The 144,179-nt window shown below is 40.2% G+C and overlaps 2 protein-coding genes across 9 annotated transcripts in view; both read right to left on the bottom strand.

Moving 5' to 3' along the window:
* The window catches only part of BCAS3 (BCAS3 microtubule associated cell migration factor), a 576,338-nt gene extending 524,936 nt beyond the window's left edge, over positions 1-51,402 (bottom strand). For 5 of the 8 annotated variants that reach the window (XM_082603192.1, XM_082603193.1, XM_082603194.1 and 2 more), the window contains exons 1-6: positions 51,261-51,402; positions 49,475-49,562; positions 44,487-44,541; positions 38,671-38,746; positions 30,280-30,386; positions 3,713-3,794 (exon numbers count right to left, since the gene is read on the bottom strand). In XM_082603192.1, the coding sequence (XP_082459318.1) occupies positions 3,713-3,794; positions 30,280-30,386; positions 38,671-38,746; positions 44,487-44,541; positions 49,475-49,545 (391 nt within the window). In that variant the 5' untranslated portion in view covers positions 49,546-49,562; positions 51,261-51,402. Of the gene's footprint in view, positions 1-3,712; positions 3,795-30,279; positions 30,387-38,670; positions 38,747-44,486; positions 44,542-49,474; positions 49,563-51,244 lie in introns of all 8 variants that reach the window. The other 3 variants (XM_082603190.1, XM_082603191.1, XM_082603197.1) reach the window with 3 other exon arrangements.
* Positions 51,403-62,061: 10,659 nt separating this feature from the next.
* PPM1D (protein phosphatase, Mg2+/Mn2+ dependent 1D) lies at positions 62,062-110,409 on the bottom strand. The gene is made up of 6 exons (XM_082603199.1): positions 109,721-110,409; positions 98,058-98,286; positions 87,118-87,242; positions 74,617-74,807; positions 67,961-68,203; positions 62,062-63,503 (listed from the first exon to the last, which is right to left on the bottom strand). The coding sequence occupies exons 1-6, from the start codon at positions 110,190-110,192 to the stop codon at positions 62,946-62,948; spliced, it is 1,818 nt and encodes a 605-aa protein (XP_082459325.1). The 5' UTR covers positions 110,193-110,409; the 3' UTR covers positions 62,062-62,945.
* Positions 110,410-144,179: the final 33,770 nt, after the last annotated feature.

The following is a 144,179-nucleotide window of genomic DNA, read 5'->3' as shown; positions in this document are numbered from 1 at the left end:
GAAAGCATAGAGTTTTAACCACTGGACCACCAGGGATATCCCAGAAAAGAATTATTCAAGAAGAGTTAGTAGGGCTTCCCTGGTGGCGCAGTGGTTGAGAGTCCGCCTGCCGATGCAGGGGACACGGGTTCATGCCCCGGTCCGGGAAGATCCCACATGCCACGGAGGGGCTGGGCCCGTGAGCCATAGCCGCTGAGCCTGCGCGTCCGGAGCCTGTGCTCCGCAACGGGAGAGGCCACAACAGTGAGAGGCCTGCGCACCGCAAAAAAAAAAAAGAAGAGTTAGTAATCCATATTGAGACAATCTCCCAAAAAGAATAGGGATGAAATTATTTTTTAATTAATCATTCTAGGGGATATAACAGCCAAATAATACAAGTACCAGAAAGAGAGAACATGGAAAATTTAAGAGAAGAAACCATCAAAAAAGTAGTTTAAAGAATTTTCTCGCTTGATGCTTTGTGACGACCTAGAGGGGTGGGATAGGGAAGGAGGGAGGGAGGCTCAAGAGGGAGGGCATATGGGGATCTATGTATACATATAGCTGATTCACTTTGTTGTACAGCAGAAACTAACATAACATTGTAAAGCAATTATACTCCAATAAAGATATTAAAAACAAAGAAAAAGAATTTTCTCATAACTATACTACTTGCATTTCTACATCGAAGAGGCCCAGAATAACATATAAACGAAGAAACAACACTGCAAAGTTTTGGAACACTGGGAACAAAGCCAACATTCTATTAGCTCCTGAGAAAAAAACAAGCCATATACAAAGAAAAAGGTGTCAAAATGGTTTAAGATTCTTCAACCATAACACTAGATCAATACCTTCAAATTTCTGAAGTAACATTAGTTACAAACAAGCATTTCTTACCCAGACAAATTAACAATCAAGAATTAAAGAAAAATAAAGACATCTTCAGATGAACAAGATCTACCACGTAACCTTTTTCAGGAAGCTACCAAAGGACTTATTCCACCAAAGTGAGTGCAAAAGCAAAACGGGCAGAAGAGAGGAAAGGGGTATTCTATTTTCCATTACAAATTTTATCTGATCAGTTGCTTGTCTGATGAAAACAAATCTAAAAAATTAAATACAATAAAAGCAACACGTAATTTCTGCAAGTCATACGACATTAAGTTTTGTGACATTACATCTTAAATCTAAAAATAGTGTATTTGGGCTTCCCTGGTGGTGCAGTGGTTGAGAGTCCGCCTGCCAATGCAGGGGACACGGGTTCGTGCCCCAGTCCGGGAGGATCACACATGCCGCGGAGCAGCTGGGCCTGTGAGCCATGGCCGCTGAGCCTGCGCGTCTGGAGCCTGTGCTCCGCAACGGGAGAGGCCACAGCAGTGAGAGGCCCGCATACCGAAGGAAAAAAAAAAGTGTATTTAAAGTATCTTATAGTGCATGTAAAAGTATATTATAGTTGGATTTCCCTGGTGGCACAGTGGTTAAGAATATGCCTGCTAACGCAGGGGACATGGGTTCGATCCCTGGTCGGGGAAGATCCCACATGCCACAGAGCAACTAAGCCCGTGAGCCACAAATACTGAGCCCGCGCTCTAGAGCCCACAAGCCACAAATACAGAGCCCGTGTGCCACAAGTACTTGAGCCCGCATGCTGCAACTACTGAAGCCCACACGCCTAGAGCCCATGCTCCGCAACAAGAGAAGCCACCACAATGAAGAGTAGCACTTGCTTGCCGCAACTAGAGACAGCCTGCGTGCAGCAATGAAGACCCAATAAGGCCAAAAATTTTTTTAATTAAATAAATAAATGTATATTATAGTGGATGGAGAAATCTTTCTTTTAACTAGACAAAGTAAATTAAACAAACTCAAATTCTACTAGCAATATTAGCTTTTAAAGCTTTATACTCTCTCATATAGTTCTGCCCAAAGTCAAAAATGTAAGAAAAGTTGAACATTAATAATTGGCATAAAGAGGGGAATTCCTTGGTGGTCCAGTGGGTAGGACTCCGTGCTTCCACCGCAGGGGGCCAAGGTCTGATCTCTGGTTGGGGAACTAAGATCCCACAAGCCATGCAGTGCGGCCAAAAAAAATTAAAATATAAAAAATAAGTAGGGTTTCCCTGGTGGCACAGTGGTTAAGAATCCACCTGCCAATGCAGGGGACACGGGTTTGAGCCCTGATCCAGGAAGATCCCACATATCGCGGAGCAACTAAGTCCATGCGCCACAGCTACTGAGCCTGAGCTCTAGAGCCCATGATCCACAACTACTGAAGCCCGTGCGCCTAGAGCCCGTGCTCCGCAACAACAGAAGCCACCGCAATGAGAAGCCCGTGCACCTCAACGAAGAGTAGCCCCCGCCCGCTACTGGAGAAAGCCCTCTCGCAGCAACGAAGACCCAACACAGCCAAAAATAAATAAATAAAAATTTTAAAAAATAAATGACATAAAGAAAAGAACTTCATAAATGAAATGAAAGGAGAAAAATCTGCCTCTGTGAATTACATACAAAAGAAACAAAGACATGGCAGAGTCCTTTAGTAATAAAGTTCTTCTTGATTCCAACCATCGAGTGAGGCTGGTTATTCCAAAACAATCTTCTTTGTCAAAAATTTCACCAAAACACAAATGCAACAGAAAACAGAAAGAGAGTGTAAAGCAGAGACAAAGTTGATAACTGTAGATGCCATACAGTTCAATAACAAGGAAAAATCTCCACGTGACTGCAAGATATTACCTCCACCCTTACCATTTCAATTAAGTACATTTAATAATTAAATTAATCCCTGACATTAGTTATGCAAATAGCAGTACATTTTAATAAACATCATTCTCACCAATTTAGAGAAATCAGAACAGAAAGAAGTATTATCAGGAAGATTTCCCAACTTCTGTACAAACTTTAAAAATATAACAGCATTAAAACATCTTAATATCCTCTTTTTTAAGTATGCAAATGATATTAATATGATTGTTTTTAGTGCACATACAAAAGCATTACTGAGTGAACATAGGCAAATTAAAGAGAAAATACAACCCTTAAAAAGCTCAGATCATTACAGAGTTGGGAATTATTTACGCTTCCAAATAACAGATGTAATTTAACCATATATCTGATGTTTTAATTTTAAAAATACGTAATATTTAAATACAACATTAAGAAGTTTTCATTATTAAAGCAGAGATCCAAGGTCAAAAGCCCGAAACTGTACTTCTGCCATAGCTGTAAATACAGACAACAGACTCATCTACAATCGAGATAATGGTGAAAACCAAGCTCTTCAAGGCAGTAAGTATAACTGAGAGGAGCAAAGACACTGAGAACAACAGAGACTTGGGGAATACCCACAGAAGTAAGCTAAACCAGAAACATAACAAAAGCGGCACAGTCAGCAAGGAAGGGATCTGGGAAGAGCACTGCCATGAAAACCAAGAGAGAAGAGAGCTTCACGAAAGAGCCAGCAAAGTCAGAAACTAAATGGAGATCAAAGAGGAGGAAGATAAATCAGAACCGCAGCAGAAAGTGAATGGCCATACTGAATTGGTTAAGATTACCTATTTCCATCTCAACTGACAGAACTAAGAGTTTATCTTGGAGGGAGGAGGGGAAGGAGTATGGACACGTGGAGGAAAACAGACTTTAGTTATCATTCTTGCTGTCTGTTGTCCAAGACCAATAAAAGAGAAACCTCTTTCTGAATGATTTGTTTCTTCTTAAGGGCTACACTCACCAAACTGTGGAGCAGGCAAGATTCTAGCTGCTCGAATTGGGCCATGTCGAACAGAAAAAAGCTCCTGTGCTTCCCCACTGATCTGCAGAAGACAGAAAAGAAAATTCAGTAAATGAAAATGCAGGCCACAACATTATTACACAAAAACAAGATCTCCTAAATGTTTATCACAATTTTTGGTCTGAAATGTAGTATATGAACATTCACACACCCAGTTATGGCTGACCATACACATTAAGTATATTAATACCTTAAATTATCATAAATATTTTTAGAAAATTATAAGAGCATGCACTTAATATGAATAGGAAAATAAAAGGTCTGTTCTGAAAACCTGTAACTTTTATCTTTAATAAACTACCAGTTTGTTAAAGTCTGCTCGGTTCCTATATGCCTGCCTTCCATTTCAGAGCAAAGCAACTCTGATTTTTTTTATTAGTATTCAGTTTTCTATGTAAGAAAAGCATAAATATTCTTAGCATTCTGAAAAGCAGAATTTAAATGTTGTAGTAACTTTCACAAATTGTTATAAATGAAAAAGAGCAAAACGTTGCAAAGAACACTTAGGTGGAGGGTAAATGACCTGGGTGCCAGTTATGGTTCTGCACCCCTAGCTGTTAACTACGTTGAGTAAATCATTTAACCTCTATAAACCTTTATTACTTATTTTCTTTTCTAAATATCTTTTAGTAAATATTGTATACATTTAGGTATACAACATGAAGATTTGATATACATATATATGGTGAAATGATTACCACAGTCACCTCCTCAGACTTACCTTCTGTGTGTGATAAGAGTATCTGAAATCTATTTTTCCAGTCTTCAATACAGTATTATTAACTGCAGCCATCATGCCTGAACATTACGTCCCCTGACTTGTACATCTTACGAAACTGCAACTTTGCACCATTTGACCAACATCTCCACATTTCCCCTACCTCCTCTAAGCCTATATTCCTTTGTATTTATAAGCTGAGACAATAAAAGTGCTAAAGGACCTCAAGATGCTTTAAATTTCAGTATTCTATGCATAAAAAAATATGTACGCATCTTTAAATGTCATTATTCTTCTTACACACATAGATCAAACACGTATGAATGTCTGTTCATTTTCAGTAATATCAGATCTGTTCCTCAGATGTACAGCAGTCTATTAATCCCAAAGTAAAAGAGGTAGACTAATATTTGTGTCAAGTGTGAAAACAACTGCTTTTCAGAATTAGAGGTTCCAAAGAACAATTTGCTACTTGAAAAACTGAACATATTAAATCATAATGTTAAGAAAGGCTTTCCAGACTACTATAAGTGGTAATGTAGTTCCCAATACGTTTTCTTAATTCTCAAGTGTGTGATGGAATATGTAATATCAGATAGGGAAAATGGCAAATATTATAAAACTCGTTCTAAATGCCCAAAAACTTACAACAGATATAGAAATAACTCGTTCTAAATAGCTAAGAACTTACAGCAGATCTAAAAATGATAAACATTCCATAAACACACTGATGGTATTTTTTTAAACATAGGCCTGCCAAACGAGGAGTTTAAAATATCAACATTGTATACAATATAAAAGGCTTATCAATCTTCCAATATTAAACTATAAATCTGCAGAGCTGTCTTTTAGATTAACTACTTTTTTAGATCTTCAGCTTCTCTTCTACCTGAATTTAAGAGCTGCAAGATGTAAATATTTTTGTCTCTTAAAGAGCCATCATATTCATTTAGCTTATAAAAATTATTAAAATGTATTTATTGGCCACAATGGCAAACCCCTCTATAGCACTTGGGAAGCAGAAGATACGAGGAATGCTAGGCGCTTCCCACTAACTATGCAACAAGAGCACCACCTATCACCAATTAAACACACAAAAGCTACACACGCACGATAGCAAACTTAAATTTAAACACACAAAAGCTACACACGCACGATAGCAAACTTAAATTTAAACACACAAAAGCTACACACGCACGATAGCAAACTTAAATTTAAACACACAAAAGCTACACACGCACGATAGCAAACTTAAATTTAAACACACAAAAGCTACACACGCACGATAGCAAACTTAAATTTAAACACACAAAAGCTACACACGCACGATAGCAAACTTAAATTTAAACACACAAAAGCTACACACGCACGATAGCAAACTTAAACTTAAACACACAAAAGCTACAAACTCACGATAGCAAACTTAAATTTAAACACACAAAAGCTACACACGCACGATAGCAAACTTAAATTTAAACACACAAAAGCTACACACTCACGATAGCAAACTTAAACTTAAACACACAAAAGCTACAAACTCACGATAGCAAACTTAAATTTAAACACACAAAAGCTACACACTCACGATAGCAAACTTAAATTTAAACACACAAAAGCTACACACGCACGATAGCAAACTTAAACTTAAACACACAAAAGCTACAAACTCACGATAGCAAACTTAAATTTAAACACACAAAAGCTACACACGCACGATAGCAAACTTAAATTTAAACACACAAAAGCTACACACTCACGATAGCAAACTTAAATTTAAACACACAAAAGCTACAAACTCACGATAGCAAACTTAAATTTACTTCTTAAATTCACCTCTCTACAAACTCCTCTGTAAACATTAATTTTCTAAATAAAACACCATTGCCATTATATACTGCAGCTCTTAAGCCCCCATTTTATTCTTATAGAACAGAATCTTCAGCTTAGAAAAATCCTTAAAGGGTCACTTTGTTCAATCTCCCACCCAATGCAGTAATCACACATTCTCTGAAATCTAAAAATTACCATCACCTCTTTGATTTTAAGAACACTTTCACCGAAAGGTAAATCACTAATACAGTCCAATTACATTATAGATGCATTACTGGCTATCTCCAAAGCTGCCGAGTCATTTACTTTTTGAAAAGAGATTGTTTGTTGGGCAATGGATAAATAGTATTCTTCAATATACATACTATTTCTACTAAGAATTCAATGAAAAATAAATTATAAAACAATACTGTAGGGCTTCCCTAGTGGTGCAGTGGTTGAGAATCTGCCTGCCAATGCAGGGGACACGGGTTCGAGCCCTGGTCTGGGAAGATCTCACATGCCGTGGAGCAACTGGGCCCGTGAGCCACAACTACTGAGCCTGCGCGTCTGGAGCCTGTGCTCCGCAACAAGAGAGGCTGCGATAGTGAGAGGCCTGCACACTGCGATGAAAAGTGGCCCCCGCTTGCCGCAACTAGAGAAAGCCCTCACACAGAAACCAAGACCCAACACAGCCAAAAATAAAAAAAATAAATATTAAAATAAAGAAAATTTAAATTAAAAAAAGAAAACAATACTGTAGAAATTGCACTGAAATTAGAGTAATGAAAACCACCTCTCACAAATAAGGTTTATACCTATAACAAATCATAGTATTCTAACACAAAATTCACTGCTCTGTACTATTACTTCCATATGCCACAAGTCTAGCATTTAGCTTTTGGTCCTATCAAATAAAGCCTTAAAGTTAAAAAGTCTAATCACATTTAACTGAGCTGCTATACTAAATTATACTAAACAATAAAGAATAAAACAAACCTGTCTTGGCATATTCACAATATGATAAACGTTTGTTATCACTGGATTTAATACCCAAGAGCTTACTTTGATATACAAAAACATTCTGAAATCTGAACACAGCATGCTTTTGAGCATAACGGCTTTTAAAACAAACCTAAATGCCCTATTCTATTCTAAGCTTCTACTCTAAATCCCTCTTTAAATGTACAGCAACAGGTAAGAAAAAAACATTAGGAGTGATTACAAAATGCATCTCCACATTCATTACCAATCCTTCATTACCTCTAAGTTAAGGTCCTAGAATCTTTAATTATCACATCAGGGAAGGGAGGTGGGGGGAAGCACTATTACTATGTATAGAAATTTGTGAATATGTTAAAATCAAAATTGTTAGAAGCATAATTCTAAAGTATCCTAAGTGAGTCACAAATGTCAAACTTCCCAGAGGAGAGAACTCTCCCAATAACATAGGCAAACTCTATACCGGAATACAATTTCAGAACAGAGACAGGGCTAATAACATGTATATAGATAAGACGTGCACATTTTAGGTAGGACACAGAGAGAATGGATATGTCCTTATAGGCTCCGCTTTAGCTGCCGTTTCCAATTGCCTCTAATCATTTTATACAGTATGTTCACTGACAATTTTGCTCTCAAACACATGTCAAAACTGATGAAGTTTTTTTAAGGCTTTCAAAGTGATTTTTAGATTTCTTAGAAACAGCTCATTAAAAAGAGCAAAGAATCTCTGAGATGAGGATTTTACTGATCCTGAGAAGAATTACCAGGAGCTCTAAGTTCACTTTTAAACCAACAATAATAAATACAAGGGTAGAACTACAAGGAAGGCGTGTATCAAGCAATGTTCCAACTTCCTGGCAACTGCAGTAACTCGGGGAGAGGAGCAAACAGGGAGGAAACCTCCCCAATAGTTCCTCATGGGTCTCTGCCTTTGTTCTTACTGGCATTTTAATTTCTGATGACAGGCTTTTGTTGTTTGGAGCATAAACCGGACGTACCAGTTTGGAGGCACAATAAGGAGAACAAAGAATGATTTGTTCACACTGTTGGAAAAAAATCTTTTCCAACCATAGAAAATAGCTTTCACATGGTGAAAATATGCAAATTACATACCAAACCAAAAAGGGGTGGGGGGGAGTACAAGTTTAGAATCTCACAGCTCAACCTAAGGCAAAAGGAAATTATAACAGCCGAGACAATCATACACACAGAGAAAAGGCTATAAAAGCTGGAGGGGGGGAGGGGGGGCTTTATAAGTGCTTTCTGAAAGCACATGAAGGTCATCTAGCCCTCAGAACCAAACTTGTTTCTGAAATCCTGATGACTTTTCAAAGGCATCTGACTACAAAATAGAAAATTCAATCAAACACAAAGGACAATAATAATAATTCTCTACAACGACACAGAATTAGGACAATAGTGCATATTTACACCCCCAACTTCCCTTTTAGACACTGGTCAAATGGAGCATTGTGGTCTCCAATTGATTCTTTATAGCAAACTTTACTGAAAGATAACAGACTTAGAAGTAATACATAAATCTTAGGTATATGTACAGCTTAATGAATTTCCAATGTTAATACACCTCTGTTACCAGCAGAGACATCAAGAAACAGAACATTACAGATACTCAGAAGGTCCCTCCACACCCCTTCGCAGTCACAAACCCAAGGCAAGAATAACCATAACCACTATCTTGACTTCTAACACTTCTCACACATAAGTTTTACTTCTTCAAATTTATTTAAATGGAATCACGTAGTATGTACTCTCTTGTGAATGGCTTCTTTCACACATTACATGCCTGTGAAATTCATTTGTATTGTTGCATATGATTGTAGTTTTTTATTTCTGTTGCTATATAGATTCCCGTTGCATGAAAATACCACAATTTATCCATTCTACTGTTGGTTGCTGGACTTCTAGGTTGTTTCTAGTTTTGGGCTCTTAAGATGTCAGGAAAAATTGCAACAAACTTTCGAATGGGAAAAAGATTACTGTGTGTTCTTCCAGTGGATTACCAAGAGTTGTACAGTGGATCCTTTGGGATTATTTGATTCTATAAGAATCTGCACCTGTGTCTTGACTGGGCTATTTTACAATACTGTAAGTTGTAGAAAACTGATAGTAAGGCAATTGACTCTTGCCCACAGAAATGCAAATGAATCTTGTTTAGTAGAGATACAATTGAATTCCACTCATAAAAAAGATTCCAAGCAGTATACACTTTCCCAACAGGCTATTAGCTAGGTTTGCATCTCTTAACAGGGTCATTTCAGCATTCCTAATTCCCTATATCTGTTCTTCAGATTCTCCTTTGAACCGGTGTTAACTTGTCCAACACCTCATTAATAAGTTAAATAAAATCTATGACACATGTCCATTTTACAGTTGTATGAGTGTCATGATTTTACCATTTTTTAACTTCATAGGGAATATTTAACTTCATAGGTAACTTCATAGGGAATATTACTATGAATATTCTTGCACATGGCATTTAGTGACCATATTTAAGTATTTCTTTTGGGTATATACTACTGAAGTTGCTTCTATGTTAGGAATATGTGCATAATTTGTAGATTTTAACAAAACAGTAACTGAACAATTTACCAGGGTAAGAGTTCTCTACCTGCTCCACATCCATCAGCTGGTGTCATGCTGGTGGATGTTCAGTGGGATTCTCACTGTCATTTTAATTTGCATTTTCTTCAAAGGAGGTTTCACCCTTTCATATTATTATTGGAATGTAGTTATACTCTCTCATGAGCAGTCTGATAATGTCTCTTGCCCAATATATTTGCCTGATTCTAAGAAATTATGGTTTTAGATCTATTATGCACAGTGAGTAAAATGCATAAATCAGTCTCCTTTGGAAAAGCAATGCTGCCTCAAACTAAATAAACAAACAGGCTTTATTATAGTGGCCCTCCATCAGGGCTCATGATGTAAGAGTTTCGTCCTGAAGGACCCTTGATTTCCAGCATTATGAATGAGATTCAAGAACTCATTTCAGCAGCTCTGGAAAAACTAGAGCTTTTTATACCTAACTGAATTCATATCTTAATTCCAAATCCAGTAATAAGCAATCTCTCCCCCCATATAAGGTACAATGATTGGGTTGTAAAAAAATGATAGCCCTTGAAGTGGAAAAATGTTGATTTGTAAAAATTCACACAAACATTCAAAGCAAATTCAGTCCCTATTAAAGATAGGAAACATACAAAAATTACTATATCTTTCCCCTATAACTCAAGCAGTTCGAATACAAAAGGTAATGATTAGCAGGGTTTTTTCCTTGATAAATACTTCAGCAAGCTTTAATCTCTAAGATAAAAAACTTAAAAAGAGGTATTAATTTACCTATTTTTCAAAATGGCTATGTCATATACAGTAGGGCATTTTTAGATTGGAAATATAAATTAAAAGACCAAGCCATCAGACATAAAAGACATCAGAAAAAGACTTCTTTGTGTTTATCTCAAGCACATCCTGACTTTCAGTCAAAAATATCTTTCACACCTGAGTTTTCCAAAAAGTAATGCCTCTGATTCCACCTGGAAAATCAAAGAGAGTAAAAGCAGCCCACAGGTAAGACCCTGGAAGTTTTATTCTTTTCCCAAAATCATGGCCTATGGCAACAATGCCAAGTGCGTACAGTATGACAGATCATCAGTTACAAATATCACATCAGCAACATCAACGATTCCAACAGTTTATTACAGTAGAAAATAAACTGGACTTCTGTTTATAAACTATACAAATTTGCTAAATCTGAGTTTGGCTTTAAAATAAGGGTAATGACATATCTATCTAACAAAGCAAAGGTGTTAAACTATGTATTTAAAACATGAAACAAGAGAGTTAAATCAAGAAGATGCTTGTTAAGTGAATGAACTGATAAATAAACGACTAAGTCTATGTTGGCATCATTATTCAATCTTAATGGTACTTAAGTTGCCTTTGCCTCCCTGTTTTCAAAACATGTTGTTAACATTTAATACCTGGAAATTTGTTATAACACCACATCATAAAACACATTCTGGTACAACTCATTCTTGAACCCACTGGTATATTACTTCCTAAGCTTTTCAGCTCTCAAGAAAAGGACTACTATCAGAGTGGCAAGCAGCACCTCATCTGGGCAGCAGGTTTTATCACACTGGTCTTCACACTCCCACTCAAGATCAAGGCAGTCGCCACTCTCGCCGGCAAATATCCCACGCTCGATCCAACCTTTCTGGGTTAATGTAATGTTTTTACCTGCAACAGGTTTTCTTACCAAGAATGATGTAAACACTGTCCATTTAAATAAACAAATGTAGAATTATCAATCTATTCTAATTGTCTCACATGTACCAGCCACATAGACACAACTGAAATGAAGTCCTTAATAAGAACAGTGCTTCGTTAGTTTTAAAGGTAAAAAGTAGTAACAAAGAAAACTTTTTCATCAAGGAGAAAAATGTAAACTATGGACTTTAGTTAATAATGTGTCAATACTGGTTCACCAATTTTAACAAATGTACCTCGGGAATTCCCTGCTGGTCCAGTGGTTAGGACTCAGCACTTTCACTGCCGTGGGCTCAGGTTCGATCCCTAGTCCAGGAACTAAGATCTTGTAAGCCATGTGGCGCATCACTAATGCAAGACGTTAATAGGGGAAAATGCGGGGGATGAGGGATACATGGGAATTCTCTGTACTTTCTGCTCAACTTTTATGTAAACCTAAAACTGCTTTAAAAATAGTATATTAGTGTTTATTTTCATATATATGAAAAATGTGAAAATTCCACAAATAATTTTAACCTTCCTTGATACCCACCCCACCCAAAATAGGGATAAAAGGTAAAAATATAGAGAGATGGGAGGAATGAAGAGCCGATAACATTTTACACTAAATAATTCAGTTCCTAAAGTAACAAAAGGACCTTATTTGGTCTATTTAAATAAACAAGTATATAAGTTATCACTTTGCTAATTGTTTCACATGTAGTAATCATACATACAACACAACTGAACTGATGAAGTTCTTTAAAACGAAGATTGGTTCATGACAGTTTTTGGTGTTCTTTTTTTTTAAATAAATTTACTTATTTTATTTATCTTATTTTTGGCTACGTTGGGTATTCATTGCTGTGTGTGGACTTTCTCTAGTTGAGGCGAGCGGGGGCTACTCTTCATTGCGGTGCGCAGGCTTCTCATTGCAGTGGCTTCTCTTGTTGCAGAGCATGGGCTCTAGGCGCGTGGGCTTCAGTAGTTGTGGCACACAGGCTCAGTAGTTGTGGCTTGCGGGTTCTACAGTGCAGGCTCAGTAGTTGTGGCGCACAGGCTTAGTTGCTCCGTGGCATGTGGGATCTTCCTGGACCAGGGCTTGAACCCGTGTCCCCTGCATTGGCAGGCGGATTCTTAACCACTGCACCACCAGGAAAACCCTGGTGTTCTTTTCTATTTCTTTTTTTTTCTGGGCACACTGTGCCAACCAGGGATAGAACCCGGGCCCCCTGCAGTGGAAGCCTGTGGAGTGCTAATCATTGGATTGCCAGGGAATTCCTGCCAGTTTTTTTAACTTACAAAGTAGCAACAATAATTTTTTTAAATAAGGAGAAAAGGTAAATACATACATACATATATATATATATATATATATATATATATATATATGGTTTTTTTTTTAGTTAGAGAGAAAGGGTAAAAATTAAAAAATATAAAACAAGAGACAGGGGAAGGAGAGGGAAGTATCATCTTATACTAAGGTATTTGGTTCCTAAGCAACAGAAGGACAGCACGTAGCTACATGAGTAATGATCACACTACAAACCAAGCTCTCTCTCTAGCTCTCTCTCACCCTGTGAGCCAATCTGATGATATATTTTCATTTTAGACATAAGGAAACAGAGAACAATATTCCCCCCAAATGACCAGATCAAAGAGGCATCAGAATCTCCCATTAATACTGTATTCAAAAACAGTTTTTAAACTCAGGGTTTTTTTCTTGAACAAGTCACTGCCAGGTGGTCATTTTATGTGCTACAGTTCTGCTCCAACAATATCAAAAACTTAAGATAGCACACACTGAGGGAAGTATTCCTAATGGTAAAAAAGTAATTCTTTTGAAAGTTCCTAAAAGTAGGAGGAAGGAGGGGACAAGCTTTTTGTTTTATTTTTGCCTAGCGAACCACAAATGATCCAGTTAATGTCAGAGTGTCAGTATCTCCATAACCTACTCTGTATGCCATCAAAAAAAAATGCAAACCACAAAAACCACCTAAAATGCATATTTGTGAAGACTAACAACTTATAGAACAGATATTTGCTAACCACATAAAGCAGACAGCAACCGAGTCTGTATTCTGATCTTGACACTAAATTCAAAATACAAAACTTGAGGCAAGAAGGAAGTAAGTTTCAAAAACAATATGAAAACCGCAGAACATAAATAATGAATGGAATTTGTAATCATATTTTCATACTTCCAAATTTTTACACACACAGAGAGGAATATTTTAAGGACACTTTAACCTTTCTCCTTCAGCCTGATTTTTGAAAGGAAGATCAAAGAAAAGCAGTTTAAACTCACACGTTCCTCCGGTTATGCAACGCAGATTTAGACATTACACTTCAAAACCCGAGCCATTACTTCAGCATCACCAATCCAAATACCATTCCAGAGCTTTGAAGCAGCCCTAATGGTATCTTCCATTTGCAAGTAACACTTCTGTAGTCAAAAGATCTTACTCAGGGTGGATGTTAATGTAAAACCACTCAGACTACACAGACACACACGCCTGGAGGCAGACTGGAAGGTGTTCAGAAGCCAATGTAACACCATTACAGAGAGTGTCAGCCTAGCAGCTGTCATAAACACTTCATAATCACTCAGAAACACAAACTGGATTCCCTTTAACTCATTATTTTATTTCAGGCTGAATACATGTCCAACTGAAAAGGGAAAGAGAGAAAACAGTGCTGCAGATAAGCCAATTTTGGCTTATAGACTTTTTCCACTTTTAAAAAGTCTGTCATATTATACTCATATTGTAAACCTACCCTGATATAATCTGTTGATTGAAGATAGCTTTGCAGTAGATATCTAACCAAAGAGAAATGGATTATATCAAAAAGAAGCCTAAGGTTTTTTTCTTCTCTAAAACAGATATCACATAAACTCGTAATATTGACAAGATGATAAATAAGATGACTGACAGGGGCTTCCCTGGTGGCGCAGTGGTTAAGAATCCGCCTGCCAATGCAGGGGACACGGGTTCGAGCCCTGGTCTGGGTAGATCCCACATTCTGTGGAGCAACTAAGCCCATGCAGCACAACTACCGAGCTTGCGCTCTAGAGCCCGCGAGCCACAACTACTGAGGCTGCGAGCCACAACTACTGAAGCCCGTGCACCTAGAGCCCGTGCTCTGCAACAAGAGAAGCCACTGCAATGAGAAGCCTCGCACTGCAACAAAGAGTAGTCCCTGCTCGCCACAACTAGACAAAGCCTGAGCACAGCAACGAAGACCCAATGCAGCCAAAAATAAATAAATAAAATAAATAAATTTATTTTTTAAAAACTGACTGACAGCACCAATGGCCGCAGGAATTGGAGCAACTAGAACTCTCAGATATTGTGGGTGTAAGTGTGCCATGGTACAACCCCTTTGGAAAACTCCAGGTAATTTCTAAGAAAGTTAAATACATGCCTACCCTATGACCCCAGCAATTCTACTCCTGAAGTACATAAATCTACAATTATGTTCATAGGAGCTTTATTTACTATAGCCAAAAGCCAGAGACACAAATGCTCATCAAAAGAAGAGCTAAACAAACTGTGGTACATTCGATCCATGGAATAAAACCCAGTAATGAAAAAAAATTAAAAATACAAACTACTGGTGGTAGTTTCCCTGGTGGCCCAGTGGTAAAGAATCTGCCTTCCAATGCAGGGGACACAGGTTCGATCCCTGGTCGAGGAACTAAGATCCCACGTGCCACGGGGAAACTAAGCCCGTGTGCCACAACTATTGGGTGCACCTGTGTGCCACAAACTACAGCGCCTACACGCCCTAGGGCCCACGTGCCACAACTAGAGAGAGAAAACACGCATGCCACAACAAGAGAGAAGCGCACGCGTCGCAACAAAAGATCTCGCATGCCTCAACGAAGATCCCGTGTGCCGCAACTAAGACCAGACGCAGCCAAAAAAAAAGGAAAATAAATAAAAATTTAAAAACAACTACTGCGGGGCTTCCCTGGTGGCGCAGTGGTTGAGAGTCCACCTGCCGAAGCAGGGGACGCGGGTTCATGCCCTGGTCCAGGAAGATCCCACATGCTGCAGGGCGGCTGGGCCCGTGAGCCACGGCCGCTGAGCCTGCGCATCCGGAGCCTGTGCTCCGCAACGGGAGAGGCCACAACAGTGAGAGGCCCGCGTAATGCAAAAAAAAAAAAAAAAAAAAAAAAAAAAGACCAGTGGTTGCCAGAGAAGGGTGCCCACAAGACTTTTAGAGCAGTGCATACATAGGCAGAACACAGAGGATATTTAGGGCAGTGAGACTATTCTGTATGACACTACAATGGTGGGTACATGTCATTATACATCTGTCAAAACCCATAGCATGTACAACACTGGAAGTAAAACCTAATGTAAACCATGGACTCTTAGTGATAATGATGTGTCAGTGTAGGTTCATCGATTCTAACAATGCACCACTCCTGATGTGGAATGCTGATAGCAGGGAGGCTGTGTGTTTGGGGGGGCAGGAGGTATACGGGAACTCTTCGTACTTTTAGCTCAATTTTACTATGAACCTAAAACTGCTCTAAAAAATAGTCTTTTTTGAGACTTCCCTGGTGGTGCAGTGGTTAAGAATCCACCTGCCAATGCAGGGAACACGGGTTCGAGCCCTGGTCCAGGAATATCCCACATGCCACAGAGCAACTAAGCCCGTGCACCAAAACTACTGAGACTGCACTCCAGAGCCTGCGAGCCACAACTACTGAAGCCCGTGCACCTAGAGCCCGTGCTCCACAACAAGAGAAGCCACCACAATGAGAAGCCCGCGCAACACAACGAAGAGTAGCCCCAGCTCGCCACAACTAGAGAAAGCCCGTGCGCAGCAACGAAAACCCAACACAGCCAAAAATAAATAAATTAATTTATTTTTTAAAATAAATAAAAAATAGTCTCTTTTTTAAGGCATCTATTAAAGAAGCTGAGCTGGTTAAATATGAGCTTCAATTTTTTTCATCTGTAAAACAGGAATAACACTAACTAAATTGAGAGGATAAAGAGACAATAATGGGCAATGTGCCTAAAATAATGTGTGTGGTACACTCTGATTATTTTTTTTAATAGTTGCCATTATTTATATTAATATTATGAAACTTTACTATGCAACACAAGTGTCAAAATTCCCCAAAGCATCCCAACACTGCTCAGTGCTCTATAGCACTCTATTCAACCCTCCAACGTAACACAAACCTCATAGACCAGGGCTTCTCAGCACTACTGACATTTTGGACTGAACAATTTTTGTTGTGGGAGGTTGTCCTGTACATTGTAGGATGTTTAACAGCATCTCTGGCTTTTATCCACTAGATGCCAGTAGCAGTTCCTAATAGTGACAATAAAAAATGTCTGCAAACATAGACAAATGTTTTCTTGAGGGCAAAATCACTCCCATTTGGGAAGCACTGACACAGACTGCAATTATGTAGTGACATCACGCACAAGTAAAATATGATCTCCTCAAGGCAGGGCGCAGCCCTTAGTTACATTTACACCTCCTAATATGTGGCATAGACCCTAAAGTTTCAGTATGGCTGAACGGAAAAATGAGACATCTGTTAATTAATTTAAAAAAGAAGATTTTAGGAAGAAGGGATGGATTGGGAATGGAATGGAATGAGAGCAAACAGCAAGATTATGAAATTTAGTTTGGATCTTTCTGATATTGAGTCTCTAGCACACTTTGATGAAAATATCCAGCAAAAGGCTGAAATCTTGAAACACATTTATTAAACATGTATACATTTATATACATGTGCATATATACATATACACGTACATATGTAAATAGACACACACACACAAATACACACACCCTACTAACTGCCAGACAATGTACTTGGCACCAGAGATACAAAGACCATTAGACATGATCACAGTTCTAGAGAGCCTTATGAAGAATTCTCCCAACTGCTAATGTAAAATCAAGATTCCCAGAAAATACTGAAACTCACAGGTAAATTGAATCTAAAATTAGGAAATCAGAAATTTTCCATTTCATTCCTTCGGTCCTATGTCCAAAATTCAAACATTAAATTGAATATGAACAAAATTTAGAAAATAGAAATCCTAGTTCCATTTCTTTTTAAGGTCCCCAGAAAACTAATACTTTCTATTATCTCACTCTTCCCATCTGAAAAAAATGAGACAACTGATTATTGACAATCAACTTGAATGAATATTAAGGGAAAGAACAGGTTTATAATGGATAGCACTTTAATAATTTTAATATTTAAAAATACAGATATTTCAGTTCCATTTTTAAACAATTCTTACTAAAGTGGGTGTGTGGTGTGTGTGTGTACATATATATGCACAGTAACTCTTTGGTATTCTTAACTGCACACAACAACTTTCCCCATAAAATTATATATACCTAAGCCAGTAGTTTCAACCAAAATTTTCTCTGGAGTTGTGGTTCTCAACCAGAGGATGTCTGGCAATGTCTGGAGACGTTCTTAATTGTCACAATTCAGGGAGTTGCTCTGGGCATCTAGTAGATGGAGGCCACAGATGTGGCAACTACAATGTACAGAACAGCCCCCCATAACAAAGAGTCATCTGGTCCAAAACGCCAATAATGGCAAGAATGAGCCACAAACATATATAATTTGTATTTGCATACCTTCATGCATTATAATTTTAGTTAATTTCTTATTTAAAATAGTATTAGCCTTTTAAAACAATTATTTATTAATTTTGTTATCACTTCTGATACTTCACATCAAGCTGACCAATACTCTTTAAACCAGAAACGTACACATAAAGAAAGAAGATAAAAAGCAAAGGCATAAATGAGAACCGTGTGATCAATGCACACTCCATCTAGCTGCAAATAACCCCTAGGCCAGAGCTGAAGAATATTCATATGTGGTCAATCGAAAAAAAAAATGGGACTTAGGTCTCAAGATTAATCATTGTGTCTGCAGATGAAAATCTGAGCTCATATCCTATGAATCCATCTAGATAAAGTTCAAAATGGGCAAAACGACCATAATTTATGGTGTTAAAAATCAATGTGGGGGCGTGGGATGAATTGGGAGATTGGGATTGACATGTACACACTAATATGTATAAAATAGATAACTAATGAGAATCTGCTGTATAAAAAATAAATAAATAAAATTTAAAAAAGAATCAACGTAGGGAGTTCCCTGATGGTCCAGTGGTTAAGACTCTGTGCTGGGCCTCCCTGGTGGCGCAGTGGTTGAGAGTCCGCCTGCCGATGCAGGGGATACGGGTTCGTGCCCCGGTCTGGGAGGATCCCATATACCGCGGAGCGGCTGGGCCCGTGAGCCATGGCCGCTGGGCCTGCGCATCCGGAGCCTGTGCTCCGCAACGGGAGAGGCCACAACAGTGAGAGGCCCGCATACCGCAAAAAAAAAAAAAAAAAAAAAAAAAAAAAGACTCTGTGCTTCTGATGCAGGGGACACCAGTTCAATCCCTGGTCGGGAACTAAGATCCCACATGCTGCTCAGCACAGCGAAAAAAAAAAGAAAAACAATATAGTAGGTCAATTATATCTAAATAAAACTGGAAAAGACAAACTACAAAATTTTTTGAAAAATCAATGTAAATGTCTATTTCCTGGTTTTGATATTGTACTACAAGTCACATAAGATGTCACCTCTGGGGGACACTGGGGGAAGTGTACCCTGAACTCTAATATTCTGCAACTTCCCATGAGTCTATAATTATTTCAAAATTAAAAGGTTTTAAAAATCAATTTGAAAAGAGACCAAAAAACAAAAAAGAAAGAGCAAAAACACAGAGCTGGCAAGAATTACATGCTCATATTTGGTGAGGAAAGAATGGTCCTTTCAGGAAATGGTGCTGAATTAATTAGTTTTTTTTTCTTTTTTTAATTCAAAAAAGCCTTTACCCGTATGTCATACCATACACCAAAAATTTCAAAAGGATTATAAACCTAAAGATAATAACAACAACCTTCTAACAGAAAACACAGGAGAATATCTTCATGGCCTTAGAGTAAACAAGGATACAAAAAGCATGAAGAATAGAGTAAACCAGGCTTCCATGGTGGTGCAGTGGTTAAGAATCTGCCTGCCAATGCAGGGGACACGAGTGTGAGCCCTGGTTGGGGAAGATCCCACATGCTGCAGAGCACATAAGCCCGTGCGCCACAACTACTGAGCCTGCGCTCTAGAGCCCGTGAGTCACAACTACTGAGCCCGCGCACCACAGCTACTGAAACCTGCGCATCTAGAGAACTCCACAAGAGAAGCCGCTGCAATGAGAAGCCCACGCACCACAACGAAGAGTATCCCCTGCTCGCCGCAACCAGAGAAAGCCCGCGCACAGCAACGAAGACCCAACGCGGCCACAAAAAAAAAAAAAAAAAGAATAGAGTAAACCACTTAAAATCTGATCTGGATTTCTTTCACCAAAAGACAATATTTAATAAAGTGAAAATGTAAGAAAACCTATAAAGAAGACTCTTAGGACAAATGATGAAACCAGAAAAGGGACTGTGGATTACAAAATAGTATTGTATCAAATTTAAATGTCCTGGTTTTGATAATAGTGCTATGGTTGTAAAAGATAATGTGCTTATTCCCAGGAAATATATACTGAATTATTTATGGAAAAGGGGGGGGGTTATAAATTCTCCTACTTATAAATGGTTCCGAAAATAATCTTCACAGAAAAAAAAAAAATGAGAGAGTGATAAAGCAAAAGGGGCAAAATGTCCTTCATTGGTAAATCTGGGTAATGAGTAACAGGAGTTCCTTGTACTAGTTATAAAATTTTCTGAAAGTTTAAAATTATTGCAAAATAAAAGCATCTTTAAAACCCCACAATGAGATACCAACACATACACAAAAAAATGATTAAAATTAGTAAGACTGACAATACTAAGAGCTAATGAAAATGTGGAACAAATGAAACTTTCATACATTGCTGGTAGGAGTACATACTGGTAAAACCACTTTGGAAAACTGGTTGGCAATATCTACTAAAGTTAAACATACACCTACACTATGACACAGCAAATCCATTCCTAGGTCTATATCCAAGAGAAATGGGTACAGCATATATCCACCAAGGAGCACTTACAAGAACATCAGAGCAGCTTTATCCATAATGCTCAAAAAGTAGAACCAACAAAAATGTCTATCAGGTGTATAACGAACTTTTAAAAATGCATTGTGGGTCTTCCCTGGTGGTCCAGTGGTTGGAGTCCACCCTCCAACACAGGGGACGTGGCTTCAATCCCTGGTCAAGGAACTAGGATCCTACATGCCGGGGACAGCTGGGTCTGCGCACCTCAACTACTGAGCCTGCGTGCTCTGGAGCCCGAGCGCCACAACTCGAGAGAAGCCTGAGTGCCACAACGAAGAGCCTGCGTGCCACAACCAAGACCCGACACAGCCAAATAAATAAATAAATAAATTTTTAAAAAATAAATAAAATAAAATGCATTGTATTCATGATGAGATAGTATACAGCAAAAATGAGAACAAATTACTTCTACGTACGATAACATGAAAGAATCTCATAGTCACACTGTTGAGAGAAAGAAGCCAGACACAAAAGAATAGATTGGGTTATCTATGTCCCCCCATCCCCCCCTTTTTTTAAGTTCAAGAATAGAAAAAGCTAATCTCTGGTGATAGAAGTCAGAATAGTGGTTACGTGGAGGTATGAGGACAGTATTGACAGGAAAGTGGCATGAGAGACTCCTGAGTTGCTGGAAATGTTCTGTCTTAATCTGAGTGGTGCCCAGAAGGTTACATACACATATAAAAATTCAGTCTGCACACTTACGATCTGTGCACTTTATGATATTTAACATATGCAGTAACATTTATAAGAAAAGAAAAAGCTGTCTTCCACACACTCATAAGTCAGCTTGTGTCCAAAGAATATCTTCCATTTTAGAGTGGAAAAACATCAAAAATACTTCAAACAAGAAAAATACCAATTTATAATAATAAATTTCAAACTCACTTTTCAAATCAACAAAAGTCATATAAAGCCACTATTTAAACATTGGAAAGACCAAACTTCAGATACAAGACTTCTCTAAAGTGACACCTTAAGAAACATACACTACAAAAAAATTTTGCCTCTACTAATATGAATGGATTCCACAAGTTACTTCAATATTATTCTTCATTTCTGCTTCTATTCACTCCATGACACCCAAAGATCTTTCATTGCCAGGTGACTAAAGAGCCATCCATTACTTCTCTTTCCAATAATAAGACACTGGACCAAAAAAAATAAGACTACTCTCAACAAAGGCAATTTTTTGATTTGGGTCCATATTCAAACTTTCTCTGCTTGCCAGTTACCCAAATCACTGACTTTATATTGTTCCCAAATGAAACCCATAAAAATTGTTTCCTGGCTAGCAATCTTGACATGGCAAGGTCTGTTGGCACCCAACTTCTAACAAATAATAAACTAATTGGAATTCACCTCAAATATGTCCTTGCATGTTTTCTCTAAAGTTTTTTTGTGTAAAGGCAACACAAAAAGTGTAAAAGCTACACTAAAAGCTTTAGGGCAAATCTTTCAAGGGAACAGCTATACTTTTCTTAGCTCAATGTGTTAGCGACACCTAGTGTTATTTCTTTGCAGTATATTCAAAAGCTCCAAGAAAACACTTCAAATCTTAACTTACTGAACCTAAAAATACACTGTTTCATACAATGCAACTCTCATCTCCTAGGTGCTGTAAGGAATACATTTTCAAGATTTGTTTAAGATATTAAGCATTTCAAAAGAGGATGAGAAAGCTAAGTAGCCATTTAACAGCAAAAAAATATGGAAAAATTTCAGGACTTTTTACAAAGGTACTATCTTGAAAATTTTTAATGGCAACACTTTATTATTTAAACTATACAGTGCAATTTTGCCTTATAAAATTTTCAACATAATGTAAGTCTAATTCTAATAATCAAATTCTATTTCTTCTAAAACTATGCCATCTTACATACCAGGCAGCACCAGCCCCAAATCAAGATCTTGGAAACATCTTTGATTCTTCTCTTCTAAATGTTTTATCAGTTACCAATACAACTAACTCAGTTCAGGCTCTCAACATCTCCCAAGTAGACAATGTGAAACTGACAGGCCTCAGCCGACAAGAGGAGCTCAGACAGCTGGGACTTGTGAGGCTCGGGCTCCGTGCCCGCATCCAACAACAGGAACAGCGACAACCATCAACGGCCTTAGTTACTCCACGGCATGTGGGATCTTCCTGGACCAGGGCTCAAACCCGTATCCCCTGAATTGGCAGGCGAATTCTTAACCACTGTGCCACCAGGGAAGTGAAAATGACTCCTAACTAGCCTCATATCCTTTTATTTTCTCCTTTACTCTCTATTCATTCCAAAGCCACTGCAAAACCAACCTTTATTAAATATGGATTTTGGAATGTACCTCTGTTACTCAAAGATTCTTAATGAATTCATACTGGCTGAAAAATTAATAAATCCAAATCCTCATCCTGCAATTCAAATCTCCTCCCTGAAACTTCTATATCTCATTGCATGTCCACGGAGAGCTTACAACCACTAAAATGAATATTAATGATCATAGAGATGTTACTTGTGCTAAATGAAATAATATATGACGGCACAATGTCTAAAACACACTCATTGTCACGAACAACTTCTCCAACTGGTTGCCTGCTGATACTGCTTGTCAAACCATGTTATGAAGGCTCAATTACTTTTTTTTTTTTAATTTCCATTCTGGCACAAACAGATACATCTGTAAATTACAAACACAGGTTTGGATGATGCGCAACTGGCAAACAGCTATAGGTTTCCAAAAGCTTACTCTCAACTTCTGTACTTATCTTGTTGCAAACAGTAACAAACATTTCACTAACTATCAACAGTTCATAGACCAGCAACAGTCCATAGTCCACAAACTCACTGTCTTTCCACCCAAATCTGCTCCTTATCACTCCCTATTTTTTTAAATAAATTTATTTATTTTATTTATTTATTTTTGACTGCTTTGGGTCTTCGTTGCTTCCTCTAGTTGCAGCGAGTGGGGCCTACTCTTTGTTGTGGTGCGCAGTCTCCTCACTGTGGTGGTTTTTCTTGTTGCAGAGCACGGGCTTTAGGCGTGCGGGCTTCAGTAGTTGTGGCGCGTGGGCTCAGTAGCTGTCACACCCTATTTTTATAAGAGGCATCACTGTCTACCTCTGTTCAAAGTTCTCCACTGGCTTCTACAACTCAATTTTTTTTAAAGGCAAAAAACTGTACAGATAATCCCTAAAAGATATTCAAATGGCCAACAAATATATGAAAAAGCATTCAACATTATTAGTCATCAGGGAAATGCTAACTAAAACCACAAGGTATCACCCACCAGAATGGCTAAAATTAAAAAGATGGGACTTCCCTGGTGGTCCAGTGGCTAAGACTCCACGCTCCCAATGCAGGGGGCTCGGGTTCAATCCTTGGTCAGGGAACTAGATCCCACATGCCACAACTAAGAGTTCGCATGCCGCAACTAAAAAAAAAAAAAATTAAAATGATGGACACAACACCAAATGTTGGCAAGGATATAGTACAACTCATACAATGTTGGGGGAAATGTAAAACGATACAACTACTTTGGAAAAAAGGTTTGGAAGTCTGTTATAAAACTAACTATATTCCTACCCTATGAAGCAACAATTCCACTTGTAGATATTTACCTAAGAGAAATAAATGCATATGTTTACAAAAAGACTTACAGAAGAATCTTCACAGCAGCTTCATTCATAACAGGCAAAAGCTATTAATAGGCCAGCTATCCCTCATGAAGAGAAGGGATAAACTATGTTATATTCATATATTGGAATACTATTCAGCAATTAAAAGGGACAATCAGCAAGAGTGAATCTCAGAAACATTATGCTGAGAGAAAGGAGACTTACACAAAAAGAGTCCATACTGTATAATAGTACAGAAAGTTCTAAAACAGGCAAAACTAATCTACGATGGAAAAAAAAATAACAGCGGGTGTTTCATGGATGGGATGGAGGAAAAATTGAGAATAGGCATGAAGGAGATGTCTTGAGTGATAATCAAGATCTACTGTATATCTTGACAGAGATTTGGGTTGCCATGCACTTGTCAAAGTTCAGGAAATTTACATATTAAGATTTGTATATTTAATTGTGTGTAAATTTTACAATAAAAAACTAATCAAATACTGAACTTCAGTTAATGCAAAAGTAGTTAGGGTAAAGTATGCTGACGTTTGCAATTCACTTTGAAATGCATCCAATAAGATCTACAGATGGAGACAAAGTAAGTATAGTAAAAATTTTCATGGTATAACCTAGGTGGTGGGCATAGGTGTTTTCCCTGCGAAACTTCTGAAGTTCTTCCAATGGTACAAAGCTCATTTTGTAAGCTTTACCTTACAAAACTGTAGCCCACCACCGCCTCTGAGACACCATCTAGCATTCTTCACCTGCCCACTGAGCTCCACCAAACTGCCTCCTTGCTATTCTTAAATATAGGAAACATAATCCGGACTTCCCTGGTGGCTCAGTGGTTAAGAATCCGCCTGCCAATGCAGGGGACACGGGTTCAAGCCCTGGTCCGGGAAGATCCCACAGACCGTGCAGCAACTAAGCCCATGTGCCACAACTAATGAGCCTGAGCTCTAGAGCCCGTGAGCCACAACTACTGAAGTCCGTGTACAACAACTACTGAGCCCACACACCCTAGAGCCCGTGCTCCGCAACAAAAGAAGCCACCGCAATGAGAAGCCCACACACCGCAACGAAGAGTAGCCCCCACTCGCCACAACTAGAGAAAGCCTGCGCACAGCAACAAAGACCCAAAACTAAACAAAATTTTAAAAATAACAACAACATAATCCTATGAGAGAGTACTGCCTTTGAATGCCCCTCCCTCAAATACCTATAAGTATCACTCCTCCACACTTCTGCTCACGGGGTCTTTGAGAGAGGCTTTCCAAGACCACCTCATATAATATAGCAACCCACAACAATATCAACCACCACACCTTAACACTTGGTAACTTGTTTATTATCAAAGCATGGTACATGTTTATTATCATCTTCCCCACCCTCCAACCCACCTACCTAGAATGGAAATTCCATAAGAATAATGGTTTTGTTTTGCTCATTGTTGTTTTCCCAGCACCTTGAACAGGGTCTGACATATAAAAGGCAATCAATAAATCTTCGCTGAGTGAATGAATTAATAAATGAATGAGGCGAGAATAAATGGCATGGCTTTACAAGAATGCAATTTGGTAAATCTATCAAGAGTTTTAGTATATTTTCTTTTATTGATCTCTCCAAATTACATGATCATAAAGATATTTATCTCAATATTCTTTAAGAAGAAAAAACCTTAAGAAATCTAAATCAATGTCCCACTATAGAGAAAAGAACATTTCTACCTCAGAGCCTCTGACTTCACTACTTGCTGTTCCAATCTTACTGTGGCTAAATCTTAATTAACTTTTATGCCACTTCCTTATTATAATCTCCTATTATTTTCTTCATATTACAATTTGTCTATTAATTTATTTTTATTTAAATCAATTTCTCCTACTAGCTCCATTCAAGCAAAGGCCATGTCTATTTTGCTCAATATATGTACTTTATCCAAGAATTGTAATGAATAAATGAACAATTTTTACGTTCTCACAGTTCATGGCACCAAGTCAATCTATGTGTAAAACTGGCCGAAAAAAAAAATTAAGAGTGTAAGCAAGAGAGGGTTGGAGGAAGGCGCAAGAGGGAGGAGATATGGGGATATACGTTTATGTATAGCTGATTCACTTTGCTATACAGCAGAAACTAACACACCATTGTAAAGGAATTATACTCCAATAAAGATGTTAAAAAAAAAGAGAGAGAATGTAAGCAAGATATTTTAAAATAACTGAAGTCCCCACCAGGGACTTCCCTGCTCGTCCAGTGGTTAAAATTCCTCGCTCCCAGTGCAGGGGGCCCAGGTTCGATCCCTGGTCTGGGAACTAGATCCCACATGCCGCAACTAAGAGCCCACATGCCGCAACTAAAGATCCTGCATGTGGCAGCGAAGATCCCGTGTGCTGCAACTAAGACCTGGCACAGCCAAATAAATAAATAAATAAATATTTTTTAAATAAATAAAATAAATGCAAAGATAACGAGAGCTAAAAGAACTATGGGAGTTAAGAAAGGAAGAATATACAACTTCTGTTTTTTTCATATGACTCCCATAAAATTATTCCGTCTTTAGTCCATGCACATGTATAACTTTGATTTTTTTTTTAATTAAGAATTTTAAGCAAGAGAGCCTATATTTACATTACCAAAAAGAGGCAATGTCACTGTTAGGCACAGGTGGGAAAAGGGGCTATTTATCCAGAATATCAACATCACAAATAATCATTCTTTCTTATGTTGCATCAGATGTGTTGAAAGAAGGCGCCTGACAGCTTGGGAAAGCTATGAAAGCTGGTGTTTTCCTGCAGCCATCTCATATACAAAGTGGTAGTGATTGGGCAGCAGAGAAATTACTTCTGCACGGTTCTGCTTCTTAGCTAACTCCACTTAACTATATTCCTAGATATCATCTAAGCTTTGTTCATATTTGTGCACTTACATAAATAGACAACTTTTTTACATGTTTAGCCAGGATGTTTATTTTCTTAATCTGAGACTCACAGGTGGGACAGTTACATAAAATCAACAGAAAGGAACCCTGTGCACAAACTTGAAGAAAAAACTGAGCTGTAGTAGTTTGGACAGGGCTTGATTTCTGCCCACCCGCACTTACTGAAAAGCAAATACAATTTATGATCTGCGAAGATCCCTAAGAGCCAGGATTATTTCTAGGTTGACCAACATAAGCTCCCCAGTGTCTAGCACATGGTAACACTTAAATGATTACTGAATAACTGACTAGTGATAAACAAGTTTCAGAAGGGTTTAGTTAGAGTAATGGGTAACAGTCACACTAGTCTATAAAAATGAATATATGAAGGTACTTCATAACCTATTACAATGAAAACTAAAACTAAGGTGCCATACTACTTGCATGGCATATCTTCTGCTATCACATAGGGGAAATAGAGCCCTTAGATCCTGGGCTTTGAATCTGAAGTCAGAACTGGGTTTGAATTCCAATTCCACCTCTTATAAGTAGTGTGACCTTACCACCTGTAAAATAGGATAACTTCTCCCTCACAGTATACAACACATGAGATAACATGTATATAAAGTTCTCTCAACATAGTAAGAGCTCAATCAGTGCAACAAAAGGAGCTTATTTGTCCAAACTGCCTTTTAATTCTTGAACCAGTCCTCACAGGGCTATACTACTACAATAGTAAACAACTGTCAGGGACTTCCCTGGGGGTCCAGTGGTTAAGAATCCACCTTCCAATGCAGGGAACTCAGGTTCGATCCTTAGTCAGGGAACTAAGATCCCACATGCCATGGGGCAACTAAGCCTGCATGCTATGGAGCCCACACACCACAACTAGAGAGAAGACGGCGAGTCGCAACGAAAGATCCCACATGCCACAATGAAGATCCCACATGCCACAACTAAGACCCAATGCAGCCAAATAAATAAACAAATAAATAAAAACAACGGTTAGTCAATGAAAATTCCATGAAGAAAAGATTATTTAAATCTCTCAAAATACAATCTGGGCATAAGAATTACTGTAAAGAAGTAATTTCCTCATAAGACCTTTACGTTACTCAGAACCAGACACAAATTAACTATTAAAAGTGATACCTCTAATTATAACCAAAGCAAGTGGGTAGCCTGAGTACCACCAAAGAAATGTGCTCAATCCAGTCAACATCCCTAATCCCACAAGGCCCAACCTTGTTAAAGCTCTAGCTCCCTCTTTGCCTTCAAGTCTGCCAACAGTGTAAAGAAGCAAAATGTAGTCTCTATTAATAAGAAAAGGTTACATTTACAAAATCCTCTCCTCTTGAACACAACCTAGAAATATTTCTCTTGGTAGGAAAAAGCAAGCAAACAAAGATTGCCACGTTTTAAGTCCTTTGTCTATGCCTTTGGCGTGATACTTAAATTACAAACAACATTGCAGGGCCTTGAAAAAATGTCAACTACACATCCGCAAAGGTAAAAAACGAGGACACTCATTCCATGACATACCAACAGGATTCTTCTATCTCTGCAAAATAAAGCCAATCCTTAAAAGTAAGAAATATAAAACCTAAAATCCTAAATACCTAATAATATGATATATAATTATTATAAGATTAGATGGAAGACCAAAGTTCATTTTAAGTGATTTATCAAAGAATAAACAATATTTTTACTTAGAATATTAAAGAATTATGCAGTTCAATGTATTCATTACTTAATAATCTTTTAGCCAAATTCTGCACTCAGGAACATCCTGAATTTCATTAAATTTGAGGTAATATATGTTTGCTTATAAATCCTTTAAGAAGTAACCCTAATATGCAAAAGAACCAAAAAGAAAGAGAAAAAAATTCTAGCTGAACCACCCACTAACAAGAGGCTTCAAACAATGTGGTAAATGCAACTATTAAAGGCACAAATTAAAATTCTGTTGGCTCCAGCTGCAAAAAAAAAAACACACAATAAAGGGTCCACCCGCCAACTCCCCCCCGACCCCAAAATCTGCAGGAGAGACATGATATCTAGGCCATGCCAAAGAGCAGAATATAACTAAGTACACGCCGAAGTATGCAGTCCCTACTACACTTCACTGAGCTGTGATCCTACCAAGCCTCTTCCTCTTTTAGTACATTTTATTTTTGGTCATCCCAGAGAGGAACATGTAGGATTGAAGAGGGAAACTGGGAATATAATTTGGCAATTTAAAACATTTATTAAAATTATGACTTATCCTATATAGATACACAGACACAAAATAACCTTTGTTCAAATTCATGTATTACATCACTGTTTCTAATACCAGAAAGGGGCGGGGTGGGAATTTAAGTTTTTCCAATAAAAGGAAACAAGTTACGTAAATTAACGAAAATCCAAAAAACAGAATTATAAGCAGTTATAAATTCCATAGAGAAGCTCTCTGAGTACTGATTTGTAAGTAAAAAACAGCAAGGTACAGACTGAGCTGTATAATATGTTCCCTTCTGTTAAGGAAGGGCAGGATGGGAGAATTATATGTATATATGCTTTTATTAGCATAAAATATAGCTATAAGGAAAAGAAACATAACTAGAAATCCTAGAAAACTAGAAACTGCTCAAGATAAGGGAAATTGGGGACAGTAGTGGTAGAGAGTTTTGTTACCCACTTATACCTCCTGAATTTTGTACCATGTGAATGTTTTAACTGATTCAAAACATTTTTTTTGAATGATCACTATTTTTTTTTAAAGCCTTCTGTAAGCCTCTTTACTCTTCTGTAAAAATGCAGGAAAAGATAATAATAACACCAACTACGCAGAGTTACTATGATAAGAAATTAGATCTTCCATGTAAAGTGATTCCCACAATTGCTGGCCCACTTTACAAATCATTTACAACATCTTTAATTTCCCATTTTCCCCTTAGCCCTTGGGCCTAGTATGGGGTTCCACACACAGCAGTCTCTTAGCAATTGCTTGCAAAATAAATGGATGAAACCTTAGAGAAAATATCGCCAGGTTTCACACCAGCTAGCATGCTGAAAAGTATTATATTTCAGGGATTTAACCATCTTCATACTTACAGGGATGCTCCAGACCTGCATTCCATCACTGTAGCCAATCATAATCAGCAAAGGTGGCTCATTCCCTGTGCTATGTATTTCATGAAATTCCAGGTTTCTTGATGTATCTACATTAGAATTAAGTAACAAAGGAGCAAATTAAAAAGACAACCCTCAGAATGGGAGAAAATATTTGCAAATGAAACAACAGACAAAGGATTAATATCCAAAATATACAAACAGCTCATGGAGCTCAATATCAAAAAAACAAAAAAATCCAATTAAAAAATGAGCAGAAGACCTAAATAGATATTTCACCAAGGAAGACATACAGATGGCCAAGAGGCACATGAGAAGATGCTCAACATCACTAATTATTAGAGAAATGCAAATCAAAACTACAATGAGGTATGACCTCACACCGGTCAGAATGGCTATTATCAAAAAATCTAGAAACAATAAATGCTGGAGAGGGTGTGGAGAAAAGGGAACCCTCCTGCACTGCTGGTGGGAATGTAAACTGATACAACCACTATGGAAAACAGTATGGAGGTTCCTTAAAAAACTAAAAATAGAACTACCATATGACCCAGAAATCCCACTACTGGGCATACACCCTGAGAAAACCATAATTCAAAAAGAGTCATGTACCACAGTGTTCACTGCAGCACTATTTACAATAGCCAGGACATGGAACCAACCTAAATGTCCATAGACAGATGAATGGATATAGAAGATGTGGCACATATATACAGTGGAATATTACTCAGCCATAAAAAGAAACAAAACTGAGTTATTGGTAGTGAGCTGGATGGACCTAGAGTCTGTCATACAGAGTGAAATAAGTCAGAGAGAGAAAAACAAATACCATATGCTAACACATATATATGGAATCTTAAAAAAAATGGTACTGATGAACCTAGTTGAAGGGCAGAATAAAGATGCAGACATAGAGAATGGACTTGAGGACATGGGGTGGGAGAGTGAAGCTGAGGCAAAGTAGGAGTAGCACTGACATATATCCACTACCAAATGTAAAATAGATAGCTAGTGGGAAACAGCAGCATAGCACAGGGAGATCAGCTCGGTGCTTTGCGATGACCTAGAGGGGTGGGATAGGGAGGGTGGGAGGGAGGCTCAAGAGGGAGGGGATATGGGGACATATGTATGCATATGGCTGATTCACTTTGGTGTACAACAGAAACTAACACAGCATCATGAAGCAATTATACTCCAATAAAGATCTATTAAAAAAAAAAAGACAATGCCAATCAGCAAAAACAAGTACACTTCTTTAATGTTATTGGCGTTAACAATTGTTTAAGTTGTTTTTCAGTAAGAAGTTCTGAAGTGTTTGGAAGACATTTACAGGAAAGCAAACAGGAAGCTGAAATCACAAAACTAGTATTTTTTTTAACAGTACCTATAATGATCAGCACAAGTAATTACCAGCACAACTCTTTCCGTAGAGTACAAGTACCAAGTACCACCCCACTACACACACAGAGTAGACTACAGAACTATCAGTTACAGCAGCACCCAGTAGGAAAGCAGGGCCAGGTAAAACACAGAAGGGGAAGTGCCCAGCGGAAGCACACAACATAAACTGTGTGGGTGCACAGGTTGCATCTGGACACTCTGAGAAATAATCGGCAGAGGACAGGGAAGAGCACGATGCGGAGAGGGTTTTGCAAACAGCTAGAGGTCTTGTATAAGTAGGTAGACACAAGAGTCTGTGAAATTTAGTACTGTTAATGTTCCTCAGTTTCCTCACCTGTAAAATGAAGGTAATCATACTCATACCTCAAAGGACTGTTGTAAGAGTTAAATGGGATAATATAAAAAGCATTTAGAATAGTATCAGGCCTAAGAAGCCCTATGTTGATGTTATTACTGTTGTTATAAAATCATGCTGCAGTAAAAAAAAATAAAAATAAATAAAAATCAAACTCTCACTCGATACCTAGGAAATACTAATATCAGGAACAAAACCACCTGTAAATGATAAATGAAAATAAAATATTTTACCAAAGTTAACTAAATATAAATATGACATACAGTCATCTGGAATTTCTAATACATGCAAATTTAGCAATGGAAGAAAAATTATATTCCTTTACATACAGGAATTAAATCCTGCTATATCTGAACACACTGGGCATATAGTTCACTATAGAAGAATTGTGCGGTTTTTGTTTTTTTTATTTATTTTTGGCTGCGTTGGGTCTTCCTTGCTGCACGTGGGCTTTCTCTAGTTGCGGTGAGTGGGCCTATTCTTCACTGAGGTGCGCAGGCTTCTCACTGCAGTGGCTTCTCTAGGCACACGGGCTCAGTAATTGTGGCTTGCAGGCTCTAGAGCGCAGGCTCAGTAGTTGTGGCGCACGGGATTAGTTGCCCCGCGGCATGTGGGATCTTCCCAGACCAGGGATCGAACCCGTGTCCCCTGCATTGGCAGGAGGCTTCTCAACCACTGAGCCACCAGGGAAGTCCAGATTATGTTTCCTATATTTAAGAATAGCAAGGAGGCAATTTGGTGGCACTCTGTTAGGTTCTGTAGTCTACTCTTTGTGTGTAGTGGGGGTGGTACTTGGTACTTGTACTCTACTGAGAGAGTTTGATCTTTAAAACCTTACTTGTGGGCTTCCCTGGTGGCGCAGTGGTTGGGAGTCCACCTGCCGATGCAGGGGACACGGGTTCGTGCCCCGGTCTGGGAGGATCCCACATGCCGCGGAGCGGCTGGGCCCGTGAGCCATGGCCGCTGAGCCTGCGCGTCCAGAGCCTGTGCTCCGCAACGGGAGAGGCCACCGCAGTGAGAGGCCCACGTACCACAAAACAAACAAACAAAAAAAAACCTTACTTGTGCTGGTAATTATAAGTACTATTAAAAAAATACTAGTTTTGTGATTTCAGCTTCCTGTTTGCTTTCCTTTAAATGTCTTTCAAATACTTCAGAACTTCTTATTGAAAAACAATTTTAAAAATTTCAAATAAATCAATACCAGGGAATTTTAGATGTAAATGACAAAGGTAAAGTTAGTAAAATACTAGAGGAACACCGTAGAAACGTATTTTCATGATCACGGTACAGGGAACAACTTTACAACTGAACACAAAAAAACTCTTAGCATAAAAGATCGGCAAATTCTACTACATTAAATTTATTACATTAAAATGAAGAACTTCTGTTACTCATGAGCCACCCTTACCAGAAGAGTGAAAAGCCAAGCCACAGCATGGGAGAAGAGACAACTATAACCCCACAAGGATTCATCTAATACATATAACAATTAAACATCAATATGAAAAAGATAAGTCATTAGAAAAATAGGAAGGAGACATGGAAAAACACTTCAAAAATAGGATAGTCAAATCATAAGTGAACATGAAAAGTGGCTCAATCTCATCTGTAATCAAGGAAGTGCTCATTAAAACCACAATGACAAAACCAAGTAGTGGCAGGATATGGAGTGAAGAGGCTGCTTATTTATTGCTAGTAACTGTAAATCAGTACAATCACTCTGGAAAACAGTTTGACAATATATACTCAAGTTGAAGATACCATGCCCTTGACCAAGTAGTTCCACTCTAGGCATATACTCATTAGAAGCCTCAGCACATATACACCAAGAGATAAGAATACTCACAGCAGCATTACTATAAAGACCCAAAAGCTAGAATCTATCCAAATGTCCATCAAGAGGAGAAGGGACAAGCACAGTGGTACACGGATACAATGGAAGACTATTTAGCACAGAAAAAAATGACCCACTACCATATACTATAACATTGATGAACCTCACAGACATAATATGCAAAAAGCATAATATGCCAGACACAAAAGCCTATATACCAAACAATTCTATTTATATGAAATTCAAAATCACTAGGCAATTAGGTAGCAACATTCTATTTCTTACCCTAGGTGATGGCTACACAGGTGTTGGATTTGTAAAAATTCATTCATTGATCCATATTTTTGTGTTATTTACCATGATATATTTGCACAATAAATAAGGTTTTTAAAAAATCATAAAGCAGTAATATCCCTCCCCCTTTATTTGACTTCATTTCCTCTCCTTCTAGAAGCTAAATTCCTCGTCTATTTATAACTGTCATCTGTTTTTCATCTCTCATTCACCCCAAATCCATTTCGGAATGTGTTTCTGCCCCTAACGCTCCCCCCAAGTGACTTTTGCTATGGTTACCAATAACCTCCAAGTTGTTGAATACAATATATGTTTTTCAAGCACATCTTGTTAAGATTATTCAGCAGCTATAACCGATGCTCACCATTTTCTCTGCTGGCTCATCCTTTTCTAACTACTCTTTAAATACTGGAGTTACTCAAAGCAAATTCCTAAACTCTGTTTTCTTCTCACAGTATACGCTCCCCAAGTGATCTCATTCCAACCACTGCTTCAGTCAGTATCTGCTAGTGACTTCCTCAATGTGGGTTTTTGCATGTCTCAGTAGAAGATCAAATTCTACTCAAAGATCAGGATTTCTTCCCCAAACCTGATCTTCCAGAGCTCCCTATTTTGGTGAATAGCATGTTTATCTATGTAGATAGCAAGATCAGGAACCGCCTTCTTCCTTCCCTCTAGCAATAAATCTATGACCAAGCTCCTAAACAGCTCTCTTCTTACATCACCACCACCCCTGTCTACAACATCTACTGCAAAAGCCTGAGTGGCTTCCTGCCTCCACGACTGCCTACCAAACTCCATATTTCAGTCAGAGTGCTCTTTTTAAAATACAAATAATGGGGAATTCCCTGGTGGTCCAGTGGTTAGGACTCGGCGCTCTCACTGCCAAGGGCCGGGGGTCCGATCCCTGGTCGGGGAACTAAAATCCCAAAACAAACAAACAGAAAAACAAAAAAAGGGACTTCCCTGGTGGCGCAGTGGTTAAGAATCCGCCTGCCAATGCAGGGGACATGGGTTCAAGCCCTGATCTGGGAAGATCCCACATGCCGTGGAGCAACTAAGCCCTTGCATCACAACTACTGAGCCTGAGCTCTACAGCCCGTGGGCCACAACTACTGAGCCCACATGCCACAACTGCTGAAGCCTGTGTGCCTAGAGCCCGCGCTCCACAACAAGAGAAGCCAGCCCAATGAGAAGCCAGTGCACCGCAACAAAGAGTAGCCCCCGCTCATGGGAACTAGAGAAAGCCTGTGCACAGCAACGAAGACCCAACGCAGCCAAAAATTAATTAATTAATTATAAATAAATAAATAAATACATACATAAATAACCTGTTTTGGCTACTTCTTATACCTTTTTCAGTACAGTGCCTTAAGAAAAACAATCTTAGGTATAAATCAGGCTGCCTGAAAGCAAAAACAGAACAATGACCAGAACAGTGACCATTAAGGGCCTTAATCTCACTTTCTAATAAACTCCAAAAGTAGTAGTCTCTTCCTAACACCAAACCAAAGTTAATACGTTGATTAGGAATGCAGATCCCTAGAAGGATCCAGGACTGCAGAATCTCAATAAGCCAGGTTCCTTAGAAGTACCTCCTGTAAAAGTTGTTACCTACTCCACCCCCAAGCACAACAAGCCCATAATCAAATGGGCTGCAGCCTGGAGGTAAGGGGCCAACTGGCACCACTTTATAATTTCAAGCAGAAAAGCAGAGCTCTCAGGCCTGCTGGAATAAACAGAAAGCAATCACCAGAGCAGAGTTCAATTCGAACACTGCAAGTTTTAAATTAATAGCAATAGAGTTTCATTAATACGATAAAATAACTTAAATCTATAGACAGGTAGAAGACTTCTAAATTGTTTTGCCAGAAAAACTCCCAGTCTAGCAAAGAGAAACCTAAATACCTAATACAATCTCTGGGTACCCATAACTGCTCTACAAAGAAGCAGCCTGCTAAGCTAATATGGCTGCAATCAGAAGAATCCCCTCCACTGTCTCCCTTAAGATATCATGAAAGACAAAGGCAATGAACAAGGAATTATATCCCAGCTGCAGCAGGCACAACCCGGGAAGGGCAGACTGGCTGATCAAGAATCTCTAATGCAGTGGAAAAGTTAGTCCTTGTTAGCTTTCTTCAAGGAGATGCTGGACTCGCAGCCAATGAACCCTACTTTTTCTTTCCCACAGCCAAATTTTCTTTCAATTATAAATATCTCAGAAGGTCTGCCACACAAACACCTAAATAAAACATTCCTGAAGAAAGAACACAAATAAGAGACAAATTCAAGAAATATTCTAAGAGGGACTTCCCTGGAGGTCCAATGGTTAAGACTCGATGCTCCCAACACAGGGGGCACAGGTTCAATCCCTGGTCGGGGAACTAAGATCCCACATGCTGCACCGCATGACCAAAAAAAAAAAGAAATGTTATGAGAGATTGGGGAAGTTAAGGAGGATCAAATATCTTGGTAATATATACTACTGCCTTAAAACAAACACAACTATACACATACACGTGCACACATGGATACACACCCCCTAGGGCTAGAGATAATAAAAAGTATATCCTTGAAAAACCAGGGCAAAATTTCATACACTATCAATATAATATAGAAAGGAGAGACCAAAGGACACATGAGTGTGCTAAAGTACTTAACAAGAAGATGTATAAACTTAAAAGTTTAATAAGTCAACGGGGATATGGGATACTAAATTAAGGACAACCATTATAAGTTCAACAGAACACAAAGTACCAAATAAGCAGTTTCCATCTACATTTCCAGATGCAGATGCATTTTACTTCAATAAAGCAAATGCTTTATAGAGCATTATTACACCAGCAATTCTTATTTGTTGTTTAAAAATGAAACAAAACAAAAAAACCTTGCCTAAAGATTATTTTGATGACATTTTTTTAAAGATAACTTTGTGGGTTTTTTTTTTTTTTTGGCCACGCTGCATGGCTTATGGGATTTTAGTTCCCTAACCGGGGACTGAACCCAGGCCCTCAGCAGTGAGAGCACGGAGTCCTAACCACTGGACTGTCAGGAAATTCCCCAATTTTGTGATTTTTAAATTATTTTTAACATTTTGCATACACTGTACAAGTTTTTGCTATTATCTGGCTAATATTTTCAAGACCATGACCACATTTTCTTTGTTATTAAATCAAGAAAATCCTCTAATACATTCTGACATCCACAAAGCAAATATATTTCCAGGAGGGAAAAGAGTATGAATTCATGAGGAAATGGTGATAGAAAGCAAAAGATGACCGACACTTAAATAGTTATTAATAAAGAAGGAAAAGGAAGAAAGAAAAGAAGAATATACTAGTAAACAAGGAAATTCGACAGTCATAAAAAGAAAGGAAATTTTAAATAGAATAAGCTTTCAAAGAGAAATAGTGTAGGAAAAGTTTATATATCATAAATAATCACCTATACAAATGAATGTGTTATTCTCCACAGAGGGCACAAGTTGTCATTTGAACAAACCAGCTGACAGAGAATCCAAAATTCAAAAGAAACCTATTTGCAGAAGTGACACTTAGCCTCCCGCATCATAGCTTTTAAAGGAAAATATGGTATTTTAAAAGTCTCAGAGGAGGCTAAGACTCAAGAGTACGGTATCCATCAAGGTTCAAGTGAAAACAACTCAGTGTATTCATAATTGGGAATTTAATACAGACAACTCGTTACACAGATGACAGAATTGCTAAGAAGCCAAAAAAGGAACTGTGAGGCAACCTACTGGATTAGCAATGGCAGGCAGCCATTACCACCCCTACACTAGGGAGACAGGGAGGAGGGCAGGGCGCTAGAGTCACCTGGCAGAAACTGGAACCCCAGTGGAGTTGCCGAGGTGAAGTGAAAACCACGGAGGAAATGCAGCTGCTGACAGGGAGGGAGAGGGAATAATACTCTTCCCTTTCTCCCCCTCCCTTTCAATTACCCACCAGTGCCTCCCAAACTCAGCCAGAGGAAAACAGACATGGCAGCCTGGGAAATAGACAAGAAGCAGCCCCCTTGCAAGAGGGAGCAGGAAGGAGCAATGAAATGGAAGGTATCTGAGAACAAACAGGCCTTGAACTGGCATACATTCTGCTCAGAAAAATAATTTTAAAGTCTAAAAAGTTCAACACTAATGATTATTTTGCAGTTATAAATCCTATAAAAGTAACCAAACTGGAATTACAAAAACTTCTTTTCTAAGAAATTGTTATCTCACTTGGACTTGAAGTTTAAGGCTAGGCACTATGTGTTACAGTGACTCTAAGATTTGTACAATACAATATTAGTTCTAATCAAGTTTCTGTAGTTGAATATGTTACTTTTTAAATTAAAAATAAATTTATTTTGAAAACTTAAAAAGTCACTTAAAGAAAAAGTAATCTGACGAAAAGTAAGGGTTCTTTTTTGGAATCAGGTCAACCTCAAACAAACATTTAACTCATGTGCCCCCCAAAAGTTAAAACCATACCATTTAAATCTGCATTTTCAAATCTGACCCAGACTATTTTCTCCTTTTCTTCTGTTAGAGGTGTTCCACTGTAAGCCTGCATAGTAAACAGAAACACTTGAATGAAAATGTTTTACAGCTCAAATATTACTGATGTTCAAAACAAAAAGTAACTTAAATAAGGCCAACACTATCCCCCTCCAACCTCACCAATCCTGCATCTTGAGAACTAGAACATTTTGTAATATTTTTATTTTTAAAGAAAGTTACCCAGAAGTCTGATAAGCTTGGTCAGGAAAGGGTTTTTAGCCTAAGAATTACAGAAACCTAAAATACAATGATCATAGTCTACTAGGAAGCATCACTCTAATTCAAAGGTACTCAAAAAACTAATTTCCTATACTGGTCAACAAACAAAGCTGAAGAAATACACCAAACTACCACACATATCGATTTAGTTCCCAGGTGTTTATGATCAAGCAATTACACTCTACCTAGAATTGTCAAGAGCATTACTTTCTGCTAACCACCAGTTCCAGGTGGAGGGCATGGCCAGGGTTGGGGGTAGGAAAAAACGTATTACTTTTTCAGTCTCTTATCTGGCCTCTGGACCCAAACTATTAGCTTTCTTGCAAGCCTGCAAGGGTCACAAAGATAAGCATGAACTGCTGTGAAGTCACAGGAAAAGTATCAAAGGTACCCATCAATATTCAAAGGGAGTCATCTCTCCTCAAATCAAATGTTTTTATTTAAAATTGTCTAGATTTTCTAGATTGTATACACTTGCAAGCACTTAGAATGTCAACAAAAAGCTGCAACGTTTTCAGTTATAAACTGGTCTTCAGTTCACAGAACAATTATTTAATATAAGCTGGATCAAAAGCATTCAAAAACCACTATCCCATATATAATCTGTGTTATACACAACTTGCTTTAAATTTCCATGCAGTTTTACAGCCCTTTTCCTCTACCGCACAAGGTTAATGGCCACTGAAAATATTACTAAAAGACAGGGTTACTCTAATAGTAGGTTTACTATGCAAAAAGAAAAAAAAAGTTATCTTACACATCCTTATGATTTCAATTGTTTAAAAAAACAAGTTGTGTATAGGGCAGTTAATTCCTTTGGAGAAAAGGAAAATGTGCACTAGAACCAACTAATTCATCTACTTTATCTTCAACCATCTCATCCTCAACTTCTTCCTCTTCTCCCTTGGTCTTGCTCTCTTCATTCTTGAAAATTCTCCTTTTTTTTTTTCTTTTTGTGATACGCGGGTCTCTCACTGTTGTGGCCTCTCCCGTTGCGGAGCACAGGCTCCGGATGCACAGGCTCAGCAGCCATGGCTCACGGGCCCAGCCTCTCCGCAGCATGTGGGATCTTCCCGGACCGGGGCACAAACCCGTGTCCCCTGCATCGGCAGGCGGACTCTCAACCACTGCGCCACCAGGGAAGCCCGAAAATTCTCCTTTTTAATATAAACTTCTTATTTGGGAATAATTTTAGATTACTAAACAGTACAGAATTCTCATATACTCCTCAGCCAGTTTCCCCTACTGTACAATCTACCCTAACCAAATCTTACCCTACCATGGTGCATTTGCCAAAGCTATGAGACTAACGCCAGTGCATTACCACTAATTAAACCCCCAGACTTTATTTGGATTTCAGCAGTTTTTCCACTAATGTCCTTTCTCTGCTACAGGACCCAATCCAGGATACTACATTGCATTTAGGACCACCTCTTTTTTCCTATGTCAGGCTCTCCCTTAATCTGGTAAAGGTAAAACATATACAATATCTTCTTCCATTTAGCAGATTTATTATAAGGCTGCTAATCACCTGCATTACTCGACATTCTCCCAATTCCTCTGCAACATTTGCACAGTGCTCTCCTTTGATTTCTGGCCGATATGCAGCACGAAACAAGGTTAAAAGAGGCCTTTCAGTGAATTGAGATTCTTAAACTTTTTTCTTTCCCCTTCAGGGGGAAACAAGACCTTCATAATGAGGCCTGCATACTTTTGCTATGTCTTCAAGTTTTCCTCTCTCCTTAGCAGACACAGTGTTTACTAAGCATTTTTGAAAAAATTCTGTGAAGTTGACTGAAGAGGGTTGCTTCTTTTGTGCCTTCCTGCAGATTGGGATCAAGAAGGCGTATGACATCATGTCATTTTGCCTCTCAGCTTTCTATGATATCCTTTGCTCATATTTAGGTATTTTACTGTCAGTGAAGCACAGACTCACCCAGTGCCCATCCAGGTTTATTTGCTATCTTACTGGAGGTCAGTGCGCTGCCACACAAAAGTTTGTTATTACTCCCCCCAGCACTGATTTTTAGCCCTCCTTCTCCAACCAAGATCCAGCTGCTCTAGCTCTCTTATTTACAGTTGAAACTTTCACCCCATTACTGAGTACAGGATTCATTTCTCCTTTTATTTCTTATCTGGTTTCTAACGCATATACACGTTCATAAGCAGAAAGTTATTGTTCAGTTTTAAAAAACACAGCAACAATCACTATAGATATGTTGTGTTTTATTTTTTCACTGGAGAGAAAGTAACTTCCATTGTGTGCTATTTGTCAAAAGTATAATTTTTTTTTTTTTTTTTTGCAGTACGCGGGCCTCTCACTGTTGTGGCCTCTGCCGTTGCGGAGCACAGGCTCCGGACGCGCAGGCTCAGCGGCCATGGCTCACGGGCCCAGCCGCTCCGCAGCATGTGGGATCCTCCGGGACCGGGGCACGAACCCGTGTCCCCTGCATCGGCAGGCGGACTCTCAACCACTGCGCCACCAGGGAAGCCCAAAAGTATAATTTTTAATCACAGCAAATTATTCTATAGAGACCACATATCACAATTTGCTTGACTGCTACTGACATTTGGGCAGGCTACAATTTTTCACACTGAAAAATGTCAAAATTTCTCACTGAAATGAAAAGTTCTGAGCTTTAACTTTTTTCTTTGCTGACTTTTTTAAAAATAAATGTTCAGAAGTACAACTATTATATCAAACGGCACAGTCAGGGCTTCTACCAGCTGTCAATGATATCTGCGTCAATGACACAGTAGGAACTCACTCTATTTATGACAGCTGAAGAAGCTGATACCAGTCTAACAACACATTTTCTCCCTTTTAGGCATATCTGGAGACCCAGAGAATAATTTCTAAGCTCCATGAATTTGATAATTCCCAGAATAGGGCAGGAGTTGGAACATAACATCAGCAAAAATATATCATTTTCCAAATGTCTGACCACAAATTGCCAATGGGGGACTATGGATTAAATGTGGAAAAAAGGAGACCATGGGTCACCAAATCTGGCCATGACCTGTGTTCATAAGTAAAGTTTTATTTTGACATGGCCACACCCTTTCTTTTACATAAAAAGCAGTGCTGTGTAGTTACAACCAACAGTGTATGAGGGACTTCGCTAGTGGCGCCGTGGTTAAGAATCCACCTGCCAATGCAGGGGACACAGGTTCAAGCCCTGGTCCAGGAAGATCCCACATGTCGCGGAACAACTAAGCCCGTGAGCCACAACTACTGAGCCTGCGCTCCGGAGCCGAGCCACAACTACTGAGCCCGCGTGCCACAACTACTGAAGCCTGCGTGCCTAGAGCCCATGCACCATGACAAGAGAAGCCACTACAATAAGAAGCCTGCACACTGCAACGAAGAGTAGCCCCTGCTTGCTGCAAATAGAGAAAGCCCGCACACAGCAACAAAGACCCCACACAGCCAAAAATAAAAATTAAAAAGAAAAAAATAACATTGTATGAATTGCAAAGTTTCTCTGGCCCTTTACAGAAAGAGTCTGCCTGACTGCTACACTAGACCATGAAGCCTTAAGGACAGGCACTGAGTATCCCCCAACTTAACACAGAACCTGACCAGTAGTGCCTGAATTTTTGCTTTCTTTCCACAGTCGCTAGAATAATTCATTTAAGAAAAATGAATATTCTAATTCTTAGATCCGGGACTACAACTTTACTTCTGAAGTGACTTAACGCTGATCCCACTCTTCACAGTCAATTGCATAGATTATCCCCTTTCTAATGTATAATCCTCATAAAAACTAAGTTAACCTTCCACCTTCCGGCATTTTTACCCTATCAGTTTTAGCAGCCCCCTATTTTCAATCTATTGCTCAACCTAGTATTCTTGTTTCTCTGGCAAACTCTCCAACTACTCCCTCAAAGCCTCTGACCGCAGCCTCTCTCCTCCAGCCAACAAAAACTGCTTGCTACGCAGGGTTTCCACTAGCACAAAAGTAACAGGACTAATATATGTGCTCAGACTACTGTAGTGCAAAGTAGGACGCCTTTGTAAAACTCTGATAAAGGGGCACTCTACAGCAGGCAAATTACCAGTATTTCTAAATGCCCCTTCCTTGGAACTAGCCTCACGTCAGGGCTCAGGGCTTAAGAGAAAGGTGCAGTGTGTAGAAGACCAAGTTGGATTTCGGCCCCTGATTGTTCTCTAAGCCTGTACTGTACAGAGTACAAGATTCTCCACAGCCACAGCAATGCTGCTGCCTACCATATCCAGCTGGGCAGTTTCCTTTACCATCAGGTTCCCAACCTTGCCATTCATTTCAACTAACGCTACTTCCAATGTCCTTTGGAACTTGACTGTTTCACGCTTTCTTTGCTATGCATTCCCTTAGCAATTACATATTCAGTCTGTACTATCATGTGCAACACTTAGTGATATGCTCCTATTACCTCGGACTGCTTCAAGCCATTTGACTTCCCTTCTTAACCAAGTTCCTCAAGAAAAGAAAGCATTTATTTTTCCTTACATGCCCCACAGACCTTGTCATTGTGGCCTATTTTCATTAAAGTTGACCGAACATAATAAAGGAATACCAAACATGCCTTGATACTTTCCCTTATTTGATGAATACAATTTATTAATACAACTGAAATCTGGATTTTAGACTTTTCTAGGTAGGACCTTCTCATAAAGCTGGGACACTGGATCTATGAATGTTCTTTTTGAACAGTGCAATTACAGATACCACAGCAGTCAGAACACTGACATCATCAAAGGAGAAAACACAGAAACCTTTCCCTTCAGTAGTTCCACTAAACAGTGTTTCCCAAAGATACTCTTTCACAAGAATCACCTGAGATTCTTCCTAGAGACACAAGTTACTGGATGCCACCTTAATTCCCCTGAGTCAAACTCACTGGGAGATGGGCCTGGAAATTATTATTTTTAACAAGTGTGCCAAGCGACACCTATGTTAATTTAAGTCTGGGAGACGGTGTACTAGAGGTGATCCCAGGAGGGTTCCTCTCATTCTTTATTCTCACATTTACATAGAGGGAACAGTAAAGGGCTTACTCTCTTATAAGTTAGAGTAACAAGGCAAGCTATAATTGGCATAAAACTACTGCTCAATAGGAAAGTGATATAGATTTGACCTCAGTGTAGTATTTAGTTAATATAGTATCTAGTTAACCAAATGCAAAGCATATATTGCTTATTTCACTTCCAACAGGCAACATTTAACTAGGACAAGAGAAAGATTTTGGAAAGAGAACCCAAATAGACAGTTCCAAGCCCCATCTCTCAGCTAATATCACACCTTGATTCCTCTTAGTAAAGCAAGGGCTGAGGAATAATAATTATGCCACCGTCAGCACAAAACTAAGGCACATCTAATAATAACAGCAAGTATGGTTCTACCCTACCAATGCTCGGGATGCTAAAACATCAAAAGTCTGTCTAAAGTTGACGATAATGGTGTCAAGTTTAGGGAACAAAATATTTCAGAGCTTCCCTGGCCAAGAGTAAAGCCTACTATTTCTGAAACCAGACAGACACTTACCTGGGGCACAACATCCTGCAGAAAAGTCACGACACTTTCCATGTAGGACTGCTCCCTGAAAAAGGGAGAAATGGATAAAATTTATCATGACAGCTTAATATGAAACATGGAAAAGCTCTTTCTACAAGCCCTAATAAAGTTATTCATAATACTAAAAAAAAAGAAAAAACAACTCTCATCGTCTGATAATTCTAACCTGCTTTCTTAATTTCTTTGTATATGTTATTAAATGCAAATGAGATTTAAAATTTTTTAAACATTATCTTTTCTTTTCTGTTTTTGTTTTTTTTTTTTGGCTGCGCCATGGGGCTTGTGGGATCTTAGTTCCCCAAACAGGGACTGAACCCCCGCCCCCTGCAGTGGAAGCGTGGAGTCCTAACCACTGGACCGCCAAGGAATTCCCAAACATTATCTCTTCTTAAAAGTCATGCTCCATTTTTTTTTTTTAAGGACTTCCCTGGTGGCGCAGTGGTTAAGAATCCGCCTGCCAATGCAGGGTACACGGGTTTGAGCCCTGGTCTGGGAAGATCCCACATGCCGTGGAGCAACTAAGCCCTTGCGCCACAACTACCGAGCCTGCGCTCTACAGCCCACAAGCCACAACTACTGAAGCCCGCGTGCCTAGAGCCCATGCTCCGCAACCAGAGAAGCCACTGCAATGAGAAGCACATGCATTGCAACGAAGAGTATTCCCCACTTGCTGCAACTAGAGAAAAGCCCGCGCATAGCAATGAAGACCCAACGCAGCCAAAAATAAATTTAAATTTTTTTTAATTTATTTATTTACTTTTTTTTTGCGGTACGCGGGCCTCTCACTGTTGTGGCCTCTCCCGCTGAGGAGCACAGGCTCCGGAAGCGCAGGCTCAGCGGCCATGGCTCACAGGCCTAGCCGCTCCACGGCATGTGGGATCTTCCCGGACCAGGGCACAAACCCCTGTCCCCTGCATCGGCAGGCGGACTCTCAACCACTGCGCCACCAGGGAAGCCCTAAATTTAAATTTTTAAAAGTAAAATAGGGCTTCCCTGGTGGCGCAGTGGTTGAGAGTCCGCCTGCCGATGCAGGGGACACAGGTTCGGGCTCCAGTCCGGGAAGATCCCACATGCCACGGAATGGCTGGGCCTGTGGGCCATGGCCGCTGAGCCTGCGCGTCCGGAGCCTGTGCTCCGCAACGGGAGATGCCACAACAGTGAGAGGCCCACGTACCGCAAAAAAAAAAAAAGAAAAAAAAAAGTAAAAGAAAAATAAATAAAAATAAAAAAAGTCATGCTCCATTTTATTTAAATTGAAGTACAGTTGATTTCCATTATTGTGTTAGTTTCAGGTGTACAGCAAAGTAATTCAGTTATACATTTTTTTCGATTCTTTCCCATTATAGGTTATAACCAGATATTAAATATAGTTCCCTGTGCTATACAGTAAATCCATGTTGTTTATGTATTTTATATATAGTAGTGTGTATCTGTTAATACCATACTCCTAATTTATTCCTCCCTCTCTCTCTCCCCTTTGGTAACCATAAGTTTGTTTTCCATGCCTGTGACTCTGTTTCTGTTTTGAAATATAAAAGTTCATTTGTATTATTCTTTAGATTCCACATATTAGTGATATCATATAACACTTGTCTTTCTCTGCCTGGCTTACTTCACTCAGTATGATAATCTCTAGGTCCATCCATGTTGCTGCAAATAGCAATATTTGATTCTTTTTTATGGCCGCACGCTCTCTTACTTTGATACAGATAGAACTTTTAACTCATATTTGAAGGAGTGCTGACAGAAGACTTGGCTAAAGCAGGACCGTCCTCTTGAGTCAGGGCAGAAGAATGCCCTAGTTAGAGCAAGAAAAACTGTTGCTGATGACTCAGTATTTAGTGACCTTCTCTTTAAACTGGTTAAGAACCTAGTCCCTTACCTCTATCTAGCAAAATGAATCTATATTTTGCTGCAGATGCAGGCATTAGAAGGAGTTATTAAACAGTCCTCACAGAACTTTTGGTGTGGATAAGGTAGGGGAAAATATCAAAATGCATAAAAGTGAAGAACTATTAAGGACACAAAGATATTTTAAATGGGAAATATATGGAGATCAGCAAATGGAGGAAAAAAGTTTTTCTTCAAAATATATACCAAATCAAATTCATTTCAGAGAAATGTGAAAAACTACATTTGAAGAAAATAATGTGAGTTACCCTAAATCCTATTTTTTAAAGAGGCAGTATGCCTTAGATACCTACAAAAACTGAGTAGGCCTTAAAAACAAATTTGATTAGGCCTACCTCTCCAACCTCACTTTTCTCCCACTCTCGTAACTTACTCTGCTTCCGTCACATGCAACTTCAATTCTTAGACTACACCAAGCTCTTCTTTGAATCAAGACCTTTACACCAGCTTTTTTTCTGCATGGATCCCTTCGCAAATTCTTCCCTGCCTTTTAGATCTCCAGCCTAAGTGTTACCTCCTCAGAGAGGCCTTCCCTGACAGCCGTAAATCATACTCCCCAATGCTGTTCTCTATCATAGCACACCGGGCACTGATCAGAGCCTGTAATTACTTATTTACTGTGTCCTCCACTAGAATGCAAACTCTGTTACAGAAAGGAATCCATCTCTCATATCTACCTTATATCTCCAGAATCTATAAGCCAGTACTTAGGCAAAGAGTAGATGCTCAACATTACTTGTTAAAAGAATACTGAATAAATTAAAGAACTTCAAAAAACACTAAAATGATGTATTGCGTAACAAAAAGAAATATATGTAGAATACCATATGGTGAGGCAGCATAGACTAGTGCATAAGCACACAGACTCTGGAGACAAACTGCCTGGGTTTGATCCAGGTTTCCCTTCTTGGATGTTACCAAGGAAAATTTTTCTCTCTCTGCTTTGGTTTCCTCATCTGTAAAATGAAGATTACAACAGTACCTAACTCATAGCTAATAATATGCTTAGCCTGTTACCATGGTCCACAGTTAGCAAAGAAATATATAGCCCTGGGAAATGCAGGAGGGAAAAAAAGCAAGTATAACGGTGAAATATCATACTATACATATGTTTTTTGTTAGTCTGAGAAGGCAATTTTATGTAACATGCTAAACTGCTCAAGGGAAATAATCCAAAATGCTACAATTCCCTTATTAACACTTTGAAAGACAGAAAACAAACTTTATCTCCTTAGCCAGGTATTCAAGGGTCTTAATGGTCCACCCCAACCTCCTTTAAATAGGTCAACTTCCCTAGATTTCACTTATGAAAATAGCTTGCCTTTCCCACCTCTGCTTACTCCATTGCCTTTGCCGAAAATGTGCCCTTGATTCTAATTGCCCACATTGTATTCAGCCGTTAAAGCACTATAAATGTTAGCTTTTTCAAAATTTAATTTATTTATTTATTTATTTATTTTTGGCTTCATCGGGTTTTGTTGCTGTGTGCAGGCTTCTCTAGTTGTGGTGAGTGGGGGCTATTCTTCGTTGTGGTGCGTGGGCTTCTCGTTGCGGTGGCTTCTCTTGTTGCGGAGCACGGGCTCTAGGCGCGCAGGCTTCAATATATGTGGCTCACAGGCTCTGGAGCGCAGGCTCAGTAGCTGTGGCGAACGGGCTTAGTTGCTCCGCGGCATACGGGACCTTCCCGGACCAGGGCTCAAACCCATGTCCCCTGCATTGGCAGGCTGATTCTTAACCACTGCGACACCAGGGAAGTCAAAATGTTAGCTTCTTAATGAAACCTTTTCAGATCTAAAATACTCCCACTAAAATATTCCCTCCAATCAAAATTTTAAAAAAATAATAGGGACTTCCCTGGTGGCGCAGTGGTTAAGAATCCGCCTGCCAATGCAGGGGACATGGGTTCGAGTCCTGGTCCAGAAAGATCCCACATGCTGTGGAGCAACTACGCCCGTGAACAACAATTACTGAGCCCGCGTGCCGTAACTACTGAAGCCCGCGCACCTAGAGCCCATGCTCCGCAACAGAGAAGCCACCGCATGAGAAGCACGCGTACCACATGAAGAGTAGCCCCTGCTCACCACAACTAGAGAAAGCCTGCGCACAGCAAAGAAGACCCAACGCAGCCATAAATAAATAAATAAATAAATAATTTTTTAAAATAAATAAATAATTTTAAAAAACAAAATATTCCCTCTAAATTCCCATGCTGTTTTGCTGGCATCATTTTTATTCATTAGAGTGCTTGCAAGTATACACATCTTAAAACTACATTAGGGACTTCTCTGGTGGTTCAGTGGTTAAGAATCTGCCTTCCCATGCAGGAGACGCCAGTTCGATCCCTGGTCAGGGAACCAAGATCCCACATGCCGTGGGGCAACTAAGCCCGTGTGCACTCTACAGCCCGCACGCCACAACTAGAGAGAAGCCCCCACACCACAACAAAAGATCCCATGTGCCACAACTAAGACCCAGTGCAGCCAAAGAAATAAAGAATAAAAAAACTACATTAGATTATAAGCTACTGCAAAGTATAGCCATGCTTTGTCAAAAAAATGCTTAAAATATAGAAATGTACTCTTTATGACATTCACTTTGAAACTTTCTGACTGAGACCTAGAGTGATACATCACAATCTAGTAAACATATACATACATATGAATGCATATTATCTATGTGCATGTCAGAACACAATACTAACTCCCAACTATATTTTCTACTATATTCTATTTCATTTTTTGAATAATGGTCCTGATCCACTAAACTGATTTAATGACCCACTAATTGTTAAACCTAGGGTTTGAAAAGGCAGTACTCAAGGATAAAATACAGTGCTTTTCAAGTACTCTATAAATGTGCTAAATATCAAACTGACCCTCCAATTACTGTTTTTATTTGGCCTTGGCAACGATGCTTATCATCCTGTAAAGCCAAAATTAAACAGATTTTACAAAAGTTAAGTACTGCTTAGAATGGAAACCTAAATGTTAGTTACTATTCTGAGTAATCTTTCCTTTACCTATCAGGCTTATCTGAAATTTGCTTACGTGACAGCCTGAGGGCGAACCACGACTCCACCAGTACAACGACTGGGTCTTCTGGGGGAATCTGTAGCCATTGCTTCATTCACAAAACCTGTTTCCAGAACGAAAGACAGAAAATAATGGATCATTATTGTTGGGGGTTGGGAGAAAGATACATGGTTGCTCACTAGAGATCCCTTGTCACAAATACATAAATGTTAGGTCCTAAAATGTAGGAAAATTTCCCAGCAATTCCTATTACACCTAAAAGAGGGGAGTGCAGAAGAGGAAGAAGTAGATAAAAGATTTTTCAAACTACTGTGAGGTTTTCTCATTTGGACCAAGCCTCAGAACCACAAAACTAGTTAAGACCCTTGCAGGACCCTTTTATCTACTGCTTTTTTATTGTTTTTGTTTGTTTGATTTTTGGCTGTGTTGGGTCTTCGTTGCTGCACTTGGGCTTTCTCTAGTTGCAGCGAGAGGGGGCTACTCTTCACTACAGTGCGCAGGCCTCTCATTGCGGTGGCTTCTCCGTGTCGCAGAGCACGGGCTCTAGGTGCACGGGCTTCAGTAGTTGTGGCACGCGGACTCAGCAGTTGTGGCTTGCGGGATCTAGAACACAGGCTCAGTAGTTGTGCAGCACGGGCTTAGTTGCTCCGCGGCATGTGGGATCTTCCCGGACCAGGGCTCGAACCTCTGTCCCCTGCATTGGCAGGTGGATTCTTAACCACTGCACTACCAGGGAAGTCCCTGATCTACTATTAACATAAACTAGGAAGGGATGGAAAGTCTAGCACAGGATCACTTTATAAAAACAAATATGCCAACTTTGTGAGCCAAAATTAAAGAATTTACTGAAATCTTATATTGAGATAATAAAAATATACATGGTATAATATTTTAAGACCAAATGGAACAGTGAGGTACTACCTTCCAACTAAGACTGTTGGGAAAATAGGAGTAAAATGGCCTACGTACCCTGATGGATGTTAACTAGTCTTACTGTGGTGATATTTTGCAGTATATACAAATATCGAATCATTATGTTGTATACCTGAAACTCATGTAATTTATATGTCAAATATATATATTTTTTAAAGACTGCAGTCACAATTTAACAAGACTATCAAAATCATATTTGTAACCTAATTTATAATCATATTTGTAACCTCTGCTATTGTAACCTAATCACCAGAGTCTAAATAAGTAATAAAAACGTATATGACATTAGAAGCCCTTCCAGTCTCATCACTGAATTCTGATCCTTGAATGTCTAATAAGCTTCTGAATCACTGGGGAGGTTTTAAAAGCATGGATTGTATGTGGTTAAGGTTAAAAGAGACAGCAATATTAAAGATCTCTGACACGGCTCAGGAAAGCCCACTGCCTGGAACTAATCTTGAAAGCCCCTAAAACCATCTCTTCTAAGCAGGGAGCATTCTATCACCTTATTTGAAAACTCGCAAACTGATGCGTCCCATCTGCTACAACCAAAACACCCTGTGCCCCAACTAGCCCAGGTACCCCTTCCTCAGTGGGTATCTTCACCTCCAGCCCCTGAGCCCTCTCATTTCCATTCCACCCTTTATTTCTCGAAACAGAGGCTCCCAAGAACTGTCTTTAAGGGCCCTGTCTCCTGAGGACGACCCTCGCCAGCCCCTCAGGCCCCACTCTCCTGAAAGACATCAGCACGGCGTTACCCATTTCACCTCCAACGCTGAGGCACCGCTGTCCCCGGCCGCCCTCTGGCCACTTGCCCTCCTTCCCCTCCTCCTCCAATCTCCACAGCTCTACCTCGTCGAATTCCTACCAGCCAAGCCCTCTCCCCTCACGCTGCTCGTCCCACGTCCTCGCCAAGCCTCCTCAAAGCCGCAGCACCGCCAGCCCTCTCACCGGCCGCCCCGCCGGTAAACGCTGCTCTCCGGCTCCAGACTCACTGTTTGGAGTCTCCCCTCGTGATTGACGGTTACCACTTCCTACCACGCCTCAGCGGAACTACCTTTGTAGCCAATCCCAGAAGCAAGCTGGCCGCTGCTGGGCACCGCCCTTAGAGGTCAGCTTCGCCAACCAGCAAGTAGCAAAGAGGCGGACCCGCCTCCTGAAGTGATCCAATCCGCTGGGGCTCGAGGGAAAACACAACAGTACGTGAGTTCGGGTGAAGCCGAGGTGTCAGGTTCGGTTGCGAAAGCAGGCAGGTAGGGAGGAATTACAAACATGTCTGTTTTCCTTTGCACACAGCACCTTCGTGGCCTTGTCAAAAACCATCATGCCGCAGAAGCCTGTGCACGTCACTTGGGTGTCTCAGGCTGGGAGTCGTACCACACGGGGACCGGTCTGTTTACATCGAATTCTCGCGACAGCTGGTTCGAAGCTCAAAGCACGTGGACATGGCAGCTGCCAATCACTTTTAGCTGGCCAGTCAGCCATCCCGAACGCGCCTTCTGCCCCGCCCTTTTCAATGTGTTTACCTTCCGGGAGCCTAGGCTGGCTAGCGCTGGTGGGCTGCCCTGGAGCCAGGGTGGTGCTCTGAATGAGGGGTACGGCTTGTATTGTTGTCAATTTGACCTAGGTTTGTGGACCACACCTGACTCCTTCCTACCTGTTTACACTTCCCGTAAGGAACATATTGAGATCGCCCTGGTGTCATTCCGTCGGTTACATTTCTTATATAATAATATTTATTGTTCTATTGAAGGAACGCTCAACATAGACTTAAGCACTTCATACGTACTATAAAATTTAATACTCTTGACAATCCCATGAAAATATGGCTTATTAATAGGCATGGGATTTGTGACAAAGTGGCTGATACAGCAGTAAAAACTTTTAAAAGGTTTTAGCACTGTGAAGGAGGGGAAAGTTTAGTAGAGAAACTACCTCAGCAGAAATATGCAGTTAGGGCTTCCCTGGTGGTGCAGTGGTTAAGGGCCCGCCTGCCGATGCAGGGGACACGGGTTCGTGCCCCGGTCCAGGAAGATCCCACATGCCGCGGAGCGGTTGGGCCCGTGAGCCATGGCCGCTGAGCCTGCGCGTCCGGAGCCTGTGCTCCGCAACGGGAGAGGCCACAACAGTGAGAGGCCCGCGTACCGCAAAAAAAAAAAAAAGAAAAAGAAAAGAGGAATATGCAGTTAATCAGGTGCTGGACAGATAGATGATGATATAGATATAGATATAGATATAGTCAAGAAACCACCCATTTGCTTGTGATGCTCAGTGCCAATAAAAAGGACACCCAAAGTGATATTTATCAGGCTAATGTTTGGACATTCATGTTCTTCCACTACACAAATTCCCAGCACTGTCGTCCTTTTAAGATTTGCTTCCTACATTAAACCCAGTAATGAAAGAATCTTTCCAGTATTTTGAATTCCCTTTGTTCTTATTGCTATCACTGGCTTACTTCCTTGTTGTCTTTGAAATATTTTTTTGGTTATTTTCCTAATACATGTCTCGTTTTCTCCCACTAGAAAGTTAAGCTCCTCCTAGGCATTAATAGACTAAGGCTCTCATGTTGTTGAATCCCCCTTTATACCTAACTACCCTGAACACAACAGATATTTCAAAATTCAGACTTACTTGAATTAAATAATCATTACTCTCATGTTGTCCCTGACCCAGAGCAGGAATAAAGAGAAAATCCAGAGGAGACCAATAGGTAATACTCAAAAGTGGGACAACCAGCATTTGTATAAGGTTTTTCAGTTTAAATAGCTGTTTTACATGCATTGTTAAATTCCATAACTCTTTCACTATTCCTCTACAAAGTTATGGAAGAAACAAGGAAACAAAAATCATAAACACAAATTCATTCATTCAATAAATATTTGAATGCCTACTAAGTGTCAGGCATGTTCTAGGCTCTGGAGATACAGCAATAAACAAATCAACCAATGTGCTTGTCCTCAGCCAGATAATTTGCATTCTGGTGGGAAGACAGAAATAAGTACACAGAGAAATTCAAGTAGTGTAAAATGGTATGGAAAAAAATAAGCCAAATAAATAGAGGTCAGAGCTGGCTTATTTTAGGTAATGTGGTCAGGGAAGGCCTCTCAGGAGATGGCACTTGAACAAAGACTTCAATGAAGTAGTAAGAAAGCTGCTCTGAGGGAAAAGCAGTCAGGATAAAAGAAACAACAGGTACAAAGGCCTTAAGAAAGGAATGAATTTTGAAGAAGAATGAGAAAAACAGTGTTGTTAAAGTGGATTAAATAGAAAATGAAAGCAAACTAGTTAGGAGAGGTAAGCAGTGGCCAAATGGAGTATAGTGTATAGAATTACAAGGAGTTTTAGTTTTATTCTAGGGTGGGACTCTATTGGAGGACTTTCAGCTAGGAAATGTCATGATCATACTTATATTTCTAAAAGATCGTTCTATCTACTAAACAGAGAATAAACTGTCATTAGGGAGGGGACAAGAGTGGAAACAGTGGGTCAAGTAGGGGGGCTATTTCACTAGACCAGATGGGAGAGCTGTCTAGAACTGGGCCTAGAAGTGAAGCAGCAGAGGTGAAAAGTAATCAATTTCAGAATATTTTGGAAGACAGAACTAAAAGAACTTGATAATGGGTTGGATGTGGGATAGAAGGAAATGAGAGAATCAGGGACGATGCCTGTGCTTTGGGCTTGAACAACTGAGTGATGACGTGTACAGATAGGATGAACCCTGTTGAAGTTATACATTTTTTAGTGGGGGTGAATTTCTGTGCCCTGGTTTCATCCTTTGTCAATTGTAAAAAAAAAAAATTATTAGCCTCATAGGATTTTCTTTTATTAATGTGATGTTTTGATAGGAGGTTGTGTTTTATTTTATGTTGTTTATTTAATTTATTTATTTATTTGGCCACGTCATGGCATGCAGGATCTTAGTTCCAGACCAGCCATCGAACCTGTGCCCCCTGCAGTGGAAGCACAGAGTCCCAACAACTGGACCCACCAGGGAATTCCCAGGATTTTTTATTATTTATTTATTTATTTATTTATTTATTTATTTATTTATTGATGGCTGCATTGTGTCTCCGTTGTTGCGCGAGGGCTTTCTCTAGTTGTGGTGAGCGGGGGCTGCTCTTCTTTGCGGTGTGCAGGCTTCTCATTGCTGTGGCTTCTCTTGTTGCAGAGCACGGGCTCTAGGCGCGCGGGCTTCAGTAGTTGCGGCATGCGGGCTCAGTAGTTACGGCTCACGGGCTCTAGAGCACAGGCTCAGGAGTTGTGTCGCACAGGCTTAGTTGCTCCGCAGCATGTGGGATCTTTCCGGACCAGGGCTCAAACCCATGTCCCCTGCATTGGCAGGTGGACTCTTAACCACTGCACCACCAGGGAAGTCCCAGCAGGATTTTTTTTTTAAGTTTTAAAATTTTGCAAAGTTTAATGTTGGTACTGTTTCTTTCCATATCAGTTGGTACAATTTACATCATATTTTATACTATTTAATCTTTGCAAAGACATCATATACACAAAGATACAAATTCGATAACTGAAAAAATGGAATGTTTCATGAATTTGCATGTAATCCTATGCAAGGGCCATGCTAATCTTCTCTGTGTCATTCCAATTTTAGTATATGTGCTGCCAAAGTGAGCACAAGCCTCACAATTCCACAAGTGGGATTCTTATGAGGTGTAAATAAATTTAAAATTCTCAGAACCAGGGCTTCCCTGTGGCGCAGTGGTTGGGAGTCCACCTGCCGGTGCAGGGGATGTGGGTTCATGCCCCGGTCCGGGAGGATCCCACATGCTGCGGAGTGGCTGGGCCCGTGAGCCGTGGCCGCTGGGCCTGTGCGTCTGGAGCCTGTGCTCTGCGGCAGGAGAGGCCACAGCAGTGAGAGGCCTGCGTACCGCAAAACAAAACAAAATTCTCAGAACCAGTTAGAAATTTATACAAATGAACTCGTTCTAATTACTAACTTGCCAGCCTTACCAGGTTGAGAAGGTCCGAACCTTAGGACCTGCTTTCCTTTCTTATCGAAGTTTTCCTGCCAGAACACCATATGTTATTACTTGCCTTGAGTTGGAAAACAGTTTGCATTCACACCTGTAAATTTATTCATCCTTTTAACTTATGTAAGGTTTTTGCATGCAATTCTCAATTCTTGAAGAGATGACAACAGATTTTGGTTTTCTACCGTCATGTGAGAATATTAGGCCCCAGCAGTGTGCCACTGTGAGGAAGTAAAAGTGCTGCAGTAAGCCGAAAAACAAAACAAAACAAAACAAAAAAACCCCAGCTATACTCCGTTTTTTCTCCACAAAGATGGTGTTCGATTCTCTCATCAGCCTTCAAATAGAGAGAAAATAGAATTTGTGGTGATCATGTTTTGAATGGACGTGAATTGTGGGTGCTTAGTACATATTGCCAGCTGATGAGTCACTTCAGATTATTGGGATGTGGGGAAACTTTTCACAATCTGTTCTTGGGATTGAGCAATCCCAGCTAGGAAACTCATTTTCAGTGTAAGAGAGTAAACGTCAAGCTAGAGTCCTTGTTCTTCCAGTTGCTATAATGGCCCATTGTAATAAATCACTGATTACTAAAACTGCCTCTCCGGTGGCCATGCAAATCAAAAACAAAGGTTCCCAGTTCCCAGAGATTTGTCAGAGAACTATCCATATGCAAACCAACTGTCAAGGTCAGTTTATACTTTCTCCCCTCTTTTTGTTTGGTAGGATTAGGATTCTTTTTTTAGCCTCAAACAAGCCATTGCCTCACTTGTTTTGGCCACCAAAAACACTTGGACAATAATCACATGATTTAAGCAGTGGTGAAATAATCTGATTTCACATAGAGCTATGGTGAACATTAATATTTTAATTGTCAGTCAAGCATAAGGAAAAACAAAGAGGGAATTCCCTGGCGGTCCAGTGATTAGGACTCCACACTTTCACTGCTGAAGGCAGGGGTTCGATCACTGGTGGGGGAACTAAGATCCTGCAGGCCATGCCAAAAAACAAAAAAAAAGAAAAGAAAAGAAAAAAGGAAAACAGAGAGGTAAAAAAATCATCATCAAGTGTAAGTTCATCAGTTGTTCAATTGTATCACTCTGGCTGGGGATGTTGATAGCAAGGGTGATTGTACATGTGTTAAGGCAGGCCGTATATGGGAAATTTGCACCTTCTCCTCTAATTTTGCTGTGAACCTGAAACTGCTCTAGAAAATGTCTATTAAAAAATTACATTTCTCTAAAATCCTCTAATTGTGAGGTAAAAATACATTAACTACTCACTCCATGGACATTCTCTCGTGCGTTCATCAGGCTGAAACTTTTGAACACTACCATTCGTGGTAATCGCCTAAAAATTATAATTCTAAACTTCAGAATTGCAAAACCAACATAATCCAAGGTTATATCACCTCACATCTATTTAATTACAACGCCTGCCATTTGTCTGCCCTGCATATTACTAGATAACTGTGTTTTCTAAAACACCATTTCCCACATTTCTATTTGAAATTCTAAGTATTTGTTTACTATCTTGGGTCCCTCCACCCTAACCCACAGATCTCTTTAGCCCACTCTGCTCATTCTCAGGCCCAGCAAACTTTCTGAAAATACAGTGATAATTTTTTTTTGCTTTGTCATTCTCTTGAAACTAGTATTTATACAGTGGCCATGTAATTTGTCATCCTGCCTAGGAAACCTTTATGAAATGAGGCTCTATTAATAATTAAACCAAAAAAATAAGGTAAAGTAGGACTGTCCCCTACAAACCATGAAGTATGGTTACCCTTTATCTTTGACACATTAGTACTACTTTGTAACTGTTTTGTGCATGATTATATATTTCTGCATGATTATAATTCCATTGTCTATTTAGCTAAAATGTAAACTCTTTAACAGAAGGGATTATTTGTTTCATTTCTATTTTCCATAAGACTCTGCTCACTAACAGGAAAAATTTCATGTCAGAACCTCAGTAATTTAACCTACAATTTGGAGTTGGTATTTATAATTAAAGATACCAGAAAGTAAAACTATTAACAAAGACCAAAAATTAGTTTCATCAACTGTTTTAATGATGGCCATGGCATAATTTATCTTCCCCTCATATACGTAAACCTGGATAAAGATTGCTTTAAATCAGTGAAAACTGAATGTGTAGTAACAGTTTTGAGAAGCTAAAATTTTAATATTAGGAAACATTTATAAACATTTATTTAGCACTATATACCTGCCATTGTAGTATTATTATCTGCATTTTACAGGTGGGGACCAAAACTCAAAGGTGTTAAGCCATTTAGTCCCAAATTCAGGCAAAGTGATAGAAGTGCATGGTTCCTGAAGCCTCAGCTTTCTGCCTGAAAAAGAACCCCAAAGAAAGGGAAAGTACCATGGAAACTGTAGAGAGGGAGGAGCTCAGGAAAGTGACCCCACTGAGTACATTAGGCATAAATCTGATCCTAATCAGTATATTAAAGACTTTGAGAACTTAACTGGCAGATAGATCACTGCCCAGGTCCCCAACTAGCTACTGGGTGATGAACACGTGGGACAGATCAAATTACACAATGGCAAAGGATTTGGAAAATGAACTGATATTGAAACCACAGACCACAGAAGGTGTGTTGGAATATGTGGCATTGAGACAGGAAGGGGGCAGGGCACAACCTTTTAAAGAATGACAGCCATTGAGGATGTGACATAAACTGGTTAGCACAAACTAGGTCCAAGATGGCAGATGACTGACTTCCGCTAAACCTTGAGCCTCAGTATATGCTCAATGTAATACGTCAGCAAGCTAAATGACACACCCACAGGTGCCCTGACTATTCCAAGGCCCACCATAAAAGGTCAAAAAATGGGCGATGGCCCAATTCCTGGAAATCCCCACCCCTTCCCCAAAATAGTTGGAATAATCCTCACACTCATTAGCCTATGAAATTACCCACCGCTATAAAACCTGACAACCCCATACCCTTAAGCCTCTGGCCTTCTGAGAGGACCCACATTCAGTGTGTATCTCCCTGCATAAGCCTTCTTTCACTTTACTATGTCTCGCTCTTGAATTATTTGCTGCACAAAGCCAAGAACCCACACTCAGCAGCCATCCCAGTGACTTGCCTGAGACCTGGGACAGGACATGACCATCCTCTTGTGCCCCACTTTCTTTCCTGCAACAGCATGAATTAACCAGATTGACTACCTATTAAAACAATGATCTCCATAAGAGCTAAATAAGATTGTCATAATATTCAAATGTCTAAGATAGAATCCAAAATTACATGGTATACAAAGAACCAGGAAAACCTCAATTTGCACGACAAAAACAATTAACAGATGCCAATACCTAAATGACAAAAAATAATATCTGACACTTTAAACCAATATTATACAATGCTCTTGCAAGCAACTGTGAACACTCGACATGAATGGAAAAACAGAAAATCTCAAAAAAGAGAAGATATAAAGAAGAACTGTAAGCAGATAGGGTAGGGGGTCCTTGGAGAAAGAGAACCAGGCCTGGCTTTCTTGACATAAGAGAAGCTATTTTGGCCTAAGCCATTTTGTGATCTAAGCCTGGTCGTGAAGCTTGCCCTTGAACAGGTCTCAGTAATTAATGATATTAAGGGAAGTGAGGGAATTCAGGAACAATGGAAAAGCAGTCAAGAAACAATAGTTCAGTGATAAAAGTCCTAGTTCCTCCCCAAGGGGTGTACATAACAATCTGATACATATCCTCTGATACATATCTGGTACAAATCCTTTCCGTGCCCCCCATTTCTTGTTTGTCGGAAATAGGCTTCATTCAGCCTCCTGACCTTCCCTGAGTTCCAAAGGGCAGTTTGAAACTGCTGCTTATCAGGGAAGGGGAGGGAAAGCAGAAACAAAGGGGGAGCAGTCAAGAAACGATAGTGCAGCTGTGGGGCAGGGTCCTGGTTCCTCCTCAAGGAATATAACAATATCTTTGAGTTCTGTAGGAACTACAGCCCCCACTCGGGTGGAGAATGGTAACTTAAGGCTGAGCACAAGATTCCTTGAACACGGCTCTGTTACCTCACCATCGACCAATCAGAAGAAACTCTGCACATGGCAAGTCTGATCCCTCTTCCCCAAATGATTCTCCCTTTAAAAACTTTCATGGTCAAGCAGAATCTTCAAAGTTGATTTTTGGACACCAGTCCGTCTTCTCCCCAGATTGCTGACTTCCTGAATAAAGCAACTCTTCCTTTCCAACCAACACTCTCACCTCTTGAATATTGGCTTTCCAGCGGCGAGCAGCAGAACCTGAGTTCGGTAACACCACCACCTTCCTCCTGGGAGAAGAAGCTGGAGATTAAGTTAATAATTGATCATGCCTATATAATGAAGCCTCCATGAAAATCCCTGAACTGTGGGCTTTGGAGAGCTGCCAGACTGGTGAACAGACTCATGTGCTGGCAGGGTGGTACAACCCAAATCCATAGGGACAGAACCTCCTACACTTGGAACCCTTCTGGACTTTCCTGATGTCTCATCTAGCTGTTCATCTATATCTTTATTATATGATAAACCAGTAAACACATTTCCCTGAGTTCTGTAAGCTGTTCTAGCAAAGTTCAAACCTGAGGTGGTGATTGTGGGAATGCTGAATTATAGTCAGCCAGTCAGAAGAGTAGGTGACAACCTGGGACTTGCAATTGGCATCTGAAGTGGGGGCAGCACCATGAGACTGAGCCCTTAACTTGTGGGATCAGATGGATAGTGTCAGACTGAACTGAACTGTAGGACACCCAGTTGGTGTCTGCAGAATATTGCAGTATTGCTTGGTGTAGGAAAACCCACACATCTGGCATCTTAAGTATTATGAGTGTGAGTAAAGGAAGAAATAGTGTTTGTTTTCCTTTCGGTGGACATGGTTAAGCAGTGGCATAGGTAAATAACATATCCAGAGTAGAATATGAAAGAATGAGGAGGTGCTGTGATGTACTGATGTGGAAAAATCTTTGTAAGATATAAGATTAAGAGAGAAACAGATGTATAGTTGCATGTCTATGTACAGATTTGTTGGCTACCCTGGGGACTAAGGTGAGGTAGTTTCATTATGTACCATTTTATAAATCATGAATTTTCCATCATGCATTATACTACTGATGTATACATTATAGGCAAATAAAATTTAATAAAAATAATATAAACATTAAAACATTATTTGTTAATTGCATAACATCTTTAACCCATTAAAGAAAAGGCCTAAAAACAGCCCTAGGTACACATACAAAAAGAGAGCTAATTTTACCTTTTAGTTATGTATCTCAAAACAAAAATGTTTCCAGTATTAGACAGCTATTAGTATGGTATGGAACTGGACTCTATGGCACTATAAATGTGACCTAGGAAAGAATGCTATGACATTTACATTAAAACGTTGATCTGAAAAATAAAGATGGAAAAATTCTTCACAAAACATTGACTCCAAAAGTGTATGCTACTTGCTATATGTCATTACCTTGGAAAGATCTGAAAAACAAACTCTTTAGTTTTGAAAAACTAGCCAAAATTAATGTTTCACCTGAACCACTGGTTCTCAATCTTTTTTTTTTAAAGGAAATTTTTATTTATTTATTTGGCTGCATTGTGTCTTCATTGCTGCACGTGGGCTTTCTCTAGTTGTGGCAAGCGGGGGCTACTCTTTTTCTTTTTTTTTTTTTTGCGGTATGAGGGCCTCTCACTGTTGTGGCCTCTCCCGTTGCGGAGCACAGGCTCCGGACGTGCAGGCTCAGTGGCCATGGCTCACGGGCCTAGCTGCTCCGTGGCATGTGGGATCTTCCTGGACCGGGACACGAACCTGTGTCCCCTTCATCGGCAGGCGGACTCTCAACCACTGCGCCACCAGGGAAGCCCGGAGGCTACTCTTCATTGCGGTGTGTGGGCTTCTCATTGCAGTGGCTTCTCTTGTTGTGGAGCACGGGCTCTAGGCACGCAGCCTTCAGTAGTTGTGGCACACAGGCTCAGTAGTTGTGCTCGCAGGCTCTAGAGCACAGGCTCAGTAGTTGTGGCACACTGGCTTAGTTGCTCCGTGGCATGTGGGATCTTGCCAGACCAGGGCTCGAACCCATGTCCCCTGCACTGGCAGGCGGATTCTTAACCACTGCACCACCAGGGAAGCCCTCAATTAATCCTTTTATGGAAAACTGGTGTGCTTCCAATTGCATAGTTCCTAGCATAGTGTAGGTGCATGGTCAATGTTGAATGCATGGATTAACTCTTCAATGTCTCATTTAGAGTCCTGTTCTAAATGAATAAATTTTAAAAATTTCTCTTTGTAGAACAATTTATCACACCAAAACAACATACTCTTAGTATTTTGGTATTAGTTCCTTTTAGTTTTTTCTTATATTACCAAATAATAGTTTTATTCATTTTTAATTGCTATGTAATATTTCATCAAACTCTTATAAGCCATAACTGATCTAACCATATACTTATTATTGTATATTTAGCCTGATTTGATGTACTCTAAGTTAAAATTAAAAAGTCAAGATTGCAAAAATGAACATTACATGTATTTTAAGTTGTTACTCTAAAGCTTGATCATGGCCTAACAAAAAGTTAATATATACCATTAAAACCAATAACAAAAATCCAGCAACATCAGTAACAGTTCACTGATTTTATTAGATGAACAAACATGTCCATATAATCAATGAAAACCATAGGATATATAAAATAATTTAAGAAATGTTGGGAATTAGCAGCACCATCTGTTATTGACATAGCAAGAAAAATTTCACATATTTTATGCAAACACTAGAAGGGGATATAACTACTTTTAAGACCCACTAATGCCACTGAGTGTCTGGGATGATTGAGAAGGGCATCTTTTTAGGCAAACCTACCTCCTTCTACTTGAAAGATTTGGTGAGCAAATCTGATGATTAATGTTTAGAAAAAATGCTACTGAAAGAGATAAGAGATACTGCATAGTATTTTAATTAGGAGAAGGAGACTAAAACCCAGCTGCTTTTGCATGGCTCAACACTTCTGCTTCTATGAAAAACTTAGTTCTGAATTATGAAATCAGAAATAAAGAATAATTTTTAAAAGACACTAGTTGTCTCTAAGAAACATTAAGTGGAACACAGGTCACTATGAAAATACATCACTTTTCCAGTTTGCTTCATAATTTACTTTAAAAAGTTGTGTCGCTTTCATCACATGTGACTTATACAAATTTCTTAATAAGCATTTTTAAAAGTTTAAATGTATTTCTAAAATCAAATAGATTCTTTTGATTTTTTTTTAAACCTTTAGCCCTGTTGTTACATTTACTGTGTGTCAGAGTAAGAGACTGAGTTTGTGTGAAGGATACAAATTTACACACATTTTATAGCAACTTATACCCTAAAATCTACAAAATTCACATTTATAATACAAGCAAGTACAAGGCCAGGATAAAACTGCTGAATTCCAAAAAGTCAAACTGTATACTATTTTTATTTTGTCCCCTTAAAAAAAGTTCAGCTTCGGCACCAAATTCATAAAGCCCTCTTAGAAGTTTGGAAAAAAAAAAATTCCAGATATATTTCAGCAAACACAAACAGTTTTTCTGTGCTGGTGAAGTAAAGGATTTCCAATTTTCTTCTGGCCCCTAAGTCTGCGTCGCATGGTAAGTTTAACAGAGTTCTTTCGCTGTGAGTTTGTGGGGAGGCTTGCAGGCTGAGCACCACTGCTTCGACTTAAACCATTTCGTCTATGCTTCTTCACAAGAGGGCCAGAGTTGGATTCTTCTAATGTCCTTTTGAAGTTTGTTGGAGGGGTTCTTTCAACTTCTTGAGCTTTCATTTGACCTGGGATCGACATCTTTAAATTTTTTTGGTCCATGATGGTGTTTGTTGAATTGGTAGGCACAAGGCCAACTGACAGGCTATTATTCAAAGAATCATGTATCCTTAAAGTCAGGGCTTTAGTGCAATTTTCTTCAAGTGGCTCTGGATCTTTTGAGGATATGACTGCAGCCTGGACGTTCCCTCGAGCTATCTCAGCTGGGACTTCTAAACAATTCTCTGAGAAGGCATTACTACGAACAAGGACAGGTATGTGGTCCCTAGAGTTCAGCCTTGGCCATGGGTCCTCCTCCAGTGACTGAAAAACAAGAAGGTAAACCAAGTAAGAAATAATTTTTCCTAGAATTCAGCTTACCCATTGGGGAAATGAAAAGATTTCATTAGAATAAGTGACAAATTTGTTTATTTGGGGGGGTTATTTCCTACTTTCTGTATTTTAATTTCTGAATATTCAGTAGTGTGGAAAATGTGAAGCGCAACATTAAAGCAACTCTGTCATAATGGAAATTCAGACTGTTGCTTTGCACTCATCTCCCAAACACTAGATGCTGTTCTGTTATTTGAGAAAACAGGACATATGGGAATGTACTGAGTATGGCTGGGGCAACTTTCAAAGATATAAGTGAGGGCTTCCCTGGTGGCACAGTGGTTAAGAATCCACCTGCCAATGCAGGGGACACAGGTTCAAACCCTGGTCCGGGAAGATCCCACATGCCACGGAGCAACTAAGCCCATGAGCCACAACTACTGAGCCTGCGCTCTAGAGCCCGCAAGCCACAACCACTGAGCCCACGTGCCACAACTATTGAAGCCCGCACGCCTAGAGCCTGCACACCACAACAAAAAGTAGCCCCTGCTCGCTGCAACGAGAGAAAGCCTGCGCACAGCAACGAAGACCCAACACAGCCAAAAGTAAATAAATAAAATAAATTTATTTTTTTAAAAAAGATATAAGTGAAAATCATATGGAAACTTTCAGATATTGTTTTTTAAAAAGCTTCACAGGAGGTTCAGATATGCACCACTCCTTTAGGTGTAGTGCCTCAGATCTGTATGTATTCAGAATATCCTCCCATCTCCAGACAGATAAGAACATTCTTCCTATCAAATACAAATCTTCCACTATAATATTTTAGAAAATCATTGCTTTAATACTTTCTCAAGTACAAATTTTAAGCATAAATACTATCTCTTGCCCAAGTGTGTAACATTTCCCTCAATCATTTCCTCTCTCAATCAAATCAAACTTATTACAATAGTAATATATTCTGAAGAGCCCAAGTAAACCATTTTGTAGAATGGTAAACAAAGACATATTATCTGATCGCCCTGTGATATAAAATCCCCTAGGAATAAACGCCTTTCGAGAAAATGCTCTATAAAAAAGCATATTTATAAAACTAATGTTCCCTTTTACGTTTCTAGATTTAAAAAGAAAAAGGGAAATTGAAGCAATCGAAAGCATTTCAATTTAACCATATAACATGAACATGCTTTACTGAAAAAAAAATGAACTTTAGGTCCAATCGAGGCTAGAGATGAGAAACCCTGAAGTTCCTAATTTGGTACTGCCCCAAATAGAATGCTGCTACCTTTTTAAAAAAAAAAACTACGAATATATTCTTCCCTTCTGGGGTCATTGGCTCATTTATTTATTTTATACTACATGGTTTACTGAAAGCCCAATTCTTATCTGTTTTAACACTGACTAGATGTTGGGCAGCAACCTTATTTCAAAATACCAGCGTTGAGAACAGATAACAGGACAGTCTCTGTTCTAGAATATGTACATCTGGCTTTCAATAATACCAACAACAACTTGTCTGTGCATTTATCCCCTCTGCATTAGGTTGATTCCAATGCCTACTACCCTGATCACAAGCATGTTCTGACCGACCACAGAAAACTATATCTAGTCATTAGTGATTTTTGACTAAAAGTTCATCTTGGTTTCATATAGAAAAAGGATTTGCAACAAGACCAGGCAGCAGATAAATTCTGTAGGCAGAAGGCTTCCTACTACCGAACAAGCACATCACTAATTTAGGCACAAGAAGAAAGGGACTAATCAAGCCACTTACAGAAAGAGAACATTTTGCTCTAGTTTATGCAACAATGTTAGACACTAGAAGGAATTCCTTTACACAAGAAAAACAATGGGATGATGTCAGAGTTAACACAATTACTGTGTTATTGTGTGTTATTGTGTGTTACTGTGTTTCTGTTGTGCTGTGTCGTTTTAAATTCACACAGTATTATTCTGATACTACAGGTGCACTGGCTTTTCTTCCCCCCCGTTTTCCTTGAACTTTCCTTTCTCTTTTTATTGGCACTCTGTGGAAATACAGTGCATCTGTTAGCTCAGGCAACTTGCCTAGACTTTCTAGACTCATCCCAGATTAATTACTACTGTATTGCTAAGCCTTCTTACATGCTCATAAAACACTTGTGATATTGAGAGGTTACGTCCTGAAAACTCACACTTTAAAAGTTTCACTACTTCAGCGATCAGCTTTCTTGAGAGCTCCATATACTTTACAGTCCAACAGTAAACAACTAATTACAAATGGTGCCTAGAACACAACTGAAACTAAGCGTTAATCCTCTGGAAGAACTCTTTTCCTCATTCCTCCTTCCTATATAGCTCCTGGCTTATTTAAAAAACAGCTAAATTTAGTTTTGCCCTAAAGAAAGGATAAAGGATAAAGGATAAAGAAATCTGTGCCATAGTAATATATCACAAACAGAAGTATTTCTACTATATCTGTCCAAAAACAAGGATTTAGCTTACGATTCAAACAGAAGTTCACATGTCTATAGATAGATAACCTAGTCTCAAGTGCCTAGTCTAAATGTGGGTAGGTCTTAAAAACCATTCAAAATCAACCAAAATGTCATTTATATCTAGATGTTACTAAACATAGGATTACTGTAACAATGAAATACATCAGAGATATTTGTGAGTAGCCATGGTTAAGATAAACAAAACAAAACACCATCTTTGGGGCAGAGATTTGTCTTTATTTACTTGTTAGGCCAGAGCCAACAATACTGATTGTTCTGAACAGCTCTAAACATTCTTTCATATTTAGGTGGGGCCAGATGTAACCATGTTGTTAACAAACAACCACGCCCACGCCTACATATAAGTCAGTGCATACATAAATCTCCTAAGCTTTACTTTAGTAAAACTGTTAGATCATTATTTTTCAGAATTTTAAAAATATGTTTTAAAAATTATTTCTAGGTGCAATTTATGTTCAATTTTACTAATGCCAATCCACAGACGGCAATAAGTTTTGAGATCAATATTAAGAATATTTATTCCGGGCTTCCCTGGTGGCGCAGTGGTTGAGAGTCTGCCTGCCGATGCAGGGGACACGGGTTCGTGCCCCGGTCTGGGAAGATCCCATATGCCACGGAGCAGCTAGGCCTGTGAGCCATGGCCGCTGAGCCTGCGCGTCCAGAGCCTGTGCTCCACAACGAGAGAGGCCACAACAGTGAGAGGCCCGCGTACCGCAAAAAAAAAAAAAAAAGAGTATTTATTCCTATCACAATATCTTCTATCCTCTCATCCTTACCTCCACCTTAAGGCCTCCTTCTCTGTACTGCCTAAAGTTCAGTTATTCAAATACAAACACATTAGGAAACATGAAAGTAATGAATACATTCAAATACAGAAACCAGCGAATTCTCAAATGAACATAAGCTCCTTCATAACACTCAAAGAGAATGAAGAGACTTTAAAAGATCTCAATCTGCATTATTATTCAAGAGTTTTCAAAGCAAAGAAAGCTTTGACAAGAAATTCTTTTAAGAAAATAAGCATAAAATATTAATTTGTCAATTTCTAAATGAAGAGTCCATGTAAGGAAAATTAAGCTGCCATATATATAGTGAAGTAAAAGATAGGAAAGTGGTAATAGTAAACTTCCAAGTACTCCATATAGGATCACAATACCCAAAATTAAATAAATTCTTTGTACTGTGTAGCTCAGAACATCTTAAAAAACTGCCTGAATACATGACATAAAATTCCACTGTGTTTCCCATTTTAATGGTCATTCTTCTGAAAGCACATTCTCAGAAGGCCAGGTATATCAAAACAGTTATCCATATTACTAATTATTAGCAGGAAAAAATTGGGATGAAATCAGAAAAAGGGAAATACAGTAGCATTTAAACTTGTTTATTTCACAGCACATCTTAAATTCATTCAATATTAACATGGATAAGAAATAGGAATGATGTTTCTTACCCATGTTAATAGACAACCAGTTCTAAAGTCTGATATCCTAAGGTCCAGTTCAGTCTTGATTCTGTATGATCTTATTCAAACTGCTCAATATCTCAGTCATATTATCTGTAAAATGGAATAACATCTGCACTATTTAGCTTTCAGGGTTATGAGGTTCAAATGAAATACCACATATGGAAGTGCATCACAAAAAATGCTTACAAACTTTCATACTATCAGAAGGGAATCAATAAGTTCCAAATATTAATATTGTTAATATTCTCCAGGGGCCATATCTCATCGCTTTTCTATTAGGCGCCCTACATACAGCTGGCATTCAGTAGAGTACCCATGTGTAGATGATGGCCTACTGACAATAAGTTACATGATAAAGATCTACCACTTTCTTGATGGCGGCTCAAATCCGAAATTCTATTATATAAAGAATCTGAAAACTGTTTTCAGGTAATACTAACAGAGAAATTCTATTACAACTTAAATTCTAGAGAACTATGTACCTTGACTGGTGGTGTAGAACATGGAGAAGGAGTCATCACGCAGGTTTCTTGACTATTATAGGAAGGGCTATCAGTCAGGTTCAGATAGAGCTCGTCTTCATTGGTGAAATCTCCCTGAGTGCCCACTCCTGGAGAGATGCAGATTACTATGGCACTAGTATTATCCGCTCGAAGCATACGCTGCCTCCAGCGGCCTAGAGCTCGATTCACAAGCATTTTGGCACAAGACTGTCCATGCTCACCCTGTATTTAAAAGAATAAGAAGGAAGATAACCACTCAGACCTTGTTGCCACTACACCGGTATCAAATGAAAAATCACGTGTTCAACGTGGCCTACATAAATAATTAAAATTTCAAACTTTATCCACAAACCCTGTAACTATGCTAAAACAGTATTGCTCTAAATTTAAAAAAAATAATAAGATAAGGTCTTATCCTGTGGTTAAATTTCACCTGTATTTTTATATTTTTGGTAGCAAGAAACTTGGTCTTCATTGTAAACTTACTTAGGAAAAGTTATACAGAAGTTATCTAAAAAGGGGAAGTAAACATCAAGTTATAATAGATAAACAATTCACAAATGAAATAATCACACATGGCAAAAAAACTCATTGCAAAGGGCCAATTTCCTCCTAAAATAAGAGCTTCTGCAAATCAAAGACAATCCCAACATAAAAACTGTCAAAGGATATGAACAAAATTCAGAGACAAGGAAATAAAAGTGGTCATTAAATATACGTATACATATTGACATATATATATACATACATAGATATATGTATATATATTGACATATATATACATACATAGATACATCACACATAGCCATTTATAGATATATAAATGGCTAATGTCACTCCTATGAAGAAAAAAGCAACACAATAAGTGGTTATAGTATAGAGATCAAATACATACAAACAGAAAGAGTAAAAAACAAAACAAAACAAAATTCAATGAACTTGTGTTATACAAATAAATGTGGCTTGGAATAAAACTTACAGCGTCATACATGGATTTAATAACTGCTAAGTTTCAAAGAACAGAAAAGAAAATGATGTGCTCCAGAAAAGAACTACTTATCTTAAAAAATACCTCTAGAAATAACTGAATAATGAAAATGAGTGGAAATGTTTGAAAAAGAAATGTGTCATGAACTATAAGGGGAAAAAAGTTTTAATTAATATGTTACTTTATGTAATGTAATAAAATATATTAATGTCACAGGGAGCTCAGCTCGGTGCTCTGTAGTGACCTAGATGGACAGGATTGGAGGGTGGGAGGGAGGTCCAAGAGGGAGGGGATATATGTATACATATAGCTGACTCACTTCATTGTACAGCAAAAACTAACACAACATTGTAAAGCAACTATACCCTAATTTTAAAAATGCATGTATTAATGTATTATAAGTACAAAATACTGATGTACTATAATGTATACTATGTAATAATATATAATGTACTATAAGCACTTTATTAAAAAATATATCATGTATATGTCATTTAACTGTCAGCTATATGCCTCAAGTTTATATATTGAAACCGGATAAAGAACTGGGCTTTTTTCATTCTTTCCTTGGGAAACAGGGAATCATTTTTATTTGGGATTGTCTGATCTTGGTCATATTACAGTATTCCAACACATTAATGATGGCAAACTGCAAAAAACTCTTCTCAGCTCCTTTAAAATCTTAATATTAAGCCATCCTTGCATTCGCAAGAAAAGTACCACTTTGTAAAGATGTTTTTAAACATTGCTTTGTTCCCCCCTTTCTAATATGAAAAAATATGCACTTCACAATTGATGAAAGGCAGCATTAATCTGTAATTCATGAATCTATTACATTCCCCAGTGTACGACGTGTTGCACCACTCTCAAACTTCTAGCTCACTGAGAACTCACTGAAGGACTCCTTTCCCTTTTCCAGTGTGCCTGTTTCCCTCCCAGCAAAGCTCCATAAAACAGAACTCTATGTAAGCCATTTCTACTACCTTCCTTGCATTTTCCCTCAGCCCATTCTGTGGATTTGGGCCCCTTAATACTGTGTCCTTTTCTTCCACCTTGCTGTCCCACTAGGTGATGTCGTAAACCGTCACAGCTTTAACTCCCATTAACACTGAAACTAGCATTTCCAGGCATTGCCTTTCAGTCACTGCCTACTGAACATATCTATCTAGATGAACCAAAGGCACGTCCTATTCAACACGCCTATATGAATTATCCCTCCCTCCCCCCAAAATAATGTGTTTCTTCTTGATAACAGCTTCCAGCCACCACTAAGAAATCTGGGTGTCATAATATTCTCCCTCCTTAAAACCCAAGTTCTGTCAGTTCTACCACTTATGTATTTTTTTTAACGTCTACACTTCTATTTACTTACTTACTTACTTACTTATTTATGGCTGTGTTGGGTCTTCATTGCTGCGTGCGGGCTTTCTCTAGTTGCAGCGAGCGGGGGCTACTCTTTGTTGTGGTGGCTTCTTTTGTTGTGGAGCACCGGTTATAGGTGCGTGGGCTTCAGTAGTTGTGGCACATGGGCTCAGTAATTGTGGCTCGCAGGCTCTAGAGCTCAGGCTCAGTAGTTGTGGTGCACGGGCTTAGCTGCTCCACGGCATGTGGGATCTTCCGGGACCAGGGCTCTAACCCGTGTCCCCTGTATTGATAGACAGACTCTTAACCATTGCACCACCAGGGGAGTCCCATATTTCTTTTTTGCTTGTATGTGCATGCTTTTTTTTTCTTAATCCATTGCTGCTTTAGCTCAAGCTTGCAAAAATTTTCATTTGGAACATAACAGCAGCTTCCAAAGAGGAAGCCTAATAGATCCATTAATAAAAATCAAGTCAGGGACTTCCCTGGTGGTCCAGTGGTTAAGACTCTGCACTCCCAATGCAGGGGGCCGGGGTTCTATCCCTGGTCAGGGAACTAGATCCCACAAGCCACAACTAAAGATCCTGAGTGCCACAACTAAGACCGGGTGCAGCCAATAAATATTAAAAAAAAAATTAAAATCAGGGGGCTTCCCTGGTGGCACAGTGGTTGAGAATCTGCCTGCCAATGCAGGGGACACAGGTTCGAGCCCTGGTCTGGGAAGATCCCACATGCCGCGGAGCAACTAGGCCCGTGAGCCACAACTACTGAGCCTGCGCGTCTGGAGCCTGCGCTCCGCAACAAGAGAGGCCACGATAGTGAGGGGCCCACGCACTGCGATGAAGAGTGGCCCCCGCTTGCTGCAACTGGAGAAAGCCCTTGCACAGAAATGAAGACCCAACACAGCCATAAATAAATGAATAAATGAATAAATAAATGAATAAATAAATAAATAAAATTAAAATCAGGACTTCCCTGGTGGTGCAGTGGTTAAGAATCTGCCTGCCAATGCAGGGGACACGGGTTTGAGCCCTGGTCCGGGAAGATCCCACATGCCGTGGAGCAACTAAGCCCATGCACCACAACTACTGAGCCTGAGCTCTAGAGCCCACGAGACACAACTACTGAGCCCACATGCCACAACTACTGAAACCCTCATGCCTAGAGCCCGTGCTCTGCAACAAGAGAAGCCATCGCAATGAGAAGCCCACGCACCACAATGAAGAGTAACCCCCGCTCACTGCAACTAGAGAAAGCCCACGCACAGCAACAAAGACCCAAGGGAGCCATTAATTAATTAATTAATAAAACTAAAATCAAATCAGATACTGTCAATAGGAATCAACATGTGAAGAGAGGCAGAGACAGACCTTATAAATATGATTCCATTCATCAAAATTCACCTTCTCTCAGGGATTCTTCACTAATCGCTCACTGCTGACACCCATTCTCTTTCATTGCCAACTCTGCATCAGTTTAATTTAGTAAGGGGCAAGATGTTTTTCCTACACCTCCTAATAAATAGAACTCTCACATCCATTATCATCTGCCCTCTATTCCACCCTGCCATAAGTATGCTTTCTAAAATGCATATCTAAAATGCAGCTTTTCAATACTCTCCACTACCTGACTATTAAGACTTAACTTCATAACAGACCATTCAAAACCTTTTTGCCTCCTGTCTTCGAATCACATCAAGTTACTTGAGAAATCTGAATGTGCTGTACTTGTCTCTTCTCTCTGACTTTACACATTCTATTCCTTTGCCTGGAAAGCTTCACTCTCCTCCCTTCATCTCTTTACCTGGTAAATTCAACTCCACCTTTTTTTTTTTTTTTTTTTTGTGGTATGCGGGCCTCTCACTGTTGTGGCCTCTCCCATTGCAGAGCACAGGCTCTGGACGCGCAGGCGCAGCGGCCATGGCTCACGGGCCCAGCCGCTCCGCGGCATGTGGGATCTTCCTGAACCGGGGCAGGAACCCGTGTCCCCTGCATCGGCAGGTGGACTCTCAACCACTGCGCCACCAGGGAGGCCCTCAACTCCACCTTTAAGACCTGCTCAAATACAACTCTCATCCATGAAACCTCCTTATGCAGTCCTCACAAGTTTCCTATCTTCTCCCTCTCAGTTCTCAACACTTGTTCTAAATATTGTTAGATGAATGCTTCAATACTCATTCTAAAAACACTTAGGTGTTTATGACACTTAGGTTCTCCCAACCCAATAAAACTGGCTTTTGGCCTCATCATGACACTGAAATGTTTCTCTCTTCCTCTCTCATCATTAAAGAATTCTAAATCCAATAGACATGGGAATTCTCTGGCGGTCCAGTAGTTAGGACTCCGCGCTTTCACTGCCGAGGGCCCAGGTTCGATCCCTGGTAGGGGAGCTAAGATCCCGCAAGCCGGCGTAGCAAACAAACAAACAAAAAATCCAATAGACAAAAAAGTCTTTATTTTATTTAATCTTTCTTTTACATCTGACATGACTGACCAAATGCATCATGCTAGCCCCAAGTTTGTAAAATTGAATAGATACATGACTCTTATCTTTAAACAACTCACAATCAAATAGTACTGATAGCTATCTATATCTCCATTTTGTAATAATATGGTAAATGCTAAGCAAGGACCATATTCTATTTACCTTTGCTTCCTTTGTACCTACTGCCTAACATGTTAGTTGAGGGAATGAATGGAGGCAATTTAATACAAGTTCTTTCATGTTGCCTCCTTATCACCCCAAAGTATAGCTTTACCATTCCTCCCATCTTAGAAAAACAGAATCTTTTCCAAGGAGCCACTGATTCCAGTTACTTCAATGAGCTCTGGACCTTCATTCCATCAACATCCCTTATTTCTCTTGTTCTGTCGATCTTTCTTGTAAGACTATAAAACTGCTTTCAAGACCCTCACTATCTTTTCAAGCTAACAATGGCACATTCCCTTGTCTTCCTGAACACTCACTACATCTATTTCCTAGGCTCACAAAGTACTGTTTCATCATCACTCCAATCTGCTAGCTAATGCCCTCATCACTTCAACCGAAACTCTTCATCCTTGAAGGTCACTAGTAATAAAAGGTACTAAATGTAAAACCCAATACCCTGTTTTCATCCATCTGCCTCTGCTTCTCTGTAGAACTTGACATTGCTGGCTACTACTCCAAAACACTCTCTTTCCTTGCCTTCAATAACACTGCACTTTCCCAAATCTCCTTACTTTGTCATTGCTCAGAATGAAGATCAATTTTTAAGCAAGCCAGGAAGGAAAGAAAAGAATTTTCTCATTGATGGTTGTTTCTAGGTTTGCAATTGACTAAAACAATATAGGTGACATAGAGTTACCACATGACCCAGGAATTCCACTCCTAGGTAGATACCTGAGAGATCTGAAAACATGTCCACACAAAAACTTGTACATGAATGTTAACAGCAGCGTCATTCAAAATAGCCAAAAAGTGGAAACAACTAAAGTACCCATTGACTGATGAATGGATGGATAAATAAAATGTTATATATCCATCAATGGAAAATTATTCAGCCATAAAAAGGAATAAAGTACTGATACAAGCAACATGAATGAACCTTGAAAACATTATGCTTAAGTGAAAGAAGTCAGACACAAAAGGCCACATTATTGTATGATCTCATTTATATGAAGTATGCAAAACAGGCAAATACACAGAGAGAAAAAAAATTAGTGGTTGCCAGGGAACAGGGTGATAGTGAATGATTGCTAATGGTTATGGGGCTTGTTGGGGGCAGTGATGAAATGTTCTGGAATTAGTGGTGAGAGTTACATAACTTTGAGAATATCCTAAGAACCACTGACCTGAATACTTTAAAAAGGTAAATTTTATGGAATGTGAATTATATCTCAATTTATAAAAAGAAGGATCGGTGAGGGTTCCATAGGCCAGGAAGTCAAGGGCTGCTCATAATGAAGTCAGTGGTTGTATGTTTTGTTATCTAGTTTCATTCATCTATTTCCTGTCTTGTTCCCCTAATAAGCTGCAGAAATCTGTATTTTACTTTCTTCTATAGCCAGGGCAAATGCAAAAATCTACTCAAGGTGAACATCCTTAGTTCATATTCAAGACCCCTGACAAAAGTACCAGAACAATATGTAGATAATAATACCGAATTGAGGGAGGATGGGAGGGAGGGAGACGCAAGAGGGAAGGGATATGGGAACAGATGTATATGTATAACTGATCCACTTTGTTATAAAGCAGAAACTAATAAAATCCTTTAAAAAAAATACCAAATTGAGTTACTTCTCACCATCAAGTATTTTTTCTCCTCTTGGTCCTGGCACATTGAGATGGCATCTTGAGCTGGAATCATATTCCAAAGGCCATCACTCCCCAAGATAATATACTTGTGCTTCTGGGGATCAAGAGTGTGGACACTTGTGTCTGGTTCAGGTGACACCACAAACTCACCACTGAAGAAATCATAGCTCCACAAATCACCTGGGGAGCAGGAGGCAGAAAAAGCAAGAAGTATTATTTGCAAGCTAGTAGTATCACATCAACAGATTAAAGAAGAAAATCTACATGTTCATCTCAACAGATGCAGAAAAGCATTTGATAACATTCAAAATCCATTTATGATTAAAAAAAAAGACTTCTTAGCAAACTAGAAATTTGAAAAGGTAACTCCCTTATGAACCTGATAAAAGTATGCCTTCTATCACCACTTCTCTTCTAATTCTATACGAGGGATCCTTCTCAATACAGTAAGATAATAAAAATAAATGACAGGGCTTCCCTGGTGGCGCAGTGCTTGAGAGTCCGCCTGCTGATGCAGGGGACACGGGTTCGTGCCCCGGTCCGGGAGGATCCCATATGCCGCGGAGCGGCTGGGTCCGTGAGCCATGGCCGCTGAGCCTGCGCGTCCGGAGCCTGTGCTCCGCAACGGGGAGAGGCCACAACAGTGAGAGGCCCGCGTACCGCAAAAAAAAAAAAAAAGACATATGTGAATTGGAAAGGAGAAAATAAAACTATCATTACTTGAAGATAATTTTATTTCTACATGGGAAACCAAAAAGAAATTAGATAAATTATCAGAACAGGAATACTTAGCAAGGTTGTTAAATACAAACCCAATATATAAAAGTCAGCTGTATCTCTATATAATAGCAAGAAATAGAAAATGTAAAATTTTAAACAATTCCACTTATAACAGTGAAACAAATATCAGATACTGTGAAATTTAACAAAAGGTGTGCAAATCTTTTATGGACAAGATTATACAATTAGATTCCAAAGACTATCTAAATAAATGGGGAAATAAACTATAATCAAAGATAGGAAGAGTTAACATTATGAAGATGTTAATTCTTCCAAAAATAACCTATAATATGTAATTCCATCCAAAATCCCAAAAGGACTTTTGTAGAATTTGACAAGCTGATTCTAAAACGTATAGGAAGGACCTACTCTATAGCACAGGGAACTCTACTCAATACTCTGTAATGACCTACGTGAGAAAAGAATCTAAAAAAGAGTGGATATATGTATAACTGATTCACTTCGCTGTACAGCAGAAACTAACACAACATTGTAAATCCACTATACGCCAATAAAAATTTTTTTAAATATATTTAAAAGTAGAAAAAAAATGTATGGGGAAGAGCGAAGGGCCAAGGTTAACTAAGATAACTGTAAAAAAAGATAAAATGTGGAGACCTTGCTCTACAAATAAGAGTCCTAGTGGCTAACTAAAAACCTCCTGTTAACCCCCTAGGTCAAGAAAATACCTACATCAAAACTGAAAGGATGGGTGCCAGTCACTTGGAAGAAAATTCCAGAGATAAAAATGGGCATTTTTATGCTTTTAACCTATGTAGCCTTTGGAGATCAATGACTAGCCTTTGGAGATCAATAGTTTACCCTTTCAGTGAACCAGTAAAAGAAGATTCTTAAATGATTATCTTCCTTCTTAATTAGCTCCACATAAAACAATGCCTAACACTTCTGCTTTTTAGACGCATCAGATGTACACCTCAAAATGTTCAACATAAAAGAAGCTTTAGTCGACTCAGGTCATCTAAAAGATCAATAAAACTGAAATAGAAAAAAAAATTTATAGAAACCATCTACTCTTTTGTGATACATAAGATAAATAAGTAGGACAATATAAACTCTTTTGCTCCCAAAAACAGGAAGGAGGAGACAAGAAGGAGAAAACATTAATTTCTGCCTCTTTTGTTTGTTGTGAAAAACTTTGGGGAAAGACCTAATTAACAGCAAAAGGTTTTCAGACAAGAGGATAAATTGTTTTTGCCGCTGTTAAGCAGGTCTGACTTTTGCTAAACAAGAGGAAGCTCTTTGTCCTCTCCTTTCCTTATTTAAAGGTCACCATACCTCTCATCAGAAATACTGACCAATTCAAATATGCTCAGAGTCCAAGGAAAGAATAATTCAAATCAATTACTCCACTCTGAAATAGCAAAATTCACTGCTAAACCAGCCTCTTGAAAGGGGCACTTCATCCTTCAGAGTAACAAAAGAGACCACATATGACCACTAAAAGCTAATTATAATCCAGGTCACCTCACAAAGACACATTTATTTCTTTATACCAGTAAAACAAAACTCCCTGGTTGATGAAACTATAAAAATGAACATGGATGGAAACAGTTAAGATAAATTTTAAGATAGCAATTACAGGGCTCATATGTGATGCTAAAAGCTTTCAAAAGCAATTTCCCCCCCAATATTTGAAATTAATATTGTCACTCCAAGTAAAAACATAAATTTATATAAGGCAGAATCCCTAATATGTCTAAACTTAAAATCTAGGTTAAAAAAAGAAATTCCAATTTTCAATCTAATGCAAACTATATGACCTCAAAGGGTCACAATTTCTCATATATAAACTAACATTAATATCGTTATAAAAAAAATAAGTTACTTGTTTATTTCACATGGCACGAAAACCAAAAGATACAAAAATCTCCTTTCCCATTCATGTCCTTTCTGATTCTCCACTTAGGGGACAACTATTGTCCTTATGTATCCTTCTAGAAATGTCTATGGATATATACCCAGTATACATATATACTCCTTCCACAAAATTGTCCTCTCAAGCTTGCAACTCCCAAATCACTAGCCCCCAATATGTTGCCAATCTCATCTTTCTCACTAAACCTCAATACATTTCCAGAAGAAAGACGCATTTCTCCTAACTTAAATTTCTGAAACTGTTTTTTTAAGTAATTAGTTTATTTGTTTATTTTTAGTTTTTGGCTGGGCCACGTGGCATGGGGATCTTAATTCCCTGACCAGGGACTGAACCTGTGCCCCCTGCAGTGGAAGCATGGAGTCCTAACCCCTGGACCGCCAGGGAATTCCCAAACTCTATTTTTGTTTTGTTTTGGTTTGGTTTTTTTCATAATATTTACTGGAACTTCCCTGGTGTTCCAGTGTTAAGAATCGCCTTCCAATTCAGGGGACACGGGTTTGATCCCTGGTCAGGGGACTAACATCCCACATGCTATGGGGCAACTAAGCCCATGCACCGCAACTACTGAGCCCGTGAGCCACAACTAGAGAGAAGCCCGTGTGCCACAACAAGGAGCCTGTGCGCCGCAACAAAAGATCCCACATGCTGCAACAAAAATCCCATGACTAAGACCTGATGCAGCCAAAAATAAATATATATATATATTTAAAAATAATAATAATATTATTACCTTATTTATTTAGGCTGCACTGGGTCTTAGTTGCAACATGAGGGATCTTCAGTTGTGGCATGCGGACTTCTTAGTTGCAGCACGTGGACTCTTAGTTGCAGCATGCAAATGCTTAGTTGCAACATGCATGCAGCATCTAGTTCCCAGACCACGGATCAAACCTCAGCCCCCTCTTTGGGAGCGTGGAGTCTTACCCACTGGACCGGGAAAGCTCTGGGTTTTGAATGCGATTGCATTGAACCTATAGATCACTTCAGAGAGAAATGCCATCTTAACAGTATTATATCTCCCAACCCAATAACATGGTGTATCTCCTATTTAATCTCCTGAGCATAAGGATATTCTCCTATGTAGCCACAGTCAGAAAATTTCATGTTGATCCAGTATTGTGTAATATAAAATCTATGTTCAAATTTCCCCAGTTATCCCAATAATGCCTTTTTTTTTTTTGGCCGCACCATGTGGCTTTCAGGATCTTAATTCCCCCAACAGGGATCGAACCCAGGCCCCCTCAGTGAAAGTGCCAAGTCCTAACCCCTGGATCACCAGGGAATTCCCAAAATAATGCTTTTTTAATATACAGGATCCACTCAAGGATCATTCATTACATTTAGTTGTCCTATTTTTTAGTTGTTTTTAACCCAGAACAATTCTCTAGGTTTTGTGATTTGTTTTTGTCATTCATGACACTGACAGACAATTGTCAAAAGAGTCCAGGCCAGTTGTTTTGCAGAGTGACCCTCAATTTGGATTTGTCTGACTGCTTCCTCATGTCCGCAGGCTAGATATAAGGGTTTGTGTTCAGGTTAAACTTTTTTTTTGGCCAGAATACTACATTGCTGAAGTCATAGCCTTCTTAGTGTGTCACATTAGGAGGCACAAAATGTCAGTCTGTCCTATTATTGGCAATGCCAAGCCTGATCATTCAGTTAAAGTGCTGCCTACCAGCACTGTAAAGATGCCCTAAGTAATCTGTACGGTGATAGTTTGAGATTGTCTGAAACATCCTATTCCTCACCCAAATATGCCACATTTTAGCGTTCATTAATGATTCTTGCACGAATCAAGTGTTACTGTGACGGCTGTAAACTGATGATAGAATCAGAACACTAACTATATTTATTAGTTGTCTTTTCTAAAGAAGAACTTTCCATTGCTCTCTCTACCTCTTTATAATCTTTTTGTATCAGTATGGGCTTAGGGATTCTTTTTTTCCCCATTATGCTATAACTTATTCCTGTTATCGTTTTGATGCTCAAGTTGCTTTATATTTGCTGGTAAAAGTCCCTAGAATTTGAATTTTTAACAAACTCACCATATGATCTGTATTCATAGCTAGATTTAGGAACAGAAGATAGAGCCAGTTCCGGTAATCTACATGGCTTTACCTGAGATCAAATGAGTAAGAATCAGAATTGACCTAAGTATTTTATTTTTGGCCTAATGTTTGTACACCATTATAGGATCACAGGAATGTCATTCCTCTATATATTAAAGGGAGGGGCCTTGAACATTGTAGCAGAGGTTGGTTGCCTGCTCAATGGCCATTTCCCTTTTGTTTTCAGTAGGGGCTCTGGAGTGATACCAGGTGAGAAAGAGCCCTTTCTTCTGGTTTCGGTATGTTCTCTGCTTGCTACTGGGGCATATACTGCAGCCAGCGATGTGCAGGACACCTAGTGGTCCTGATCCCTAGGGAATTTCAACATTTTCCCCGCCCCACCCCCTCCAGCTCTGTGAGTGGCTTCCGGTGGAGAGCTTCCCAGCAACTTTTGCCTCACCTAATCCATTCTCAAAACTGCAACCAAAATCATCTCTTTAAAACACAAATTTAAGATTGACGGTGGTGATGGTTGCACAACAATGTAAATGTACTTAATACCACTGAACTGTATACTTAAAATGGTTAAGATGGTAAATTTTGTCATATTATTTTGCCATAATTAAAACACACACACACCCCTACCTAGTTATGTTTCCCACCCCAACTCTGCAATAGTTTACTCTTGCATAACTCTTAACCACAGCCTATAAAAATACAGTATTTTCTGACTTTATCTATGCCTCTTGTTCCCATATCTTTGTCCCACCTACCCTTCATCAGAGTCCCTTATATTCACCACGCCTCCTCCTATCACAGAGCTGTTCACAAATGCAGTTCCTATGCCTAGAACACATTTTCTTCCTCTCTTAACCTTTAGTAATTCTTAAGACCTCAGCGCAAACATCACTTCTCTGGCCCCTCCAGTTAGGTAAAATACTCCCATTTTAATTTCCCATTAACAGATATACAAATAGTTAAGAGTTGTAATGTTTCAGTTCTTTTTGTGATCATTTGATGAATGCCTCTCCCCTCTCTAAACTGTAAGCTTCCATGAGGGCAAAGACATTGTGCTTGGCACATACTGCACTCAAATATCTGTTCAATGAATAAATGAATTGTAAGACTCATATGCAATTCCACCGGACAGCCACTAGGAGGCACCTTTGCTACATTTGCACTCAGGTAATTTTGATCATCATCAGTACAAATTTTGATAAGCAAACTTCTCTTTCCCAAAAAACAGGAAGAAAAATGACTATAAACCATAAGAGTGGTGCTAAATTCTATAATTTAATTTATTATGAGCCAATAAGAATTACCATGCAACAAGTTAAACTTAAAAAGAAAGCTAGAACTTAAATAGTTACTTTTTTTCCCCCAAGTGCCAAAATAAAGACAGGAAAAGTAATATGACAAAGCATTTCTTTCAGCTTAAATGTTCAAATCTAAAGGATATTCTCTTTCAAATGCTGTACGCCTTAAACTTATATACAGTGCTGTATGTCAGTTATATCTCAATAAAGTTTAAAAAAATTAAAAAGATATTTGAGAAAATTTGAGAAAATATGTGATAGAAAAATAAAATCAAGAGAAAAAGCAGCAATTTTTTCCATTACTAAAACAATACCATCTCTCCCACATCTTTTTATATGAAAATATTTATTTCCACACATTTGTTTATAAAATTATGTTAAAATAATGTAATTGTCACAGGAAATTACTATAGCAATTGTATTTTATCTCCTACATGGAGTTTTTCCTGGTCTAGATGATCTTTCCCATCAACTGTTATTATTTCTTCCCTTTTTAAAATAACAGTAGCAAACCCTCTCTTGACGCTATTCTTTCTACTCCAGCTAAAGCCCCATCTCTTCCTTCCCAACCTAGGAAGAGTTTCTAAAACTTGCTATATCAAAATTTCCCCTTCTCACTCTTTCTTGAACCAACTCCAGTCATGATTGTGGTCTCAATATCCACCAAAAGCTACTTTGTCAAGGTCACCAATGACTTTCACATTGTTAAACCCAAAGGTCACTTCTCAGTCTTTCCTTTACCTGAACTATCAACAGTATTTGAAATATTTTTTTTAACTGAGGTATAACTGACATATAACGAAATACCTTCTTGAAACACTTTCTTCTCTTAGCTTTCAGGACACTCTCCTCAACTTTCTTGTATTTTACCTGTGGCTCTTTCTCGGTCTTGTTTTACCTGTTCTTCCATTCATGCCCCCACCTCTTAACAGTGACAGTATCTCAGGGCTCAGTCACTGGACCCTTCTTCCCTTTTTCTTTTCTTTTTTCCCCCCTTTTTTACCTACACTCAATCCCTTGATTCAGCCACAGACTGATATCTCTAGCCTGGCCCTCACCTAGTCAACTTTCTTAACCAGAAGCGCAATGGATATCACCACTTTAATGTCTGATTAGCACCTTGAAGGTAAGTTGTCCAAAACTGAACTGACCTCCCCCTGCTACATATACTCTGGTCTTTGCTACATCAGTTAATGGCAACTCCACCTTTCAAGCTGCTCAGTTAAAAAACAAAAAATCATAAAAAGGACACTTTGTATTTGTTGTTCCTTCTGCCTAATATCTTGCCCCAGACACCCACAGGCCTTGATGCCTCATCTCTTCACTCAAATGTCATCTTTTCAGACCTCCTCTGACCATCCCATTTATTTATTTGTTTGTTTTATTTTTGGCTGTGTTGGGTCTTCATTGCTTCTTGTGGGCTTTCTCTAATTGCAGAGAGAGGGGACTACTCTTCGTTGCAGTGCACGGGCTTCTCATTGTGGTGGCTTCTCTTGTTGTGGAGCACGGGCTCTAGGCCAACGGGCTTCAGTAGTTGTGGCTCGTGGGCTCTAGAGCGCAGGCTCAGTAGTTGTGGCGCATGGGCTTAGTTGCTCCACGGCATGTGGGATCTTCCCGGACCAGGGCTCGAACCCCTGTCCCCTGCATTGGCAGGCGAATTCTTAACCACTGCGCCACCAGGGAAGTCCCTGCCAGCCTATTTTTAAAAACATTTCATCTGGAGATCATTTCAAATGTATAAAGCTATAAAAATAAAACTATGACAAAGAATACCCATCTTTACTCAGATTCATCTATTGTTGACATTTTGCCCCATTCACTTGTTTTCAATCTACATATATATAAAGATTCTGCGTGTACATATAAAAAATATTTTAAATAATGGTCCTTTATCCCTAAATACTTCAAAGTGTATTTTCGAAGAATAAGGACACTGCAGTTATCAGCTTCATAAATTTATATTAATATAATATTTACCTAATATACCATCTACCATCCATATTCTGAATTATCAGATGGCCTAATAATATCCTTTATAGGATCCAGCCTAGGATCAGGAATAGCATATACTTGTAACATTTCTTTTCTTTTCTTTTTCCTTTTTTCTTTACTTGTAACATTTCTTTAACCTCCTTTATCTAGATTGAGGCTATGCATTTATGACCAGGGTACTACATAGGGGATATGTGTACCACACATCTGGAGGCATACAATGTCCAACTATTCCTCATTAGTGATGGTAACTGTCATCACCCAGTCAAAGTGTTGTCTGATTTCTCTACTCTCTAATTACTATTTTTTCTCTCTGGCAACTAAAAGTAGTTAAACAATGCTAATATCTTGCTGCCTAAGTATTTTTGAATATTTGTATAATATACAAAATTGAGGACCACGCACATTATTTCTTTCTCTAGGTAGTTAACAAATGTTGAAACTAAGCTAAGAAAAAAATCAGCATCACATCAATCAAGATCTCTCTCTCTAAATACACACCAGTCTATTAATCAATACCTTTTGTATTGATAAATACATTTCACCAACAACTCATCTAATGCTATTATTCAGTCTCCATTTCCCCACCCTTACACCATCCCAATAAAAACCAACAGAGTACATAAAAGAGAAACTTGACCTGGTAGCAGTTCATAAGAGAAACATCTAGAGATCTGAGCTTAATAAGCCAACTAATGTGTTAAGATTACAAAAAGCTAATGACAGGATTCTAGGACTCCATTATTAGAAGTACAATGTTCAGGTAGCAGGAACTAAATATTTCCATTGTACTTCAAACTGGTCAGACCACATCTTGCAGTGTCCTCAATTCCCAAATCACGTTTATTGAAGGAAACATCTAGAGGAATACGACAAGAATAATGAAGGGTCTGAAATTAGCCTAGAGAAACATGCTAGCCAATTCTGAATAGGTAAATGACTGTCATTATGCAAAAAGAAAAGGAAGTACACTGCCCTGTCTGAAAGCTTCATGGAAGCAGATTTTAACTCACAGAATTGTCTAATAATACAAGAGTTTCTACTTTGAAACATTACGTAAAGATTACTGAAGATATTCAAGCGGGTTGAATTCTTGTCTGAATTACTCCAGAGCTATATCTGAATTAAGTAGGAATGTCTGAAACCGGAAAACCAGTTGGTTTTTCTGCTCTTTATGCCACTCCATCACCTGTTCCTTCTCTTCCTCTCCACAATCACTTAAGGGTTTCAAGGCTTACTTGAAATGCTTGGCACACACACACTTGAAATATACAAAATAAATTGGCATCTACTTTCTACACTGAAGGTTCACCTTACTTTTGAACCTGGAGTAAGACCTTGCCCTCAGTCGGTGTTGAGTTCCCCACAAAAATCCCCTCTATTTCTTTAGTAATATTAATTCCTTGCCTCCCATGCCTTCCTCCTAAGCTCACTAATGTTACAAATGGCAACAGTTAACTGGAAATTTACCATCTACCTGAAGTGTCAATAGCAGCTGACTATCTGTCATCCACCTTGCCCCCTTTTTCTCCTTGCTAACAATTGGAGGATCAATTATATCACATGTATACTATGAATGAATGGCCTGGGAAACTCAGACAAAAATCTGTAAAATATGTAAAGTGCTTAGAATACTGCTACAGGTCCCTAAATGGGACCCTGGCCTCCAATTTTATTACCCTATAATGTTAGCCATTATGATCTTTTAAAAACAAACTGGATCAGCTAAAATGATCCTTTAAAAACATACTGGATCATGTCACTGCCCTACTTCAGTACACAACAACAACAACAAGTAACATCTATAGAGCACTTACTATGTGCCAGGCACTAAGTTACCCAATACTCACGACAGTATGAAGCAGGCCCCACTTTACAGCTGAAAAAACTGTGCCACAATATATTAAGTAATTTGCCCAAGTTTGTACAGTAAGTAACAGCACTGGGATTGGAAACTAGGAATTCTGGCTCCAAAGTCTACCTCTTAACCACTATGGTTTACTTCCTCTCCTACTCTTCAATCCCTTCCCAAAAGCATTTAAAAGAAAATTCCTTATCGTGGTCTAGAAAGCCTTGCAGGATTTAGTTCTTGCCTACCACCAGTAATGTCTTCACCAAACTCCTTACCTTAGCCTGCGCCACCCTCTTCATCAGGCAAGTGTCCTCTCTCTGCCTTCATCTTATATCTCTACCTCCTCTCTCTCACACTGGCTTCATTCTTGGTCCTTAAAGACAGCAAGTCCTTTCCTTTCTGCATTAGGATTCATTGCTAACAAACAACAATTTCCAGCTCAGGTTAACCTGGGCCAAAAAGGCAACTCAGAAGAAAATCAAGTAGCTCACACGGTAGACAAGAAGCTGGAGAACCAGGCAAGGAGACAGGGCAATTCCAACAACTAGGCAGGAAAACCCAACCACATCAATGAGCACTGCCAAAGGAGGTCATTATCACTAGGATGAATTCACTCCAACCACGCTTTTGGTTTTTAATGTTTATCCTTTCTAGATTCACAACTCAAAATCATGGAACAGGGAATCTAACTGATCTAGCTGGGGTCATATGCCTGACCTTTTATGTTTTATAAAAGGACCCTGAATAGGAATGTCTAAACTAAAACTGCACATAGTAGGGGAGATACAGTTTCCCAAAAGGAAGTCAGGGCATTATTCAGTAGGAAAAAAGAATATATGCTATACAACCCGCACCACCATCCCTCCCCAATCAAATGTCCACTAATTGCCTAATGGCCTTTGCAAGTGCTATGGCTTTGCTTTGACTTGGCCCCTTCTCCTCCTTTTAGGTCTTACTCACTCAAAATATCACTTTTTAAAAGAATGTTCCTTGGGCTTCCCTGGTGGCGCAGTGGTTAAGAATCCGCCTGCCAATGCCGGGACACAGGTTCGAGCCCTGGTCTGGGAAGATCCTGCATCCCGCAGAGCAACTAAGCCTGAGTGCCACAACTACTGAAGCCCGCGTGCCTAGAGCCCGTGCTCCGCAACAAGAAGAGCCACCGCAATGAGAAGCCTGAGCACCGCAACGAAGAGTAGCCCCCACTCACGGAAACTAGAGAAAGCCCACGCACAGCAATCAAGACCCAACGGAGTCAAAAATAAATAAATTTATTAAAAAATAAATAAATAAAAGAATGTTCCTTAATCATCCTCTCCAAAGTAGCCCTCCTCTGCTACCCACTATCCCTCCCACCAATCAGTGGCATATCATACTGTTTAATTCCTTTATAATGCTTTTTAAAATAATTTTCTCATTTGTTTATTATCTATTCTCCCCATTAGATTATAGGCTCCATGAATATTGGGACTATATGTATATGATCACCAAAGATGAACAAAGATAGTAACACGATAGGTAGCATGATCTTTTAAAAATGCAAATCAGATAAATGTTACTCCTTAGCTTAATATCCTCCAATGTTTCCCAGTACCCTTAGACTAGAATGAAAACATCTGTGGCTCATGTTTGCCTCTTTAACTCCTGCCTTTTGATAATTCCTACAACAGGCCACGCTCTTTCCCAATTCAGGAACCATGCCTAGAATATTCTTCAACAGGCTCTTCACAAGAATAACTCCTTCTCAGCCATCAAATCTCAGCTAAAGTAACACTTCTTAAAAGGAGCATTTCCATCACACTATCTAAAATAGTTTTTCCCTTCTAAATTATCTTTATCACAGGACTTTCATATTTCCTAACCTGTAATTATTTCATTTACAAGCTTACTTTTTAAAAAACTGAAGTATAATTGACTTGCAATATTATATTACTTTCAGGGCAAGTTTCCTTCTTTATTGCCTATCTCCCCAACTAGTTAGTCTTGCTCCCTGAGGGCAGAGTATATCTGTATTATCTCTCCAAAGCCTAAGGCAGTGCCTGGCACCAAGTCAGTTCTCAAGTATCTGTTAGAGGAAGAAGGAGAGATGGGAAAAAGTGGTGTTTTCCAAAAGAAATTTTCTTTAGAAGAAAATTTAATTAGTACATCCAAGGTAAGATATTTCTATAGCTATAATCCTCTAGCCTTCCTTTCAAAACCAGGTAGAACAGAAAATAAGTATGTTTATTTTGTCATGTACAATTTACTTTGCTAGCTAATGAAAAAAACAGAGCTTTGAAGGCTCTTAAGAGAAATATGAAGGGCTGAAGTAGGCAAGGACATTTAGAAATAGTTTTAAGGCTAACATCAAGCCTAGGCATATATTTACTTCCCTAGACATAAATGGGAACTAGAAAAACACTGAACATAACTCAGGATCAAAGAGCAACTGGCACTGAACTCCATACTTTAACCTTCCCCTCAATTAGGTTTTCAATCATTTACTATATCATATTTATACCTTCATTACATGCCAAATGAGGGTTTAATTCTCAGTCTTCTCTTTTATTTTACCACCATATAGTATAGAAAATCCAAGATGATTTCACCAAATATAAGTCCTACTTACCAAGTGCTCTGGCTACTGCCAGAAATGGAATCTGGTCAATGACTGTGCTCCTTCTCACAGGTCCATTGTGAGTGAGCCGAGGTCGTTTCCAAACTACACGATTCACTCCAGACTTGTTCATCACGCTAAAAAACAGAGGTCACACAAATACTCTAAATGATTAAAATATAACAGCTAAAGTAGTTTAACGTGTTAAATAGCTAATAAAATCAGATTATTGCAAAATAATGACTTATCTGTTTCAGATACAAAGATGCATAAACCAAAGTTCCTGTTCAGAAGGCAAAGACAAAATAGGGTAGATTAAGATGAGAATTTGGAGATTATTGAGGTAGGCTACACAGAATGGAATGGAAGCAATGGGAATAGGAATGAGTAGATATCATGTATATAAAAAAGCAAGATAATTTTTTTTAAGATCTAATGACAGGCGCACACACACACACACACACACACAAATGGAAATACACAGAAATAGACTACTGCAATAGGACGTAATACATTTTTCCCTTTTCAAATCCATTTCAGTGGGATTCAGCAGTCTTAGTAATTTCTGCCACGATATTCATTTTGTGTTTCTTTTGGATTTTTTTTAAACATCTTTATTGGAGTATAATTGCTTTACAATGGTGTGTTAGTTTCTGCTGTATAACAAAGTGAATCAGCTATATGTATACATATACCCCCATTTCCTCTCCCTCTTGCATCTCCCTCCCACCCTCCCTATCCCACCCCTCTAGGTGGTCACAAAGCACTGAGCTGATCTCCCTTGCGATGCAGCTGCTTCCCACTAGCTATCTGTTTTACATTTGGTCGTGTATATATGTCCATGCTACTCTCTCACTTCGTCCCAGCTTACCCTTCCCCTTCCCCGTGTCCTCAAGTCCATTCGCTACGTCTGTGTCTTTTCCCTTTTTTTTAAATAAATAAATTTATTTATGTATTTATTTATTTTTGGCTGTGTTGGGTTTTTGTTGCTGTGCACGGGCTTTCTCTAGTTGCAGTGAGAGGGGGCTACCCTTCGTTGTGGTGAGCGGGCTTCTCATTGCGGTGGCTTCTCTTGTTGCGGACCATGGGCTCTAGGCACGCGGGCTTCAGTAGTTGTGGCACGTGGGCTCAGTAGTTGTGGCTCACGGGCTCTAGAGCAGAGCCTCAGTAGTTGTGGCGCATGGGCTTAGCTGCACCACGGCATGTGGGATCTTCCCAGACCAGGGATGGAACCCGTGTCCCCTGCATTGGCAGGCGGATTCTTAACCACTGAGCCATCAGGGAAGTCCTATGTCTGCGTCTTTATTCCTGTCCTGCCCCTAGGTTCTTCAGAACCTTTGTTTTTTTTTTTTTTTTAGATTCCATATATATGTGTTAGCATACGGTATTTGTTTTTCTCTTTCTGACTTACTCCACTCTGTACAACAGACTCTAGGTCCATCCACCTCACTACAAATAACTCAATTTCGTTTCTTTTTATGGCTCAGTAATATTCCATTGTATAATGTGCCACATCTTCTTTGTCCATTCATCTGTTGATGGACACTTAGGTTGCTTCCATGTCCTGGCTATTGTAAATAGTGCTGCAATGAACATTGTGGTACATGACTCTAAAAAAGCAAGAAAATTTGATAACTAAAAAAACTGAGGGGAGGAAGAAGTGGTTAAAATTGAAGAGGGATTACATAATGATAAAAGAAATTGAAAAGGTTCTATACTTTTTGAAGGATTTAGGGGTATTGAAAATAGAACTTCAATTTTAATATTTTTGATCTGAGGAATTAATAAGAAATGCCTCAACAGAGTATCTATGTATTTAGATATTTCTGTATTTAGAAGTGAGACTAGACTTTGGAAACAGATCAGCTGTAGAAATATAGATTTGGGAGTTACACAACAAGAAAACCCGCCTAGAAATTTGGTGTTGGAGCAACAGAAATCTGTAATTAATACACAAGAAGTTAGTACACTCCAGGGTGCCTAAAACATTGAGATATGGTCAAATATTGGAGCAAAAAGTAATAAAACTCAACAGAGATGGTCTCTCAACCTATGCCTAAATGACTGAAATGGGAAACTGGCCCTTAAATCAATTTAATCATAATCTGCCTGGAATTTTAAAAAATAAATAAATAGAAGAAAAATGTTCCCCTGGAAGGCTTTAAAAAGTTGAGGGGAAGAGTGGCAAAGAGCATTCCCTAGAAACAATATTAGCCTGCCTGATATTAGGTTCACCTGACAGATACATGCATAAGACACAAGTTGATTCTGAACTCTCAAAGATAGATGACATTAAGATAACTGAATTAAGTCTTCACACTAAGGTCCCATGTGCACAGTGAAACCCTCTGATTATAATCGGAAATTTCATTTCATCTACGGCAGGCCAGCTGACAATAATGTGTGGTCTTCTTGTCAGTTACTGTTCTCATTATTAATAAGTACTATGACATCCTGATGTCTACATGAGTCTCTTAATAGCTTACTATGTTGACTGTGAGTAGTATAACTCTGTTCCCCTAAACTTCATGAACACTGAAACTAGACTGGCTTCAAGATATGGAAAGCTGAAGACACGACAGATAATGGTGACCATCTCCACAGCAATGTCAGTATGAAGTGCTGTAGACCTCAGCAGCAGCCTCCAAGTTAACCTCCATCTATGGCTTTTCTATTTCTGCTCTAACTTCAAAGGAATGAAGATACTAGGGAGAAGAGATAACAAATGGAATACAAGTTCTAAGAGAACCAAAATAAGGCATAAACCTTCATAAATGAGAAAAAAAAAATCTTCCTCTGAGCCCAGAAAAACATGAATATGACAGAAGGAGAACAGCCTCAATCATCTTTCTTAAGTAGAAAACAAGCTCATGAGACAAGGGCAGGCCAGGAGATTTGAGCAGCTGTCTCATGAAACTTCCTGCAGTGACGGAAATGTTCACCGGGCGGTCTGATACAGCAGGCACTGGCCATGGCCGCCAGCTGAGCACTGTCAATGTGACTAGTGCAAATGGGGAACTGAATTTTTAATTTAATTAATTTATATTTAAATTCAAACAGTTATACGTGGTTAGTGGCTACTATACTGGACAGAACAGGGGGGAATGAAGCAAGTACAGAATGAGCAGAAAACTTTGTCAACGTTAACCTAGAAGAGAAATCCAAGAGAATTGTTCATTTACTGTCCCTTGTGAGAATTAGTTTAATTTGTAATACTGAAAGCAACATTGTTCTTGGTCATAGTAAGAGTATCGAAGGCCATCACTTTGTTATTTTATGCTTTCTTCAATGCTGATCCTCAAAAAGCAAACAGGAGAGTAAAGATTAAATCTACAGTTCACAAGAATCTGTGAAACATAAGAGTTCCAGGAGAAGAGACACCAACATTCTGCCTTCCTGACACCTTCTGCCCTATTGTTCTTTCCTAAACCAGCTCCCTAAAAAGCAAGGCTTAATACTTAAGTAATTACAGTACCTACGCAAATTGCTTCCAACATAACTCTCCTAGGAGCTCTCTAGATACTTAATATTCAAAGTTATTATGGTCTCTGTGTTTCTGAGAAACAAACGACAAAATAAGGGCACTGGCTAAAACAAAGTTTTAAATCCAGTATCAAAAAACCAAAGAAATGTTGCAAAAGATGCTGCTTTTATTGCCCTTCCTGCTGTTGTCCTGCATGACTAATGGCATACACAAAGGGTCATGCAAAGGGCTGACTGAGCAGCAACAGAAGGCTGGAAAAACAGAGCACTGGCCAGTTGCCGAGGGTGAGGAGGGAAAGGAGGAAATAACTTACAATGAAACAGTTCACGGACTTCCCTGGTGGCACAGTGGTTAAGAATCCGCCTGCCAATGCAGGGGACATGGGTTCAAGCCCTGGTCCAGGAAGATCCCACATGCCGCAGAGCAACTAAGCCCACGTGCCACAGCTACTGAGCCTGTGCTCTAGAGCCCGCAAGCCACAACTACTGAGCCCACGTGCCACAACTACTGAAGCCTGCGTGCCCAGAGCCCGTGCTCCAAACAAGAGAAGCCAGTGCTTGGCAACAAAGCGTAGCCCCCGCTCGCCGCAACTAGAGAAAGCCCGCACACAGCAACGAAGACCCAACACAGCCAACAATAAATAAATAAATATTTATTTATTTATTTTAAAAAATAAATAAATAAAACAGTTCTATTTGTGCAAAAAGACACCTGCTTTCAAATGGCAAACAGCATCTGTCCAACTATCCAGATGCTATTTTAAGTAACAGAACAAAACAATAAACTCTAAAAGAAGTTATTAAAATAAAAATAATTTTAATATTCATAGTGAAAAATAAAAAAGTCAAGAAAAATATTTTTTAAAGACTAATGAGAGGAATCAGGCCTACCAATATTAAAAATTAAAATAAAGCCTCAATTTAAAATAATATGAGCTTCCCTGGCGGTGAGTGGTTAAGAATCCGCCTGCCAATGCAGTGGACACAGGTTCGAGCAGCAATGAAGACCCAACGCAGCCAAAAATAAATAAATAAATAAATTTATTAAAATAAAAATAAATAAAATAAAATAAGTATGGTACTGGTACACGAATACACAGTATTAAAAAAAGAAAGCCCAGAAAAAGACCCAAATATATATAATTGCAAAGCTCATTTTGTATAACTACCAGTATTGGTCTCAGATACATACTGACCTTCACACTCATAGGATCAAATAAACTATAGCATGAAACCAGGCCCATTTAACTTTGTAGCATACAGGACAGGAAACACAGTATGCCAGCACTGCAGCTTCAGTCGTGCTGTCTTAAGCAGTGATCCTTACAGAAATCCAGGAGCCAATTTCTAGGCACCACAAGTGAGCTTCGTATGCCATAAGAATCAGTATCTTAACAGCCCATGACTTCCTCGTCTCTGCACAAGTCAAACTGCATGTACACAGGGCAGCTAAGGTCTCTGCTTCCCAAGAGAAATTTCTGGTCCATTCAAAATCTTTCCTATCCAGATGCAGTTCCATTCAAGGGTCATTCTACAATAAGCAATGTTGCCTTATAACAGAGCTGACATTCCATATTTATCTTAACCAGAGAAAGAGTGCTAGAAGAGGATAAACTCAAGGTCATCTTCCCACTGAAGAAAGGTTTTATGCCTGGTAAGCCTTCTAATCAGTAAGGAATGGTTGTTCAAGTGGCTACCAATGGCCAATGAGAAAAAAATATTAACTCATATCCCTACTACTCAGCTTTAATTTTAAAATTCCAGAGCTATAAGACTAAAGTGTAAATGATGGGACTTCCCTGGTGGCACAGTGGTTAAGAATCCACTTACCAATGCAGGGGACATGGGTTCGATCCCTGGTCTGGGAAGATCCCACATGCCGTGGAGCAACTAAGCCCGTGCACCACAACTACTGAGCCTGTGCTCTAGAGCCCACGTGCCACAACTAATGAGCCCACGTGCCACAACTACTGAAGCCTGCGTGCCTAGAGCCCATGCTCCACAATGAGAAGCCATTGCAATGAAAAGCCCGTGCACCGCAACGAAGAGTGGCCCGCGATTGCTGCAAGTAGAGAAAGCCCACGCCCAGCAACAAAGACCCAACACGGACCCCCCCAAAATTTAATTAATTAATTAAAGAAAAATTTTAAAAAGGGACTGCTTAAAATGTAAATGATGAAACCACACAAGTACTAGAAAAGTGGTTCTCAAAATATGGTTCAGGGATGCTGGGAGTCCCCCAGACCATTTCAGAGGGTCTGCAAGATCAAAATTATTTTCTTTTTCTTTTTTTAAATTTTATTTATTTATTTTTGGCTGTGCTGGGTCTTTGTTGCTGTGCTCGAGCAGGGGCTACTCTTCGTTCCGGTGTGCGGATTTCTCACTGCGGTGGCTTCTCTTGCTGCAGAGCCCGGGCTCTAGGCACGAGGGCTTCAGTAGTTGTGGCACACAGGCTCTAGAGTGCAGGCTCAGTAGTTGTGGCGCACGGGCTTAGTAGCTCCATGGCATGTGGGATCTTCCCGGACCAGGGCTCGAACCCGTGTCCCCTGCATTGGCAGGAGGATTCTTAACCACTGCACCACCAGGGAAGCCCTCAAAATTATTTTCATAATAATACTACGACCATGTGTATACAGTGGACTTTTTGAGCAGCTACAGGATTTGCTATATTGTATAATGAAATGTGTCAATATTTGGATGATCTGCATAACTCAGCTAACCAATACTTTATAAATGACCGATACCTAGGTTTCAAAATCATGCACGGGGGCTATATACTATATGATTCCAACTATGTGACACTCTGGAAAAGGCAAAACTATGGAGACAATAAAAAGACCAGTGGTTGCCAGGAGTAAGAAGGGAGGAAGGGATAAATAGGCAGAGCACAGAAGATTTTTAGAGCAGTGAAACTATTCTGTGTGAAACTATAATGGTAAATACATGTCATTACACATTTGTCAAACCCTAGAATGCACAACACCAAAAGCAACCCTAACATAAACTATGGACTTTGAGTGATAATGATGTGTCAGCGTAGGGTCGTCAATTGTAACAAATGTACCACTGGGGAAGGATGCTGAGAGCGGAAGAGACTATGCGTGTAGGAGGCAGCGGGGAGGATACAGGAATTCTCTATACTTTCTGCTCAAGTTTGCGATGAATCTAAAACTGCTTTAAAAAACAAAAATCTAGTAATTAAAAAAACCATGCATGGATAAAGATATTATTTAACCAATGGCTCTTAACTGATACACCTATGGCTCTCAGTGAAAGAGTATGAAAAAAGTCATTGATATGATTTCAGATACCACACTATTATTAACCTTTAAGAAACCCCCTCTTCATGAATTTTAGAATAGTATCAAAGAAGAATACCCTCAAATCATGGAAAATCTTTTAAAACAGTCTCCCTTTTCCACCTATAAATCTGTGTAAAACCAGACTTTACTTCAGATACTACAACCAAAATACCTTATCACAACAGATTGAATGTAGAAGCAAATACAAGAATCTAGGAGTCACCTATTAAGCCAGACAATAAAAAGACTTTTAAAAAAATGTAAAACAATGCCAATCCTCTCAAATGCTTATTTTGGGGAAACAGCTATTTTTTCATAAAAATTTTTCTTTATATTAACACATAATGAGCCTAACATTGTTATTTTTCAATAAATTAACAAATATTTGAAAATGTCTCCATTTTAATTCCTAATATGGTAGAATCAATACATATAACCCAGGGCTTCCCTGGTGGCGCAGTGGTTGAGAATATGCCTGCCAATGCAGGGGATATGGGTTCGAGCCCTGGTCTGGGAAGATCCCACATGCCGCGGAGCAACTAGGAGCAACTAGGCCCGTGAGCCACAACTACTGAGCCTGCGCATCTGGAGCCGGTGCTCCGCAACGAGAGGCCGCGACAGTGAGAGGCCCGTGCACTGAGATGAAGAGTAGCCCCCGCTCCTCGCACAGAAATGAAGACCCAACACACCCAAAAATAAATAAATAAATACATTAAAAAAAAATACATATAACCCATATCAACAAAAAGCTCTTTGAGGGCCTCAATTTTTAATAGTGTAAAGGGTTCCTAAGACCAAAGTATTCATAACTGCTGTACAAGAAGAAAATATAGAAGACTTTTTAATAACCTCAGAGTGAAGGAACTGTATGTATGGCACAAAACCCAGAAGTCATAATGGTAGAGATTGATCAATTTAACTACATTAAAATAAATTGCCACATGGAAAAATATTCCAGGAGCAGAATCAAAACACAAACTGTGAAAACAACATCTGAAACTTATCACTTATATTAGTCTAATTTCTCTAAGTGGCTCCTACACATTAATACAAAAAAGGCTAACTACTCTCCCCCAAAATGAACAAATATAAACAAAAAAACACAGAAAAGGAAGTATAAATGGCTCTTAAATAAAAAGATATTCAACCTTTCTCAAGACAAATGCAAATGAAAACATCACCAAGATGCCTTTTTTTAACCTACAACTGGATATGATCAACTGTTGTCAGGGTCATCCACATATCCTGATGATATAAGTATAAATTTGTACATTCTCCATGGAGACAAAGAGTTAGCAATGTAATTTTATATCCTGCTTATTGTGACCAATAAGCATTCTCCTATATTATTAAAAATTCCTGGTAGGGGAAAGGGGGAATTGGAGGAATGTGGTCAAAAGGTACAAATTTCCAGTTATAAGATAAAAAAGTACTATGGATGTAATGTACAACATGATGACTATAGTTAATACTGCTATATTATACACAGGAAAGTTTTTAAGACAATAAATCCTAAGTGTTCTCATCACAAGGAGAAAATTTTTTTTCCTTTATTCTCTCTTTTCTATTTATTGTATCTATATGAGAAGATGGATGTTAGCTGAACCTATTGTGGTAATCATTTCACAATATAAGTAAACCAAACCATCATGTAGCACGTCTTAAATTTATACAGTGATATATATCAATTATTTCTCAGTGAAACAGGGGAAAAAATCGTATAGTAAAGAAAAATTCCCCATATGTATGGGAGTTCATTACACTATTCCACCCTTACTTTTTTTTTTGACTGAGCCATGCAGCTTGCAGGATCTTAGTTCCCCAACCAGGGATTGAACCCAGTCCCTCAGCAGTGAAAGTGCAGAGTCCTAACCACTGGACTGCCAGGGAATTTCCCTACCTTTACTTTTATGTTTGAAATTTTTCATAACACCATGATTTTTTAAAATTTGCATATAAACATTAATGTTCATATCATATCCAATGTTATGAATATCTATTAAATGTACTTAACCATTTTCCAGCTGTTGGGGCTTCAAGTTATTTTCAGCTAAATTAACAGTCAATAAACACAGCTGCAATCAATAGCTCCATTCAGATATTTTGGTCCACATTTCATATTTCTTCTTTAGAGTAGATTCCTGAAATTACTGAGTCTATGTACATTTAAAGTTAGTGGTATGTGTTATATTTTGCATAGGTCATACCAGTATATAATCCTATCAACAGGATACCCATTACAACAAAAATATTGCTAACCCAACAGCAAAAAATATAATTTCATTTCAATAATGTTAAACATTTTTTCGAATGTTTATACTATTCTTTTGAGAATCTGTTTTTGTTCAAACTTCCTCTCCATTATCCATCTATCTGAAGGCAGCAGAGTTTTTTAGTGTTTTTCCTTTTTTTTTTTTTTTTTTTTTTTTTTTTTGCGGTATGCGGGCCTCTCACTGTTGTGGCCTCCCCCGTTGCGGAGCACAGGCTCCGGATGCGCAGGCCCAGCGGCCATGGCTCACGGGCCCAGCCGCTCCGCGGCATATGGGATCTTCCCAGACTGGGGCACGAACCCGTATCCCCTGCATCGGCAGGCGGACTCTCAACCACTGCGCCACCAGGGAGGCCCTTTAGTGTTTTTCTTACTTATCTTTTGAACTCCTGGTAGCTTAAGGATGTTAATTCTTTCCTTCAGTTTATTATTTCTCGGAAAAAGACCATTTTGATTTAATAAAAGCAAGAAAGAGAGCTTCCCTGGTGGCGCAGTGGTTGAGAGTCCGCCTGCCGATGCAGGGGACACAGGTTCATGCCCCGGTCTGGGAAGATCCCACATGCCGTGGAGCGGCTCGGCCCGTGAGCCATGGCCGCTGAGCCTGCGCTCCGCAACGGGAGAGGCCACAACAGTGAGAGGCCCGCGTACCGCAAAAAAAAAAAAAAAAAAAAAAAAAGCAAGAAAGAGGAGGGACTTCCCTGGTGATCCAGTGGTAAAGAATCCGCCTTCCAATGCAGGGGACACAGGTTCAATCCCTGGTCAGGGAAATAAGATCCCACACACTGCGGGGCAACTAAGCCCGCACGCCACAACTACTGAGCTCGCGCATCTCAACGAGAGAGACCACGTGCCACAAACTAAAGAGCCCACCCACCGCCCTGGAGCCCGCTCCATAACTAGAGAGAAGCCTGTATGCCGTAATGAAAGATCCTGCATGCCGCAACTAAGACCCGATGCAGCCGAAAAGAAAAAAAAAAAAAAAAAACAGCAAAAACCTGGGGCTTCTTAAAAAACAAAAAAAGCAAGAAAGAGGAGGCAAGTAATAATATCATGGTAAGACATGAGTTAGAATGATTATTTAGAAAACACCAGATTCTGTTTAACTTGCCTTTTTAAACATTAGTACTGGAATAAATTTAAAATTTTCTTATGTTACTCATTCCTCTGATTTTTAGAATAATCTTACATTTTAGTTTGTAGCATAAAAATATTATGCTGAAGTCAAATTCAGTTCATAGTTTACAAACTATCTCGATACATATTGAGACAGTAAGTTGAAACGGGGGTTTGCAGCATATATGACTTAGAAATCAAAGGGAAAAACTGAAAGCTAATTCTAACAAAACTCTATTCCCAAAGACAGATTCAAATTGTTCTACTCTGGGGGACTTCCCTGGTGGTCCAGTGGGTAGGACTCGAAGCTCCCAGTGCAAGGGGCCCGGGTTCGATCCCTGATCGGGGAACTAGATCCTGCATGCATGCCGCAACAAAGACCACCTAAGACCCAGCGCAGCCTAAAGAAATAAATATCAAATTGTTCTACTCTGGAACTATAAGGGCTGCTCTGTCCAGATTCTGAAGGGCATGCTGATCAGTATTTATGTAAAAGGTTTTAAATAAATCCTTGTATGTTTTGTTACTTGAGTAACAAAATTATTATTATTTATATTATTATTATTATTTAATAATATTATTAAAACATTTCCCTTTGGAGCCATTATCAGAAATAAAACAGTCAATTCAAAATAATAAGATAAATATGAACATACGTAAGTACTTCATCAGGCAAACTGAAAATCTGTAACTTCATTAAAAGGGAAGTAGGTCAATCTGGTAAATAAAGCAGAAAAGGACTAAATAGAACCAAGAGAAGAAAGACAAAATAGGACAATAATTACCTCCCACCAAGTCCTTCAATTCGTTCTCTTTCCTTGGGAAGTTCTGGCTTATGGTCCTGTGTCACCTCCACAGCTCTGACAAAATCATCCTTTGGGTCATCCTGAATTCCAAGAACCACCCCTGAGTCACCCACATGAGCTACATACATCTTCAGGCCCCGTATGATGACCACACTGGCAGTTGTCCCTGACGTGCTGGGAAGACCTGTCATAGTCTTTGGCCATTCTCCTGTAATAAAAAATAAAACATTTTACTCTTTCAGGTGTATACATGAATCCTGTGGCAGAATAAAAATGCCAACATATGCTGAATTAGCATGTTAAAATTTGAATTAGCATAGGAAAATATTTAAGAAAAATATTTTGAAAGCTATTAAAGAAGGACTTGTATTAATCCCTTCATTCACATATTAATAAATTAATTTTATAAATAGTACAATTATATTATGACCATCAAGCCGATCCTAGGAGAAAAATGTTACAGCATAGATTTACTAATTCCACATAAGTCTTAGTCTTAATTACATTTAGTGGCAAGGATATGTTAAAAGTCTTGATACCATACCGCTAGCAGCTTATCACCTGTTTATTGATTTCACTTCAAGAAGATTTTCAGAAAAAGCTACTGGATTTGTTTTTGAAACAACTGTTGAATATTCATAACCTAATAAATAACGTTTATTGAGCACTTACTGGATACCACTTTCTGTGCTAAGAGCTTTACATGTATTGTATTATCTCATATAATACTAATGAACCTAAGTGATAGGTAAGATTAGTTACATTATTTTCATTTTGCAGATGAGGAAACCAAAACGTTGAATGGTTAAGAAATTTGCTCAAAATAACTCAAGTATTTTAAGTGGCAAAGATCCCATACACCTAATTCCAAAACCTATACTGACTGATTACATTCACTATCATTTAAAATTCTGAAATATTCTGTAATATTAAACGACAAGTTGCAGTTCAAGACAGCAAACTAAGTCCAAACACTGACATATTCTCCCCACCAAAATCCTACTGAAAGGACAGAATATAAATATTAGAAAAAGTCCAGAGCAGTCATGAAACACAGAGAAGGGTCATAAGAAAATCTGAGGAATTCCTGGAATTTTAAACAAATGGAATTATACTGAGGGAAAAATCAGAATGCAAAATTTGTCATCCAGTATAAGGAAACAGCACAGTCAGTCAAGGAGGCAGTACATCAATCAGTATTCCCCATTAACCGAGTTCCAGAAAAGGTCAAACTCAGAGGCAGTGGCAAAGGCTGGTCAGGAATGGATGGTAGAAGCTTGGCAGAGTCATTTAAAACTGCAGGAGCCAGGTCAGTGCCTAAACCCCCTGCACGGTAAAAGGTGAAACATTTAAGTTCCTAAGATGCCCGTAACTGTAATACCTGTCTTTTAAGAAAAGTGGTGCATCGGCTGATAGGGACAACAGGGTCTCAAGGGGGATATGGTAGAAGAAATAAGCCCCCTCCCCAAATGCACGGGTGCCACACAACTTTTAGAGCCACAAGCCTTCTCTAATATATTTGGGCTAACTAGTTCTTTTCTTTTCCAATATTATATATGCTGAAAAGCCATCTCTTGAACACTACAGTGCATCTCCCCATCCCATCCCATCCGACAGATGGAACCCACCCTCCAGAGTGACCTGTCGCTCACAACAGAGTGTTGCTTGCAGTATACAAAATAATGACCTTCACAAATGCTAAGGGAAACTGGAACAGATACCAGTATTGATGAAGCTAGAAATTCACACACACAGGCATATACACATGTAAAACTATCAGCAACAGCACCAGACACATACTTAGTGCTCAGTAAACATTAGTTTTTGTTGTTATCACCATTATGTATTTAAGAAAAGCAACCAGACTGAGAGGCACCAAGTGGAGTCGCCAAAAAAAAAAAGGCCCTAAAGAAAACATTTGTGGATAGATTACTGGCATTGATAAAGTTCAATAAGGCTACTGGATATAAATAGTTATATAAAATATGAATTCTATTTTTGTAAAACAGCAACAAAAAATTACAAAATGTAACTTAAAAAAAAAAGATCCCATTCACAATAACAGCAAAAGGTGTGATATATCTGCCAACAATGCTAACAAATCTCTAGTAAGACCTGTATGGAAAAGTTGTAAGCCAGTGAACAAATACAACAGTGAGCACAGAGACAGATCCATGCATATTCAGACACTTGATATATGAACAGTGGAGAAAGGACATTCAATAAATGGAACTGGGATAAAAAACAAAAAAAAACAAAAAAACAACTTTGGGTCCCCGATGCCAAACACACACACACACGCACACACAAAATCAATTCCAGGTACATTAAAGACCGAACGTGAAAAGCAAAGCTAAAATGCTTAGATAATGCACAAGAAAGTACATTTATGATCTCAAGGTGGGGAAGGATTTCCTAAAGACAAAGAATGGACTAGCCATATAAGAAAATGACTGTGAAGTTGTACTACCATCAAAATTAAGAATTTCTGTTCATCAAAATATATGATTACTAGAGTGAAAAGACAACTCACAGAATGGAAGAGGATATATTTGTAATATATGCACACCAAAGGAATGGTATCCAGAATATATAAAATGCTACAACAAATCAAATCAAGAAGACTACTCAATAGAAAAATGGATAAAGGACCTGAACAGGCTTTTACAAATGAGGAAATCCAAAGAGCCAAAAAGCATGCCGAGGTGTTTGGCTTCTTTAATCATCACGGAAGTACAAATTAAAAGCCATAATGAGGACTTCCCTGGTGGCACAGTGGTTAAGAATCCACCTGCCAATGCAGGGGACACGGATTCGAGCCCTGGTCCGGGAAGATCCCACATGCTGCGGAGCAACTAAACCCGTGTGCCACAAATACTGAGCCTGCGCTCTAAAGCCCGTGAGCCACAGCTACTGAAGCCCGCGAGCCACAATTACTGAAGCCCGTGCGCCTAGAGCCCGTGCTCTGCAACAAGGGAAGCCACCGCAATGAGAAGCCTGCGCACCACAATGAAGAGTAGCCCCTGCTCGCCGCAACTAGAGAAAAGCCCGTGCTCAGCAATGAAGACCCAACGCAGCCATAAATAAATACATAACTCAATAAATAAATAAATAAAAGCCATAATGAGATACCACAACATAATTATCAGATTGCTGCATAAATTAAAGTTTGACAAGAGTAAGTTAAGAATGTGGAGTAACATGTTCTATCATCAACTACTGGTAGGAGTATAAACTGGTACAACCACTTTAGAAAACATCTAGGCATTATATGGTAAAGGTGAAGATATGTATACTCTTGACTACTCACTACCCACTGGTATACAGCATAAATTCATGACACACAATACATATGAATGTTCATAGCAGCACTGTTCATATGGGCTAAAAATGGGCAACAGCTCAAATGTCCTTCAGCATAACAACAGACTATACTACATATAATGGGTGAGAATCTCACAAGAAGGATGAGATAAAAGAATACATTCAGCATGATTTTCTTTGGGAAAAAAAACTATCATGTTTACAGACAAGAGGTAAAACTATTAAGAAAAATAAGTAAATCACTACAGACCTATAATCACAAAAGTCAAGATTGTGGTTGCCTCTTGGGGGAAGACAGAAATATGAGATCAGAAAGGGCATACAGAGGCTTCTGGTGTACAGGCAATGTTCTCTTTTGTAACTGGATGGTATTCATTTTATGATTATTTATTAAAGCGTACATTTATGTTTTATGGCCTTTTATATATGCATGCTATATTTCACACCTTTTTTAAGTTAAAAGAAAAACAAGCAGCAGGAAGAAGGCATCAATTTTGCAAACATAGATCACAGCAGACAGCTCCCTAGCCCATGCAGCTTTGCAGTCTGGTTACAGACGTCATTTCCAGAAGCCCAGCGTAGAGTATGGTGTATGTTCCTTCAGCCCTTTCAATTATTTTATGGGTTAACTGTAGCTCTTGCTAAAACATTTTCTTTTTTAAAAAAAAAAAAACTAGGAAACATTGTTTTCTGCAGCTAAGAACCTGAAAAAAAATCTATTATCATAATAAATGCGGACGAGGTGAACTCCCAGAAACAAGGGTTCTTAACCACATTCAGAAAATAAAATTTACCTACAGCATACAAGTAATTTAGCTGTTTGCAAAAAGCACCTAAAACGAGATGAAAAAGGAGAAAAAGAGCTAAAAATAAAAAGGATATTCAAAGCAATGTTAATATTTAAATCACATTTTTTGTCAAAAGCACTATTATGAAAGATATTCCACAATGATCTAAAAATACTGAATAATCCATGCTATCCCTATTCATTTAAATGTCACCTTTTATCATATGTTACATTTTGCCTCAGATCTATTTCTGGACTCATCCTACTAATCTATTTATGGTGCTTTTTAATAATAGGGAGTTTAAAGTATCCGCCAATTATTCTTCTTTTTCAATATTCTCTTCAGTATTTTTCCATACGAACTTCAGAAGCAACTTGTAAAATTAAAAAACAAACCCTGTGGAGGTTCTGATTGAAACTGCAATAAATTTATATATTAAGGAACCTACCTCTTTAATTTGTCTTCCTTAGTTAGCCTTTCTTGTTTTCTACTCTACATTTTAATCTTTTAATTTAAAAAAATGACTTAAAACTAGAAGCATATTAAAAAGACAGTATCAGATAGTATATGAACTCTGACATGAGTATCCTTTAGGAAATGTGCATAAGTCATTAAAACAAAGACTAGGGGACTTCCCTGGTGGCGCAGTGGTTAAGGATCTGCCTGCCAATGCACAGGACACAGGTTCGTGCCCTGGTCCCGGAAGATCCCACATGCCTCGGAGCAACTAAGCCTGTGCGCCACAACTACTGAGACTGCACTCTAGAGTCCGCGAACCACAACTACTGAAGCCTGCACACCTAGATCCCGTGCTCTGCAACAAGATAAGCCACTGCAATGAGAAGCCTGCACACCACAACAAAGAGTAGCCCCCTCTCGCCACAACTAGAAAAATCCTGTGTGCAGCAATGAAGACCCAGTGCAGCCAAAAATAAATAAATAAAATAAATTGGAAAAAAATTATTGTTATAAAAAAAGTGATTTGGTTTTATATATATATATATTTGTTTGTTTGTTTGTTTGTTTTTGGCCACGCCACACAGCATGTGGCATCTTAGTTCCCCTATCCGGGATTGAACCCGTGTCCCCTGCAGTGGAAGCGTGGAGTCCTTTTTTTCCCTTAATTTATTATTATTATTATTTCTTTTTGGCGGGGGGCTGCGTTGGGTCTTCGTTGCTGCGTGCGGGCTTTCTCTAGTTGCGGCGAGGGGGGCTACTCTAAGTTGCGGTGTGCAGCCTCCTCATTGTGGTGGCTTCTTTTGTCGTGGAGCAAAGGCTCTAGGTGCATGGGCTTCAGTAGTCGTGGCTCGCAGGCTCTAGAGCGCGGGCTCAGTAGTTGTGGCGCGTGGGCTTAGTTGCTCCGTGGCATGTGAGATCTTCCTGGACCAGGGCTTGAACCTGTCTCCAGCATTGGCAGGCAGATTCTTTTTTTTTCCCTAGATAGATAGATAGATAGATAGATTGATTGATTGATTGACTGATTGGCTGTATTGGGTCTTCATTGCTGTACGTGGGCTTTCTTTAGTGGTGGCGAGCCGGGGCTTCTCATTGAGAGGGCTTCTCTTGTTGCAGAGCACAGGCTCTAGGCGCGCAGGCTTCAGTAGTTACAGCATGTGGGCTTCAGGAGTTGTGGCTCGCGGGCTCTAGAGCGCAGGCTCAGTAGTTGTGATGCACCGGCTTAGTTGCTCCGTGGCATGTGGGATCTCCCCAGACCAGGTCTCAAACCCGTGTCCCCTGCGTTGGCAGGCAGATTCTTAACCACTGCACCACCAGGGAAGCCTGGAAGCACGGAGCCTTAACCACTAGACCACCAGGGAAGTCCCCATATGTTCTTTTTTTTAAAATTCTTTTCCATTATAGGTTATTATAAGATATTGAATATATTCCCTGTGCTATACAGTAAATCCTTATTGTTTATCTATTTTATATATGGTACACTAAAATCTTTTAAACACATTTTACTGACTCTTCTCTCTAGGCAAGAAATACTAAGGGAAGAGGCTGCAATGAAAATGGGCTCCCTGATCTCTGTGGATGGGAGAACCCTGAGGTGACAGAGATCAGACAGGAGCAGTTAATTACCCAAAGAAAATCTGGTACGGTTACCTCACTGACAACAGCGCAGAAGAAAAATTGGATCTGCAGAATGGTCTTTCACAAAAATCAGGAAACAAAACAAAAAACAAAAAGAAAATCTTCCAAGTTTAGTTAAAGAATTGTTAACCTTCTTCAAAGTGATATGTGGCCATTTTCACATGTAGCTCTACACCAAGGGAAAAGAAATACCCACAACATTGAGTAACTACTGAACGATGGCCCTAAGATAATAATTCTGGAGCTACAGAACACAGCCACAGTCCACTGATAAGACATAAGGCTCGTGGAGGCCAGGTACTAAATAGGACTTTCAATCCAGTCCACCTCAGAACCAATGGAATCCCAAACCTATGCCACAGCTAGTTTGGTCCCCAAATAACCTCAGCAACCAATAGCTTCCCGACATAGCTCTTCATTCATTGGTCGAAAGCCTATTAGGGTAGAAAAGGCCAAGTGCAAGACCACCAGTGATACTCTCTTCCAAAATAGAAAATTAAAAGTGTTATTACATCTCTCAAAGAATAACAAAGATTGGTGTCACCGTGAAAACATGAGCTGAGGTGGTGATCCGATATATTCCATTCTATAATTTGACCACTGCAAAAGTCTGATAGCTCTTGGAAAATGACAGGGAATTATAATCAAATGGTGATTCCAAATGCTGCTGCAAGTTTCTGATTTATTCTGTGTACTGAAACAAATAAATATAGCCTGGTATGCATCCAGCAGCAGGGCTCTGATGAAACTGCTACCTAGATTCCTGGAGGTATCCAAGATTTCTGATCTGAGACCTGCTTCTTCAGGTTTACTTTTTTTTTTTTTCCCCAGGAATAATCCAAAGAACTTTTTTCTTGAACCAACAGAAAGCAAACTGCCAACAAAATATACCATCACTCCCAAATACTATTATAGTATCTAATTCCTACAATACACCATCAAAATCAGGAAATTAACATTGATACCATACAACCATCTAATCCATATATCTCATGCAAATTACATCAACTATCCTAACAATATGCTTTATAGTAAAAGGATAAATTCAGGATCCCTTGTTATATTTACTTATCATGTATCTTTATTTATCTTTATTCTCTTCCAATCTGGAACAATTCCTCAGTGTTTCCTTGATGCTTTTTAGGAGTACTTGGCCAGTCATTTCAAGAATGTCTCACAGTTTGGGTTTGTTTCATGTTTCCTCATGTTTGTAATCAGATTACACATTTTTGGCAGGAATATCACAGAAGTATTAAATATGATCTTCTCCCTACAGGCAGTATACAATTTCAATTTGTCCCGTTAAAAGTGATGATACTCTTGATCACTCGATTAAGGTGCTGTCTACCAGGTTTCCCCCTATAATCCTTTTCCTTTTGTAATTAATAAGTGTTCATAAGGAGATTATCTGAGACAACATAAATATCCTTGGAGTGGGTTGAGTGGTGCCCCCCAACTTCAATAAAAGATATGCTCTCCCACAACCTGTGAATGTGACCTTATTTGGGAAAAGGATCTTTGCAGATGTAATTAGGTTAAAGATCTTAAGAAGAGATCACCCTGGATTAGAGTGGGCCCTAAGTCCAAAGACAAGTGTCCTTAAAAGAGAAGAGCAGGGGGGCTTCCCTGGTGGTGCAGTGGTTGGGAGTCCGCCTGCCGATGCGGGGGACGCCGGTTCGTGCCCCGGTCCGGGAGGATCCCACATGCCGCGGAGCGGCTGGGCCCGTGAGCCATGGCCGCTGGGCCTGCGCGACCGGAGCCTGTGCTCCGCGGCGGGAGAGGCCGCGATAGTGAAAGGCCCGCGCACCGCGATAAAGAGTGGCCCCTGCTTGCCGCAACTGGAGAAGGCCCTCGCACAGAAACAAAGACCCAACACAGCCAAAAATAAATAAGTAAATAAATAAATTTTAAAAAGAATGTCCTTGATGATGCAATAAAAATTAATTTTATTAAACTTCCACCCATGAATACATGTCTTTTTAACATCCTGTAAGACAAGAAGAGAAGCATGAATAATAGACTTCTGTTGCATACTAGGGCTGTATAGAGGAAAAGCACTTGTGATTGGGTGAGTTATGAAATGAAGTAGCCACAATTTTCACAGACCATCATTTTTACTTGAAAGACTGATAAAATGGGTTAATAAGACTTGGGCAGGGAGTTCCCTGATGGCCTCGTGGTTAGGATTCTGGCCTTTCACTGCCGTGTCCCTTGGTCGGGAAACTGAGATCCTGCAAGCAACATGGCGCAGCCAAAAAAAAAAAGAAGAAGAAGACAACTTGGCCATTTAGCGTACATTTTCTTCAAAATGAACAAAGTGAGTTTTTCATTTCAAGAGAAACAACTGACAGTATTTGTTGCCAGTGATAAATTTCTAACCGCTGCTTAAGACCTCTTACTTACTTACTTACTTACTTATTTATCCATCTATCTATCTATCTATCTATCTATCTATTTATTTACTTATTTATGCCGTAGTAACATGTGGCATATGGGATCTTAGTTCCCCCACCAGGGATCAAACTCACACCCCCTGCATTGGACTGCCAGGGAAATCCCAAAACCTCGTATTTTAGAATATGTGTGATATTAACAAATGTGGGTACTTTAATATTGTATAATGAAATGCATCAATAGTTGGAAGAGCCGCACAATTCAGTGAACCATTATCTTCCAAATGACTAATGCACCATGTCACAAAATCACACATGGGTAAAAAATTGATTCAAAGTGCAAGAGAGACCAATGGCTCTTAATGTAAAAATAGAAAAGTTCATTGATGAGGTTTCAGATTCTATTTTGACTAGTCTTAAGAAACCACCACTTTGGTATAGAATATCCACAACTATCTGAAAAGACAAACTATTCCTCCCTTTTCCTACTACATATGTGTGTGAGACTGCCTTTCCTTTACATACTTCACCAGAAAACACAGCATAACAGACTGAATGCAGAGGCAGAGATGAGAATATTTCTTATTTCAATATTTCTTATTTGGGGGAAAAATTTATTTTTCACTTAAAAATGTCAACATACAATAAGTTTATTTTTAATAGATTAATAAATATTTTAAAAATTTCTCAGTTTTAACTTCTCAAACAGTAAATATGATAGATGTAGCCCACATAAACAAAAGCTGTTTAGTACCCTAAATCATTTTTGAGTACAAAGGGTTCTGAGAGCAAAAAGTTTGAGAACCACTACAATAACCAAATGAGAACTACAAAAGTGGAAACTTGACACAGGGAGTTTCCTGTGTCACGACTTCCATATACTCAGCATACTCTTTTTTTTTTTTTTAATTCAAGTTTTGATGACGGAGTACGAGGTTAACTGTGGAACAAAGCAAATTTTAACATTTGGTGTATAAACCTTGGTTCAAAAAGTACATATATGTCAAAAAACATATACATTCACATTTAACAGCATGGTTTCTGCTTTATTAAAAATATGTTCAGTGGGCTTCCCTGGTGGAGCAGTGGTTAAGAATCCGCCTGCCAACGCAGGAGACACGGGTTCGAGTCCTGGTCTGGGAGGATCCCACATGCCGCAGAGCAACTAAGCCCGTGCGCCACAACTACCGAGCCTGCGCTCTAGAGCCCGCGAGCCACAACTGCTGAGCCCACGTGCCACAACTACTGAAGCCCACGCGCCTAGAGCTCGTGCTCAGCAACAAGAGAAGCCACTGCTATGAGAAGCCTGCGCACCACGACGAAGAGTAGCCCCCGCTCAGCGCAACTAGAGAAAGCCTGCGTGCAGCAACAAAGACCCAACGCAGCCAAAAATAAAAATAAATAAATTTATATAAAAAAATACGTTCAAGTAACAGGGTTTATACTTTATCCTTTTAGTGAAAACATATGGTAAATTCACGTTGCCCCAAGTGTGCTGCAAAATACACAGGACTCTAAATCGTTCTCTGTGTCTGATCTTCCTCTATCTTGTCTTGCTGTCCACTCCTACTTGCCCTGCAAGCAATGAAATGACACATTTCTGGAATATATTGCTGGTGCCTTCAGCTGTGCTCTGCCTACACAAAAACAAAACAAATCCATAACAGGGACCTCTGGGATTGGATGGAAAACGCCTCCCACCGGTGGAATGGTTGTTCTATGAGTCAATCAAATAATTCCTGGCAGAAAGCCAGGCAAATAGAAAACAGATTTTGAAAGAAGCTACTCTACAACTCTATGACAATACCTTTTTTAAATGTTCTGTATTTGACCAACCTTTACACTCTTCTCTATGTCTCTGTCCCTCTGCTGAAAACAAAGCAACACTATTCTACCATAAACCACAGGACTTTTTAAAATGACAGAAGTAGTATTACCTTTTCTCTAAAAAAAAGATTCAGACCATTCATTCACAGCAATGGGTAAGCAATTATAACTCTGTATGATAACATATGTTGGGTACAGGAACATAGTCTGCTTTAGAGAACACTTAAAGCTTAGATGAAACCACAACTACACCAAATTTTTAGAAATGAAGGTCTCTCCTTTTGGCACATCAGTAATTCCTTATCTCTTGCTACTTTAACGGGCAGCTACAATTTGCAAGTACTTTTAACTAGGAACTGTGGAGAACGATCTGACAGCAATTAGCTAAGGCAACTACCAAAGGGCGGGGAGGTGGGGGGGGTGGAGGGGGAAGTGCACTCTTAAAAAGCCCTAGCTGAATTTCGCCTTAACCCGGCCAGTTTAAGCGGTAAGAACGCATTCCGCGCTTTTGTTTTTCATAAGCCGTACAAGCATAAAGATCTTAGAAACATTTCATGACCACAACAGCGAATTCCTTCCAAGACTTTAAGTCTTTAGATGATAACTTTTTAGCCCTTCTGAATTATCCAACAGTTTACTCCAACTACCAGCCACCCACGATCAATTCTGGAGGACTGACACCACCAGTAGGAGGCAACCGACACGGACAAGTCCTTCAAGAGCAAAATTATGACAGATCGGAAGGAAACACTCTAATTTTCGCCGTCTTGTCTACAGCCATACCACCCTGAACGCACCCGATCTCGTCTAATTTTTGCCACCTCCCGCTTCCATCGCCTGTCCCAGATAGCAACGTGTCTTCAGTGCATCTTTTGGCCAAAATTTGGCGCCAGGTTTCAAACACGTTTCCGCTGGCGGCCACCAAACTGAAGTCTCGAAGGGAGAGGACTGCTCCCCATTGATCCTTGGGGGTGGGGGGTGGGGTGGAAATAAAGCGAGGAGCGTTTTAAGGGAGACAACAATCCTAGCCTTCCCAAAGCCACTTTGTTTGCCCGCACCTCCACCTTGGAAAGAAAGCTGAGACCCAGAAAAGTCTTCCCTCCCATCGATGGACACTGAGAGCGCTCTCCGTGCTGGGGGACCGCGGGACTGGCGCTATAAAAGGCCCCAAACTGCCTGAAAAAGAGGCGGGCGCCAAACAAGCCGGGGAACTTACCCAGTTTCTTCCACATGGCGAGATGACAAGCGAGGAAGCCTTTGCGGATGGCAGCGCACACCTTCGCCGGCTCGGAAGAGGTGAAGCCCTTCTGCTTCTTGATGAAACCCCACAAGTGCTCCCGGGCAAACTGTGCCGCCTCCCGCCCGCCGTGCCCGTCGCACACGGCGAAAAAGGCCACTGAGGAACGGCGGCGGCAGCAGCAGCTGGGAGTCGGCGAGGCCCCGGCGTCCGGCGGCGCGTCGCGAGCCTCTCGGGCTGCCACCGCCGGGCCTTTCCCCGAGATTTCGCCGCCAGGAAGAGCCAGCGGTGACCGCTGCGGAGGCAACGGCTGAGAGAGGGACCGCCGCGGCGCGGGCTCTTCTTCAGCCGTGGGCTCGGGCTCCACCACGATCTGAGTAACGTCCTCCATGTACTTCCTCCCGCCCTGGTCTGAGAAGACGCTCACTCCCAGAGAGTACAGCCCCGCCATGGCAGGCTGGCCGAGATCCCGCCGGTCCCACGCAGCCCGCCGAATGCGGCGGCGGGATACACACTCGGCGCTCGCCGGCCAACTATTGTTTATCTTCGACTACGCCGAGAAGGGGGAGGGAGCGGTCCCGGTGGGGGGCGCACGATGTCGAGACTTGTCCGCCAGAGCTGGGCAGAAGCGGCAGGGGGAAAGGAGCCGATCAGCTGCGTCTGCGCAATGCGCCTCCGCCGGCTGCCCGCGCCCACCACACAAATCAGACGTTCTTCCCCGCTGACGTCACTAAGCTCTCTGGACCCGACCAATCCGGAGTCGAGTTGGAGCGAACCCGCCCTCCGCCCTCAACGCTCGCTCCTCCCCACCTTCCCTCCTCCCACCGTGGGCGCGGGGCCCGCGCGCGACCTGGCTGGCTTTCGCTTTGCAGTGGGCGTTTTCGCTCTCCCGCTTTTCGGCGGGTGCTAAACGCTTATCTACCAATTTGATGTCACCTTTTTGCTCAGTCCCGGGGATCATGATGCAGTCTGCTGCCCTGGGCGTTCCGCTGCTCGCCTCGTGTGGGCTTGGGCCTCCCACGAGTGTAGAGAATCTGGGAGGAAAGACCTTCATTTCTTGAAGTTAAATGGCGGGAAACCTCACTTCGGAAGGTGGTTTTCGAACAGGCTGGAAAAAGCATGCCACAGCTGAACTGGATTTCGGTGGGATGGATCCGACTGGGAGTTGAGAGAGCAAATCCAGTTTGTGTTAAGAAAACTTGGGAAATTTCCACTATCGGCTGCACAGCCTCGTATGTCGGAGACTTAAAAGGCTTAAGTGTTTTTTTAAACATCTTTTCAGCTTTTGTTAAAAGTAGTACTTTTTCCGACGAGCCCTGGGTGCAGCATTTTCCTCCTTAGGCGGGACCAGAAAACAGCTTACAAAAACTACCCAGCGCTCCAGTGCTCCAACAGTTCGGTTATCTTCTCCCGTCTTCCTCCAGTAGGTTACAGTCTAAGCTCTAAAACCTTTGCACGGACTTCAACGGCATTAAAATAAGCCTCAGAGTGGGCAGGTTGGTATGTTCTCAACCGCACACGTTCTTGTCGTGAATCAAAGTTCACTCTTCCAGTTTTGGGCCGCATCACCATCAGCTCTCCTGGGTGCCCTTTCCTCTACAGCCTTGGAGTTATTTCAAATGGAATGATACTAGTTCTGAACTGGGAATGGGGAAAATGTTCATTTTTTCACACGTGACAAGAAATACAAATAGAAAAAAATCCTTATGCCAATAAACATAAATAAAATCACCTGGGGACTTCCCTGGTGGTGCAGTGGTTAAGAATCTGCCTGCCAATGCAGGGGACACGGGTTCGAGCCCTGCTCCGGGAAGATCCCACATGCCGCGGAACAAATAAGCCTGTGCGCCACAGCTACTGAGCCTGTGCTCTAGAGCCCGCGAGCCACAACTTCGGAGCCCGCGTGCCAAAACTACTGAAGCCCGTGCGCCTAGAGCCCGTGCTCCGCAACAAGAGACGCCACCGCAATGAGTAGCCCGCACACCGCAACGAAGAGTAGCCCCCACTCGCCGCAACTAGAGAAAGCCCGCACACAGCAACAAAGACCCAACACAGCCAAAAATAAATAAAAGTACTGTAGGTAGGGCTTCCCTGGTGGCACAATGGTTAAGAATCCGCCTGCCAATGCAGGGGACACGGGTTCAAGCCCTGCTCCGGGAAGATCCCACATGCCGCGGAGCAACTAAGTCTGTGTGCCACAGCTACTGAGCCTGCGCACCACAACTATTGTAGCCCCCGCGCCTAGAGCCCGTGCTCCGCAACAAGAGAGAAGCCACCTCAATGAGAAGCCCGCACACCAAAACGAGTGGGCCCTGCTCGCCGCAACTAGAGAAAGCGCACGCACAGCAACAAAGACCCAACGCAGCCGAAAGTAAGTAAATAAATAAATTAATTAATTTAAAAAAATAAATTAAATCGCCTAAAAATGTAGCAAATCTGACTAGATCAATTAAATTGAAAATGTAATCAAAGATATACCCTACGTCAAAATGCACTATACCAGATGGTTCCAGAGTGTAAAAACACTTGGAAAAAAATCCCAGCTTGTTTTGAAAGATAATCATAATCCTGTTGTTAAACCCTAATAATTGTAACGCTGGAAGGATATCTGTAGACCATATTTTATAACTAAATGCAAAAAACCTACGTGAAATATTAGCAATTCTAGTTCAGTACCCTCCATAACACAAGACCTGCAAGAGACAACAGTTTGTGTAGCTCTCTATATTACTCATCTTAAACAGCGTACTCACCTTCCCTTCCACTCCTAGAGATTACAAAAAGATAATTCCATCATGCTCTATAATCCTTTTCACTCAGTTACAACCGGTAGCCTCCAGGTCATCCGTCATTACCCTGATTAGCATCTCCATGGTACTCTCTACTTCTGTTAATCTGATTCAGTACTCTGCTCTTTACCAGTCATCCTAACCATTTCACTCCACCCTTCAGATTTCAACATCTTTATCAGCCATTTCCTCTTTATTCTTAACCTCTTCTCTAAATGTTCCATCAACTTCCTCTTCCAACTGAAAACTGGTTTGTCGCCTAGCAAAACTACCTCCCTTACAACTTTTCAAGTACAGGAGATTATTTTTCCTCTCACAGGTATTCTTATCTTCAAACTAACTTCTCATGTTGCCCCCAAATCATTTCTCTTCCTTCCTCCTTCAAAAACCCAAGCTTGGGACTTCTGTGGTGGTCCAGTGGTTAAGACTCCACACTCCCAATGCAGGGGGCCCGGGTTCGATTCCGGATTAGGGAACTAGATCTCACATGCTGCAGCTAAGACCCAGCGCAGCCAAATAAATAAATAAATATTTTTAAAACCCCCACAAAACCCAAGCTCTTTTAACGTTAATGCCAGCTGCCACCACACCAAGACGCTGTCACCTACCGATCCCTGTTAACTCCCCCTTCATTTGTTCATGGCTCACTGTCATCCTTTCTTCCACTATTCTTATCACTTCTCAGCCACTTTATTCTTCAAAGTGTTATCTACATTTTCCATCCAATATCCTGGCTTCTCAGTTCCTCCTCCTCTTCATGATGCCAAGGCCTTGCTACCATTAAAGGCAACCCTTCCGTTTGTATTCTAGATCCCGTCTCCTCTCTCCTTCTCAAGAGCTTTGCTCCACCAGTTATCCTTTCTTGCTCCTGCCTCATCAATTTCTCTTTTTCTACGGGGTCATTTCCATCTTTGTACAAATATGTTCTGTTTTCTATTTTAACAAACAACAAAAAAACTACCTTGACTCCTGATTCTACCCAACTTCTCTGCTCTCTGTCCCCAAAAAAAATTTTAAGGAGTTGTCTCAGGGACTTCCCTGGTGGCGCAGTGGTTAAGAATCACCTGCCAATTCAGGGGACATGGGTTCGATCCCTGGTCTGGGAAGATCCCACATGCCATGGAGCAACTAAGCCTGTGAGCCACAACTGAGCTGTGTGCTGCAACTACTGAAGCCCACGCGCCTAGAGCCCGTGCTCCGCAGCAAGAGAAGCCACCACAATGAGAAACCCGAGCACTGCAACGAAGAGTAACCCCTGCTCACCACAACTAGAAAAAGCCCGCACACAGCAACGAAGACCCAACGCAGCCAAAAATAAGTAAAAATTAAAATAAAAAAAGAATTAACCTTAGAAGAAATATAAGACACTAATTAATCTGCTATTTTTTCTTCCTATGGCTAGTAAATATCAGTAATATCTACTAAGTAATAGTCCATTCCTCATCTATTAGAGCCACCCTGTGTATTTGGAATTATGAGATTATGTGTCTCAAGAGGTTAAATTCTATAACCTTGCCTTTACTCTGATCCTGTTGTTTTTGCAACTCAGTATTTAACAAAATAGTCAGTCTAATCTGGCTACCACTGTCACATTCAACGTGTGCAAAGGCAAATTGGTAGGAGACACAAAATTAGAATCACTGCTGCCAGAGTCCCAGAGGTGTCAAGCCTGTATGTGTTCTTAATTAGCCATGGAAATTCAATCTGTCGTGGTTTCTGCAGATAACTAGTTTTGCAGTCATTAGTGTGGACAGAGCATTCATACCTTTTCTCTTTAGATAGCTCTACTTACACACTTGGCCGTTTTTTTCTAAAGAGATCTAACCTACTCTTGAATTTATTATTGCTTTTCCTTGATGAAAAGTTCCATTTTTCTCAATTTTTGAAAAGTTTAACAAAAGTTATTTCTTTAAATAATTTGGAAAAAGCAGGGTTTTGTTTTTTTTTTCCCTTGAAGTACTGTGTACTATCAGTTTTACTCAGCAGTACTGCTTACTGTGCTTCTGGGAAGGTTTCAAGCTCCAAATTGTATAGCCTTCAGAGTTAGAGATAAAATCAGAGAAGACCACCTTTAAGACAGAAACTAGTAAAATTTAAGCATTGCATTTATTTTTGGGAGCTAATATCATGATTTTGGTTTCTAAGCTAGGGTAGGAGCAAATTATTTTATTTTATTTTTATTTTTATTTATTTATTTTTGGCTGTGTTGGGTCTTCTGCGGGTTTTCTCTGGTTGTGTTGAGTGGGGGCTACTCTTCGTTGCGGTGCGCAGGCTTCTCATTGTGGTGGCTTCTCTTGTTGTGGAGCACGGGCTCTAGGCTCGTGGGCTCAGTAGCTATGGCTCACAGGCTCTAGAGCGCAGGCTCAGTAGTTGTGGTGCAGGGGCTTAGTTGCTCCGCGGCAGGTGGGATCTTCCCAGACCAGGGATCAAACCCTGTCCCCTGCATTGGCAGGCGGATTCTTAACCACTGCGCCACCAGGGAAGTCCCAGGAGCAAACTATTTTAGAATACTCTCTGCCTCCTCTGTGCTGAGCAGGACTGTAAGGCATAGCTTTTTTTTTTTTCACATTTTCTTCTTCCATCCAGTCTGTGGGACTTGAGTGAACTTAGAAGGGACTTCAGAACTTATTTTTAAAGGTAAACTATTTTTTAAAATTTATTTTATTGAAATATAGTTGATTTACAGTGTTGTATTAATTTCTGCTGCACAGCAAAGTGATTCAGTTATGCATATATATACATTCTCCTATTCTTTTCTATTATGGTTTATCATGGGATATTGAATATAGTTCTCTGGGCTATACAGTAGAATGTTTATCCATTCTGTATATAACAGTTAGCATCTGCTAATCCCCAACTCCCAGTCCATCCCTCCTCTACTTCCCCTCCCCTTTGGCAACCACAAGTCTGTTCTCTATGCCTGTGAGTCTGTTTCTGTTTTGTAGATAAGTTCATCTGTGTCATTTAAAAAAATATTTCTTTCTTTTTTTTTTTTTTTTTTTGCGATACGCGGGCCTCTCACTGTTGTGGCCTCTCCCGTTGAGGAGCACAGGCTCCGGACGCGCAGGCTCAGCGGCCATGGCTCACGGGCCCAGCCGCTCCGCGGCATGTGGGATCTTCCCAGACCGGGGCACGAACCCGTGTCCCCTGCATTGGCAGGCAGGCTCTCAACCACTGCGCCACCAGGGAAGCCCCAAAATATTTCTTTATTTATTTGGCTGAGTTGGGTCTTAGTTGTGACAAGCAGGATCTTGTAGTGCGTGGGCTTAGTTGCCTGCAGCATGTGGGATCTTAGTTCCCTGACCAGGGATTGAACTCGTGTCCCCTGCATTGCAAGGGAGGCACCAGGGAAGTCCCTTGTGGCATGTTTTAGATTCCACATGTAAGTGATATCATATGGTATTTGTCTTTCTCTGTCTGGCTTACTTCACTTAGTATGATAATCTCTAGGTCCATCCATGTGGCTACAAATGGCATTATTTCATTATTTTTTATGGCTGAGTAGTATACCATTGTATGTATGTACCACATCTTCTTTTTTTTTTTTTTTTTTTTTTTTTTTTTTTTTGCGGTACGCGGGCCTCTCACTGTTGTGGCCTCTCCCGTTGCGGAGCACAGGCTCCGGATGCGCAGGCCCAGCGGCCATGGCTCACGGGCCCAGCCGCTCCACGGCATATGGGATCCTCCCAGACCGGGGCACGAACCCGTATCCCCTGCATCGGCAGGCGGATTCTCAACCACTGCGCCACCAGGGAGGCCCTACCACATCTTCTTTATCCATTCATCTGTCAGTGGACATTTAGGTTGCTTCCATGTCCTAGCTATTGTAAATAGTGCTGCAATGAACATGGGGGTGCATGTATCTTTTCAAATTATAGTTTTCTCCGGATATGTGCTCAGGAGTGGGATTGCATGAGAATATGGCAACTCTATTTTTGGTTTTTTTAGGAACCTCCATAGTGGCTGCACCAATTTACATTCCCACCGAAAGTGTGGGAGGATCCCCTTTTTTCCACACCCTCTGCAGCATTTGTTATTTGTAGACTTTTTAATGATGGCCATTCTGACCTGTGAGAGGTGGTATAAAGGTAAACTATTAAATTACCTAGTTTTGAGAAAGGAAGCTTGTATTTTTAAACGAATGTTAGCCAAGTAGCAAGAACACAATACAGTAAATCCCCTACATACGAACATTCAAGTTGCAAACTTTCAAATATGTGAACATGCATTGTCATGTCCAGTCACGTAAGTTAGTTCACGTGTCTGGCATACATTGTCACGTGCATGTATCCTCTACAAGAGGTTGTGCTTTTGTGTACTTTACTGTACAGTACTGAATAGAGTACAGTAGTACAGTGTCTTTATTTCAAGCTAGATTTACAAGAGGATGACTTCATTGAACTCCTTGCTGTGCAACACAAGGAGCTTACTAACAAAGACCTGATGGAATTGGAGGCTTAGAGAAAGGATGAAGAGAGACAAGAGGAAGAAGTAACCGAAGAACCGAAGAGATTCACGATGCAGGAAATGGCAAGGGATTTTCCTTATTTGAGGAGGCACTGTTAGCTTTTGAAGCACAGGACCTGAACATAGAACGGTACATGAAGGTTGCGGCAGCCGTTCAGAATGCAATCCAGTGGTACCGTGTCCTATGACGAGAATAAAAGAGCTACTACCCAGATATCACTGGATGGTTTTTTCAAGAGGGTAGATAGAATTGAATCCAGCAAGGAACCAGAACCTGTGCCGTCAACGTCAGGTGTGAGTGAAATTACAGCTTGCCCTCCATCTCCTATTGCTGATGATCCTTCAGCTCTACCATCTCCCACCTCCTCTCCCTCCTCCAGTCAGTAACTCTTCTTGCCTGTTCACTCGATGCCAGCCCCTGCAGGCCAGCCGTTATACTGGACTACTGTACTTTTCAAGGTACTGTACTGTAAGGTTTAAAATGTTTTCTTTATTTTTTGTGTTTGTTTTTTATGTATTATTTGTGTGAAAAGTATTATAAACCTATTACAGTACAGTACTATATAGCCGATTGTGTTAGTTGGATACCTAGGGTAACTTTGTTGGAATTACGAACAAATTGGACTTACGAACATGTTCTCAGAACAGAATTCGTTCATATGTAGGGAACTTTACTTATAATTTGCTTTTGATTTAATCCTTTTATTTTTTTTTCCTGGGATATTCTCTCATCAGAAAAATCCTGAGTTTTTTCCCTTCAGCGTGTGCTTTACCAGAAAAATTGATTTCACTTTTTCGCTGTTTAAGTGGGCACAAGTTACTTACTACTATCGCCTAAACTGTTGTAAAAAAAATTGATAGTGCGTGGAAAATGTCTAGGATAGTACCTGCATACAATAAGCACTCAATAAATGCTAGCTCTTATTATTGTTCTTAATGATTTATTTCTATTAGCTTCTTGATTAAAATTTCTCCGTAGTTTTATTTTTCACCTTACTCTCCTATAATCTGCCCTCCATCCTCTTTACCTTCGTTAACCATCTACTTCTTACCTACTAATTACCAAATTCAATTCCAATTATCTTGCTCATTGACCTCTCTGCTTAATTTACAGCTTTCACCACACATATACATACGTACTTTAAACATTTTAACTTACATTCATGTATATTCACTTGCCAATCTTTTGATGTAGGGCCAAGACCTTTACTTGAATATGAGTCCACTGTTTGGAGTTCAGCATCCCTTCTCCCATAAACCACATGAATAGTGTATCACCTATGACTTTCAGTTTTGATTTCTTATGAGTGGAACAAGAACCTAAAAAACTGATCAGAGTGCTCTCAGTACAGAATCCTGCTGGGTTTTATGACTTACCCAACTCACTATCCACCGTTTACAGTAGTCTCTCTCACCCATACCTGATTCACAGCAGTTTTTTTTAATTGAGTTGCCTTTATTAAATCTTTCTAAAGGATTCCATTTCATTTTCATAGAGAGAACTTTATTTTTCTTCCACTCATATTTCATCATGTTATGTAACATTTAATTAAATATGTAATTAAACAAGAGCAACTGGAACAAACAGGTTTATGAACCAACATTGACTTAACATGTGAGAGCAATAGTGTCTGGATGTATCAGCGAATCAAAGTCTAGCCCCAAAGTTTCAGCATGCAGCGGGCATCTGGACATGCATCTTTTTTAGAGGCAAAAGAGAGCACTGATTAATCAGGTAAATCATTTAAGTGGTGACTGGTGGAAAGAGCTTCTATTGTGTAATTATTCTTGGAAGGGCTTTCATGAAAAATGAGGTGAAAAGATCAAAGAATTCATAGAAAATGACTGAGACTAGCTTTGTAATGAGAATAATATAGCTTACTCTGCTTACTTACATGTAGTAAACTAAAAATGAAATAAAATATGTTCTAATACTCTTATAGTAGATATTTTGTTTTTTCCTGTTCAGCACCCATCCGCCTCTCCTTTGGTAAAATGATGCAGTGATTTTCTTCTCCCTCCCCCACTCTCAAGCTATGTCATTGGGTAGCACTGGTCCCAAACCCAGCTCTAAGAGAGAGCCCAGATAGGGTTAGGCCAGTCAACATCTCTATGGCCTTAGTGATGGGTTCATTAATGAACTCAGAGCCTGATCGGAAGCCAGTGAGATATGAGGAGACATTTGCTGGGGCTTCTGGGAGAGAAAAGCTTCTCCTTAATAATGGAGCCACTAGAAGAGACTCTCACCTTAGGATCTAGTGTGAAGTTGGAACTGCTGCAGCCGTTCTGCTACCAGGTTGGGAACCAGTCTGAAAATGAAGTTTAACACTCACAGGAAGAAGATTTGGGAGCTAGGTCTGGTGACATTATTTGAACTTTGAATAATGTCATGACTACCCCTGGATCTATCAACGGTCTCTTCAGTTTCCCTTTTAATGAAACCAGTTTGCCTTGAATTTTTCTTCACTGCGACATAAAGAATTTTCATTGACAAAAACAGAAATCTCCTCTTCCTCCTCGATAGGGAAGTGGGGATGGCCCGTAACTAGTATGGTTGGTCTTGTTTGTTTGGGCTCTGAACCGTCCCACATTCTTCTGTATTTCAGTGCCGCTTTCATCCCATGTAGTTTGAGATTTCTGCTTCTTTGTGTTTCTTTTTGATATGTCCTAGTTTTTGCTTATGTACTAATTCAAATTACAGTTTTCATACACTGACACTTTATTTATTGATTTATGTGTAGCAGAAAATTGTTCTTATGTTTACTGGTTTTTTACTCCCAGAAATTTCTATTACCTCAAGACCCTTCCTTCATTAACAAACTCATGAACTCACTGAGTTTACACCTCAGGAAAGTGATATTAGAGGGAAAAAAAAAAGTTAAATATTCAACTTTCTTGTTTCAAAATCCTTGGTATGCAAAAATATATAATTCAATAGAGCCAGTTTTTGTGTGTAATGAAGGTGGTAAAGATTTTACAAACTTACAAGAAGACATATGCAAGGATGTTCATTGCACCATTGTTTGCAATAGCAAAAATCAAAAACGTCCATCAAAAATGGAATAGAGGGACTTCCATGGTAGTCCAGTGGTTAAGAGTCTGTGCTTCCACTGCAAGGGGCATGGGTTCAATCCCTAGTCAGGGAACTAAGATCCAACATGCCCGGTGTCACAGCAAAAAAAAAAAAAAAAAAAGGAATAGATAAGAATGTGTGGTGTATTCATGCGACTGTGATAGCAGTTGGAAGGAATGTTCTTTTAGGAATAGTGTGTCAGACATTATTTGACTGACCTACCAACCATTCATAACTCCTTTCTCCATTTGCTGTCTCCTCTGTAGAGGATTTAAAGGTTCAACACTCCCTTTCCTAAACTCCACTGCACCTGGGTCTTGAGATAATAAAGATCAATGAAATATAAATGGAAATTTGTTGGGGGATTCTGAAGGCAAATGTAGCTGGCACTGGCTTTTCCCTCAGCATGCAACCATGAAGGAAATGCCAAGAGAAATATAGAGATTCTGGTCCTTACATTACTGAGCCATGGAAAAAATACCAACAGCTGTTTACCTCTAGAGTATTTGTTATGTGAGGAAAAAAATCCTTCTTTAAGTCACCCTTGGTTGATTTTATACTATTCTCAGCCAGAAGCATCACTAAATGTTATGCTCTGTCAATATGGATACATCTCAAAAATAATGTTACAAGATATAAGATGAATAATGTTGGGGACTTCCCTGGTGGCACAGTGGTTAAGAATCTGCCTGCCAATGCAGGGGACACGGGTTCGAGCCCTGCTCCGGGAAGATCCCACATGCCATGGAGCAACAAAGCCTGTGCGCCACAACTACTGAGCCCGTGTGCCACGACTGAAGGCCGTGAACCTAGAGCCTGTGCTCCACAACAAGAGAAGCCACCACAGTGAGAAGCCCACACACTGCAACGAAGAGTAGCCCCCGCTCACTGCAACTAGAGAAAAGCCAGCACGGAGCAACGAAGACCAAACGCAGCCAAAAACAAAAATAAATAAATTTATTTTTTTAAAAAAGCCAAAGGAGAAGAATGTTAAGAAGGCAAGGACTTCCCTAGTGGCGCAGTGGCTGGGAGTCCACCTGCCCATGAGGGGGATGCGGGTTTGTACCCCGGTCCGGGAGGATCCCACATGCCGCGGAGCGGCTGGGCCCGTGAGCCATGGCCGCTGAGCCTGCGCGTCCGGAGCCTGTGCTCCGCAACGGGAGAGGCCACAACAGTGAGAGGCCCACGTACCGCAAAAAAAAAAAAAAAAAGGCAAACATGGTCAGTAATGTCAAATGCTGTAGAGAGGTCAAGTAAGTTTACGACTAAAAACCATTCACTGGATTTATCCCTAAAGGGGTTACTTGTTACTTTTGCCCCAAGAGTTCCAGTAGGGTGGTAAAGGCTGAAGTTTGGCTGATATGGATTGAGTGAGTGAGAGGTGATGACCAAGAGACCTTGATTATAGTGTAGGCAAGTCATTCAAGAAGCTTGTCTGTGAATGGAAGGGGAGAGAGAAGGAGCTGAAGGGTCAAGGGAATAATTTGTTAGTTTTTTTTTTTCTGCTGAGCTGCTCGGCTTCCAGGATCTCAGTTCCCCTACCAGGGATTGAACCCGGGCCACGGCAGTGAAAGCTGGGAATCCTAACTACTAGGCCACCAGGGAACTCCCCAATAATTTGTTTTTAAATAATGAAGAGACAGGGAACTTCCCTGGCAGTCCAGTGGTGAGGACTCCGTGCTTTCACTGCGGTGGACCCAGGTTCGATCCCTGGTCAGGGAACTAAAATCCCATAAGTCACATGACATGGCCTGGAAAAAACAAGAAGAGAAAGGTAATTTTAAAATGCCAACAGGAAAGATCCAAAGAGAGTAAAAAGTGAAAGGGAGAGGGGGAATGTGGATGGTCCCTGAGAAGAGAATGCTATCTAGAGCAGTTTCTCAAACTTTAATATCCTGGGGATATTGGAGTCACCTGTGGGATTAAGCCTACAGTTCTAACAAGCTCCCAGGTGATGCCAATGCTGCCAGTCTTGGGCTCCACTTAGAATAGTAAGAATTTAGAGCAGTGGTTCTCAAACTTCAGTGTGCATCAGAATTACCTTGTGGGCTTGTTAAAACAGGTTCCTGGGACCTACTCCCAGAGTTTCTGCTTCAGTACTTCTGGAATGGGGCACAAGAATTTACATTTCTAATAAGCTTCCAGGTGCTGCTGATGCTGCCAGCCCAGGGATCACATCTGAGAACCATTGATTTAGTAGATAAATGGAGAAAATCACCTTAGAACAGAGATAGCTTCACCACTGAGGAGATAAGGAAAAGGCAGAGATTGACAGGGTTGCAGACAAGTTTGTAGATTTGTGGGGAGGTAGGATGCTGAGGAATTTACTGCCCATTGGCCTATATCTTCTCAGCGAAGTAGGAGTGAAATCAGCTGGGAGCAAGGGAGAGACTGATGGGTTAAGGAACTATAAATATTAGGTGAAAGCTATTGCTCTGTAATTAGCTATTCTCATAACACTGCACAAAAGGTCAATTTGTTCTGTTACTTATTAAAGGAATGTTTTTCAATTAATTCATCCAGACAAGTTGACAAGGAAGTTATGCGGTGCAGTGGAAGAATTATTAAGATTTTCCTGTGGCAGGTAACTAGAAACTCCTGCTTTGGGAATTGCCAAGCCCGAATCTTGTTGCTATGTGCTTTGATGAAGAAATTTAGGAATTCAATTTGTTTTATTTATTTATTTTAAATTTTTTATTTATTTATTTTTATTTTTGGCTGCATTGGGTCTTCGTTGCTGCGTGTGGGCTTTCCCTAGTTTGAGTGATACTCAAAAAAATAACCATTTTTTGTGTGCTAGACATTATTTTAAGCACTTTACACATATGAATTCAGTTGATTCTCACAATAGCTCCATAAGACGGGTTCTATTATTCTCCCCATTCTGCAAATGAGGAAACTGGCACTTGAAGAAAATAATTTGCTTAAGGTCACACAAAAAATAATTGGTAGAGTTTGATCTCACACAGTCTAACTCCAGGACTATATACTCAAACCACCTCAGAATATAGCCTCTTTGGGGCTCTGTAATGTGAATTCACTTCAGATTATGTGTCATATAAGTGGATCAGATGAGGTAGCTGTCATTTGGTATTAAATAACTTAGGATTTCAGAATCTAGGATATGGTTTCAGGAACAAGCTCTTTCTTTTTTAAAATAATTAATTAATTAATTCATTTTTGGCTGCTTTGGGTCTTCACTGCTGAGCGCTGGCTTTCTCTAGCTGCCGTGAGCGGGGGGCTACTCTTCATTGCCATGCACAGCCTTCTCTTTGTTGCGGTGGCTTCTCTTGATGCGGAGCGTGGGCTCTAGGCACGTGGGCTTCAGTAGTTGTGGCACTTGGGCTCAGTAGTTGTGGCTCAAGGGCTCTAGAGCGCAGGCTCAGTAGTTGTGGTGCATGGGCTCAGTTGCTCTGCAGCATGTGGGGTCTTCCTGGACCAGGGCTCGAACACGTGTCCCCTGCGTTGGCAGGTGGATTCTTAACCACTGCGCCACCAGGGAAGTCCAGGAACAAGCTCTTTCTGTTTTCGCTCAGATCCCAAGAAGATGACCTTGGAGTGACCACTAGGGTGTGGTACCAATTAACCAGTTATTAGCTTTAAGCATGTTATTTTACACAAAATCTCGATAGTCTACTATTGTGGTAGCCAAATAATTATCCTTATTTAACTGGACTGTTACGATACTTAAGTAATATAGTTTATGTGGATTGAAAATTATAATAATGATTACTATCTGTTGAATGCCTATTTCATGCTAGATCCCTAATATACCATAGGCTTAATACAATTGTTCTGCAAAGGTAAATATTAATACATCATTTAACAGATAAAAATCTGAAGTTAAGAATTTGTTTGAGGTCGGGAATTCCCTACTGGTCTAGTGGTTAGGACTCAGTGCTTTCACTGCCGGGGCCCGGTTCAGTCTGTGGTTGGGGAGCTAAGATCCCGCAAGGTGTGTGACACAGCCATAAAACAAAAAAAAAATTTTTTTTTTTTTGCTTGAGGTCAACAAAATTTTCCTATTTCCCAAATTTTAGACTGAAAATAATTATTTCAAGACAAAGTAGTGTACGTTGAACTTTCAGGACTTTGGGGTCTGTCAATCTCCCTAACAGAGCTTTACCTTCAATTTTTGAGGTGTTATTTCCATCTGGTTCTGAGTAATTAATGGTAATCCTATTCAGCACCTTCTGTACTGCAGCAAAGAGAGGAGGAAACAAATCAATCGACAAATATAGTACAAAATAGTAAAATCCCCAAAGGACAAGTGACAATGTCATTGAGATTAGATCTGTGAGAAAAAATTCAGAAGATGAAGTGAGATGAGGATATGTCAGAATTGTTGGGTAATTTGATGGAGATGATGGTAGGGAGTGAGGGGGGGCAGGAAGAGTCTCTGTTTAAAAGAAAGACTTTTTCCTCCACCTCATCTGGCAATGGATTGATTTCCCTACATTCATTTCAGAAGCTTGACTCTCATGTAGACCGTTCATTGAGTGACTTTTTTAGACATGTTCCAGGGGACAGAGTACAATGAATTCTTCCTCCTCCACCTCCCTTTCAACAGACACACCTTCCTATCCAAGATTAAGTTCATCTGGTCAATACCCTTGCCTTTGGGCAGGAGAGTCTCTCAGCCACTCTAGTTCTCTGAGGCGGCCAACTCTCAGCCCCACCCCATTCCCCAGTTTATGACTGTCAAAATGGGAAAGGAAGGAAAAATAGCTGAGATCTTCTAGGCTTTTCAGTCCTTTGGAGACTTCACCTATTTTCTTTGGTTACACCCAGTCCCTCTTTCATTGGACAAATAATGAATATACATTGAACACGTACTGTACACAATGGCTTGGAAATTTTTGAATGATAGAGCCAAACTAGACCTGCTCCAACATGCTCACCCCAGCTCCCTAGCCTGCATATCATGATACAGAATCCACTGAGACTTTATCTGAATATAGCTATATCAGAATATCAGACATACCTGAACAGGTCACCAGAGTTTTGTATAGAGGCCAGCTGAACTCACCTATCATTCTTGGATTTTACCCAAAATATGGGCAGATCATCACTTAGCTTCTGTATCTCCCACTCTTTTCCTCTCCCAGACTTCCAGGCCAATGCCACTTTATTCTCTTTCCTGACTCATCTTCCCATTGCTCTCTTCCCTAAAATATTTTTCCACTGTGCCTTCTGGATATTTACTTCCATTATAAACAAACTCCTCCACATTTTCTTCTCCTCTATAATCTTCCCTCCCTCCCTTCTTGTTTCATCTCAAAAATCCTGCTCCTGGGACTACTCTTTTCAAGTTAGGGGGCTCATGGTCTCCCATAATCCACACATTATAGGGGCTGGAGGGAACTTTGCATTTTTTTCATTCCCATTATTACTAAGCCAGTACTCCTCTCAGGTGGGTAAAAATTCCTCCACCACTTTTCTTTCTCATCTACCAGTTTATGGTTCTCTTCTATATTTATAAGAGCTTGTAACACCTGGCTCCTATTCACTGCTAAACCCTGCAGTGTGCCAGCATCCTGATAACTTCATTTTCCCTTGAAAGAACCATTAAACAAACCTCATAACCTCACACTTCAGTGGCTTCTGCAACTCAAGTGACATATAGTTTCACTCCAGGTCAATCAGACTCATACATGACCATGCTAAAAACTACTCCATATTAGAAATCTTTGGGGAATTCCCTGGCGGTCCAGTGGTTAGGACTCTGTGCTTCCAGGGACCCGGGTTCGACCCCTGGTCAGGGAACTAAGATCCCTCAAGCCATGCGGCACAGCCAAAAATAAATATAATAATAATAATAGAATAAAATTAAAAAATAAAATAGAAACCTTTGACTTAAGTGTACCTACCATTCTCTATTTCCACCTCTTCCAAGCCCTAATTGTTATTAGTACTGTTCTTAGGTCATACAGAGTCCTATAGGTTCCTTTTTTCCCCAGCTTTATTGAGGTTTGACTGACAAATAAAAAAGGGACATAGAGGTTTTCGTTTTTTATTGAAGTATAGTTAATTTACAATGTTGTGTGAATTTCTGGAGACATATAGGTTCTTGATCTTTCTTTTCTCAAACTATCACTGCCTTACTTCCTTCACTCTTTAGGCTGACCTCCCTGGTTTATCACCTCAGCTACTCTTTCAGGAGCACTTTCACTTCCCTCACATCACTTCCTTCTTCCATCAACCTGGACATCAAACACCTTCTCGAGAACAAATCCTGTGCCGACTTCGCTGCCCCTAGAGCAAGAGTGATGAGGAATGCTACAAGGCTAAGTGTTGCCTCCAATTCCTGCATCTGTACGCCCAGAGCATTACTCAAGAACCTCATTCCTTGCCCTTGATCGATTCTCTTCCTCCTCCATTCTTCTCTCCCACCTTTCCGAGGCTTCCCCCACTCCCCTCAAGCCCCCTTAAATCCAAAGCTACTCACTCTGCAGCTTACTCTTTTTTTTTCAATATTTTTTTTTGACTGTGTTGGGTCTTCGTTGTTGCCCGCGGGCTTTCTCTCCTTGCGGTGAGCGGGGTCTACTCTTCGTTGCGGTGCACGGGCTTCACATTGCGGTGGCTTCTCTTGTGGAGCACGGGCTCTAGGTGTGAGAGCTTCAGTAGTTGTGGCATGCGGGCTCAGCAGTTGTGGCTCGTGGGCTCCAGAACGCAGGCTCAGTAGTTGTGGCGTACGGGCTTAGTTGCTCCACGGCATGTGGGATCTTCCCCGACCAGGGATTGAACCAGTGTCCCCAGCATTGGCAGACAGATTCTTTTTTTTTTTTTTTTTTTCTTTGCGGTACGCGGGCCTCTCACCGTTGTGGCCTCTCCCGTTGCGGAGCACAGGCTCCGGACGCGCAGGCTCAGCGGCCATGGCTCACGGGCCTAGCCGCTCTGCGGCATGTGGGATCTTCCCGGACAGGGGAACGAACCTGTGTCCCTTGCATCGGCAGGCAGATTCTTAACCACTGCGCCACCAGGGAAGTCCCTGGTTTTTACATTTTTTAAAAATGATTACAGTTTAAAATAGTTATAAAAGTAGCTGCATAATAGCCTTGATTGTGTCTCTTGGCCCACAAAGCCTAAAATGTTTGCTTATCTGGCCCTATAAGAAAAACCTTGCCAACCTCTGATTTAGAAAGATTTCATAATTGACTAAAAATATTACGCATTTATTTTCCTTGGGTCTCTCTATTTACCCGGCTGCTCTTGGAGTCCTTCATTATGTGGGTTTAAATGATAAGTTCAGAGTGTCAGCTTCCTGCACAGGGTTGAGAGGAAGTTAGAGTCATGGTCATCTCATCTAGAAGTTTGTCTTGGTAGATCTTTACCTATTGTTTGTTCAAATGGCTGTTCCTGGTAATAGTTTTTTGTTATCTGATTTTTTGGCCTGGCTTCTGCTTTAGGTACAGGTGTATGGCTGTCTCCCTGGCTGTGTTGTAAGTTGAGTTGCCTCATGGGGTCAGTTGCCCCTAAAAATAAGAAAACTTCTCCCAGCATTGAGATGAGCTACCTGCTTTAATGAGATGTACAGTCAGGGAAAGACCTCTCCACAGGTTCTTCTGTTTGCATGGCCTCCTTTTGTTCTCTAAACTATGTGCAACTGCCTTCAGGTGCTATTGATCTGTAGTGTCAAAAGAATTCCAGGTATTCAATAGAAATGGCCCCATCCTTCCAAAAAACAGCTTTTTCTAGGAGATCTTATTTCTCTGATTAGTGGGGATCTGCTAGGATTTCCTCTACTCAGTTTTCATGATACTGCACTTGTCTCTTGGAAATGATACATATGGGTTTTAGTCTTACCTTGAGTCCCAGGTGACCATTATCCAGCAGAAATGATTGTGGTGTGTATCTATGTCTCCCCTCCATTGTTTCAACAATGATGTATATTTTCATCGATATTAATTTTCCTTTGATTATTTAAATCAATTGCATGGAAATAGAGGAGTTGGTGTCTATTTCTTTCCCTCACATTCAATCATTGGAGGATAACAAAAACTCACTAAAGACAGAAAGCTTTGACAGATTACCAGCTGGGACCCCAAAAAGGCACAATTCATGTCCCAGCAGTAAAGTCATGAATGACATGGAAACAATATGAACTGATTCTTAGGAGAATGAATGAGAAATCTGGAGAAAAGCCATTATTGATTGTCTCCACTAATGCCAGGTGAGAGGTCCAGAGCTAAGTAGGAAGGATTAGCACCTCATCCTAAATAGCCCATGATGCTTTCCCTTCCCCACAGGTAGCAATGATAGATCAAGGACACATCCCAGATGACAAGACAGATGAAAAACAGAAGTAAAAGAATCTACTGGCATTTGTTCCAGCCAGGGCACTTGTACAGATAACTTGACAGTACTCAAGTTATCGCCTTCTGTCCAGGGTGCTGCTGTACAGTAACTTGGACTGCACAGCAGGCTAGGGGGATGCTCCTGATGAAATATGTTCCAATGACCTCTGGAAGTTCCATTTAAGAGAACCATACACCTTAAGGATAACTGGGATATTCCACATCAGAATAAGCTTATATCACACTGACCTTGAAGCAGGACAAACTTTAAATAAAGACTCTGCTGAGAGATGTAAGATATGTGAGAAGAACCATGATTAGGAATGAGCTTGCCTGGAGGTCAACTTCCAGAATAGCAGACTGAGGAGCTCAGTGAACTCACTTTCCCACAAAAACAATAAAAATGCGGGCAAAACAATTAAAATCAACCATTTTAGAACTTTGGAAACCAATCAAAGCCACAGAAAAACTGAAAATCATCTATCCAAGAGAAACAGCTGAACTTTGGTTAGAAAATGGGATCTGTGATATTTTAACTTATGAATGGAATACTATTCCCATTCACCCTCCCTTCCCAGCTCAGTTTTACGGTAGCCACAAAAAGCCAGCAGTCTCACAGCCAATGGAGAGGACTGACCTCTTGCGGAGCTCAGTTAAAAGCAACATCCCCAGAGCACAGTCAATATTTTGTCTGAACTTGCAGCTCCCTGGAAAATTTCTATTCTTAGGTAGTTTTGACTATTTGATTTGACTCAGAGTTCAGCTCAACAGAAAAAAAATACCCTGCTCCCAGGGCATTACCAAAAAAATAGCCATCTGCTGGCAACGTAGGAGTTGCCTAAGGCTATGCTTTCAGCTGGGGTTAGCAAGAGACAGGCTGGGAATTTGAGTACATCTTGGAGAACTAGATAACCAGAGGGAGCTCTGAAAAGCTCTAGCATATTCCAGCAGCTCTAAAAGGCTGTTTGAATGCCCAACGCTTTGCACATGCACAGGAGAGACAAGGGAATGGAGAAGGTCCTAGTTACTCATTTCTGGCTGACTTTAAGTCTCTTTGCAAACAGAAAGTGAAAGCTAAGGCTGTCTGGTAAACTGCCTAAAGTTTGAAGGCACACCTTCTCACACAGATTCCCTTGGCAAAGGTGGAAGCCATAAAGATATCCACAGTGGGACTTCCCTGGTGGCGCAGTGGTTAAGAACCCGCCTGCCAATGCAGGGGACTCGGGTTCGAACCCTGGTCCAGGAAGATCCCACATGCCGTGGAGCAACTAAGCCCATGCGCCACAACTACTGAGCCCACGTGCCACAACTATTGAAGTCCGGGTGCCCTAGAGCCTTAGAGCCTGTGCTCTGTAGCAAGAGAAGCCACCGCAATGAGAAGCTCGTGCACCACAACTAGAGAAACCCCGCGCACAGCAACCAACATCAATGCAGCCAAAAATAAATAAATAAACAAATTTATTTTTTAAAAAAAGATATCCACAGTAAAGGATACCTCCTGCTCCTAATGAACTTTAATTTTTCTTCATAAGTTTAAGGAATGGGTAACAGGATCTAGAACTCCATTCACAAGAAGTGTGAGAAGAGGGAACATATTCCTCTGGACAAATTAGAGAGTGAAATGGGGAAAGTGATATAATAGTGTGATCCTGTGAGGGTTACCAAGTGACCCTGACACTGAGGCTGGGCCACAACTCCTGAACCTGAGAATCAAATATACAGGAGGAAAGTGAAGATCTCATTGTCCTTTGCCATCCTGTAATCTACCATGAAAATCTACCCTATAGTCAGCTGGGGGTATCAAGAAAAGCTGGAGACAAGGGGCTAAGGAAGGGTAGGAATGAACTAAGGATCCTTGGGGATAGGGCCTGGACCATGCACTCCCTTCTCTCCTTAGAATTTTCTTATTTGTCATATATCATCTCTGGAATGGAGACAATATCCATGACTGCATGCTCCTGCTTATGTTAGGGCTCACAGAATCATTGGAGCTCTCAGAATAAGAATCAGGAGGACAATAGGAAGGTGGGTAATATGTCAACATAGCCTCAGCACAGTCTTGAGCTAGCCTTCTCCCTGGAGTGAAGGTCGATATTCCCTTTTGTGTGGTCCAGGATCCCCATTCACCCTCTTCCCCATTCCATCAAAGCCTTTCCTCTTCTGCCTTTTCTAGTTCTGGATTCTTTTCTCTCCTCCTTTATCTGTCTCTGTTCTCTGAAGACTTCTCCCCTACTCATAGCCATCAGTTTGTTCCCACATGTCCCCAGCCATAGTTCCTTAGTGGGACCAGGTGCCAAGATATCTAAGTTCCTCTACAGAGAATACCAGTGATGACTACTGAGTTCCCCTGAAAGCAGAGCCTAAGACACAGAACTGAGTGAAGGTAGTTTATTTGGAAGATGATCACAGGAGGGACTGAGGAGAATGAAATAGAGAAGGAAAAGATCATATAAGGGTCATTGTATAGATTGTTGCTATGGGCAACAGGGGCTCCCGTTAGCCAGAGCCTCCTGAGAAACTATAGAATGCCTCCCAGAATGGTCCATCTGAATGACGGGAGGCTGGATCATCATCCACTCCCATTCCCCTTTGGAGGAATTTGCCCCGGCCTATACTTGTCTATGGGTCTAGCTGACTCCTGTGGCATTGGAGAATGTCCTGGAGCAGAATATGCAACGTGCACCGTAGATAGTCATGGGCTATCTAGTTAGTTAGTGCTAGGTGCATCTGAGCTCACACAGAACTATACACCACAGCTGTTTCTGAAAGCAGAGATGGGTCAAGGGGACCTCATGTGAGAGCCCAGTGCGTCTGCCGTAGGCCCTCCTCTGATTTTTAAAACTTTCTCATCAGAAACCATTATTGATGACATAACTTGTAATGGGTGTTTATTTGTGCCACTTCCTCTAGCTGAAATTCAAATATGAAGTTCCTGGTTGGCAGAGAGGGAGAAAATATACTCCTCCACTAAACCTAGCATAGAGCAACAGGAGGGAAGAAACAGAAAAGAGCTGTAATGGGCTGCCATGTGACTCATGAAGGTCAAGTCACAAATAACTTGGAGTTTCGAGTACTTACATAAGTTTCAGATAATTTTTCTGCCTAAACCCAGAAATTGGATTTCAGTTTTACTCAGATATTTCTCAAGATAAGATTTCAAGGATCTTATCTATAAATGTTCTATTTCTGAGATCATGGAATGCTTCTTACATTTGTTTAAAAGGTTTCCAGAGCTCTTCATTGCTACTATTATGGATGGGGAGGAAAAGTCCTGATTTATATTTTTTGCAAACAATAAGGCCCCTATTGAATTCTCACACGATATATGGACTTTTTGGTTTAGAGATTTTCCTGTTGGGTGTGAGTATTCTATGCTTTTGGAGAGTGAATATATTAATTACTAACTTCCCGTCATTGCCTAGCACCTGAACCTTTACTCCATATACTTTCCCCAAATATCTTGCTTACCACAATAGCCAATAACTTGGACAGCATGATAACATGAATTGCAACAACAAATATTTTCCTTTTAATGATTATATCATGATTAATTTGGAGGGAAGCAGAAAAGACAAGAGAAAAGGTGGTGGAGTCATCTGAGGCCCTTTAAGGCTGATCTGTGTTGTGAGTAGACCCAAGTGGAGGGTTTGTTCACCCCCTGGACCCACTCTATTATCCCCAGTGACATTTTTGTTTGTTTGTTTGTTTGTCTGTTTTGCGGTACGCAGGCCTCTCACTGTTGTGGCCTCTCCCATTGCAGAGCACAGGCTCTGGACGTGCAGGCTCAGCGGCCATGGCTCACGGGCCCAGCTGCCCCGCAGCATGTGGGATCTTCCCAGACCAGGGCACGAACCCGTGTCCCCTGCATCGGCAGGCGGACTCTCAACCACTGCGCCACCAGGGAAGCCCCCCAGTGACATTTTGTAGCTGGTTGTTATACTAGTTCTGTCTACCAGGGGGCATTTGCAAAATAGAATATATATTGTAAAATTATGGTGCAAGATTCACTCTTGCCTAATTGGGGAATGATCCAAAGTTATAAAGTTGACATCTAGTTTCAGAGAGGGTGTGCCCCCTTTTGAAGAAACCGGGCCCTTTGTCGATACTTGTAGGTAGACAAGAAAGATATTACATATGGTCAGGATATAAGAGAGATTTCTGTTGTCTACTGTGAACTACAGAGACACAGGTGTCATCTGAGTTCCAGGTCTCAGTACAGGAAGGACTTGATGACCCTGATTTTTCTTAGGATCATAAGTATGTTCTGTTTGGTTAGGAGTACCTGAGCTCCCCCTTCTCTCTTGGACATTACGTATAATGCTTTGATCTCAAACAGAAAATTTGCTTATTGCCTTACAGAAATCCTCATCCACACTGAGTGAACAGGAAAGTATCAGCACTGAACATTTTACTTAGCTCCAGCAAATCAGTAAGAAAACAGACACCTAGATCAACCTTCGCAGACCAGATTGGTGGTTTGTTTGTACGTCCTGCTTTTATCCTCTTGGCATTTCTGCCATCACTTTCTTCTGGTAGCCAACTTACTCTCTAGGCAGAGAGAAGGTCTATGGCCCAAGCTAGGCTAATCTTACAACACCTCACCCACAAGGATTAGGCCACCAGAAGTCATGGGCATATGCAGATTCTATCTCCCAGGAATTGCAGACTTGAATGGAGACACATAGAAATAGTTTAGAATGGAGATATCTTATGGCAACAGCCTAAAGAGAAGTTCTATGAGGTGATTAGGCTGCTCTAATTCCAATTCTTTCCAATCTAGAGAGAGCAAACAGGCAAGAGAAAGAAATAAAAGGTATCCAAATTGGAAAGAAAGAAGTAAAACTATCTCAGTTTGCAAATGATATGATCTTATATGTAGAACACCCTAAAGAATCCACACACACACAAAAAACTGTTAGAGCTAATAAATAATTTTAGTAAAATAACAGGATACAAAATAAAGACACAAAAATCAGTTGTATTTCTATACACTAGTTACAAAAAATATAAAAAGGAAATTAAGAAAACAATTCCAAATAAGTCATGGGCATGTAATGTAGAGCATGGTAACTATAGTTAGTAATACTGTATTGCATATTGGCAAGTTACTGAGAGAATAAATCTTAAAAGTCCAAATCACAATAGCATCAAAACGGATAAACTACTTCAGAATAAATTTAACCGAGGAGGTGTAAGACTTGTATACTGAAAACTATAAGACATGGCTGTATGAAATTAAAGACCTAAATAAATGGAAAGATATGCTGTGTAATGGACTGCAAGACAATACTGTTGTCAATACTATTCTGAATGATCTACAGATTCAATGTAATCTCTAGCAAATTCTCAGGTTAGTTTTTTGCAGAAATAGAAAAAGGCAAGATTATTTTTATCTATTCTAAGTTTCCTGATATGATTACACTTAAGAACTACTTTCTAGGGCTTCCTTGGTGGTGCAGTGGTAGAGAGTCCGCCTGCCGATGCAGGGGACACGGGTTCGTGCCCCGGTCCAGGAAGATCCCACATGCCGCGGGGCGCCTGGGCCCGTGAGCCATGGCCGCTGAGCCTGCACGTCCGGAGCCTGTGCTCTGCAATGGGAGAGGCCACAACAGTGAGAGGCCTGCGTACCGCAAAAAAAAAAAAAAAAAAAAAGAACTACTTTCTAAATCACATAAAGAACAAATGTTACTTAAAAATGAATTTATGGTATGGTGGTTTCTCAAAAAATTAAACACAGAATTAGCATATGATCAGCAAGTCCTGGGTATATACCACAAGAACTGAAAACAAGGACTCAAACAGATATTTGTACATGCATGTTCACAGCAGCATTATTCACCACAGCCAAAAATTGAAGCAGCCCAAGTGTCCACCCAAAGATAAATGGATCAACAAATGTGGCGTATATAAACAGTGGAATATTACTCAGCTAAAAAGGAATGAAGTTCTGATACATACTACAACATGGATGAACCTTGAAAGCTATGTGAAATAAGCCAGACACAAAGGGAAAAATATTGTGTGATTCCACTTATATGAGTTACCTAGAGTAGTTAAATTCATAGAAACAGAAAGTAGAATAGAGTTTACTAGGGGCTGGGAGAATGGGAGAATGCGGAGCTATTGCTTAATGAGTGCAAAGTTTCTGTGTGGGGTGACGAGAAAGCTTTGGACGTAAATAGTGCTCACAGTTGCACGATATTGTGATTGTAATTCGTGCCCCTGAGTGGTACACTTAAAAATGGTCAAACAGCAGCAACAGAAAGAGACTACTATTGTTTCCAAGATTCGTGAGCTACTTCAACATCAAATTCCATTTCTTTTTTTTTTTTCTCCCCTTAGCATGTAGCAGTCATTTTCTGTATTTAAACTCAAAGGAATTTAACTGATACACTGCCACCACTTTCCCATTCTTTGCTGATTAGGAATCCTGAGGGGTCATTATGTCCGTTCAACCACAGTGGATGGGAAGAATCCATGGGAACTGTGTGTGGCTTCTTGGAAAAAGGTGGGAGGAAAATGAGTGACACTTTTGGCCTTTAGGTTTATGAAATTTCATTTAAAAAGAATCTGCATTTGGAATCCTCAGCTTTATGAATTAGGTTGAAAGAGATGCAAGAAGGACCTCTGGCAGAAAGAAGAGCACCTTACAGGAAATTTTAAACAGAAAAAACAGCACTTTTTATACAGAGTTGGCAGAGGGTAGACTAGAGGTTATCAGGATGTGAGGGAGGAGAGGGGGCCTATCAGAGACAAAGGCTGTGCTCTTTCAGTGAAAGGGAAATATGAAAAAACTTTTACTCAGATATAACAGTCTTGGAAAACAGGCGTTCTATCACATGTTACTATTTCAGGGACACCAGGGCTGTTTGGGACCCCAAAAGATTTAACAAACGAGCGGTCAAGTAGTAATCCCAGAAGTAGCTGAATCTTCCCCAGAAAAACCCAAAGTTCAGGAAATCATCGAGAAGTATCCTCTGAGAGCAGCAAACAAAGAACAGGGCTGGTACTCGGGTAAGGTAAGTGAGATACTTAGCATGCACAACTGAAACGGTGCTCGCTCTTAGGGTCCTACAAGTGTAGGGTGTGTATAAAATAGAACTATTTTCTGTAATTCCATCGTAATTTCTGACCTCAAGTCCCCATCCTTGCCAATTTAAGGCAAACAATTAAATTCAATGATACGTCAATTCCTGTTTAAAATACGGTGTGTTTAGGTTTGTTCCTACGTGGTCCGTCTTCTCTTTGGAGTTTAAACTCCTGTGAGAGGGAGTGGGAGTGAGGAGGGATTGTCAGCTTCTCAATCTCTACCTGTCTAGTCCTCTGCCAGCTGTTTTTATCTACTTTCCTAATATTTTTTGCTTTATGATATAGAAATAGATTTTGAGCTTACAAAGAAAAATTTATTGGAATTTCTTGATGGTCCAGTGGTTAGGGCTCTGCACTTCCACTGCGGGGGCACGGGTTTGATCCCTGGTCGGGGAACTAAGATCCTGCATGCTGGGCCACGCAGCCAAAAACAAAACAAAACAAACAAAAGCAAAAATGTATTGACTTTTGTTCCTGACATTGCACAGTGAGGTCTCCACCCTCCACCCCCATTTTCCCAAAGCTGTGGGAAATTCAGAACTAATTGTAGGTTGTGGGAAAATCTCTTCTGGAAGAGGAAGAAAAGAAAAAAGATCTGGGGGATAAGGAAGTATACAGTAACATCTGAAATTTTATAGCCCATCACTCTCACGATGACATATGTTACACGTAGCATGCTTAGATGTGTACGAAGCTGGGCTTAGGATGTCTATGAAGCTAAGGGAAACCACAAGTGTTGAGATCCATGAAACAGGAGACAGACCGCACCACAGCACCACAAAAGGTCATGTGTGAGACTGGGTTGGATGCTGGGCTGACAGTGGAAGGCTAGTTCCTTGACAACTCCACCAAGGAGGTGCTGAGTTAAGAGGAATTTTTCAGACCTCAAGCTCAAGGAGTCATATCTCCCTCTTAGAAGGTCGCCACAAGGCAGGAGTTAGAATAATATATTATGAAAATAATTCTATGTTCCTGTAATAGTTTCCTAGGTCTACTGTAGCAAATTACCACAAACTGAATATCTTTAAATGAGAGAAATTTATGCTCTCAAAGTTCTGGAGGCAAGAAGTCCAAAGTCAGGGTGTCGACAGGGCCATGATCTCTGTGAAGGCTCTAGGAGGATTCTTCCCTGCCTCTTCCTAGCTTATGGTGGTGGCTGGCAATCCTTGGTGTTCCTTGGTGTGTAGATGCACAGCTTCAATCTCAACCTCCATTGTTATACGGTGTTCTCCTGTCTGTGTCTCTGTCCAAATTTCCTCTTCTTATTATGATAACAGTCATGGATTAGAGCCCACTGTAATCCAGTATGATCTCATTTTGACTTGATTACATCTACAAAGACCTTAGTTCCAAATAAGGTCACATTCTGAAGTACTGCGGGATAGAACTTCAGCATATCTTTTAGAGGGACACAGTTCAACCTTAATAGTGCCTGAAAGCAGAGAAAAAATATAGGTGGTTCAGTGCTAACATTTTTTACTATTTTTTTATTTTTTTGTGGTACGCGGGCCTCTCACTGTTGTGGCCTGTCCCGTTACGGAGCACAGGCTCCGGACACACAGGCTCAGCAGCCACGGCTCACGGGCCCAGCCACTCTGAGGCATGTGGGATCCTCCTGGACCGGGGCACAAACCCGTGTCCCCTGCATTGGCAGGCGGACTCTCAACCACTGTGCCACCAGGGAAGCCCTATGCTGACATTTTTTAAAAACTAGCTTTATTAAGGTATAATTTATATACTATAAAATGCACCCATTTTAAATACACAGTTCTGTGTGTTTAAACAAATGTATACACCCATGTAACCACTACCACAACCACCACAAAAAAGTTCCCTTATCTTCTTGTGCAGTAAATCCCCCTATCCACAGCTCCAGGAACCCACTGATCTGTTTTCTGTCACTATACTTTTTTTTTTTTTTTTTTTTTTTGGCTGCATCAGGTCTTAGTTCTGGAGTGAGGGATCTTTTGTTGTGATGCACGGGCTTCTCTCTATTTGTGGCATGCGGGTTTTCTTTTCTCTAGTTGTGGCACGCGGGCTCTGTAGTTTGCATCACCCTGGCTCTCTAGTTGAGACGCAGGCTCTCTAGTTGAGGCACGTGAGCTCAGTAGTTGTGGCACACGGGCTTAGTTGCCCTGTGGCAATGTGGGATCTTAGTTCCCTGACCAGGGATCAAACCCCCATCCCCTGCATTGGAAGGTGGATTCTTTACCACTGGATCACCAGGGAAGTCCCTGTCACTATATTTTATATTTGCCTTTCCTATAGTTACATATAAATGCAAACTTACAGTATGTAGCTTTTTGTAAGTGCTTTTTTTTTTTTTTTGGCTGTGTTGAGTCTTCGTTGCTGCACGTGGGCTTTCTCTAGTTCCGGCGAGCCGGGGCTACTCTTCCTTACGGTGCGGTGGCTTCTCTTGTTGCGGAGCATGGGCTCTAGGTGTGCGGGCTTCAGTAGTTGTGGCTCACAGGCTCTAGAGTGCAGGCTCAGTAGTCGTGGCACACGGGCTTATTTGCTCCGTGGCATGTGGAATCTTCCCAGACCAGGGCTTGAACCTGTGTCCCCTGCACTGGCAGGCGGATTCTTAACCACTGCGCCACCCGGGAAGCCCTGTAACTGTCTTGTAATAATAACATAATAATCTTGAGATTCATTCATGTGGTCACTTGTATCAATAGTTTGTTGCATTTAATTTATGAATTTAATTTCATTGTAGGCATATACCACAATTTGTTTATTCATTTGGACATCTGGGTTATTTCCAGCCAGTCCAGGAATGCACACAATGGAGGACTTTACCCAGAACCAGCCAACCACAGACTTTACCCAGAACCAACCAACCACAGCTGTAAGGAACTGTGGAGCTGAAGCAGCATCAGCATCCACTGCAGCATACATAATAGCAAATGGCTGCAGAGGCCATGGATGAAATGTGGGGAATACAAAACTGTAAACTTTGGGACTTCCCTGGTGGTCCAGTGGTTAAGACTCCGAGCTCCCAATGCAGGGGGCCCAGGTTTGATCCGTGGTCAGGGAACTAGATCCCGCATGCCACAACTAAGACCTGGTGCAGCCAAATAAATAAATAAATATTAAACAAAACAAAACAAAACTGTAAACTTTGCTTGGAGATATGCCTTTTATAAATACATGGAATCATATCCCTAAAGGAAAATGGAGGCCACACCCTAAGACTCTCTTTGACATTGTGCCAGGAGTACAGAAACCAAAGATGAAATGGAAATTCATAGGTTTTAAATATGAGATAAACACAAAGGAAGCAGAAAGAAGATGTAGTAAACCGTCTGTTGCTATTTTTGGCTAACGTTAATCCTCCTTTTTTAGGGGTATCCCTCACTTTGTATAGTCTTGTGATTGGCTCACAGAATCAATGCTATACTGGAGAATCAGGCTCAGAAAACCAACAGAGGCCAAGACAACTCAGGCCTAAGAAGCAGGAGTCACCACAGCTGTCTTTTATCAAGAGTGTTTACTGACCCTGACATGGCAAGACTGCCACGGTAGCCCCTCTTGTGAGTGAATTCTGACCATCGTTTTTTCATCACTCACTCAAGACTCAAATTCCTGGGTAGGAACATTTGTTTGGTCTTGTGTTCTGACTGCTGGGAAGGGGAAAAGAGTAGGGAGAATTTGCCTCTTTGGTTTCTGTAGTGGGAGGTAAGCGACTTGCTTTCACTATGGAAGAGGTTGGATGATGGATAGAAAAAAAAAAAGCCCACTAATCTGGGTCTTTGGAATAACCATTACAAGTTTTCTTCTTTTTTTTTTTTTGCAGGGAGACAAAAGTAATTCAGATGCTGTTGTCTGGGAAGTGGAAGTTTATATGCGAGGGCCATATACACACACACACACACACACACACACACACACACATCTATATATGTTTTTTGGTCGCACCACGTGGCATGCGGGATCTTAGTTCCCAGACCAGGGATAAAGCCTCGCCCCCTGCAGTGGAAGTGCGTAGTGTTAACGACACTGGACTGCCAGGGAAGTCCCAGTGTCATGACTTCTTATTGTGGATCTTCTGCCAAGAAGAGAAGATATATTATGTTGAAATATTTTCATGTGTTCTTCTAGAACTCAGGGAAAGTCCAGAATTGGGTTGGGACATTCTGCGAGGGGCTGAAAGAACTGCTGTGGGTCTAGTGACAGATGGATAGAGCTGCAGTTGTCAAAGAAAGAACTCTGACAATAAGCTGGCACCTGAATGAGACTTCGCCAGCTAGAGCCTTGAATAAGGAGAAGTGGTAAAGGGGAAATTTGTGGATTTTAATGCTTCTTTGGGTGTAAAAAAGGAGAGATTCATTGGGGGAACATGAATTTCTCTTAAATATAAGGGCAAAGCATCATTCTGTTATAGTCCAAGTGTTACCGTTTTAAAAAATAGCTGGCCTGGTATTATTTGGGTGGTGTCATCCAATAAAATAAATTTGAAAATATAACTGAGCAGGAAATAAGGTGTGACATCTCACGTAGTAAATAATGTGGTTTTTGGACTAAAAAGTGAATGTTCTGCCTTGATCCATTTCAAAGGCTTCAGAGGCCAGGATCAAAGAAGCATTCATAAAGGCCTTGAGGAGTTAGACTGCTTGTCTTATTTGCTCCAGACCAGTGTCTGGGAGGCTGGCCCAGGATGTGTGGGCAGAATTTGTCTAATACCTTGATCTCCTCCCCTAGAACATCCCAAAGGGTACACTGTGTTCCAGGAAAAACTGGTACAAAATAGTCAACGCAAGACAAATTCTGAAAAACTTGCCTACTGGACTTCAAGTCTGACAAGATACTAGAAAACATTAAAAACAAAAGAGAACACATGAAAATTTAAACTGCTTCTTCTAAGGCCAAAAATCTCCATAAATGAAAACAAACTCCAAATGACAAACCAGGAAAAATATTTTCCACCACTTGATAAATGGTTAGTATTCTTAGCACATATATTAGTAAGTAAACCATTCTCTACGGGAAAAAAGAGGAGAAAAACATAAATAAGCTACTCATAAAAAATAATAAACAGGGACTTCCCTAGCAGTCCAGTGGTTAGGACTCCAGCTTCCACTGTAGGGGGCACAGATTCCATCCCTGGTCCGGGAACTAAGATCCCACATGCTGCACAGTGTGGCCAAAAAAAAACCCACCAAAAAACAAAAACAAAGCAAAACAAAATTGTTAATAACATGAAAAAGTTTTCAACTTCACCAATAATTTTAAAGGAGTAAAAGTGGCTTTTCAGTGTCTGTGAAGCTGGGGAGATCCCGGCCTGGAGAAGCATGTCAGATCTCCTCCCAGATGTCCTCCCAGCCCTTCGACCCTCCCTGGAAGACCCTCAATAAAATGGCTTGGTCTCCTCACGCCCCCCCACATAAATAAATAAATAAACAAATAAATGAAGAAGTAAACAAGTAAGTAAATAAATAAATAAATAAGTGTACAAATGAATGCAGCAATGAAGAAATGTTTTTACCTACTAGAGAGGCAGCAATTAAAAGACCAATACTACCCAGTGAATTTCCAGGTTATAGAAATTAAGTAATCATGTCCTGTTGGTGCAAATGCAAATTGGTACAGCTTTTTTGCAGGGTTATAAAACAATGCCCATCAACCTTTACAATGTCTATTCCTTTCTTTTTGGCTGTGCCTTGGAGCTCCCCGAGCTGGGAAAGCATGGAGTCCTAACCACTGGGCCACCAGGGAATTCCCGTGCATTCCTTTTAAAGCATCATTCTTCTACTAGGAATGTATCTTACAGATATATTTATACAAATGGAAAAAGATATATTACAAGGTTGTTCATTACAACATTATAATAGGAATAAAAACCTAAGTTCAATGTGAATGTCCAATTAATAGAAAAAAATCAGTGAATTAGTAAACATTTATCCAGTGGAAGACACTGGAGCCATCCAAAATACTAAGATCAATATATTTTTACTGCATCGGTGTTCAGCTCAATAAATTATTACAAAGCAATTACACCCATTAACAGCTCAGATGCCCCCTCATGCACCCTCCTAGTCACAAGCAACCTCTCTTGAGGTGACTACATCCTGTTTTCTATCACTATACACTAGTTTTGCCTGTTTTGAACTTTATATGAATGTAATCATAGAGTATATTTTCTTTTGTGTCTGGCTTCTTTGGTTATTATTGTGAGATAGATTCATATTGAATGCTGCTATAGTTTGTTAACTTCTGTTGCTATCTGGTATTTTTATTAAATATACCAAAATTTATCTGTTCTACAACTTAGTTGTCTCTAGTTTTGAGTTATTAAGAATAATGTTCTGGGGCTTCCCTGGTGGCGCAGTGGTTGCGAGTCCGTCTGCCGATGCAGGGGATGCGGGTTCGTGCCCCGGTTCGGGAGGATCCCACGTGCCTCACAGCGGCTGGGCCCGTGAGCCATGGCCGCTGAGCCTGTGTGTCTGGAGCCTGTGCTCCGCAGCGGGAGAGGCCACAAATGGGGAGAGGTCACAACGGTGAGAGGCCCGCGTACCGCAAAAAAAAAAAAAAAAAAAAAAAAAAAAGAATAATGTTCTGGGCTTCCCTGGTGGCGCAGTGGTTGAGAGTCCGCCTGCCGATGCAGGGGACGCAGGTTCGTGCCCCGGTCTGGGAAGATCCCACATGCCGCAGAGCGGCTGGGCCCGTGAGCCATGGCCGCTGAGCCTGCGCATCTGGAGCCTGTGCTCCGCAACGGGAGAGGCCACAACAGTGAGAGGCCCGCATACCGCAAAAAAAAAAAAAAAAAAAAAAAAAAAAAAGAATAATGTTCTATGAATGTTTCTTTTATATATTTTCTACATATGCCTACATTTCTGTTGGATATACACCTAGGAGTAAAACTACTGTGTGTCTTTGTGTATATTATTTTAGTAGTAGCTGCCAAATAGTTTTCCAAAATGGTTGTGCCACTTTATGTTCCCACCATCAATGTATGAGAGTTTCAGTTGCTTATATAAAAAATTCAGAAGTATATTTATTAAGCTTAACAACAGCTACATCTGGGGAGTGGGATTAGGGAAGAATGGAGGGTTGTATAGTTTATACATTTAAGTACTTGTGGTCTTTTTTTAAATAACAGTGTTATTTCTTTTTAACAAACTAATAATACTTTTCTTCTTTTCCATATTCCATTGATTTTGTAATTTAAAAAGTAAAGTCAAATATAAGGACAGAGATCTGGTCCAAAGAAATGGAAAAGACAATTAGGCTAGTAAGAGTTCAGTGAGTAGCCATCAAATTTAACTTTGAGCTACCTGACAGTCCAGGCAGGATATATTCTGAGTAATTCAAGGTAGATAGGTGTTCTCAATATTGGTAAGATGTGACAAGAGCATGGGGAGCATGATTCATCATGTGTTGCCCAATTAGGCAGTGGCCAGTTTTTTGGCATAGTTGAAGACCAGATTTCAAGAAATATGGGAGTGGGGTAGGAGGTAGGGTAGGAATAGTGAAAGGTGGAAATGTAGGTTTGGGTTAGATTGTGAAGGGTTTAAAGCCAAATCAGGAACTGTAGACTTTATGATTTGGGCAATGATGAATCATCAGAGGTCTTTTTTTTTTTTTTTTTTGCGGTACGCGGGCCTCTCACTGTTGTGGCCTCTCCCGTTGCAGAGCACAGGCTCCAGACTCGCAGGCTCAGCGGCCATGGCTCACGGGCCCAGCCACTCCGCGGCATGCGGGATCCTCCCGGACCGGGGCACGAACCCACATCCCCTGCATGGGCAGGTGGACTCTCAACCACTGCGCCACCAGGGAAGCCCCAGAGGTCTTTAATCAGAGAAGTAAAACCATATATATAAGTTTTTAAAAAATATTTATTTATTTATTTTTGGCTGCATCGGGTCTTAGTTGCAGCATGTGGGATCTTTCGTTGTGGCCCATGGGCTCTCTAGTTGTGGTGTGTGTGGGCTTAGTTGCCCCACAGCATGTGGGATCTTAGTTCTCCAACCAGGGATCGAACCCACGTCCCCTGCACTGGAAGGCAGATTCTTAACCACTGGACCACCAGGGAAGTACCCTAAAACCATGTATTTATACTTTAGAAATATACCCTGGTATCAGTAACCACGTTAACAGTTAGTCAACACCTCACCTTTCTAGTTACTTTCCTGAAGAAATACAGCTTAATACAACCAATGGCACAGGGATCAGGTCTCTGTGGATGGGGAACATCCATACAGTGGACCAACAGACCAACAGTAAAGCAGAGATGAGCCCTTCCAGTCTTCAGTCAAGTATTTTTCAAACTAAGAAAAAGACTTAGGTTCTCTTCCTCAACAAAAGAATCCTTCAGGACTGCCTCTCAGTAAGCCCTTCTTTATAATGAATCAAATAGAATATCTCCTTCATCTGTTACAGGGAGGAGTAATTCTACTTTGGAGGTATTTCAAAGGGGCTTCACTTTTTGGGCGGGATAGGGATTTGAGATTTAGCTCCTGCTGTTGGAAACCAGACTCATCATGACCAGTGGAAATTGGGGAGGATAGATTTTTGGAACTTTCATTTATAAGAGGAAGGGAATTTAATTTTTCAACTTTGATTTCTCTTCAAGAAAGCCTGAGTGTGTGGATCACAAGGTCTGGATTCAGGCTGGGAATAAAAGTCTTTATTTCAGTTTCAGACCTAAGCTAAATTACAGCTTAGCATTGGAGCACTGGGCTGTTGTCCATATTCATGGAATTGTACTTCAATTCCCATTTGAC

This window comes from Mesoplodon mirus, assembly GCF_964341445.2.
Source record: "Mesoplodon mirus genome assembly, chromosome: 18".
NCBI classification, from domain to species: Eukaryota; Metazoa; Chordata; class Mammalia; order Artiodactyla; family Ziphiidae; genus Mesoplodon; species Mesoplodon mirus.
Note: the sequence above shows the minus strand (reverse complement) of the source record. Positions and strands in the feature narration are given on the sequence as shown.

Coding starts and splice junctions, on each gene's coding strand:
- PPM1D (XM_082603199.1), bottom strand. CDS start 110,192: ATGGCGGGGCTGTACTCTCTGGGAGTGAGCGTCTTCTCAGACCAGGGC. Junction 68,204..74,616: donor AGGAGAAAAAATACTTGATG/GTGAGAAGTAAC, acceptor TTTTAAATACAG/GGTGAGCATGGACAGTCTTG. Junction 63,504..67,960: donor GTTCTACACCACCAGTCAAG/GTACATAGTTCT, acceptor CTTGTTTTTCAG/TCACTGGAGGAGGACCCATG.